General features: G+C 41.1%; 3 protein-coding genes across 5 annotated transcripts in view; all 3 read left to right on the top strand.

Annotated features, from left to right (window-relative positions):
* trappc9 (trafficking protein particle complex 9) overlaps positions 1 to 27,371 on the top strand; it is a 388,126-nt gene extending 360,755 nt beyond the window's left edge. For 2 of the 3 annotated variants that reach the window (XM_034704883.1, XM_034704882.1), the window contains 2 exons: positions 21,334 to 21,557; positions 24,433 to 27,371. In XM_034704883.1, coding sequence (XP_034560774.1) covers positions 21,334 to 21,557; positions 24,433 to 24,612 — 404 coding nt within the window. In that variant the 3' untranslated portion in view covers positions 24,613 to 27,371. Of the gene's footprint in view, positions 1 to 12,595; positions 12,683 to 21,333; positions 21,558 to 24,432 lie in introns of those variants that run through there. The other variant, XM_034704884.1, reaches the window with a different exon arrangement.
* A 19,252-nt stretch (positions 27,372 to 46,623) lies between these two features.
* Positions 46,624 to 118,720, top strand: kcnk9 (potassium channel, subfamily K, member 9). Its single transcript, XM_034704212.1, has 2 exons — positions 46,624 to 47,236; positions 117,085 to 118,720. Exons 1-2 carry the CDS (start codon positions 46,624 to 46,626, stop codon positions 117,966 to 117,968), a joined length of 1,497 nt encoding a protein of 498 aa, XP_034560103.1. The 3' UTR covers positions 117,969 to 118,720.
* Positions 118,721 to 140,703: 21,983 nt separating this feature from the next.
* The window catches only part of LOC117828191, a 4,555-nt gene continuing 1,079 nt past the window's right edge, over positions 140,704 to 144,179 (top strand). Inside the window, exons 1-2 of the mRNA XM_034705207.1 lie at positions 140,704 to 140,901; positions 143,930 to 144,179. The exon at positions 143,930 to 144,179 is cut by the window's right edge and continues 1,079 nt beyond it. Of these exons, the coding sequence (XP_034561098.1) occupies positions 140,728 to 140,901; positions 143,930 to 144,179 (424 nt within the window). The 5' untranslated portion in view covers positions 140,704 to 140,727. The remainder of the gene's footprint in view (positions 140,902 to 143,929) is intronic.

Below are 144,179 nucleotides of genomic sequence, written 5' to 3'. Positions count from 1 at the left end.
AAGCTCTAAACGTCCATCCTCGCGTCTCTTCCTCGTGTCTCTTCCTCGCGTCTTAGTCCCGCCCACCAGAGATGCGAGGAAATGAAACCAGAGGAGAGAGGAGAGAGGAGATTTGTATTTCGAGAAATGAGACGTCCTCTCCTCCGGAGCGTCACGTGAAGCAACGTTGGTTTGTGATGACGGCTTTAACAGCTGTTTGTGTCTGCACACATGTTCACTGTAATAACTCTGATTAATATAAACAGTAACAGAGCTCTGTCTCTGTGTTTACATGTTTAACACACACCTGTTTAACACACATGTTCACTGTGATAACTCTGATAAATATAAACAGTGACAGAGCTCTGTCTCTGTGTTTACATGTTTAACACACACCTGCACATGAAGAGAATCAGCTCTCTGTTTATTCTGTCCTGAAGCATCGCGGATCGATTCACCGGTAAAATGCCTCATTATTAAATTATTTATTACTTCAAGGGAAAATAGAAACCATGCAACTCTTTTCAAACCCTGTGCTCATTAATGATCAACCTCATATGAAACTTTATTAACCTGACAGGAAATATAACAAGTGTTTTTACTAACAGACAAACTTTACTGTCAGACTTCCCTTCATGAAGAAAACCAGAACAAACGGGGAAACTAACAGGAGGAATAACTGATCATTAATATATATTCTATCAATGATTTTAGACTCTATTACTCTATTTCATTAGACAGTGAATCTGACAAAAACAATCAGATATAACATCCATCCTCTGTTATATTGAATTTATGATTTTGCGATCAGTATTTTGTTTTTAAAATTCACATCAAACACTTTTTAATCTCAGCTCATCACAGACACTGTTTAGAAACCGACGGATGTTTATGATCTGTTTCAGGGCACCCTTAGTGACTGTTTTAAGGTCCATCTTTTCTCTGTTATTAAACTCAGCTGATGTTAAGTTTCGGTTAAGTCCGAGCCGCTGCAGCGTCCAATCAGTGAGTGATATTCGATAAGGGGGCGTGTCTGTCAGAGAAAAGACTTCCGCAAAGTCTGCTCTCGTGTTTCCTCGATTATCCCTCCTCGGATCAGTCTCCTCTCTCCTCTCTCCTCTCTCCTCCAGCAGCGTTTAGAGCTTTGGGACGCAAGTTAAAATGGCGAGTCAGTAAGTACTTCCGGTTCGACCGAGGAGCGAGGAGCGAGGAGACTGCAGTTTAGAGCTTTGAGATGCACCCTCTCTCTCTCTCTCTCTCTCTCTCTCTCTCTCAATAGTAAATGACATAATGCTCTTCTAGGCTGCATGTATTTTAGGTACTTGAAAAGCCCTGCAGCTTTCCATTTCCACACATGAATAAAAAGATCTTGGTTCAGAGGAGATGATCTCCAGTGCAACTGAACCATAAACCTTCCACAGATGAAGATGTTCTTGAGTAAACACAGAGATGAGTCCAGATGTAATCATGTTATCAGTCTCTTTGGGACGTCTTCTAGATGAGCGTTTTGTTTCCAATCTGATTTATTTCCCTTTTGATTGGATAAATTGGATTCTATCTTGTGAGAGCTCAGAAACAGCAGCGTATTAAACGACTGTGGTGTCTTTTGCCTCAAGTAAAACTCTTGCAGTGAGAAATCCTGAGTTAATATCAGTTCATCTTCGTTAGGCACATGAATCGACACGTTTGGCGAGATTTAATTTTCGAGGGCCCAAGATTTGAGCTTCTGAATTTGGTAAGAAAAAAACCAGCAGATGAACGTCCTCTGGTGAGGTTTGGTCTGAAGATACTGATTTGCATAATAGACACATTCAGGTACAACAGGTTGACGATTACTTCCAGGAAAACAAACAGAAATGATCTGCTCCCGCTCCACACAACACATTAAATCCCTCCATAAATAAATATAGAAACGTGATGATAGCATGCTGCTAGGCTACTTCAGTTCAAACAGGCTTCATAGAGAAGATCACAGGTTGCTCTCTTGAGAGGTTGCTGCTCAAAGACCGTAACACCAGCTGCAAAAATTAAAGTTTACACTTGAGAAAAAGGCCACTTTGCTTGCCAGAATAATTAAAAACATTCTCCAGACTCTGCTAAGGCAGGTCCACAAAACACTCCAGCAGCCAAAAACATTTCTACTACAGCCAACAACTTTGAGATCTGTGCAGATAGTAAAGTAAGCATGTGTTCCTTTTCATGGGGAGTCCATTATTTTAACTAAGAGAGGAGCACTTCATGTGTCAGAAGTGGAGTTTGTTGATAAAGTTGTTGCTGAAGATCACAAATTTGAAATGTAAACAAATCTGACTGTGTAATATTTGATGTAAGAGGGCGGCTGTGGCTCAGAGGAAGAGCGGGTCATCCCTGATTGAAAGGTTGGCAGTTTGAACCATAGACTGTATAAAATATGGACGCAGTATCCGTGACGGCACCCATCTGTTCCTGAAGCACTGTTTTGAGGCCAACCGTCAGCAGGAGATATATCGCTGCTGTCGAGCGACTGTGACGTAAAGAGGCGGGCTTTGAGCCTCCTCACCAACAGCTACAGTGTTCCCGCCTGTCAATCAAGTCAGCTGAGCCTCTCATTGGAAGCCTCGTAATCTCAATATCTTTGAAATTGCCGCGTTGGAAATGAGCTATCCAGACAACACTCGTCTTTTGTACCAGGCGGCAAACATGTTTTTTTCTGCTGTAAAGATCAGCTTTTTTGAATTGGTGTGTATGTGGTTTCAGGTACTTCCAGAGCCAGCCTCAAGCACATCCGCGATGAACTGCAGTTTTTACCACTTCCACATTGGACTCATATTTTGACACCAGAGCTTACCGCTTGGTTCGAACCCAACTCCCACAGTCACATACCTGTCCTGGGGCAAGCACTATGTAATTAAAGAGCAATGAATATGAATCAAATCCAAACATTGAAAATCAGAATCAGTTCTTTCTAAGAAATAAGCACAAAGAGAAAAAATGGATGATTCCTTTATTTTTTTCTGAAAAAACAATCCACTTCTGGCAAAATATTTCAGCTGTTGAGAACAGCTTCTGCACCGGACTCTTTGTTAACCACTGTTTTCATTTACAACCCAGCTGTGTTGGTCAGGGTTCTCCTATTCACTGCTAAGTAAGGGATAATGTTTGGTTAGCAGGAAGTTATGGGAAAAAGAATCCCTTCAGGGTGAGACAAGATGTAAGGAAACTGAGGTTATCCTTTTCTCCACACCAAACCCTACCAATGACATACGCAGCCATCTTGGATCCCTCTCACTTAATATCACACCCACTGCAAGAAACCTAGGTGTGTTATTTGACTCCGAGCTCTGTTTTGATGCCCAGGTTAAAAAGGTTGTGCAGATTTGTTTTTTCCACCTGAAAATCATTTCCAAAATTAAATCTTTCTTATCATTTCACGACTTACACAAGGTTGTTCATGCCTTTATCCTGTCAAGACTAGATTTTTGCAGTGCCCTTTATTCCGGTTTATCTCATACTTCTGTTCATCGCCTTCAATTAACTCAAAATGCAGCTGCCCGATTAATCACTGGGTCACGAAAATCCGATCATATAACTCCAATTCTGGCTTCCTTACACTGGCTTCCTATTAAATTCCGACTCGATTTCAAAATACTACTACTCACTTACAAAGCTCTACACAATCAGGCTCCCCAGTACATCACAGACCTTCTCACTCGGTACAAGCCTTCCCGTCCTCTCAGATCAGCCAACATGGGCTTATTGGTTATACCTATTGCCCGTTTAAAATCCAAGGGGTTTCAGGCTTTTTCAGTCCGGGCTCCCAAACTATGGAACGACCTACCATCTGAAATAAGGCGTGCTACTTCTGTTCTTAATTTTAAATCACTTCTTAAAACTTTCTTTTTCAAAAAGGCCTTCATAACTTGCTTACATGTTATTATGTATGTTTGTGTGTGTGTGTGTGTGTGTGTGTGTGTGTGTGTGTGTGTGTGTGTGTGTGTGTGTGTGTGTGTGTGTGTGTGTGTGTGTGTGTGTGTGTGTGTGTGTGTATGTATGTATGTATGTATAAGTATGTGCATGTGTGTACATATGTATATGTATATGTGTATATGTGAATGAAAAAGGGTTGGGATTACATTTATTATTGTTTACTTTCTGTGAAGCACAACTCTGTTTAGAAAAGTGCTATATAAATAAAGTTTATTATTATTATTATTATTATTATTATTATTATTATTATTATTATGTGGGGTCTTGTATCAGCCTAACGGTTTTACCTCACCTTACTGTCTATGGTGTCAACAAGTAGAAGCAACATGTGGCAGAACTCTTTTCTGTGGATTGATTTGACATGATGTATGATCAGTTTGTTTCTGCCGTTGCTCATGCTAGTGAAAGATAATAACCGTTGTCAAGAGGTTTTGTCCAATCAGAATCAAGCATCTTACAGAGCCGAAAGATCAGTAAGAAAGCCAGGTAATAAAACCTATGAGACTATTGTTATGTAGTTTATGAATAGTCTTTTAAAATAAATAATCTGGACGGTCTCGCCAGAGATGGAGTGAGGCCAACATAGAAAGCTGTACATTGCAGTTTTTGCAGACACAACCGGCCCACTCTTATTCTGAAAAACCCAGCGTCTATTAAATGAGGACACATTAGTTTGATTCAGTTGTTCCTTACCTCCATGTGAGGCTGCTGTTTTCAAAACCTCCTGCTACTTACTACCTACAAATGTACTATGCAGTACGTACTGCATACTGAGTCTGAATTTAGTCTGTAGTCTGTCTGTTCTGTTGGATCTGGTCTGCAGGATGCTGGGTCAGGCGTCGCAAGATTTCCTGTTTCAGAAAGTGGAAGTAAACAACGACCAAGCTGATAGATGAACTGCTTCTTTAGCATCACTTATGATTTAAAAGTTAAGGAGTGGTTTATATGTAGTTTAATAATTTTAACAGCACATAAAAACTGAGTGCCCCTGTCAAATACAGAAAAAAAGAAGTAGAACGTTAGAGCTGTGCATTGTGGGAAACAGTATGTGAGGGAGACTGGTCTGCTGCAGACTGAGACATGATCCTGAATCAATAAGACATCTGGGGAGTTTTGCTCATGTTCTCATACATACTGAATTTTGATCAAATCCGTGCTAGTGTAGTAGATGGTTTCAGAAACAGCCTTGGAGTTTAGGTCTGTGTTGTTTTCTTACATTCTGCTGAAGTGGCAGCTCAGGGGAGCAAACAGTCAGGAATCTGGTGAGAGTTTACCAGACATGACCTGTTGTTTGACTTTGTTCTGTTACACAGATATAAGCCCCAAGCCAAGACTGCCATCTCAGTATTGGACCACTAAAGTGGAGTGGCACCCAGCCACTTCACTGCTGCTCCCCCACATTATTGATTTGTTTTATTTTGGAAAGTTGCTATACAGCAAATACACTAGACATGCAGTGTTATTTCTGCTGATCAACCACACTCAGAGTTCAGTGGAAACAAGTTGCTTGAGGTAATGTCCAGTCGGCTAAGTGTGAGCGGTGTGACTGCATCCTGCTGCATTATGTCGTACAGTTTCACTATCTGGACTCTTTCCCTTTCTTTAAGTTTAGCTCTTAGAGAGGCTGGTAGGAAAGGTTTTGTCTTAATGTGGATCATATTAAACCTTCAAGCTTAAGGCTGGATTTTAAATGTGTTAGTAACCCTGTGATGCAACTTTCTAAGGAAATATACAAGATTCATTTACATTTCAAAGAAAGATAACAATGTGCAAAACGATCCAAATCATGCTGAACATGGTTTAATCCCTCCCCATCAGCTGTCACTGCTTCATTATCATTTGCATGGTTTAAAGCTAGGGTTGGTAGTCACGGAAAACTAGCGTGAATTTAAGTAATAATAATAATAATAATAATAATAATAATAATAATAATAATAATAATAATAATAATAATAATAATAATAATAATAATAATAATAACACATTTTATTTATAAAGCGCTTTTCTAAAAACTCAAAGATGCTGAAAAAAGGATATGAATGTAGCATTTCCTCAGGACTCCGTCTAACCCCTCCCCCCCTCCCCTCTGAGCTCCTATGCGCAGGAGGCGGGCAGAATGGCAGGACAGGATTTGATTGGTTTCATCATTTGGCTCCTGATGGCAGGGATTGGTTGGTGTTTTCTCAGGTTTACTCCTTTTTTTACCTCTTTTTTAAGAGCACATTATGTATTGATTACCATCAGGACATAAAGATCATTTTAACCAGTATAACAAAAAGTGGATCTAAATCTGACTACCAACCCCAGCTTTAAAGGCTGAATTGTATAGAATAAAGCTGCCCATCATCACCCTCAAAAGCAAAACAACAAAAACACGGTGCTGTGAGGACAGCCATGAAAGAGGAGAGGTCATCTGTCTGATCTGAAATGTAGGAGGCTCGACAAGTCGTCCCAGTTGTGATGAAACCCCACCCACAAGTGACGAGCGAGGAGACACACACAGACAGGAGAAACAAAAGAGACGGCCCTGCACAAAGGGAAGGTCAACACTGAAAATCAAGGAGAGTCTGGTCTTGGTGGATAGATTATAGGTCCTGCTCTAGAATGAAGGTGAAGTCAAACTTAATGTAGGCTCCACATCTGATCAGGTTTTGGAAGTGTCACGTTCTGGGTTTCACGGCCAAATTACACCAGATCTGTGTCTGGTCCGTCTCCGATTCGTCACAGCACCAGATAGGATTGGTTTTCTATTCTAGTCAATGTGTTAACTCCCACTGTCGGATCGGACACGGATCTGGTGGTAGAAGTGGCAGTTTATCAAGAACATAGATTTTCTACAGTTTGAGGCCTGTGGCACATTTCAGACACCTCTATGTTTCATTTCTTTGAATTCCCTGCTCATGATCTTCAGAACTTATTGAAGAATTATTAATAAAAGTGAGACAATTGGAGCCATCCTTCACCCACATTTGTCACTGTGTTATACTATAGATGTATTCATTCATTATGTCCTCCTCTCTCATATAAGAGTCTCTTCAGATTTATTGTGCCCCTGCTCGAGTACCACTGAGTGTGCTGTTATCCACAATTCTGTTAGTCTGTCATGTAACAATAAGTTGCATTGTTGAACGTCTCAGTAAGTATGTGTCAGAAACTGAATCCCTGTGACCCCACATTACGCTGTCTCTTTTAAAAAGACCTCTGAATGAAGCTGTAGAAGTGAAAGAAAAAAGGCTGAGCTGGATAACCTTGGGCCTCCCATTGCAAACAGTGAGGACGCAGACACGGCTGGTCCTGAAGAGGGAACAGAGACATCCAGCAAAGGACAGAAAAAAGGAGAGTCAATGAATCAATCTTTATTTGTACAGCAACAAATCACAACAAACGTTATCTCAAGACTCTTTTACAAACAGAGCAGGTCTAGACCACTCTATGTCAAATTATGAACAGAGACCCAACACCAAGACAGGATAAGACTCAGTCTGACCCCACCTTAATCCACCATGAGCATTGCACCTCACAGTATTTAGCTAGTTACAGCGGAGAGGACAAACTTCCTTTAACAGGCAGAAACCTCGAGCAGAACCAGACTCATGTTAGACAGCCATCTGCCTCGACTGAGTTGGGTCTGGAAAGAGGGATAGAGGAGAATAAGAGAGAGAGGGAGCGGTGATAGTGATGAGAAGAGTAGTAGTAGCTGTTGCCACTGGAGTCCAGCACGTCTGTATCAGCTGGAGTCTGGAACGTCCACAGCAGGAGGACGTCTACGGCAGCTCAGAGGAACCTACAAGACAAGGGAGCTCAGGGACTCCAGAAAGGTCTATGGTTAGTAACTTTAATGGGACAGGTAGAGTTAATGTAAGTGATGAGGGGGGTTGGGGGGAAAGAGGTGAGATAGGATCCCAGTGTTTCAGTGTGCCAGTTCCCCCGGCAGTCTAAGCCTATAGCAGCATAACTAAGAGCTGGTCCAAGCCTGATCCAGCTCTAACTATAAGCTTTATCAAAAAGGAAAGTTTGAAGCCTACTCTTAAAAGTAGAGAGGGTGTCTGCCTCCCAGACCCTGACTGGTAGATGATTCCAAAGGAGAGGGGCCTGACAACTGAAGGTTCTACCTCCCATACTACTTTTAGAAACTTTAGGTACGATGAGCAGGCCTGCATGTTGGGAGCGTAGTGTTCTAGAGGCGTAATATGTGATAGAGTGAGTTATTATCTCAGTAAACATCAGCCGTGTAGCCACCGGTGCAGCTGCAAAGGGATGTTGAATATTTGTGTGAGTAATGTTGCTGCTCCTGTTGTCAGAATGTAAACTGAGCAGTTATCAATGTGTACGGGCCTGAAGCAGCTCAGCTCAGGTGTCCAGTGCAAACTTATATTAGCAAATATTGGTAATATAAAAATACCAGACAAGCAAATATTAGTTTGCAGAGTTTTTGAGTGCATGACGCAACATGAGCCCAAATCTTTCTGCCACAGGCTTGTGATTAAAATCAGAGCAGCAAGGAAGGTTCTGTGTTTGGGGTGAAGCCTCTGAAATATGTCCTGCTAGGTCCTGCTAATCAAGTCAGTGTTAGATTTCAAAGAGAGAGAGACAGATGGTCAGCAAATACTCAGACATTTAGAAAGATGGTGCAATTGGAGAAGTTCAATCTAACAGCCCACATGTTGCCACACAGAAGTCCAGTATCAGTAGAGTCAGCAGTTAAAGATGTGCTGGACTCCTGGTCCAAAGCGATGTCAGAGCGAATGTTAAGGTCCACTTTAAGTAGAGCGACAGAGTAGGGCTGGGCGATAATTTGATAATGATAATTATCGTGATATAATTTTTCTCAATATAAATATGACACCTTTTTTCGATAAAAAATTTATATAAATGAACATCTAAGAACACCCCCAGCCACTAAAAAACGAGGGGCGCTAATGAGCTTTAAACGCAAGTTGCCACCTAACATTAGACAGAAGAAGAAGACTGCATTGAACAGCCAATCATGTCGCAGGGTGAGAGGTAGGCGGGGCTTAAAGAGCAGAATGTAAACACAGCTGAAATGAGCGACAGTAACATTGATGAAAACTCAAAACCTAGCAGCTCAAAGCAGAGTCGTTAGTCTGACACTGAGTCGACTCTGTGTTAACTATTAACTTCATACACTTCATTAAATATACTTTCAGGATGTGGGTAAAGGAAGAACTCAGAGACTACTTCTGCTGTGCATTTGTTACACGTTTAATGTCCACCACGACCGTAGGACAACTGAACACTGAATAACCGTGATGCATTCACTGCACTGTGGGAAATAACATCACTCTGCCCTTAACCCTTAGTAATCTTAAAGAGGAGTGCACAACTCAAAACAGTACTCTATAAACTAATACACAGAACACAATTTGTGTTTGTTGTAAGTTTAAATCAAATTATGGAAATAACCTCAATCTGAGAAAAATAAGAATTACAAACTAAAAGTTCACAAAAATCTCATCTTACATTAAAGACCTGCTTCCTGTTAGCACCGTCAGAAATGATGGATTCAAGAATTTCATCAGAAACTAAATCCAAATACAAACTAACAAACTGTCTTCAACTTTCACTCAGGAGTAAAAATCTGACTTTACATTTAAAAGAAGTCATGATTTGATATTTATCGTGATAATTATCCATATCTACTGATATTAAGTATTTTATCATGATAACATCATTTTCAATATCGCCCAGCCCTATGACAGAGACATGTTCCTGTTCCTTGTTCTTCAGAGCAGATGGAATCTTCTCTGTTTGTTGAAGGAGAAGAAAACAGATATGAAGTGAGCAGTTGTTCTGGGGATAATTATGAAAGGGGCAGATGGTTTAGGGGATATCACAAGCCGGCAGGTTATTTTTAGACTTACTGCAGCACACCTCAACCTTTTATAAAGCTCGTCCTCAGGCTCCACAGAGCATTCATCAGTGACCCGGCCTGGCTTGCGGCCGCTGGCTGGATGAGCTGTTAAACCCTGATGACCTGGTCATCTGAGCCGGAGCACAGCTCTTTGTTACTGATCATCCTGGGGGGAAAGACGCTGCCACTCCAGTACTGTTGACCTGGAGTTCAGCTCCTATCATGTTTATTATTCTTTCAGTGGAACTGTCTCTACATCAGACATTATCCACGTTTCTACAAAGATCACACTGATGATTATACATTTTTATGAATGCCTTTCTCCCCTTGAATAAAAGAGAAGAAGCTTTTCACCTGTTCAGATATTTATCAGAGATGAACCCATCAGTACTCTACTTTTCGTAGCACATCCAGATTTGCCACCAAGTAAAAATCCCTCACACATCATTGAGCCTGTGTCCAAACGTTGATCAGTCACTGCCGTGTTTGAACCTCTTTCAGACACTCTGGTAGACTGTCATTATTTTCCTCTACATTTAATTTATCGAGGTCATGTTCAAAAATTATTGGATGGCATCTATTCCTGCTTTTGTACACGATGTAATCACAGAAACAGGAAGGAGAGCCTGCAGCCTGGGACCAGTCTGGACAAAGGCACAGGAGGGGCAGATGTGACGTCTCATGGTGCACTTGAACTCTTTGCTTGTTGTACGAGTGTGCGATTATTTTCCGTGATGCTGCCGTCTCAGAGCGCTACCCCTCTCAAAACAAAAGACTAACCTGGATCTGAAGCTTTGGGTGCATTTCGACCAAGAGTCCCGGGGTCTTTCAGCCCCCTGAACTACTTTACCCTGAACTAAAAGGTTCCTGTGCCCCCATTGTTGTCTGCGTTTCGACCGCGGGCTGAAGTCCCGGGTAGACTGTGCGAATCAGGCCAGTGACATATGGAGAAACAAAAAGTAAATGCACTACACCACCAGACCAGTAGAGGGCAGTAACACAAAAATGAATGCCATTCATGACAGATGACACCATAGAAGCAGACGGACAGGCAGGTATCATTATGAGCAACACAGCAGTTAGCCTGTTAGCATGAAGAGACTCAGCTGGTGCTGTTTTAGATGGTGCTATATTTCATCACAGATGGATTCACTGAATCAACACGTGAGAGGAGATAAGCGCGAGTAGCAAAGACGTTTCAACACGGCTTTAAAATCCTTTTGAACTCAAAAAGCCGTGGCAGAGATCAGCCGGTGTTTTGGTTTAAACAGCGACCCTGTTAACTGGAGACTTTCAGCCGGATGCATCCCTCATAAACGTCTTTAGACGATCATTAAATATCTGATGAGGATATTTTGAAATCTTAATAAAAACTAAACTAGTTTGCATTCCCAGGAACTCCCTCTGTGTTTCAACAGCTGTGTAAACTCCACAAACACTGACACGTTCAGCTGAAGGTCTCCAGTTTACAGGGTCACTTTTAAAACCGTAACACCGGGAGAGACGCATTCACGGTGGGCTGAGAGAAGACTACTGTTACAAGCTGCTAAATCAAGAGAATCACAGCTTCTTCTTTTGAAAAGTACACACACATACAAAAAAGATAGAACAAATCAAAACTAATGAAAGAAAGAGAAATCAAGTGAATCACAGATGTGTGTGATGTTATTGTGGACGGAGGGAGGAATAAAAACACTGAGGTTAATCTATCAGACACGTTCAGCATTGCAGGCCCTGCCCCCTGAAAGTCCCAGGACCTTTGAAAAGTACTACCCCCCTAGCAGGGGCTATTCAGGGGGGAGATTATCTACCCCTGAACTAAACTTAGATCCTGGTTCCTCCGGTCGAAGCGCACGCAGTTCAGGGGTAAAGTCCCTGCGGTCAAAAAACACCTTTTGATAAAAAGAGCTACATTTCTGATTGTTTGTTTTTGTTTGTTTTTCTGACGTGTGTGCTGACCTGACTGTTTTTCCGTTGTTTCAGTTTTTCATCTTCCCCTTTTCAAAGCTTGTCTTCCTTCTTCCTCTGCAGGACTTGTTCTGAGATGTGAGGTGTGTTCAGTCGTTTCCTTTTTCGTCCTCTGTTTCAGTTTCCGGGTATATCTCCTTTTAGATCATTACTAAACACCTTAGTAGATGTGGGTGTAATGTCTTTATATCTATATATATCCTCCCAAATTAATCATTGTTTTCAAAGAGAGAGATAATTATATAAGAACTTTTATTCACCTTCTGATGTGCTAAAGTAAGTTATGCAACACAGTGTTTTTAGGCTCACATCCATTTCTGCAAAACCATGTGCCTCTGCAAAACTTGAAAACCTGGACTTCTTGTCATCTAATGCTTCTTTCACACACTCAGAGGACAAGACTCCATGAATTCGTATTGCTGTTATCAGTTCTGCTGCAGCTGAGTAACAAACAGCCCCTTTATTTAATGATGCACACACACTTCAGAAGTTTCATTCTACGTGAGCTGAGACGAACATGACATCCATGTTTGTTTAGGTGTGATTTGTCTGCTCTCCCCTCATGCTGCACCATATTTATGAGTGAATCTTAATGAGCTGGATCGACGCCCCCGGTGTGATGCACGGCCTAATCGTGTAAACACTGGCAAACCTCGAGTGATGGTCGTCATCTTTATCTTAGTGGGTGACAGCGATGCGGTGAGGGGCGGGAAGGCTTGTTTAATCTCTGAGTCGTAGTTTGATCTGTGGCTTTCATACTCTTACAGGAGGGGGCTCGTCTCTCTCTCTTTCTCTATGTTTTCCTCCCAGTTGCTGTGGCGACGCCTGCTGCAGCGCTATGCCTCTGCAGACGCCAGCAGTAGCAGCAGCAGCAGCATCTGGTCTGAGCAATGAGCGTGTTAACTTGAAAAGCTAACCCAGCTGCGCGAGTTACATAACACGTCATAAGAGCTGTAACTGCATGTAAGCAAGGAAATAAATAAATAAATGGATTGATTCCTTTCATTCCTTTAATTTATTAACGAGTCTGTTACAGCGGGACGAATCAATGCAGTAATAAAAGAGCAAAGTGGAGCACACAGTCAGCCTTTAACAAGAGAGGCTCTCACACACACTCTCCCTCACACACACCTGTTGCTCGGGCAGCACTTGTTGGAGCTTTGTCACTGTGACATTTCTCCCCCCAAGTTCTCACCCTGCTCCCCACTGACATTTACCTATCCCGTGTTTTGTGACCTGGTGTATTAGCACAATCCATCCAACAGGACAAACTACTTGTATGCAGCTCACTTACTGTAACTCTCCGTTTTCTGTTCTCCTCTGCAGCTCTCTCTCTCTCTCTCTCTCTCTCTCTCTCTCTCTCTCTTTGTGCTTATATCACAATCAGGCAGCACAGACACTCCTGATCCTTCTTTCTTTAAAGCCTCTGCGATGCCAGAAATAGTGTTCCTTCAGGATTGCTGTTTTAAAACTCACAAAAGCTGCTTGACAAGCTGCAGATTAACCAGCTGTAGATGTTAGTTTTGAGTCAATGACAGGATTCTGTGTTTCTTTTTGATGCTTGGGCCAGGGAGGGAGGAAGTCCCTCTGCTGCTCAGAGAAGACAGAGTGGTGAGTCTCTTGTCATGCAAACAATCAGCAGGACTAAAGGCTGATTTATACTCGAATCAACATCATAGCCTACACCGGAGGTCCGTGTAGCTCCCATACCTACGCAGAGGCCTACACACGTAGCTGACGTGCACCTCCTCCAAAATGTAACTACGTGTAGAATCGACGCGGACCGCAAGCCCTGTGATTGGTCCACTCGGCAGTGTTGTATTTCCCACATTTACAGAACTCCCGGGATCCCCGCACATCGGTCGTGTATTTCATCTCCTCCTCTCTGTTCTTCATGTAATCATGTCTGTATGATAAACAGCAACATGTATCAGCTGTAGATTAACATAACACGCTCTGAATCTCTGTGGAAAAGTAAACAGAGATCGTAGCGGGGCAGGGAGCAGGCAACCGGCTATCAGAGAGACCACACTGCCCTCAAACATTTCAGCGGAGAGTTGCGGCATGACACAGACACATCAACGCACAAGTATGTGGTGCTCATGTCCGCGTCAGCCCCTGCTGCGTTAGGGAGACGCAGAAGTATAAACCAGCCTGAAGACCCTCAACAAGTTGCCAACAGGTACTGAAGAGCCAGTTGTAGCGTGTAAAAAAACAAGCTGTGAAGAATTCTAACATTTGCAGTAACTTGTAGTTTGTTTTAAGCTAATGATTAGCTCATCCGAAAGAACTCATGAGGCTAATCAATCAATCAATCAATCTATTTTTATAAAGCCCCAAATCCCAACAAATGTTCTCCTCAGACTCTTTCCAAACAGAGCAGGTCTAGACCGTACTCTATGTTCTATTATTAACAAAGACCCAACATCAAGACAGGATAAGATCCAGTCCCATCTTACAGACAGGACTCAGTCTGATCTCATCTTAATCCACCATGAGCAGAGCACTTTGCAGCATTTAGCAAGTTACAGTGGCAAGGACAAACTTCCTTTAACAGGCAGAAACCTCCAGCAGGACCAGACTCATGTTAGACACACATCTGCTGAGACCATGTTGGAGAGAGGGAGAGAGGGAGATGAAGAGAGAGAGAGATGATAGTGGTGAGATGGATAGTAGTAGTTGTAGCAGCTGGAGTCTGGCACGTCTACAGCAGCAGAGATCCAGAGGAACCTACGAGACAAGGGAGCTCAGGGACTCCAGAAAGGTCTATGGTTAGTAACTTTAACGGGACAGGGAGAGTTAAAGTAAGAGACAGGCAGACAGAGGAGAGAGAGGGAAAGACAGGATCCCAGTGTGTCATACTAAGTATGTAGCAGCATAACTATGAGCTGGTCCAAGCCTGATCCAGCTCTAACTATAAGCTTTATAAAAAAGGAAAGCCTACTCTTAAAAGTGGAGAGGTTGTCTGCCTCCCGGACCCTGACTGGTAGATGATTTCAAAGTTTAGGGGCCTGATAACTGAAGGTTCTACCTCCCATACTACTTTTAGAGACTTTAGGTACAACAAGCAGGCCTGCATGATGGATCTACATCAGCTCACTTAAACAGCCCTTCAAAACAATAAACTATGGGCAGTGCATAGGAAGCTGAGTGTAGAGGTATCTACAGTATTGTATCCTGCAGCACTGGGCCACCGCCTGAGCTGCTCTGTTTGAAGAGTTTGGAGTGAAATGTAGTTTTTGTTTCCACTAATGTTAAAACGAGAAATATTTGTGATATGATTTCTGTAGAAGTCTGTTTAACTTACATTGCAGCTCCTCAGTTTGTAGAAAATCAAAGTCTAGATTTCAGTGTTTTATCCTGAAATGATGGAGCACGGACTCCTCTCCTCTGTGAGCCTGAGGGATGTAACCCGCTGCTTACTCAGCCTCTCGGGACGCCATATTCCTCACGATACCTACTTAACAGAGGCACTGTGGAGGTAAACTAAAGAGCACTAGTACAGCAGTTGCACCACAGCACTCGGCTGTGCACGGCAGGAGACACACGGCACGTGATTTAAAAAGCAGCATTTTTTCATGACCTTTCACATCCTCTGTGGGAACGCACTGAGAGTCCTGAGGGAGCCTTCATCTCTCCTCTCTGCTCTGGTGTGATAAAGACGTCAGAATAAAGGCGTCGTCTTGTGCCAGATCGTCTCATCAGTGCCTATTACTCACAGTTCTGATATACAGTATATTATCTAACAATAACTATCATTATGTGTTTGGAACAGCGTGTCAGTAGATGATAAATCAGCGGATTGACTCTGTGCTGGTGCTCGATGCAGGATGGCAGAGTGGAGAAACTCTGGAGCGAATGTTCAGGCTGTGGGTGTGTGTGTGTGTGTGTGTGTGTGTGGAGGAGTTCATCAGCTCATTACAGAGGAACCGTTCCCTTTTGTTCGCTTTTAAAGTGAAAGAGTATATTTTCAGTTGTAGAGACGATGTAGGCTACATATAATTAGCACATCTCCTAGCAACAACACTTTGAAAAAACTAAATATAACCACTCAGTGAGGTGTCACTATAGGACCGGCAGAGATGGTTATGTTGGTTTGTTGGAGTGTGGTGACACTGTTGTCTTTATAAATACGATTGCTTAGTTGTGCTAAAAATATCCACGTTGTAATATTTTTATTTTTTTGTTTTTTCCAAATTCAGATCTTCCCTCTTGCATTCAGTAGAACCACTGTTGTTCCTCCCAGAGCTTCAACACTCACTTCCCTACGTAGCTTTTAGCTTTTATAATCTTGTGACCATGTTTTCCTGACAACGTTGTTTCCTCTCTGTGTATGTTGATTTGTAAATACAGAGACATCCAAAAGGTTTACCAAGCACAGTGAATCCTACAGTAGCTGGGAAGTGTGATGCAAATTTACAAAGGATGAAACACTTTGACAAAGTTTTTACATTTAAGAAAACACATTTACAAAATCAGAAACACTTTTAAAGAGACAGAACATTTTTGGAGATGGATAGTAGTAGTTGTAGTCGTAGTATCTTCTCCTGCTGGGGTCCGGCAGAGATCCAGAGGAACCTACAAGACAAGGGAGCTCAGGGACTCCAGAAAGGTCTATGATGAGTAAGCATAGTAGTGTAACTAGGGTTGCAAAGGGGTGGAAATTTTCCGGTAAATTTCCATGTGAAGTTAAGCTGCAGAATTTTGGAAATATTACAAATTGGAAACTCTCCATGGGAATGAACTGTGAATTGAGGGTAATTTAATGTGAAGGTATCATATCCAAGCATAAATATTTGTTTAGTTATAAGCAGACATCCATCCAAAATAATACAATTCAAACAGATTTATTTGTAAGTAGAACTTTATCAAGTGTTAAATATTTTATTGAAGAATCAATTCTTTCATTGAAGAACAAAAACATAAATGTTGAGTTAAATACTACTCATCCCCCCGACACAACCCATTCAAAAATTAACAACAATGTAATCCCAACAAAGTCACATTCAAAATGTTAAATGAAAAGAGCCGCTCTCCCTCCAACAAAGTCCCATTCAAAATGTTAAATGAAAAGAGCCGCTCTCCCTCCAACAAAGTCCTATTCAAAATGTTAAATGAAAAGAGCCGCTCTCCCTCCAACTAAGTCCCATTCAACATGCAAATAAAAAAGCATCTTTTTGCATGAAATCTGGTTGTTTTAGTCAGGATTATGTTAAAATATTTTGCCCCAACTAAGTACCCTTTTAAGAGCCAACCTTCAATTTAGTAAATTCCTGGTTTATTCCCATAAATTCCCATGGAAAGTTTCCAGCTTTGAAGATTCCTGGAATTTTGCAACCCCAAGTGTAACTTTAGTCGCGTTACACCATTGTAGAGGCACGACATGTGAACACACAAAGTACTGGTCCACCCTGCTACATAGCCACGTGTCACCCTGTTAGGCCCAAGCGTGCCGGATACGGCCCTGGTGGCTGGCTGCAGTATAGGTCAAAAAATCTGTCTCCCCCATTCATTTGAATGGGGGAGCAGTCAAACTTTAAAAAATAAATACACGTCGTACGAATGTTTCTCACATCCGTATGCTGTCGTTATATGTAGTTAGTATTTGACTGTTTTGTGTCCAAGGCCTCTTTTTTCTGAAAAGTTTCTTTTTCATTAGTTATTAGAGTTTAAAAAACGGGGTTTTACTTCCGGGTTTCCTTTGATTCACAGCCGCCATGGAGTGAAACTTCAAAGAGCACACAGCGTCTTGTGATGTCACGCTGTAGGGCGGAGCTTATTACAAAGGCTTCACAGGCTCTGGCTGCACAATGGCTGCGCCCAGGAGAGGGATTTTTGGGCTGCAGAACTGTACAACGGGAAGAGGCAGAGCAACGCTGTCCATTTTTATTTACAGTCTATGGTTAGGCCTCTGTTTGGCCTCCTTGAAGCGGTGATCTGAGAGCAGTGATGGTCCCAGCAGAATCTGACAGAGGAGACTTCCTTGTATTGGTATTAGATCTCAGCCAGGTGGTAAAATGTAATCCCCTTTCATATTTGAATTAAAACTGAGAATGGTGTAATCTATTCAGTGATATTACACAGACAGGCTCACTTCACTGTCATTGAGCAATCTGTTCCCTCCTCATTCTGTATTCTCTTCTAACTTCAGCTCCAAGTTAACTCAATCAGCCTTTGAAAAAAATTTGATGTTCCATTACTTTTACTGTGCTGCTTATTACTGTTACTTCTTCCTTATTCAAAACAGCACCAAGGACACTTACAGATGAAAAATACAGTGTTTTCAACTTGAAATGGGAGTTTCTAGTGATAATGATGTATCGGTGCCTAGAAATGTGATGCTTTCTCCACTTTACAGAGTTTTACACTCAAGACAAATTACAAAGACGGGTCATCTTTGTTGCAAAGTAATTGCCCTGGCCGCATGTGCCTTTATTTTTCTCCGTCGTTGCAATCACACGTGGCTTTAAGAATGATAAAGGTGGTGTACTAAAGCACTGAATAAATACAGTAAACCTGGAGGTTTTTCACAATTCAGTTACAGCAGTATCATATTAAGACTCTTTATTTTAATCTAAAAGACCTCGACTTTGATTCACTTTATAAAGGATGTTTTTTTCTTTACTTAAAAAGTTGTAGATGTTTAAAAAAAATCAATGATCATTAACCAGACACGCCTGGTCTTTTGGGACTCAGGCAATTCTTCATTCTGGTCATGACTTGAAGCAAACAATATCAATCAATCAATCAATCAATCAATCAATCAATCAATCAATCAATCAATCAATCAATCAATCAATCAATCAATCAATCAGACTTTATTTATAAAGCGCTTTTCATACAATGACATTGTAACAAAAAGCGCTGTACATAAAAACAACTTAAAATAGAATAAAGTAAGAAAAATATATAAAAAAGACCCCCCTATCCTAATCCCAGCCCCCACTCCAAACCCACCCCACAACCCTAAGGTTAAGAACACAATATATGCCACAATGATAATGATAACAATAAAAGTAAAATAAATTAATATATAAACAAAGTTGCTGAACAAACTGAGGAAACTCTCTCATGATATCTTAATGAGGAAACACTGGAGGTAAAATAAGATGTTAAAACTCAAAACAGGAAATTAAAATCACCAAAATAAAATAAATTACTAAGATAATAAAACACTAAAAGATTAAACCATCAAAAGAAAATAAGATGCTACACTTAAAAATATATAAATTAGAATAAAAGTGACTAAAATTTGAAATAGATAATAAATAAATGAATGAAATAAGGTAAGATGAAATAAAACTTTTATAAGAATGAATGGAACTCTGTTAAATGCAAGACTAAAAAGGTCAGTCTTGAGTTTTCTTTTAAAAATGTTGATGCTCTGTACAGCCCTCAGATCTTCAGGTAGGGTGTTCCACAGGTGTGGGCCTTGATGATAAAAAGCTGCCTCACCGTGAGTCTTTGTTCTAGACCTGAGGGCTCTCACTGGCTCATATGATAAAAGCAAATCTGATAAATAAGATGGAGGAAGACCATTAAGAGATTTATAAACCAATAAAATAATCTTAAAATCTAAAAGATACTGGAATCCCATGCAGAGACTTTAAAAATGGTGTAATGTGGGCTCTCCTTACAAACAACAGAACCAGTATTTGTTAAATGAAAATACAGTAACATGTCAAATTAAATATTGTTGCCTTTTATTAGGCTGCACGGTGGTGCAGTGGGTAGCGCTGTTGCCTCACAGCTAGAAGGTTCCTGGTTCGACTCCCCGGCTGGGCAGGTGCCTTTCTGTGTGGAGTTTGCATGTTCTCCCCGTGCATGCGTGGGTTCTCTCCGGGTACTCCGGCTTCCTCCCACAATCCAAAAACATGCTCAGGTTGATTGATCACTCTAAATTGCCCGTAGGTGTGAGTGTGTGCATGAATGGTTGTCTGTCTCTCTGTGTTAGCCCTGTGATAGGTTGGCGACCTGTCCAGGGTGTACCCTGCCTTCCGCCCAAAGCCAGCTGGGATAGGCTCCAGCCCCCCGTGACCCCTAATGGGATAAGCGGTCAAGATAATGGATGGATGGATGGATGGATGCCTGTTATTAAGATGTTTCCCTGACTTATGTAGAAACTTTAAAGAAGGCCAGGAACAGCAGACTGATGCATCACTCCAAAATCTATAGAGACATCTTATTTCTGTAACAAACTCCTGAGCCCCTCTGAGTGCGGCTCGTCCTCAGTGTTAACTCAAGTATCTTTTTTAATACAGACGTAGAGTTGAATGTCACCCTCCTGTAGCTCCAGCCTCCCCAGGGTGCTCCCACTGACTGTGACAGCACGGCCTCAGCCGCCCACACCCACCCTCCCTCCTGCTGGATTGTCTGTCTATCTTCCCACCCCTTCTCCTCGACCCCCAGCCCTCGTTGCACGCAACAGATCGGCAAACCAGCAGCACCGAACGCAGCTCCCTTCTTTCATCAGGCTGTCACACAGGCTCAGTCGCCCTGACTCACAGTGTTTATCACAGCCGCAGGCGCGACACTAGAAAGCGTATGACAGCCGGTTTGTGTGTGCGTCCTTGCATGTGTGTGTGTCGTAGTTATTCTCCCGGGCTCATTACTCTGGCGATCTCTGTGAGGGCCCCAAAAATCCCCGTGTTGGGAGCGTTCAGGTGAGCTCGTTGTTCTAAACAAATGATTGTGTCTCCCTCTGCACCTTAGCCAAATAGGGGCCACATCAGCAGGGACCGGCCACACATTAGCAGAAATGAATTGAGCTCGCTCCTGTGAAAGGTGAGACGGAGGGAGAAACAGAGGAGAGGGAATAAATGAAGGCTGCTCCAAGGTTGTGTTCTTTATTAAAATGAAGGAAGTTCTCAATTGATCACCTCTGGTTCTTTCTGTGATATTCAGAACAGAGAGATGTTTAAATATTGATAACACTGAAGATAATAAAGAAAGTCTTTGCAGTAAACAAGTACTAATGAGTTCAAAGAGAGGAGCAGTCCCTCTGCTGTCTGTGGCTGACATCTTTAAATCATTATCTTCTGTTATTTAGACTTTTATTCATTTAAAACACTTGTTTGACGTAACCTGACGGTCCATTGTTGGTTGTATAAAAACGTGTGTGTGTGTATGTGTGTGTGAGTCATTCTGGGATGGTTCCAGCATCTCATTCGTCCCTTCATGACAGAAATTATTCATGCATGAGATTAACAGAAGGGAATTCAGTTTAATACCCACAGCTCTGGCACTCTCTGCTGATGTCAATAAAATGTATTTTAGGACAAACAAAGCCTATTGATCCTTCACCAGGAACAGTATGATAGGCCATTAACGGGCCGTGCTGGGCTTGATGAATACAAATGGAGTGGAGATTGGACGGGAAACCTGTGAATGAGCGTGCACTGGATTTAAATGTTGCTTTGAAAGGTCTTAATTCTTATTTCCGACAATCTCCTCAGATTCTAATTCTGTACTAAATGTCAGAAAAACAAGATCCGTCCCCTGGAGTCCTGCTAACACACTCCCTGCTTCTGATTCTCTCTGTCCCTCAGATGTGGTGGTGAACGGGAAGCCGTGTGACTGCGACGTCATTGCCGACTGTAAAGTGGGTGAAGCGGTGAGCCTGGAGGTGAAACTGACCAACCGGAGCAAGAACCCGGTGGGCCCGCTGGCTCTGACTGTGGTGCCGTATCAGGACTACCAGAACGGAGTCCAGAACTACGATTTGGAGGATGCCGTCACGTTCATCGGCTCCAACACTTTCTACATTGACACGGTGAGTTGTGGCAGGAGTGATGTTTTAATAAAGAGCAGGTTGTCACAAAGTCACATCATGCAACCAGTCTGCTTCAGACTGTCAATTAATCAATCAATCTTTATTTGTATAACGCCAAATCACAACAAACGTCATCTCAAGACTCTTTTACAAACAGAGCAGGTTTAGACCACTCTATGTCAAATTATGAACAGAGACCCAACACCAAGACAGGATAAGACTCAGTCTGACCCCGCCTTAATCCACCATGAGCATTGCACCTCATTACAATGTTACAATGTCATTTAGCAGACGCTATCCAAAGCGACGTACATACGAGAACAAGAACAACACAAGCAAAGATCTAGACAAGAGGAAACAAGATCAGTAAGAGTAACAAAGTGCTTCAAGTCAATTTGGGTGCAGGTACTACCAAGCAGTGTAAAGGCAATGCACTAAAGTAAGTAAGGAGTTTTTTTTTTTCTTTTTAAATAAGGAACATCTACAATGAAGCAACCAAACAATTTAAGACCTTCCATTATCATCATCAACAATTAACATCACCACAATAATGACCAAAGTACCAAGTGCTGAGTCACTCAAGAGCTGAACACAGATTCCCATAGTAGAGCAGTGTGACAGTGTGACAGTGTGAGTCAATTGTAGCTGGACGACATGATCTGCCACTGGGGACAACAACCTTGCAGTATTTAGCTAGTTACAGCGGAGAGGACAAACTTCCTTTAACAGGCAGAAACCTCCAGCAGGACCAGACTCATGTTAGACACACATCTGCTGAGACCGTGTTGGAGAGAGGCATTGAGGGAGATGAAGAGAGAGAGAGATGATAGAGGTGAGACGGATAGTAGTAGTTCAGTCAGACAACTCATGTTTAAATTGTTTATTGTAGCAGCAAATACATATTCATGTTTGGCGCCCAGGCTCCGGCCTCATCACTCCCTGCAGATAAGTTTACATGCAGACATTGAGGAGTGATGAGCAAAACATACTAAACACCCCCGGAGCCTGCAGGTGGAAGCTGGGGAGGCGGCGGGGAAGAATAAAATATCAGCAATAGGCATGCAGCAGCAGAGGCGTTGACAGGCAGAGGGAGAGATGGGAGATTTTCCCCCAGTTTAAATAGACCAACAATTTGAGAGGCAGAGGGCAGGATTGGATGATGGTTATGAGAGTGGGACATGTGACGTGTATGGCATTGCAGCTCGAGTTGTCTGCCTGAACTAGCTCGCAGGCGTCGCTCCATTTGTAGGAGCTGGAGTCTGGCACGTCCACAGCAGCAGAGATCCAGAGGAACCTACGAGACAAGGGAGCTCAGGGACTCCAGAAAGGTCTATGGTTAGTAACTTTAATGGGACAGGAAGAGTTAAAGTGATAGGGTGTAAGTCCCCCCGGCAGTCTAATCCTGTAGCAGCATAATTTAGAGCTGGTCCAAGCCTGAACTAGCTCTAATTGTTAAACTTTATTAAACTTAAGTCACCCCATAACGCTTAAAAGCATAAATACTAATAAAGGATGTGTAACCTAATGTATATAAGCACGGCTAATGGTTTTTCTGTACAGTCCAGTTCTCAATAGTTTGAACTTCTCTTACATAGACATAACTCTAACAACTGTTTTTTATTCATTGTTCCTTAAACAATAGGTGTGTACATTTTGTTAATCCTATATGTAGGGGGTTTGGGTAGATTAGAAGGTAGTTATGGGAAATAGAATCCCGACAGGGTGAGACAAGATCCCGACGCGAAGCATTCAGGGTCATGAAACTGTCCTCATCCAGCTCTGCGGTTCACACACCTTTAAAAAGAAACAAATGTCACAACTTTGAACCCTGCTGCTATCATCACCACCGCTCATGGTTTAACTTTCTTTGTAGAGATCACTAACCTAAAGTTTCTCTCACCTGCTCCGCTCCTTCATCATATTGATGGACAGGATCCAAGATGTAAACGTCCCTAGCCTGCTGATTTAGCATGCTAACTGAAACTAGCATTTAATCCACATTGTTTTGATGCTAACTGAAGCTAGCGATTTCACCTTACAGTCTATGGTGTCAACAAGCAAAAGCTAAATGTGTCTGAACTCTTTTCTGTGGATTGATTTGACATGACTTGTGATCAGTTTGTCTCTGGTGTTGCTCATGTTAGTGAAAGTTAATAACCATTGTCAAGGGGTTTTGACCAATCACAATCAAGCATCTTACACAACCAGAAGATCAGTAAGAGAGCCGGGTAATAATATATTTTAACAGTGAAAGGCTCTCAGTTTTTCCAAACTGTGCAGTATCAGAGTTCCTACAGGTGGTTCATGTCTTTGTTGGGCCGTACAGATGCAGAACATGCTATATTGCTATAAAGAAGAATGTAATTCTGAGAACAGTGAAGGCTTGAAGTGAAGATAAATAAGTGTCTCTGGCAGGCAATCATTGTTAATTTTGTCTTCCTGGGGCGTGCTTAGGCTTGAACCTGAGAAGAATCTTTTATCCTAACAATGTCATGGTGCGTGTCTTTAAATTCAAAACAGACTTATCCAAGAAGGAAGCCTCTGTGAGTAACTTTTCTCTCTTGTGCATCCTTATCAAGCTGAAGGCGATGACTTCGTTGATGCCTGAACAAAGTGTCTAGAATCTAAAACTCAAATGAGAGCATCAAATAATTCCCTGAATTCCTGAATGTGCAGAACAACCTGATTTGGGGAATCTTTTTTTTCAACTGACAAAGGGAATCAATGCACTTTTTGTTACCTTTACATCAAAGCCTCAGTCTGCTGCCCCCCCAGGTGCTGGCTCCAGTCTGGCTGACTGTGAGCCACTTCATTATCAAACGACTGGAAGTCAGCTGTTAATGTTTCCTCTGCTTCCTGTCTTCTTCATCACCAGGTCAAACCTAAAGAAGACTCAGTCTGCGTCGGTGCCCTGCTCTTCCTCTACACTGGAGACTTCTACCTGAATATCAAGTTCCAGGATGACAGTGCTGGACGGGAGCTTCCTTTAGCCTGGTTCACTCTGCCCAGTGTCCACGTCCAAGCCCTGGACACTCCAATCCAAGCTGGGGCCTGAGGGCCTGCTGCCACCATAGCTTCAGCTCTGAATGAAGGAAGGAGAGTTTGTTGACGATCTCTCTGTAAAGACAAACATTTAAATTATAATGTGCTTCAAGTTAAAGTTTGATCTTCCTTTAAAAACATTCTGTTACAGTTCTTCAGTGTGCCGGTTTGTGCAGAGACACAACCAAAGTTTGAATTTGAGAAGAAATGTAAATCATAAGTGTACAGACGAGAATAAAGAGAGACACGAGAGGAAATGACATCGACTAGAGACTGTGATCAGATCTGTAACCAATGATTCACATAGATCTTCATAGTTTCCTTTTACACAGTGATCAGAAACAGACTGTCCTGTGTGCAAATGTGTGAAAATGAAAGAAATGTGTCAGTCTTTTTATGTTCTGTATAATCAGTCATTTGACTTTCATGTTGAGTTCATCTCTGCAAAATAAATCTACATTATTGATAAATAACCCAGAACAATGATGATAAGGATCCATGTGAGAATGAATATAAACCAGCATTAACCATCTGATGTCACATACACCAATCAGCCATAACATTATCACTCTCATGAGGTCAGCCCTGACCCGACAGGACATGGACTCCTCTAGACCAGGGGTTCCCAAACTTATCAGCCACGACCCACAAAATATAGGTGCCAAAGACTCATGACCCCCACTGTCCCTCAAAGTGATTTAATGTGGCTTCATTTAGCTGGTCTGCAGAAAATGACCCTACCTATATGAGCATGTGTCTGTGTTTCCTGTGCTGTTATGAGTTAACCTGCTGCTACTGATGCTTTTGATAATTAACTGTTCACTAACCCTAAACTTAGGAGTCATCTGGAAACAAAGAAAGGCAGAAAACTCATTACACTTTCTATTTTCAGGGTTTTATTTCAAGGTTAGCTACTATTTTTTTCGATTTTTTTCACTATAATGGGTTAAAGGTACTATTTTTAGATCACTTATGTGTCTTGAGAACCCCCAGGGGATCCGACCCCCGTTTTTGGAACCCCTTGCACCAAGGTCCTTCAAGTCCTGTAAGTTGTGATTTGAAAGCCTCCATGGATCTCACTTGGTTGTCAAGCTCATCCCACAGATGCTCGATTGGATTGAGATCTGAGGAATCTTGAGATGAAGTCAAGACTTGCAGACCACCTTCTTCAATTCTGTGGTCCATTTCTGATGTTCACCTTCCCATTGAAGGTGCTTTTGGCACAGGGGTCAGCATGGACACCCCGACTGGTCAGCCACATATGCAACAACTCAAAACACATTTATGTCAAACCAGCAATAACGTTTTTTTTTAGAATTGGACCACAAGGGCCAGTCTCCACACCCCACTCACATCAATGCCCCTTGGCTAACAGTGACCCTGTTGCCCTTCCACTGGTTTCTCTTACTTCGATCACGTCTGGAGGTGCAGACCAGGAACACCTTTCAAGAGCTGCAGCTTTGGAGATACTCTCAATCAATCAATCTTTATTTATAAAGCGCCAAATCACAACAAATGTTCTCCTCAGACTCTTTCCAAACAGAGCAGGTCTAGACCACTCTATGTCCTATTATTAACAAAGACCCAACATCAACACAGGATAAGATCCAGTCCCATCTTACAGACAGGACTCAGTCTGATCTCATCTTAATCCACCATGAGCAGAGCACTTTGCAGCATTTAGCAAGTTACAGTGGCAAGGACAAACTTCCTTTAACAGGCAGAAACCTCCAGCAGGACCAGACTCATGTTAGACACACATCTGCTGAGACCGCGTTGGAGAGAGGGATAGAGGGAGATGAAGAGAGAGAGAGAGATGATAGTGGTGAGACGGATAGTTGTAGTTGCAGCTACCTACGAGACAAGGGAGCTCAGGGACTCCAGAAAGGCCTATGGTTAGTAACTTTTATGGGACAGGAAGAGTTAAAGTGATAGGGTGTCTTTAGCAGCGTAACTAAGAGCTGGTCCAAGCCTGATTCTCTCCCTTTATCAGAAAGGAAAGTTTGAAGCCTACTCTTAAAAGTAGAGAGGGTGTCTGCCTCCTGGACCCTGACTGGTAGATGATTCCAAAGGAGAGGTGCCTGAAAACTGAAGGCCCTTATCAAAGTCACTAACATCCTTTATGCTTGACCATTTTCCCCTCTTCCAACACTTCAACTAAAAGACAAAGGTATAATTTACGTCTTTCACATCATAGTGTTATGGCTGATTGATGAAAACCTCAAGTGTAGTGTCTTCCCTCTTTCTGCTCACAGTCTTAGTTCCAGATTGGCTTGCTGGGTTGCTAATTGCTAGCTTACAAGCTAAATTGGCACACTTTTTGGAGTTGCTAGTGCTAGCCTGTTGCCAAACCATCAATACCCGTTCCAGCAAATGGAAGCCACATTATGAAAAGCAAATCCTAACAATGTTCCCCAGCGTACGGCATCGACTCTCTCCTGCTCTGTATGTTTCTGATGAGACTGAACACTTGTATCACACGTTGTCCGTATCTTAAGCAAACTCACTGGAAATCATGGTGTCATTTATTATGCTGATTATCTTGTAAGAGCAGTAAGAGTATCTGCACACTGACACTGGAATATTATGATGAGCCAGAACTTAAAGCCTGTTATTTACTCATTAAATGTCTTTATTTCCACTGCTGTATGCAGATTTTGTCTCAAGCACACTGAATAACTGAGTCTTGTTACTGATCACTTTGGCTGTCTTAAAGAAGCCTTTTATTATGTGTGACATATAATTGCTGTAAATAAATGCCAAAGAAGGCAACCTTTGTTTATTTTGACATTATTCCCACTCTTACATTTGTTATCTCAGTCATTACAGCGACGTGATCAGCTTCATTTTCTGCCTACTGAGATGACCTTTAGCACCTCGGCATCATAAGAAGCTCAAGTCTGACATTCACCAGAAACAAAATCCATCAACAGTGATTACCAACAAAAACAACCGTTTCAACACTTTTTATTACAGGCTCAACTACATGATGCAGCCCAGCGATACCTCCACTACACCAAAGTCTTCTTCAAACACCTTGAATACCATCACAGAAAACTCACTATACTTCACCGTTATAATGCTTGAGTGCATGATGCCTTTAAGATCCTTTCACAGGCGGGCTGAATGTGAACTGGATGAGGGAGATGCTGAGCAGAGATTAGCCTTGTCGAAAGGCTAAAATATCCTTGGGGGGTGTTCGGAGACCTGTGGGCTCCACGCTGCTTTGAAAGGAAGTCTATCAGTGAATCAAAAACACACTCAGCATGTGACAGCCAAGTGTTGGTGATGCCAGATTGTGTTGCTCCTCCTGAGCAGCCAGGAGGAATAAGAGCTTGAATGGACTGCAAAGAACTTTGATTTCATTCATACGCCCAGACTGTTGAACTTAAAGCAGTGATGAATTTAAATGGAATTATTCCACGGCTGTGTTAGATACTTGATTCCAGTTGGAGGAGTTATTTTAATAATGTAAAATGTGCAGAGAGAAGACTGAGTAACCTTACATCAGTCTGTTTTTGTTGGGGAAACCAAGGATGAAGTTACAGACACAAAACTGTCGACTCCCTCAGAAATCTTTAAAACTGAAGATGGTGCATAAAGCAAACTTTTAATAGAGCTCAGCATGTGATGCAGCAGAACTAAGAGAGAAATCTGCACAGAGTCTGACTGAGGGGACAGAAAATCTCAATCTGGTGATGGTGAGATCGACAGTCGGATTGGTGCTGTGTCAGCATCGTACCGGACCGTTGTGGCGAAGAGGGAGCTGAGCTGGAAGGAAACGCTTTAAATTTACCAGTCTGTCTATGTTCAAACTCTCAGCTTTGGTCACAAGCTGTGGGTCTTGACCAAAATGAGGTCAAGGATACAAGCAGCTGAATGAACGTCCTCCGAAGGGTGCCCTGGCTCAGCCTTACAGCCAAATTCCACCAGATCCGTGTCCGGTCCGCCTCCGATCCATCACGGCAGCAGATCTGATAGGTTTCTATTCTAGTCAATCTGTTAACTTCCACTGGATCCGCTCTGTTGCGTTCCGGCTGCGTCTCTGATCCAGCAGGTCGGAACCCCACGATCAAATACGCAAGACTTCTATTTTTGCCAGATGCCTGAGCATGACGCATCAATCTCAACAGAGCAGATGGCGCGGGACAGGAAGTCAGGCACTAAAACAAAATGAAAACATCCGGTTCATTTTCAGAATAAAACACTCTGTGTTATCACCAGATCGTATTTCACTTAACTACAACAACAAACCAAAGTCATGATGAGTGGAGCCAGGCCTGGAGTCAACAGGTCAGAGGTTTTCAGAGGACCAGAAAGACAACATGGATGAGGAGAGGAGGAGGAGGAGAATCCTTGATTCGGTGATTGCAGTGGGTAAACCTCGGTCACATGACTCCAGCTGTCCGGAGGTCCTGCTCTGTGCTGCGTTCCGAAAACGCAACCGGGGGGGGTGTTGACGGACGAGAGAGCACGGAGCCGGACCACAGCGGAGTGGAGACGGACCGGACATGGATCTGGTGGAAGTCCCGTGTTAGAGAGAGGGTAAGGAGCTCAGACATCCGGTGGGAGCTCAGAGTCAGCGGAGCAGGTTCGATCATTTGATAAGGATGCCTCCCTTTAGAGGTGTTCAAGGCACGTCCGACTGGGAAAAGACCGCGAGGTTCAATATTGGAAATCCATGGTGTCACACCCGAATCAGCTAATGAACTCAAAACACCTGCAAAGGTTTCCTGAGACTCTAAACTCTCAGTCTGGTTCAGTAGAGACACTATCATGGAGAAGACTGCTGACTTGACAGATGTGCAGAAGACCGTCATTGACACTCTCCACAAGGAGGGTAAGCCACAAAAGGTCATTACTAAAGAAGCTGGTTGTTCACAGAGTGCTGTATTCGAGCATATCCATAGAGCGTTGAGTGGAAGGAACAAGTGTGGTATAAAAAGGTGCACAAGCAACAGGGATAACTGCAGCCTGGAGAGGATCGTCAAACAAAATCCATTCAAGAATGTGGGAGAGCTTCACAAGGAGTGGACGCTGGAGTCAGAGCATCAAGAGCCACCATGCACAGTGGAATCCAGGACATGGGGTACAAATGTTGCATTCCTTGTGTCAAGCCACTCCTGAACCAGAGACAACATAAGAAGGGTCTTACCTGGGCTAAGAACAAAAAGAACTGGACCGTTGCTCAGTGGTCCAAAGTCCTCTTTTCCGATGAAAATTAGCATTTCATTTGGAAATCAAGGCCCCAGAGTCTGGAGGAAGAGGGGAGAGGCACAGAATCCACATTGCTTGAAGTCCAGTGTGAAGTTTCCACAGTCAGTGATGATTTGGGGTGCTATGTCATCTGCTGGTGTTGGTCCTCTGTGTTTTCTGAAGTCCACAGTCAACACAGCCATCTATCAGGACATCTTAGAGCACTTCATGCTTCCTTCTGCTGACAAGCTTTATGGAGATGCTGATTTCATTTTCCAGCAGGACTTGGCACCTGCCCACAGCACCAAAAGTACCAAAAGCTGTTTCAGTGACCATTGTATTACTGTGCTTGATTGGCCAGCAAACTCGCCTGACCTGAACCCCATAGAAAATATTGTGGGTATAGTCAAGAGGAAGATGAGAGACAGCAGACCCAACAATGCAGATGACCTGAAGGCTGCTATCAAAGCAAGCTGGGCTTCTATTACACCTCATCAGTGCCACAGGCTGATCACCTCCATGCTACGCTACAATGATGCAGTAATTCATGCAAAAGGAAGACCAACCAAGTATTGAGTGCATAGATATGAAAATACTTTTCAGAAGTATGTTTCAAGTGCCTTTTTCCATTGATCTTATATAATATTCAAATTTTCTGTATATCCCACCTGGTCTGGGATTGCCTCAGGATTCTCCAGGAGGAACTTGAAGTGTTGCTGGGGAGAGGGATGTCTGGGACTGTTGCCTCTGCGACCCAACCCCGGATAAGAGGAAGAAAATAGATGGATGTATGTATGTATGGATGGATGGATGGATGGGTGGATGGATGGATGGGTGGATGGGTGGAAGGGTGCTGCACAGGATGATGCAGTCAAGAGCCCCGTCAGTAGAAATGTTAGGTTTAATGAGATTAAAAACAGCTAGGTTAGCCCATTTAAGAAGGCTGCAGAGTCAATGAGTACTATGGATGCAGCTTAAACTGTAACAGACTACCTCCAGGTTGGATTACTGTAATTCCCTTTTGTCAAGTTGCCCTAATAAGTCTCTAAAGACTCTTCAGCTAGTTCAAAATGCTGCAGCTCGAGTGCTGACTAGGCCAAGGAAGAGAGAGCACATCTCTCCAGTGTTAGCTTCTCTACACTGACTCCCTATAAATCTAGAATATAATTTAAAATCCTTCTTCTGACCTACAAAGCTCTTAATGATCAGACACCTTCATATCTTAAAGAGCTCATAGAGCCCTATTACCCCTCTAGAACACTAGAACGCTACGCTCCCATGCAGGCCTGCTGGTCCTACCTAAAGTCTCTAAAAGTAGTGTGGGAGGTAGAACCTTCAGTTATCAGGCCCCTCTCCTTTGGAATCATCTACCAGTCAGGGTCCGGGAGGCAGACACCCTCTCTACTTTTAAGAGTAGGCTTCAACCCCTCCCCCCATCACTTACTTTAACTCTCCCTGTCCCATTAAAGTTACTAACCATAGACCTTTCTGGAGTCCCTGAGCTCCCTTGTCTCGTAGGTTCCTCTGAGCTGCCATAGACGTCCTCCTGCTGTGGACGTTCCAGACTCCAGCTGATACAGACGTGCTGGACTCCAGCGGCAACAGCTTCTACTACTCTTCTCATCACTATCACCGCTCCCTCTCTCTCTTATTCTCCTCTATCCATCTTTCCAGACCAAACTCGGTCTCAGCAGATGTGTGTCTGACATGAGTCTGGTTCTGCTCGAGGTTTCTGCCTGTTAAAGGAAGTTTGTCCTTGCCACCTTAACTAGCTAAATACTGCGAGATGCAATGCTCATTGTGGATTCAGGTGGGGTCAGACTGAGTCTTACCCTGTCTCTGTTCATAATTTGACATAGAGTGGTCTAGACCTGCTCTGTTTGTAAAAGAGTCTTGAGATAACGTTTGTTGTGATTTGGTGCTATACATATAAAGATGGATTAACTACAACAGAAGACACAAACCATTATTAAATCAATGAAATAATTTCCTAATCTGTGTGAAGTGTAGAATTATTAGCTGCATAGACGTCTAGTCGCACCCTGCCATAGCAACCTGCTCACTATACATGATCCTGTTACACAGATAGAAACAGAAAAGTCTGTTTGTTGCTCAAAAATACAGAACTGATGAAAGTGAAGCCTCTGTGATCCCTTTCAACGTCTTTGTTCTGACTCCAGCGATATTTTCCATGAAGGACACATCAACAGTTCAGTGAAACACAGCCTTTCCACACGTAGTAAATGTGTTCATTTATATCAGTGAATAAAACATCACTGAATCCACAGAGTTCATCAGTTATGCAAACAATGCAAACAAAGCCAAAGTCATGCCCTCCACACTGAGTAATTTGTTTATCTGTTTGTTTATATGATTAAGAATGGAGCGTGTGTGCACCAGCTCTTGAATAGTAAAAGTGTTAAAAATTAAAAGCATCCCTGAGTGGGTGGAATCCTGCGTGCTGGGAAAAAACACTGCTTTGTGGTACTAAAGTGAGTGTGGCCCCTTGGGCTGCAGCCTGCACAGTCAGGGTGAAGTCACCTCCTAAATGCATCTTATTGTCTGCAGGTTTCTATCCTTTTTTCCTTTGCTGTTTGGAAGAGCTACCTCTATTTGTGAGCCTAAACTGTGAGTCAGTGCTGCAATTAAGAGTGTTTAATCCTTCTCCTCACTCGTACCTGTTTAATCCTGAGGTCTGAACAGAAACTATACAGAGAACTGCAGAGCAACAATCATCATGCACAAACATGCATTCACCAAAGTTTGCCACAAATAACTTAATAGCAATAACTTTGACATATTCACTTTATTTTTAGTTTAGATAATTTCACCATATTTCCCTTGTTTTCAGCACCCAAAATGAAGAACCACACACACCCCTCACAGAGCAGCTGGATTTTTCATTAACACCATCCCTGCATGAGAAAGGCCAGTTCTCAGTTTCACTCATCAGAAAGAGCAGCTTGTTCAGTGGGCCAAGGATCCACAGTACTAAGCTGTCTCTTCACTTTGAGCTTCATTTATACATGATGCCTTCAAACTCACTGTTTTATGTTCCTGGAGGTCAGGAAGAGCTAAGAGCTCAAAAACCAGATAGAATAGTGATCAAGCTGTTTTATGATTATCATTAGCATTATACAGTGATGATTAATCAATCAATCAATCTTTATTTATCGAGCGCCAAATCCCAACAAACGTTATCCTCAGACTCTTCCCAAACAGAGCAGGTCTAGACCGTACTCTATGTTCTATTATTAACAAAGACCCAACATCAAGACAGGATAAGATCCAGTCCATCTTACAGACAGGACTCAGTCTGATCTCATCTTAATCCACCATGAGCAGAGCACTTTGCAGCATTTAGCAAGTTACAGTGGCAAGGACAAACTTCCTTTAACAGGCAGAAACCTCCAGCAGGACCAGACTCATGTTAGACACACATCTGCTGAGACCGTGTTGGAGAGAGGGATAGAGGGAGATGAAGAGAGAGAGAGACGATAGTGGTGAGACAGATAGTAGTAGTTGTAGCAGCTGGAGTCTGGCACGTCCACAACAGCAGAGATCCAGAGGAACCTACGAGACAAGGGAGCTCAGGGACTCCAGAAAGGTCTATGGTTAGTAACTTTAATGGGACAGGTAGAGTTAAAGTAAGAGACAGGCAGAGAGAGGAGGGAGAGGGGAAGACAGGATCCCGGTGTGTCAGTTCCCTCTGGTAGTCTATAGCATTATAACTAAGAGCTGGTCCAAGCCTGATCCAGCTCTAACTATAAGCTTTATCTAAAAGGAAAGTTTGAAGCCTACTCTTAAAAGTAGAGAGGGCATCTGCCTCCTGGACCCTGACTGGTAGATGATTCCAAAGGAGAGGGGCCTGATAACTGAAGGTTCTACCTCCCATACTACTTTTAGAGACTTTAGGTACGACCAGCAGGCCTGCATGTTGGGAGCGTAGTGTTCCAGAGGGCTAATAGGGCACTTTTTCAGAAGAAGGACAGAAGAAGGACTTTAAATTCTATTCTAGGTTAAACTAGGGGTCTCTCATCCCAGGACACTTAACCCTAATGCAGAACCCGGGGTTAACTCCTGAAACACGACAAAGCTTCTATCCAAAACCACAGAAGAAGAAACATTTAGTTTACCTGTGCAGCACACAACCTTTTATCAGTTTTAAAATGTGTTTAGCCTTTGTGTGGGTCCTTCATGAGCGGGAACAGAGCTTAACTTTGGGAGGATCAGTATGTTCCAGACATTTCCCCAAATGTTAAACTAACCTCCCAACAACTGAGGACATCCAAAGAGACTTAGCATCCTGTCTTGAGTTTAAATGAGCTTTCTTATCACAAAATCAGCGGCGCAGTATTAGCCACCCACCTTCATTACCGTGCAGCAAACCTGCAATTCAGATCAAAATCAGCTTAACAATCAGGCATCAATCTGTGCCCCCCTGATATTAGGCGGTTACAACAGAGAGGAAGATGAGTTGTTTGAGAGGAAACAAGAGCTTTTCATTTAGAGGCATAGAAATCCCCTGGAGCTCCGCTGCAGACAGTACGCCGTCTCTCTGTGGGAAAACATTCATGCAAATTAACCTCCAAGGTGCCACAGTCCTATTCAATCTCTTTCTTCTCCTTCAGAGTAGTAAGTCACGTCCATTCATATATAAATATCTAAATATATGCACAACCTTAACATGTAAATGATGTCAGGAGGGGAGTGATGAAGGGCTTTGAGAGGATTAAGGTGTTTGCCGAGGAAAGACGAGCGATTTGACACCTGTGCTGCTCTTTTCACTCCCTCCCCTGTAGCACTGCAGGGAGAAAACCTGGCAGAGAAAAGCAGGAATCCTCATCCTCTGTGTGTTTACTGATCCACTGTGACGCTCCGGCTTAATTAATACGCTATCAGCCACAGCACACAAGCTGGTAAATATGAATTAAACCCAAACTGAAGTCTGAAATGTGACTGCAGCTTACGTAACACTTTCCTCCCAGTTTAAATCCTCATGAAATAAGAGAAAGGACTTTTCACCTCGTGCAACAACCTTCTACTGTACGTCAGAGAATTTACCACAAAGCATTTATTTGAGGACTTTTTAGACCTCAGACTGAGCCTTGAAGGGACAGTTTGTTGTTGTTGTTGGTTTTTGAAGTGGGGTTATATGTGGTGATGTCAGTAGTAAGTGTATTTTTCAGATTCAGTCCCTGTTAGCTCCAACACTTTGTTGAAAGACCAGCCAGAGAACCGACACGGAAACTAGACTAAACTACGTCAAAATAAAGAACTTAAAAATATCTAAATACAACATACACTTTTAATGTTTGGGTCAGAGTTTCTTAAAATAAACTCAATTACTTGGTAGCGTCGACCCATCTGTAGCCTACCTTCCATTTCTCAACAATTAGGCCAAGCTGACTAGGACCCTCTTACCCCTTTCCAGCCAACGTGAACCTAGTTCTACTTCTGGGCTGGTGCTTGCGCTGGTTCAGAGCTGGTTCAACTTGTGAACCAACTCAGCACCAGTTTGTTTTTCCACTTACTCGAGCCTGTGGAAGAGCCAAGTCATGACGTCACTTCTACATGACCGATTTCCCCATCAGCACTAGCGGGAACTTTCCCTCACAATAGCAATGATGGCCGACAAAGTTTTTTGGTCCCTGTAATCCTTTCTAAGCTTTTTTAGCGTATTACTTACTTGGTCGATGCTTCTGTCGAACCCCGCTCGCGCTGGATCTCTTCTAGAATGGATTTAGTCCTGGTCAATCCCTCCAGCTTGTTTTGGATCTCCTGCAAGGACCAAACCGCAAGGAGGCAGCTTGTTTCCTCGGCCGACCACTGCTGAGTCCTGAAATCCATTAGCTCCGTCTTTGTTGGAATTTTCACTGCAGGAAAATGCCTGCCCCTCAACCCTCCCTTGCCCTTAACAAACGTGGTTCAAGAATTTGGAATGCTTCAATACCTTTTGTATTCTATTCCACTCCAGTCTGTTCCATTCCATTCCATTCTGTTCCATCTTGTTCCATTCTGTTCTTTTGTATTCTATTTCATTGCGTTTCATTCCGTTCTGTTCCGTTCCATCTTGTTCCATTCTGTTCTATTGTATTCTATTTCATTGCCTTTCATTCCGTTCGGTTCCTTTTCATTCTGTTCCATACAATTCCGTTCCATTCTGTTCATTTGTGTTCTATTCCATTCTGTTCTGTTTCGTTCCATTCCATTCCGATCCATTCCATTCTGTTCTGTTCTTTTGTATTCTATTTCATTCCAATCCATTCCATTCTGTTCTGTTCTTTTGCATTCTATTCCATTCCAATCCATTCCATTCTGTTCTTTTGCATTCTATTCCATTCCAATCCATTCCATTCTGTTCTTTTGCATTCTATTCCATTCCAATCCATTCCATTCTGTTCTTTTGCATTCTTTTCCATTCCGTTCCATTCTGCTCCATTCCATTCCATTCCATTTCAGTCCGTTCCATTCTGTTCCATTCCATACCATTCTGTTCCATTCCATTCCATTTCAGTCCGTTCCATTCTGCTCTGTTCTTTTGTATTCTATTTCATTGCGTTTCATTGCGTTTCATTCCATTTCGTTCAATTACATTCTGTTCCATTCCATTACGTTACATTCTGTTCTTTTCTTTTGTATTCTATTCCATTCCGTTCCATTCCATGAACAGAACAGAATGGAACAGAATGGAATAGAATACAAAAGACCCGTGGAGATTGTAACAGAATGGAGAAGAACAGAATGGAATTGAATAGAAAAAACAGAACAGATTGAACAGAATGGAATGGAACCAAAACGGAACCTAACGGAAAGGAACGGAACAGAAAGGAACGGAATGGAATAGAATACATTAGAACAGAACGGAATGAAATGGAATGGAACGGAATAGAATACAAAAGAACCGATCAGAATGAAACAGAATGGAATGGAACGGAATACCATAGAATACACTAGAAACTGTCACAACACCAGGTAGGTTACAACAAAATTGAGGGTGCACCTCTGTCAATGCAACCTAAAAAATATTTATTTTAACAGCAGGTAGAGGAAGTAGAGGCTGATTAAATGTGCAAACATGCAATGATAAAGGCAGATGTACAATCATTAAAGTCAGGGTATAGAGGCAATAAAGTCTGACATGTGCACATGTGCAGCAAATAAGACAAATGTGCAATAAATACCAATACCAAGAGGAAGAGCTTTGCACAGACTACTGATGTGATCTGCTCTCTGTATGATACAGAGATACAGAGTAATGCCTATACACATATTAGCATGGATCACCTTTCGCAAGAGTGGATTTCTAACTATCTTTAAACAAAGCTTCTAATCCCCCCTGTGACTGCTCCAGGAGTCACAGTCCGCCCCACAGTCCAGTCTCTAAAATCTCTCTCTGTGTTTTCATGTATTTATCCTGTGTGTGCATCTCTGTATGAGCCTGTGAGTGTGTGTGTGTCTGAACATCATATACAGTTGTGACAAAACTTGCGTTAAAAAGAACAACTCCTTGTTTGGAATATTTTGAAATCAGGAATCGTCTGCAGAGAAGAGAGAAGAATACTGTCTGCTTTGAAAATATGATGATATGCTTCGACTGCTTCCAAGGAACCAACTAACAGCTGATTATCAGAGAGGCTTTATGACAGCTGCGTTATAGCTTCCTGTGGTTGCACAGTTCCTCCTACATTTGCATCAACAGCCAGCATCTCGACTGTGTTGGGGAGCGTGTGCTGAGAAAATGAAAGGTAGAACAGTGAAAGGTAGAACGGTGAAAGGTAGAAGTGGCAGATGTCAGATAACACAGGTGGGCTTGTTTAAAAGGTGTGAACACAAATATACTGATCATTGTCTCATAAAGGAATCATCAAATGATGTTGATATTTTACAACAACCATGAAGACGATGATTTATTTTCTATAAGAGGACTTTAAAGTGTATCATCCTTATTTTGATCTATATGGATCAAAGTGTGAATTAAATAGTGAAACAATATGAAGCAGATTTGGTCTTAGTCATTAGGTATCAATGAGAGGATGATCAATCAATCAGTCTTTATTTGTATAGCGCCAAATCACAACAAACGTTATCTCAAGATGCTTTTACAAACAGAGCAGGTCTAAACCTAAGATTAAGAGTAGGCTTCAAACTTTCCTTTTTGATAAAGCTTATAGTTAGAGCTGGATCAGGCTTGGGCCAACTGGCGCACTGACACATTGGGATCCTATCTCACCCCTTCCCCCCACCCTCCTCATCACTTACTTTAACTCTCTCTGTCCCATTGAGGTTACTAACCGTAGACCTTTCTGGAGTCCCTGAGCTCCCTTGTCTCTTAGGTTCCTCTGAGCTGCTGTAGACGTCCTCCTACTGTGGATGTTCCAGAGTAAAGGAAGTTTGTCCTCTACGCTGTAACTAGCTAAATACTGTGAGGTGCAATGCTCATGGTGGATTAAGGTGGGGTCAGACTGAGTCTTATCCTGTCTTGGTGTTGGGTCTCTGTTCATAATTTGACATAGAGTGGTCTAGACCTGCTCTGTTTGTAAAAGAGTCTTGAGATAATGTTTGTTGTGATTTGGCGCTATACAAGTAAAGATTGATTGATTGATTGGTTGATTGATAGACCACTCTATGTCAAATTATGAACAGAGACACAACACCAAGACTGGGTAAGACTGAGTCTAACACCACCTTAATCCACCATGAGCATTGCACGTCGCAGTATTTAGCTAGTTACAGCAGGGAGGAAAAACTTCCTTTAACAGGCAGAAACCTCGAGCAGAACCAGACTCATGTTATACAGCCATCTGCCTCGACCCAGTTGGATCTGGAAAGAGGGATATAGGAGAATAAGAGAGAGAGGGAGCGGTGATAGTGATGAGACGAGTAGTAGAAGTTGTTGCCGCTGGAGTCCAGCACGTCCGTATCAGCTGGAGTCTGGAACGTCCACAGCAGGAGGACGTCTACGGCAGCTCAGAGGAACCTACGAGACAAGGGAGCTCAGGGACTCCAGAAAGGTCTATGGTTAGTAACTTTAATGGGACAGGGAGAGTTAATGGAAGTGATGGAGGGGTTGGGGGGAAGGGGGTGAGATAGGAGGACTTTTAGCTGCACAACACTCAGCATAAACCAATTCAAGATTTATCTCATGTTCATTTCTGACTGAGGAACTCTCAGCTGTCATTTTAAAAACTGTGTCCCTATTGTTCATGTGATGTCACAGTGTGATTTTTAGTTGGTATGTAATGGAACTGTGCCACAATGCAGCCACCAGAGATGTATGTGTGTGTGTGTGTGTGTGTGTGTGTGTGTGTGTGTGTGTGTGTGTGTGTGCTAGCAGGCCTGTGCGACGAGCAGAGCAACCATACTGTACGTTTAGTGTCATTACCATGGAGACTAATCCAAGCTGTTGCCATTATTAAACTTTTCTCTCTGAGCTTCAGTAGAAATGCATTAGGAGTTCTGGAGGAGGGCTGAGCGGGAACTTGAGGTGTGAGAAAGGGAGCTAATAATAGAGCAACATCAGATCCAGACGCGGCTGATCAGAGCAGCTCCTTCCACTCTGTAATGGCTGCATTTGTGAAACAATGTGGTTGATCTGCTGACTACTGCCTGCACTCAACTTTTTATTGTGATGAGATTGTTTCCTGTTTGTGTTTATATTTGTGCATGAGTGGGTTTGTAAGGAGAACATTGCAATTAAGTAGTGTTTCATTTCAAACCTAAAATTAGTCACTTATGAAAGAAGGACTTCACAAGTCCTCTGTGGGTAAACGTTGAAAGCTCACAAAAGTGGAAATGACATCAGTGTGTACCAAAAGGAACAAACAAAACAACATTAGTGATGAGGAAGTTGTTTTTCTATTCATGCGGTAAAGATTTTCATCACTTCCACCCAAGAGACAGTTCTTCAGAAGGGGTATTTGTGTCAGGCATTACCAAAGAAGAGAGGAAGAGTTTCTTTTGTTTCCATTAAAAGACCAAAGTCAGGGTGTGGACTTAGCCTAATGGTTAAGTTGCGCACCCCTGTAGTGGGTGGCCTGGGTTCGAACCCAGCTCTCTTTCCTGCATGTCATTCCCCCACTCTCTCCCCCAGTTTCCTACACTATCTACTGTCCTCTCCTCTTTATAAAAAAAATAAGTTGTGAAAAAATGATATTTATAAAAAAATAAAAAAGACCAAAGTCTTCTTACTAAAAAAAAATCAAGTTAAACATTTTAATATTTGTGTCAGCTATAAGACGAACTCAGAGGCTTTTGGATCATTTCAGTCTCTAAATTTCTGACATCACTCAATCAAAAGATATCTCCAATTGTCTTTTTTTTTGTCGTCTAATTTCTATAATTCCCCCTATCCATCCATCCATCCATCCATCTTCTTCCGCTTATCCGGGTCCGGGTCGCGGGTGCAGCAGCCTCAGCAGGGAAGCCCAGACACTCCTCTCCCCGGCCACTTCCACCAGCTCTTCTGGGAGGATACCGAGGCGCTCCCAGGCCAGCTGAGAGACATAGTCTTGCCAGTGTGTCCTGGGCCTTCCCCGTGGCCTCCTCCCAGTCGGACATGCCCGAAACACATCCCCAGGGAGACGCCCGGGAGGCATCCTAACCAGATGCCCGAACCACCTCATCTGGCTCCTCTCGATCCGGAGGAGCAGCGGCTCTACTTTGAGCCTCTCCTAGATGTCTGAGCTCCTGACCCTATCTCTAAGGCTGAGCCCAGACACCCTGTGGAGAAAGCTCATTTTGGCCGCTTGTATTCGCGATCTTGTTCTTTCGGTCACTACCCATAGCTCGTGACCATAGGTGAGGGTCGGAACGTAGATTGACCGGTAAATTGAGAGCTTTGCCTTCTGGCTCAGCTCCCTCTTCACCACGACAGACCGGTACAGCGCCCGCATCACCGCAGACGCCGGCCCAATCCGTCTGTCAATCTCCCGCTCCCTTTTCCCCTCACTCGTGAACAAGACCCCGAGATACTTAAACTCCTCCGCCTGGGGCAAAGACTCCCCTCCGACCCGGAGAGGGCAAGCCACCCTTTTCCGACTGAGCACCATGGCCTCAGACTTGGAGGTGCTGATCCTCATCCCCGCTGCTTCACACTTAGCTGCAAACCCTCCCAGTGCGAGCTGGAGGTCACCGTTTGATGAAGCCAATAGGACGACATCATCTGCAAAGAGCAGAGACAGAATCCTAAGGCCACCGAACTGGAAACCCTCCGCCACTTGGCTGCGCCTAGAAATTCTGTCCATAAAGGGCATAAAGGCATAAAGGGCAGCCCTGGCGGAGTCCAACCCCCACCGGGAACGAATTCGACTTACTGCCAGCAATGCGAACCAGACTCTGGCTCCGACAATACAGAGACTGAATGGCCTGTAGCAACAGGCCATCCACCCCATATTCCCGGAGCACCCCCCAAAGGATACCTCGGGGGACACGGTCGTAAGCCTTCTCCAGGTCCACAAAGCACATGTGGACTGGTTGGGCAAACTCCCATGTCCCCTCCAGCACCCTCCCGAGGGTGTAGAGCTGGTCCAGTGTTCCACGGCCAGGACGAAAACCGCATTGTTCCTCCTGCATCCGAGGTTCAATCAACAGCCGGACTCTCCTCTCCAGCACCCTAGAGTAGACTTTCCCAGGGAGGCTGAGGACTTCCCCCTATTGTTTCTGCTAATAATACTAGCTTATTCAGTGAAGTTGCAGATTGAAAATGGGAAAAAAAAAACTATCTACTAAGACAACCTCGAGGTTTTCTCATGATCTGTCACTCAGCCTTCGTCCCGTCAAATTAGACCCCATGACTTGTATTCGTCTACCATGCATGAACAGCACATTTAAAAGACTCTCTAAGTGCAGAGAAGAGGTCAGGTCTGGATGGTAGCATGTATTTATTCTGTTATCATTTCCAAGTTTGGAAATCTGGGCCCCATGAAAAGATATCACACAGGGCCCCACAGCACCGCCCTGCAGTAACTACACCTCCATCACAGGAATGACATGCTTACATATTTCAGTAATCATTACTTTGCGTTACACTCTGAATAATCAGGATGAGTAAGCATAACATAGATAGATGTGGTGAATTCACAGCAACATATGTCATAATTATCATAAACAACTAAAGGTGTCATTATGTGTAGAGTAAGGTAATGAGAAGTATGCACTCTGTTTCATTATCAATCAATCTTTATTTATAGCACCAAATCACAACAAATGTTATCTCAAGATGCTTTTACAAACAGACCCGGTCTAGACTGTACTCACTGTAGCAAGTTACAGTGGCAAGGACAAACTTCCTTTAACAGGCAGAAACCTCCAGCAGGACCAGACTCATGTTAGACACACATCTGCTGAGACCGTGTTGGAGAGAGGGATAGAGGGAGATGAAGACAGACAGAGAGAGAGATGATAGTGGTGAGACGGATAGTAGCAGTTGTAGCAGCTGGAGTCTGGCACGTCCACAGCAGCAGAGATCCAGAGGAACCTACGGGACAAGGGAGCTCAGGGACTCCAGAAAGGTCTATGGTTAGTAACTTTAATGGGACAGGAAGAGTACGAGACAGACAGAGACCCTGTTGTACATCAGTCGAGAAGTATTGAAATAATTACGAGCACTTTGTAGCATTTATCAAGTTACAGTGGCAAGGACAAACTTTCTTTAACAGGCAGAAACCTCCAGCAGGACCAGACTCATGTTAGACACACATCTGCTGAGACTGTGTTGGAGAGAGGGATAGAGGGAGATGAAGAGAGAGAGAAAGAGAGATGACACTGGTGAGACGGATAGTAATAGTTGTAGCAGCTGGAGTCTGGCACGTCCACAGCAGCAGAGATCCAGACGAACCTACGGGACAAGGGAGCTCAGGGACTCCAGAAAGGTCTATGGTTAGTAACTTTAATGGGACAGGAAGAGTACGAGACAGACAGAGACCCTGTTGTACATCAGTCGAGAAGTATTGAAAGAATTACGAGCACTTTGTAGCATTTAGCAAGTTACAGTGGCAAGGACAAACTTCCTCTAACAGGCAGAAACCTCCAACAGGACCAGACTCATGTTAGACACACATCTGCCTCATTAGTCATGAATTAATCATGAATCATGCTTTTCATATCTCCGTATGACATGTTAGCAAGTTGTCATAGCCTGTTAGTTTACCAGTAAATTATTAGATTCATAAGTAGAATAATGAATATAATCCTTCCCAAATAAAAACAGACCCAAAACTATTTAGTATGTATGTTGAGTTGTATAAGTAGAGAGACTGAGAAAGCAAACCAAACATTGTCTGAATTGAATGAGATGATCAAATTGTAATGCTTACATAATGTTTTAAGTGTTTGCTGTTTGTTTTTGTTGATTGTTACTGTTTTGTTTTTTGTTATGAACTCTGTACAGCACTTTGAATTGCTCTTTATATGAACGGTTCTTTATTCTTGATGATTCTAAAATCTTGCAGTGGTCATTCCTGGCTAACAGCAGTCACGTAATTTAACCCAGATTTTCATATTATATCACTCAATCATGTTTTTTGAGTTGAGGATTGAATAACAACCCTTTTACCTTTACTTTTAAACATTTTAAGACATCTTCCATCTTTTTTCTCTGTTTGGTATTGAATAATATGTAATTAACAGGAACTAATGAAGCAATTTCAGTATAAATGTCCAAATACTACATAAATTGTGATGAAAATGTTGTTTTCTGAGCAGTGATTGTTTGTTGAGCTCTAACTATAGTTATTTATTAACTTTTAAATGCCAACAATGATAGACATTTTAATTAATTTTCAAATCATTTTCAATCCACATTTATAATGTGGTTCACTGAAAAATGTTTATTGCAATTTTAAAACAAATCCCTGTTGTTGAGTTATATACAGAACACTAATAAAGATAGAAAGTGGCTAAATCTGCATTTTTAGCCAATTTAATTATATTTCAATTTTCAAATCCTTATTAGTCTTTGACCCATAAATAAACTTGCCTTGCCTAGAAAATACTCTGAGAAAAAATGAGGATCAAAAAATGAAATCTTTATTGCAGTTCAGATTAAACACAAAATGAAATGATCTGATAAATGCTCCTTTATCCTGCATTATTTCGTAGAAGAGAGAAGACTTGAAGTTGTGGATCTTGTTAATTTCTTCTGACTTTATTTACAAAAGTTATAAAGGAGAGAAAAAGAACTGCTAAAGAAAAGTATGTGTTCACTTCAGGCCTAATGAGAGACTCCTCCTTTGCTGGGGCTCTGCGTCCCACTTTACCCCCCACAACTACACTGGGGCTGAGAAGTAGCAAATGAATCTCATCAGACTGGAGTAAAGGAGCGTAGACTCTTGTTAACTTCAGACAGAGCAGTGTTGATCTACAGGTAGATTTTCACTATACTTCATATACAAACTATTTTTTTGCCTTTAATGACAGGACAGCTGTAGAGAGACAGGAAATGTGGGGAGTGGAGAATGGGGGAAGACATGCAGCAAATGGTCGACTGGCCGGGAGTCGAGCCGGTGACCTCTGCGATGAGGACTGTAGCCTCTATACGTGGGGCGCTTAGACCGCTTGGCCACCAGCGCCCCCCAAAAAATCACTTTTAAAAAACTCACAACTCATGGACTGCAATATGTAGAATCAGACTTGCAGGAACCACAACAAACATTGTATGAGGATTGCTGGACAGAATGGGATGTAGGTACTCAAGATAAAGTCATAGTTTGCAAATACTCAGTTTTTCACAAGTTACCTACCCGGGTACCTGGATCTGGTTTTGAACAGCTGCTGGTAATCCAGCCATATCATTTTGTTACGATTATAAGTCTTTACTTATATAATTACTAACAAATTATGAGCCATCTCGAGGCCTTAGATCCTCAGGTGGGGCACTTTTGGTCGTTCCAAAGTCGAGGCTCAAATCCAAAGGGGATCGAGCTTTCTCCATCAGAGCCCCTCGACTTTGGCATGACCTCCCTGAGGAGATAAGGCTCACAGAGTCAGTGACATCTTTTAAATCTCTACTTAAAAACAATTTTTACAGACTTCCTCCTTCTAACTGTTTTTAATTCTATTTTATTATTATTTTTAGTGTTTATCCGACTAATTAATTGTTTTAAATTTTATTTGATTTTTTTCATTTCTTATTATTTTTTCCTTTTTTTTATTTTAATGTTCTTAATTCTTCCTTTTCACTTTTTCTAATTTTCCCGATGTGATGGAGGTCTTCTCATTCTGAAAAACTATTTTATTGTCCTTTTTTTTACTTATCCATTTATTATTTATTCATTTGTATTTATTTATCTTTGAAAAACCTCTTAAACAATTATTTATTGGCCTACTGTCACACCACTTCCTTCTTTTTAAACTCTTGCGTTGTATTCTGTTTTGCATTGTTAAAATTCCTCCTCCCCGTTTGTCAAAAGGTTTACTTTGTTATTTGAAGCATGCTTTGTTTTTCAAAGCACTTTGTGAACTTTTGTTTTTAAAGGTGCTATATGAATAAAGTTATTATTATTACTTGTCTTTGTTTTTGACATGTGACTGTGCTTTTCAAAGAGTCCAATAACTTGGATAGGATCGAGCGCAGCGGAGTGTCAGCCTTCAGCACCTTGGACAGCGCAGCAGCAGCAGCAGCAGCAGCCTGAGGATGAGAGTGATGATGTCCCGCTGCTGCTGCTGCTGCTGCTGCTGCTGGAGTGTAAAAAGCACTAATGTAACCATGTGAGTCTAAGTAAACCTGGTCTGTCCATATAATGAGTAGGAGGGGTCATGGTGGGAGGGGTCGCGCGGTGTGGAGATGAGGGGGTTAGCAGCTGTCATTTTCTGCCCCAGCAGATTTTTCCCGGTGAAACAGCTTCCCGGGGTGTTCAGATAGTGTGGTTGGGAATTGGAGGATTCGTGACACTTGGATAAAGAAAAACACGGAGACAGGAAGAGCAACGCCCATCGATTAGAGTCTGGAGTGTGTGGAGACATAAAATGTGGAGACTTCAGACTATGAGCAGCTCGTGACACGCATGGTTAACTCAGAGGCCCCCGCACAACGAGGGAAAACACACGAGACCACATTTCTCCCTCAGTTTCACCTGACACTGGTCCGCAGGCTGTGCGGGAGAGGGAGGAGAGGAGGCTTGGATGTGCGCAACAGAGCCTGAGTGTCACTGCGGTCACGGAGCGCGCTGTAGCAGCTCATCATCATTATTGTTTGTTTCTGCTGTAAAGTATCTTTTTTTACTCATGCGCTTTTCCTTCAACGCATCGAGATACTTATTTGGATAAACTCTCCCCGCCGATGGAACCTGTCGGCAACAATTTGTTGCGTGCTTGGAATATTTTCCATTCCTCTAACAAGTGGCGTGTAGATCCAGCAAAGAGCCGCTGAAAAGAGAAGCCGGGCTGTGAAATGTTTGCTGTGGTGATCTGCGCTCTGTCTGAGTAACATTTCCCAACTTGCTGTTCCTCTGCGATACTCTGTAACCCTCCCGTCTTATCAGCGACTCAGCACATTTCTAGAGAAGATGAAGATGTCATCTATTTGCAGGGAAGATATAAGGATTTCACTGAAAGTGGATTTTTTCGTACGTGGGGAATGGCTGCTAAAAATAGCCTGCATGCCGATGAGATTACAATGAACAGGTTGGTGCTGAGCTGAAACTTAGAGACATGCGGGAAGATGCTCAGTTATAGGACAATTTAATCCACATTACAGACAAAGTGAGAGTGGAGCATCAAAGGGAGACAGAAACAGATCTGTCAGAGATTAACTGGAGAATTAATCACATCAGTTTAGTTCACTGGTAGAGAAAAGAGACCAACAGACGATCTTTGGAGCAGCTTGTTGATGGCACTACGCACCGGGAGGACTTGGCTTGGGCAGGTCTTGCGCAGGGTTTTTCGGCTGCAGGACTCCTGGTCCAGGCGATCGAGTAGCCTCTTGTGTCTCTCTGCAAACCAGGAACAGGATCTGGGTTTCTGTCACCGGGATCACCACAAGGCAGGGGGTTTCCACCGCTGCTCCCACTCCTGCGTCCAAAGCGGACACACTCACCAGAGCGCACCTTTCTGCGCCTCCGCCTCCAAGCGCTGCCCACACGGCTTTCCCTACACTCGCTGCGCCTTCCCGGGGAATCCGAGGGGACATGAGCCCCTCGGTCGCCGGTTCCTGTTGGCCATGAAGCGGCAAAACGTGCGGACCTTGTCCCTGATCATTTGCACGTTTACTTACCTTCTGGTCGGGGCCGCGGTCTTTGACGCCCTGGAGTCCGACTTCGAAATGCGGGAAAAGGAGCAGCTGGAAGCCGAGGAGAAGCGTCTCCAGGGGAAATATAACATCAGCGAGGATGATTACCGCAAACTGGAGACCATCATCATGGAGGCTGAGCCCCATAGAGCCGGGGTGCAGTGGAAATTCGCGGGGTCATTTTACTTTGCCATCACGGTTATTACAACCATAGGTGAGTTTTGATCTCTTTTAGCGAGTCCCAGTCTCTGAAATCGGCATTAACGAGCCCCATAACCATTACAGCTGCGTCTTAGTGTCAGTGTGCTGTCACTGATGCGCAACAGGACACGATTTAACATTTCCAAGGCAATAAAACGGCCTGACAGGCAGCAATTACGTGAATTATCAAGTTCATACTCAGAGCTTTTACATACAGTCTGACCTGATCACTAACATTTAGTTTGTAATGCAGGTGACAAGATAAAGTTTTAAAGCAACATGTTGCAGAACTCGCTCACTGGTCCTATAGCCGTGCCGCGTGCACGCAGCGGTGTCACCACAGTCAATTAGCACGAGGATATTTGTATTTCATCTTATTTCTACGGGAGATATAACACTACAGAATGACGTGGTGCACTCAGAGGACAGTTAAACATTTGCAGCACTTCGTCTGGTGCAGCTAAAACAAATATCATCATTGAACTTTGACGGTGCGTCACCGACACGCAGCCTAAAGTCAGACGGGTTTGTGAGAAGTTGATGGGATAAGACACATAAATGTATTCTGAGATCTGGTCTGAGAGCAGACGTGTGGCTGTGTAGGAGGATAAGGAAGCTGTGTTCAGGAGTGAAACAGAGCATCTGTTAGAGCAGCAGCAGGTTTGTGTGTTGTGGTGCTGAAAGGACAGCTCCTCTGAGTTCAGTCGCAGGCACAGCGAGAGTTCAGCCTCCCAGAGCTGACGTCACTTTTACTGGTCCATGTTCACTTTTAACTTTTCATAGTGTTTATTCCTCTGAGTTAAAATCAGCATGACTCTTTCAGGGTCTTCATCCACGAACAATATGTGATTGGTCAATGAGCATTAACACTTTCACTTTACTACAACAGGTGACTCAGAGCTGACGATCATGGAGAGTCAAAATCCCCTTTTAAGGACACCTCGATCCATTTTCCCTTGAATAATTTATTTATTGTAATCCCCCCTGAAGGCAACATGACTGACATCACTTTGATGCTACTTTTGATGATGCATTTGCGTCAGAGAGCTCACATCATGCTGTGAGGAGGGGATCGTTGAGGTTTTCTACGTTTATATTTAACAATCATTTCTCTTTATTGAATCACTAAAATACTGGATTAATTGAATCAGTCAGAGTATTCTTTGCTGTAAAACAAGTTAAATCCTCTCCTTTCAATCAACAGAAACATATTTTGATTATGCAGAAAGCACAATATGATGACATTAACTTTCCCTTCCTGCAGAGGTCACAGAGAAGCGCTGTCCTCCATTATGGGAGTCAGATAGTGTTGTTCACAGTGAGGACTTTTAGCTGGAGGAAACTAATGCACCAGGCCTGTCCTCCTCCAGTTTGCCAGGCAACACTTAAAAAGGACGGCTGCACAGAGCACTGAAGGCGGATCCACTGTTGTTTCCAGGCTACTGCAACGAGAGCCATTGTAATATTCATGTTGTGTGAAGTGGTTAGATCTACTGCAGGCCCCAGTCTCCTCTGTTGGAAACACGTTGCTTTAATGCACCGTCGTATCGGGAAGATTGGAAAGAACAGTCTGGGGGACGTGCAGACTTTCCCTGAAAGATGTAAGCTTACTGTTGTTTGAATTAAAGTTGAACAGGACAGAATTTTTTCAGGACAGTATAAATGTATTGATGTAGTTTTAGCAGACTGCTTTCAACAGGAAGAGAAAACCTCTGTGGCAGATGAGAAGAGACATCTTCTGCTTACTGTAAGAAACGTGTTTAATTGCCTGTAGCTCCAAAAACACATTTAGAAATACTGAAAATATACAACGATGTTGCAAATTGAATGTCAGTTTAATGTGGATCTGTAACAAACTGTGGCAGGATATAATATGACCACTCTGTGCCTTCACTGTTTCTACAGAAAACTAAACACACATCATTATAATCCTCTGTGCATAATAGAAACACCGTTTCTTTAAATCTAAGACAATTAAAAACTCATCAGTAATGCACACAGTTGCACTAAGTGGGACTTAATTACAATAATCATAGCTGACTGAATGTTACAAACCTTTTTCTGGGTATGTTCCATCTTTGCAGCATTCAGGGGTGTCGCATGAGGTAGAAAAGTTAGGATGCTTCTAAGAGCCGATGACTAACATCGGCCCTCGATGTTATAAAACATTTTGCAGTAGTGAAACAGTGGGGCTCAAACGCCCTGGAAACATCCCTGGAGGTATCTGCACATGGAAAAAAAGGTTAGCAACGATGGACAGTTTCGTCCTGCATGAGCAACATTTGGTTAACTCATCATCAACCTTTATTTATACTCGAGAGATCATTGAGGGGCAACCGTCATTTTCAATGATATCGAGTCATTACAGTGACATTTAAAAAAACAAACAAACAACAAGGCATGGAGAGTACCAAAGTCATTAAAAAAGGATAATTTGTGACATGGAGATATAAACAATTAAAGGACAAAATAAAATAATACAAAATAAATGGAGGTGTAGGGGATGTACTATAAATAGGAAGGGACTGTTGATTAAACTGATATCAATCAATCAATCAATCAATCAATCAATCAATCAATCAATCAATCAATCAATCAATCAATCAATCAATCAAGCAATCAATCAATCAATCAATCAATCAATCAATCAATCAATCAATCAATCAATCAATCAAGCAATCAATCAATCAATCAATCTTTATTTGTATAGCATCAAATCACAACAAATGTTAACTCAAGACTCTTTTACAAACATAGGAGGTCTAGACCACTCAATGTCAAATTATGAACAGAGACCCAACACCAAGACAGGATCAGACTTACCCCACCTTAATCCACCATGAGCATTGCACCTCACAGTATTTAGCTAGTTACAGCGGAGAGGAAAAACTTCCTTTAACAGGCAGAAACCTCGAGCAGAACCAGACTCATGTTAGACAGACATCTGCCTCGACCCAGTTGGGTCTGGAAAGAGGGATAGAGGAGAATAAAAGAGAGAGAGAGGTGATAGTGATGAGATGAGTAGTAGTAGCTGTTGTTGCTGGAGTCCAGCACGTCTGTATCAGCTGGAGTCTGGAACGTCCACAGCAGGAGGACGTCTACGGCAGCTCAGAGGAACCTACGAGACAAGGGAGCTCAGGGACTCCAGAAAGGTCTATGGTTAGTAACTTTAATGGGACAGGGAGAGTTGAAGGAAGTGATGGCGGGGTTGGGGGGAAGGGGGTGAGATAGGATCCCAGTGTGTCAGTGCGCCAGTTCCCCCGGCAGTCTAAGCCTATAGCAGCATAAATAAGAGCTGGTCCAAGCCTGATCCAGCTCTAACTATAAGTTGATACAATAGATATAAACCGGTAAACCTAGCTAAAACAGTTACAAAGCTGGGTTGAAAGGTTGAAAATTTAATTTCTAAATTGTCCAAGAGGTAAAAGTGCATTTAGTTCAAGACGCTGTTGGGACTTTTTCCAGGAGTCAGGAGCAGAGGAACAAAAAGCAGTCTTTCCCAGCTCTGACCGAACTCGAGGAACATGCAGAAGCAGCTGGTTTGAGGTGTGAGTCTGATAAAAACGGTCTGGATAATTAAGAAGTTCAGTGAGGTATGGTGGTAATTTTCCAAAGAGAGTTTTATAGATAAAAAGATGCCAATGGATATTCCATCTTTCATGGAGAGAGAGAGAGCCAACCTCATTGCAAAGAATGCACCAGTGTGTGTTAAAGGGGTTACCTGGAATAAATCTTAATGCAAAGTTATAAATGTTATTCATGATAAGAACACAGTATGTATTCGTCTGTAAATTCATCCAGCTGATTTTCAAAACCCCTCATCATGAGTTTCTTTTTATATAAGATTGGTATCATCTGCAGGAATATGCAAAGCTGAGGCTGCAAGACAGACTCAGAGAGGAGGAGGAAAATAGTATCTGTTGACCAGGCTTCCACTTCAACATGCCCTGCTCCAGTGTGAGGTCAGCTCTCTGAAATGAGCAACATTTGAGAAAAAAGAACAGTAACCTAAAAGTTACTGTCTCTTTAATTTGAGACTGTTCACATCCACCATTCTTAGATAAACACTGCGTAGTCCTCTGGTTGTATCTTCCTGCTGTGACATGTTCAGCACTGAGTGAATACTTTAAGTTTTGAAAGATGGAATTTTCTCGGTGCTTCGGACCATGAAATGAAGACAATTACAGGAAAGTGTCTTGATGTCAGTGTGATATTTTTTTAGTCATTTGCCCACCTATCCAGGCCACATAAGACAGAGCAGTTTCATCTTGCTCTCTGAGAAGTTTCAATCCAAAGTTAATATTATTTGCAGGTAATATTTGACCCAACTATCGGAGTCTTCAGGCGCTGCAGTTCTGATTTAAGTCCTCTGAAAGATTGTGCTGGAAAGAAGCGCTCAGCGGAGAGAATAAGATTTACGACCTCATGCTCTCACCTGTTAATGCTCAGCAGAGAATCCTCTTTAAAGAAATAATGAAGCTGCATTTATTTTCTGCTCTCTTTCAAAAGACTTTCAAATAATAATTTAAACACAAAAAGTGAGAAAGTCCCTTTGTGCAAAATGAAACTCTGCTGCTCAGATAAGGACTGTGTCAATGATGAGCTGTTTGTGGAAACTAATTAAATTTAGTGTCATCGTGTAGGAGAGGAAAAGATGCCTGTTTAGATATGTGTTACCACACACTCGCTGTGTGTGTACATTAAGGGCACAATAAATCCCCAGGAGAGATTTTAGCGTCCAGTTCAGCGTGGTGCTTCAACAACAACAGATACGTCTGCTCAGAGAAACACACACTCTGATCAGCTGCTCAGGAGTAATCTGAAGAGCTGCGCCTTAGTTATAATATTCAATTATCATGCAGCAAGTCAGAGGCATATCAGTTACAGACAGTGTATAACTGTATTCATGCGTTCATATATCAATAAATGCATTTGTTGGAGGGTGTTTGATTAAAAGCTTCATATTTCCATGATAGCAGATGCATGGGTCTCGCAGTGACTTCATCTTCTACTTATTCAGAGCAACAGGAATTCAAGTCACTTGCTGCATTCATTCATTGTTCATTCATGCACTACATCATAGCCAAGTCTGCACTTGTTGGAGATTCCTGCTGTGGTGAAAAATTCAGATATTTTAAAGGCACTGTGAGGAGTATTTAATCAATCAATCAATCTTTATTTGTATAGCGCCAAATCACAACAAACTTTATCTCAAGACTCTATTAAACACAGAGAAGGTCTAGACCACTCTATGTCAAATTATGAACAGAGACCCAACACCAAGACAGGATAAGACTCAGTCTGACCCCACCTTAATCCACCATGAGCATTGCACCTCACAGTATTTAGCTAGTTACAGCGGAGAGGAAAAACTTCCTTTAACAGGCAGAAACCTCGAGCAGAACCAGACTCATGTTAGACAGACATCTGCTGAGACGGTGTTGGAGAGAGGGATAGAGAGAGATGAAGAGAGAGAGAGATGATAGTTGTGAGACAGATAGTAGTAGTTGTAGCAGCTGGAGTCTGTACAAGAGATACGTAGATATGTGATTGCCGTAGACGTCCTCCTGCTGTGGACGTTCCAGACTCCAGCTGATACGGACGTGCTGGACTCCAACTGCAACAGCTACTACTACTCGTCTCATCACTATCACCACTCCCTCTCTTACTCAACTCAACTCAACTTTATTTATAAAGCACTTTAAAACGACCACAGCCGGAACAAAGTGCTGTACATAAATAGACAAACAACGCAGGCATAAAAACAATTAAAACACAGGATAATAAAACAATAAAAACAATAAATAAAAACAACCCATAAAACACTAAAACAGGAGCAGAGTCTCATGCAGGGTTGAAAGCCAAGGAATAAAAATGGGTTTTAAGATGAGTTTTAAAAATGGACAGTGAGGAGGCTTGTCTAATGTGGAGGGGAAGCTCATTCCATAATGTTGGAGCAGCAACAGAAAAAGCTCTATCCCCTCTCAGCTTCCATTTTGCCCTCGGTACCTCCAGGAGCAGCAGATCAGCTGACCTGAGGCACCGAGCAGGAGCGTAGGGGTGAAGGAGCTCAGAGAGGTAAGGCGGGGCCAGACCATTTAAAGATTTAAAAACAAATAACAGAATCTTAAAATGGACTCTGAAGTGCACAGGTAGCCAGTGGAGGGAGGCCAGGATCGGAGTAATGTGCTCCCTCTTACGTACTCCAGTTAAGAGGCGGGCAGCTGCATTTTGCACCAACTGGAGACGTGCGAGGGAGGACTGACTAACTCCAATATAAAGTGCGTTACAGTAATCCAGCCCAGAAGTAATAAAAGCATGGATTACTGTCTCAAAGTGCTGCTGTGCAAGAAAAGGCTGCACCTTTGCCAGCTGCCTAAGCTGAAAAAAGCTGGACTTCACTACAGAGCTAATTTGACGATCCAATTTAAAATCACTGTCCATCTTAAAACCCAAGTTTGAGACTGTTGGCCTCAAATAATCTGCCAAAGGGCCCAAGTCAACAGGAGGTTCACATGGGCCACTGGGACCAAACACCATCACTTCTGTTTTCTTTTCATTGAAATTTAAAAAGTTTAAAGCCATCCAGGCTTTGATGTCCTCAAGACATGCCAGAAGTGGTGCGAGGGAGGAAGCATTATTCTCCTCTGTCTCTTAAGGCCTTTTTCCACTGGCCCATCTTAGCTTCAGGCCATCAGTACATTTACACGAATCATGTGCCCAACAAGTTATTCTGAGAGCTCAGGATTTGCAGCCAATAAAACAGAAGCTGAATTCTCCCCCATGACCGACATCACTTTAGAGCCCTATCTTTCTACATTACATTTGAGTAACGGCAAGCTAATAAGCTAGCCTTGATTACCAATAGCAATGTGTCTGTGTCAGCGCAGACCCCGGGAGTGATTAAACACAAGACTATCTTATAAGGAATGGAAATAACCTGTTTTAAAAGAGCAGACAATGCGGAAGTGCCTTAAACTTGCATTCTTTGTAATGACCAGCAGGGGGCGACTCCACTGATTGCAAATGAGTTGTAGATTGTATAGAACTGAGGAGGAATGAGGAAACAAGCTACTTCTAAGGTGATTTATCCCCTCTGTAAACTAAAGGGTTTATAATCTCAATCTGTAGTTTCATGTCTACTTTAATAAAGAATGATGTTTATTTTCTAAATGATGCTCCCATTTAGAGACATTAAACACAGGGTATGCTTTAGCCTTGTTTTTGGTTGAGTTACACTCAAAGGCACTCTGACACTGCCCGCAGTATATCGTTTCAGATACCGGTTTTTCGTACCTGCTCTGCTCTGGTTCCAAGCGAGCTGAGCTGATACTAAAAGGTGACGTCGACAGTCTGCCGGCCACTGATTGGTCAGAGAATGTTGTCACCGAAGAGTGACGACATTCTCTGACCAATCAGTACATCAGTACTGTACAATGTACTGTACATCAGTACTGTACAATGTCTGCACAAAAAGTTTCTCTGTGGTTCGTTGACGAGGTCCAGACTTTTTTGGGTCTAGTTTGCCGATGAATGGATCAATCGGGAGTTGGACGGAGCTACCAGAAACGAAAAGGTGTATTTTGTCCTGTTTGTGTCGAGTAGGGCTTGAACTGTGTAGTGGAAAAGGGCCATTATTCTCCTCTATCCCTCTTTTCAGACCCAACTTGGTCGAGGCAGATGGCTGTCTAACAGGAGTCTGGTCCTGCTTGAGGTTTCTGCCTGTTAAAGGAAGTTTGTCCCCTCCGCCATAACTAGCTAAATACTACGAGTTGCAATGCTCATGGTGGATTAAGGTGGGGTCAGACTGAGTCTTATCCTGTCTTGGTGTTGGGTCTCTGTTCATAATTTGACATAGAGTGGTCTAGACCTGGTCTGTTTGTAAAAGAGTCTTGAGATAACGTGGGTTGTGATTTGGCGCTATACAAATAAAGATTGATTGATTGATTGATTGATTGATTGAGACAAGGGAGCTCAGGGACTCCAGAACTAGTGGTAGCAGCTGAAATTACAGTATGTCTTAGAGTAGCACTCAATCAAAGGTAGAAACAGCATCTTTGAAAGAATATAAGTAGTTTATGTGGCAACAGTAGCAGCCTTAGCAGTAGAAACAACAACCTAAGTTTCTTGCAACAGATTAAGTATAACTCATCAACCTAACATGTACTAATTCAATAAATACAAATTAAACATACTTAATTTTAGAGTTTTTAGGCTTTCAACCTGAGCAAATCAAATGTTATCTGGCACGTGAGGGTGGTCATTTCATCTAAAATCAAGACTCAGAAAGAGAGAGGTTATGATAAACTAAGGCAGTGTATGTGGCCAGCTTTGTTTTGGAGGTGGGGTCATATTAGCGCACAAATCATCCCTCAAGATATACAAAACACCAGGCTGACTGGGATGCTTAAATCCAGGAATAGAGACGACTTGTAGAAGAGAAGAAGAGTAGAAACTGTGCTTATAAAAGTCTGCCAGTACAGAGAAACCCAAACCCCTCAAACATATGTGTGCATTGTGCAAAGGCCAGATTCTGCTCTTAACATCAGACTCTGCTTCATGAAAGATTCAAACTTCCATAATCCACAGCTGGAGGCCTCACCTGAGTGTGCTTTATTCATATTAGTCCTTATTATCTGCAGTTTCACAGAACATCTGGTGCAGACTATGATCTCCCACTCATCATCACCATCGTTATCATCATCATACCTCCATAAAGCATGTGAGCCAGAGACAGAAACGACTGTCTGAGATTGAAACTCAGCTGTGAACTGTTAACACATGTTCAGCCCAGCTGTCAGATGAACGCATTATGACCGCCCCCCCCCCCACTCACCCTACCATCCAGACTGACCCTGGAAGCTGCCTCTTTATATCCCTGTGACTGATGCACTGAATCTGGCGCTTAGTGATGACATCATGCGGTGAACGCAGAGTGTTTCAACCACAACTCTGCTTGGAGGAAGAAAGCACCCTCAGCATGCAGCAAAGCGTGCAGCCGCCTCTCTCACAGTGGAAACGCTTGTGTTGCCAGGAAACCAAAGATGGCTTTATAGGTGAAAGTCATCTCTGCTTTATTTCTGGAAACAATGTGCAGATACATTCACTGGCAGTTAGGGGGACTGCAGCTTTTTAAAGGATTGCATCTTTTCACATTTGACATCATTTGAGGTCATTTTGTCAGGACTGTTCCAGGAAATGTTCGGGGCCATGACAGGAAAACATTTAACATATCATGTCATGATACGCTCCATTTTACCAGAACAGTGCAGCACAGTATTTTAGGAGATGATACTGGAATGGTTTGCCGACATTTAGTTGATTAGTTGGTTGTTTTGGCTTCCATTCATAGTTTTATGACCTCCCATTTATTACCATCTCAACAATGCACAACACACATTTAAAACAAGCGCTCCAAGCTAGAGCGTAATCACAGACCTCACACTTTGCATGCCAAACAAGCTTGCAAACTTTAGCAGCTGAACCAAAACATGCTAACCAATTTAACATTATTCATCGCTCCCTCTCTCTCTTATTCTCCTCTATCCCTCTTTCCAGACCCAACTCGGTCTCAGCAGATGTCTGTCTAACATGAGTCTGGTTCTGCTCGAGGTTTCTGCCTGTTAAAGGAAGTTTGTCCTCTCTGCTGTAACTAGCTAAATACTGCGAGGTGCAATGCTCATGGTGGATTAAGGTTGGGTCAGACTGAGTCTTATCCTGTCTTGGTGTTGGGTCTCTGTTCATAATTTGACATAGAGTGGTCTAGACCTGCTCTGTTTGTAAAAGAGTCTTGAGATATGGTTTGTTGTGATTTGGTGCTATATAAATAAAGATTGATTGATTGATTTCAAAACAAGATTAATTTACACACTTTATTAAAACTACAGCAGGCAGCCACCAGTGACTCATACTTTTAACTTTCAGACATTACAGTTTTTACAGCACTTAAATGTCATCCATCCACTGTGTGATATGACTTTGGGATGTTAGCAGTGTGTAGCCAATGCTCAACGGCTGAATTCCACTAGATCCGTGTCCGGTGACCGTCTCATCTGATAGGTTTCTATTCTAGTCGATGTGTTAACTTCCACTGGATCTGCTCTGTTGCGTCCCAGCTGGGTCTCTGATTCGGCAGGTCGCAGCCCGCCGGATCAGATACTCAAGTCGACGCATCAATCTCAACAGAGCAGATGGAGCGGGACAGGAAGTCAGGTTTCACCAAAACAAAATGAAAACATCCGGTTAATTTTCAGAATCAAACACTCTGTGTTATCACCAGATCGTATTTCACTTCACTACAAAAACAAACCGTCATGATGAGCGGAGCCAGGCCTGGAGTCAATAGGTCAGAGGTTTTCAGAGGACCAGAAAGACAACATGGATGAGGAGAGGAGGAGGAGAATCCTTGATTCAGTGATTACCGTGGGAAAACCTCGGTCATATGACTTTTGCTGTCCGGCAGCGGATTGGACACACACTGGAAGTCCGGTGTGGTAACACTGTCTGTAAACTACCATCACTATTTGTTGTGATCCTTTACATAACTGAGCTCTTTCTGATATGAAAATTATCAAAATGTTAAAATTTAAACATGTTCCAACAATTTGCTTTTCGTCTATTTTTCATTTTGTTTTCTGTAACTAGATAATTGGTCAACTATTTTCCAGCTTTTCAAGGACCAAGGCAACCCTCTTAAATAAAGCAAAGTGGGCTTCACACTTTTTGGCTTGTTGCAGAAAACAGCCTCTGAAATAACGTTATATCATCAAAACATCTGCACAACTGGAGACCATGATGAATGACGTTTAAACAGAGAGAGCAGCATTAGACTGCAGCCAAACCAGAACAGCTTTTTAACCACAACATATTTACACCATACAATAACTTACAAAAATATCCCTTGAAGAAAACTCATTGTAGATTTCCCAAGGCCTCACAAGTCTGAGTCAGGTCACAGCAAGTCACAGAAACTAACACCAAAGCCAGTGCAAAGAAGCCTCCCTGAAGTTAGCACTTTTAAATCAGAGAGGATTCTCTGTTCTTCTGTAGATTTATGACTTTCCAAGAAATTTACCGCTGCTATTCTGGCAGTGTTCACCTCCTCTCCCTGCCCCCCCTTTGTTTACTCTTTTCCCTTCTGGCACCTCAACTCCACAGTTCAGATTAGTCAGTGCAGGGTTTTTTCAGAAGCAGGGTGAAACGCTTCAGTTTTGTTGTGCTTTAGAAGTGGGTACCATCCTCACAGATAAATGAATCACCTGTTCTCTTTATAGGACCTGTTTTGTGAAGATGAGTCAGACGCTGTGTCTTTGTTGAATCTATTGTGACAGTCACAGCTTCCATTACGCTCCGGGCTACTACCACTTACAGCACGTCTTCCTGCAGGATTTCTTCACTCTCGCTCAGAGTTCACCGAAAGTGAGCGCATCATGAAGGAAACCCTTAAATAAAGCCATTAAGGCACCTAATAAATGAAACGGTTTTAGACTACAAGTTGTACAACAAGTGAAGAATTACATTTTTGGAGAAAAATACAATGCATTTCATCTCTTTGCATTTATTTATGTTGCTTTCAACTTAATTTATTCTAGAGAACAAACAGCTGTTTAGTTCTGATAATTCTTTTCGACCAACGCGAAGCAGGTTGTATTTCCGGGCTGGTTCGGAGCTGGTTGAACTCATGAACCAACACGGCACCCGTTTGTTTTTCTGCCCGTGGAGTCCGTGGAAGAGGAACGTTGTGACGCCAGATTTATGTGACCGCTTTTCCCTGCAGCCCTAGCGCGAACTTTCCCTCACAACAACAACAATGGCAGACAACGGCAGCATGTCTCCTCGACCGACCACTGCTTTGCCTTGGAATCTATTAGTCTCTTTTAGTTTTTTGCTGCAGGACAATGGAGGAAACACGTTTGGTTTGCGTTTTTGATCACGGCAACCCCGTCCCTGATGTGAGCGGTTTGCGGTTCTAGACCAGCAAAGAGTTGCGAGAGCAGTCCCAACGCGCCGTGGGAGACCCAGGCCAGGGGACAAGCCAAGGACCCAAACCAGAAGCAAACAGGTACCGCCGGGGCACCCAGGGCGACCCCCAGGTCACGCAGCAGGAGGAAAGGGGGGCGAGAGGGGAGAGATCCCGCAGCCCCCCCAAGGAACACCTCCACAACACCGCCCCCACAGCCCCCCAAGACAGAGCCAAAGGAGCCACCAGGGCCGAAGGGGCCCAGCACCGGCCCTGAAACTGCCTCAGTCGAAAATGTGTAAGAGTAACCTCTATCAACCAAGCTGCTCTCACGGAAGCATTTTATGTATGATTCTGGTGTGTTATAAGAAACATATTTGTCGCAGGCAGGAAAATAACACGGTGTATATTGGGGTTAGGGTATTGAACAGTTTTGGAGGGTCTCTTTGCATACAATAGAGGCTCTCTGGGATTTATCTCTCTCTCCATGCATGCCAAAGGCTGCTGAAAGCTGCACTTTGCCTCCGCTCAGCTGTCATCCTGTGGGTGATAACACAGCCTGTAATCCTGACAGGGATTGTTTGAGGGAGTCCTGAAGATGTGAGGCATGCGGACGCTGATTGTTTTGTGTGTATATGTGTGTGAACATGGAGGGTGGCTTGGTTTAAGGGATCATACAGATTGCCCATCTATGTAACAGCTTGACAAGGGCTGATTGTAGAGCTCCATGTCCCATGCCACTATGGATGAGGGCAATTTTCCCCTCAGCTTTTCCTGGCAGGCCGCAGAGTTCCTTCATTTCCAGAGAGAGCAGCTCTATTGTGTTCTTTGTTCAGGCTTATCTTTCCAACATGGAAAAGAACAAACACCAGGAAGGTCAAAGAGGCACATACTCATCAGGGTTTTCTTCGTGACATTGGGTTGTTATAATCCCAGGTTTCCCTTTGCTTAAAATGGATTATGTAAATCTCTGAAACATCAAAGACAGAGGATTTCATGACTTATTTTGTCAATAAAGTGAGTGAGCACATTTTAAATCCAGGTGATCTGCTCATTCATAATGCATGACACTGAGTTTCATAACAGGTGTTTGAATTCCTAACTGTTGTCATGTTTTTCATTGTGTATGTTGTGAAGGTAGGACAGTATTTTCAGAATTAGAGGGCAGTCATCTCAGCAAAACATTGAACAAGTTTCATGGCACATTTCTGGGATGATCATCGTCGTCGACTGTCCCCAAATCACACAGCATCTGGTTCTGTTACAGTGCATCATTAAATCTTCCTCAGCATTATTATTGAGACATATTTAGCTCCCAGGCATTGATACCAAAACATATGGTTATACTCCAAGGATTAGTTTGCAGAAGTTACTAAAACTCCCTACCCAGAGGTATCAAGTGATGCAGATAGTTTTGAGGAATCTGACCCAAATACAGAGAGAGTAAATTAAGTTGTGGAGCATCGTTTCAGCTCTCACAGCTTAGCAGGTGGTTGTGCATGATGGGGTGTGGTGCGAGTCAATAACAGTTTGGTGCAGCTTCACTGCCTTTGTCAGGGAAAGAGGGATCACAATGGCTCTGAATCGTCATGCTTCTGCTGCAGCCATCAAGAAGGGACAGCACTTTGTAAATTCTGTGTTATCCTACTGAGTCATGTCACGCAGGTCTGCCAGCCTCTGTCTGGGGTCTTTGCAGCATCAAAACATTACAATGAGATAATGCCAACATGTCTGCCATTATTCTGCAGAACATGTCTTCTACCTTTTTATTTGGACATCTGTAGGTCAAAAACAACTAGTGAGGAAAAAAGTGGCATGAATAATACTGTTCTGCAAAATCTCATCAAACACATCTGAATGGAAAAACATGCGTCTACAGCAGGGGTGTCCAAACTTTTTTCAAAGAGGGCCACATATGATGTTGTCAGAATACCTCAGGGTCAGTGGCTCCTACTGAGACTTAGGAATCATCAAAGTTATAAATGAAATCTTGATCTAATAACAATTATTTTACATTTTTTTCTCAATAAATCAGTAACTTTGTAGTCCTCAGTTCTTGTAGCAACGTAAACATTAGCAAACTTTATCTTCTTCTGGAGAAAGAGGTTTTTCATTCGGGTCGGGCAATATGGGAAAAATATTGTCTCATTATTTTCCTATGGCAGGATCACAATCTGGATTTCATCACACTTCTATTTCATGTTGTTTTTAAGACTTTTCTGACCAGCAGACGACATTTTAAGAACTAAATAATTATTTTCCTGCATTCTGAACATTTTTTATGCACCAAATTTTGCCTTTTCAGCACAATTTCATAGTTTTGATCTTATCTTGTGTCTTCTGAACTTTTATTGACATTCTCACATCGTGATAAAAACATTCATTTGAAAACTTTAAGAGTTCTTGAGTTTCTTCTTTATTGCTTTCTTGCAGAATTCCCAGTGCCTTGGTTTTTATACAAATATATTATATATATGGAGCTTTTTGAGACATTTCTGGATTGACTCTAGTTTTGTTTGTGCGCTTGAAAGAAACTGCAAATGTTCAGATGACTCAGAAGGAGATTCATTTCTTTGCTATAATAACACAATTTAAGATGGAAGCTTGGGGCCATAAATTAAGGGACCTTGGGCCGCGATTGGCCCCCGGGCCGTACTTTGGACACCCCTGGTCTACAGCATATTGGGAAACACATTTTTATTTGATACTGTCTACCAATGCTATAATGGTACTTAAAGGGATATTTCTGTGTTTTTGAAGTGGGGTTGTATGAGTTTTATGTCACTAGTAATTTAAGCAGCCACAACGGATGCCGCTCAGCTTGGCCCCTATAATGAGAAACTGCAGGAGACACAGAACGCAAGCTAGGCTACAGTTTCTGCAGACAGGGCCCACTCTGCCGCACAATTTAGCTACTTCAGAGAGACTCTGACCCGAGCACTCATCTTGGTTTAGGTGAATGCTTTACTTGGGATTTTTTCAGCACTTCACTTTGCCACCAGAAAACCTTTTTGTTTTTTCACTATTTGCAGACGCAACACAGACGTGCTCTTCTGCCTGCAGAAGCATGTTGATCAAATCTAGAATAGAAACACTGACAACTCTCTAAGGCTGAAACAGACATGGTCTCCATAGCCTGAATCACACTGTCGCATTAGGGCTGTTTTATTATTTTATTAATTGTAACTGTTTATTTTATTTAAATTTATTCATTTATCTTTTTATTTATTTACTCAGTGTTATTGATATTTTAGCCTTAATTTGTGTTCAGATGTTATCCTTACCCTTTTAAATGTATTTATTTTAACTATTTATATTCTTAATATTGATTTGATGCTTTAACTTATTTTAATTACGCATATTTTATTTTTGTTATTGTGCATTAGTCTCTATTTTAGCCTCTATTTTTTTAACCTGTCTTGACATTATCTGCTTTTCTCTTCTTTTCTATCGCTTTGGTTGCATTTGGTTTGTATGAAAGAGGCTAAATAAATAAAGCTTGATTGATTGATTGAACATTAGGTTGACATTTTCGCTTTTAGTGAAATACTAAAGTGTACTTTAGATTTTTGATGACATACAAATATATCTGGTACTTTTAGTTTATGATCAAATACTTCAGATGCACTTTGAAATCTGTGATATTTCATGTAAACATGACTTAAAATTAAACCAAGAGAGCTATAAGACTTATATTTTTCAACCTTTCCTTCTAACAGGATCACTGAGTATTGATATGCCCCACATTAAGGTGACAACAGTCTGCAACATGACCCAATAAAACACTGAGAAACCACAGAATGTGGTTTTACTAATAGAGGACAAAGTGTAGCTTGTTGTAAATCTGTAGATTCACTTAGACAAAGGCAGAAGAACAGGAAAATCCTAAAGCTGTAACATCAGGTATTGATCTGATCAATCATGAATCACTAGAGTTTCAGGGTGAAGTGAGGACACGCAGTAGTTTGTTAAAAATGAGCATTAATTGCAGGTTTGAAAAAGCAAAAGACAATAATCTGCTTCCTTCATTTATCTTAAGATAATGACTTTCATGATCATTTATTTATCCCATTAACTTTCACTATAAGTGCAATTAAAGCCAGGCAGTCTGTCTGACAGAAAGAAACATTTACCTTCATTTCAATCCAGTCAAATATGAGGCTCCATCATTTCCCAGCATCAGGTTTGATCTGAGATATAGCATTAAGATTGTCTTTGAAACATTCAGCCTGAATGATAATTTATAGTTTGTGGAAACAAGGGAAAAGACAGAAGTTAGTGATATGCATAGACTGTATAATAAATGGACATAGTATCCATGACGTCTCCCATCTGTTTCTGAAGCTCTGTTTTGAAGAAAATCGTGTGCGGAAGCCTTATTGGAAATGTTGAATTCTACTTATCTTTATTCGAGTGTGCCGATCGAGAAATGAGATATTCAGACTAGACTCGTTTTTTGAACCAGGCTGTAAACATGTTTATTTCTGCTGTAAAGATCATCTTCTTTGAATGGGTGTGTACTGTATGTGGTTTCTGGTACTTTCTTAGCCAACCTCAAGTGGACACTTGAGGAACTGCAGTTTTTAACACTTTCACATGGGCTTTAATTCTCTCAGCCGGAGGTTGCTGCTTGGGGATACGTGAAGAAACTTGAGGTGTCACTGAGTTTATGCTTCATGTAAGAGACTTATTACCCAGCTCAAACACATTGTAAAAATGTTTTAATAAAACGATTATTTCATTGATTTAAAGTTAGCACCCCATGGCGATGGATTCTTATCTATTTTTTTGCGGCCGAATAAAACAGAAAAATTTACACTAAAGTCATGTTCACACATTAGTCTGCTTATTTGTTATTGTTCACATCATATTGAACATTTACATCAACATTAAAGTTAGGCAAAGATAAACGAGTTTCCAGCAAGATCATAAATGTTAACTTTGTCCACTGTTGTGCAAGTTCAGTTCATACAGTCTAAAAGTAACTATTTCACATTCTCTCCTTCTTCTCTGAGCTCTGTGGTTCACACACCTTTAAAAAGAAACTAATGTGACAACTTTGAACCCTGCTGCTATCATCACCACCGCTCATGGTTTAACTTTCTTCATAGAGATCACTAACCTCAATCATTTAACACAGCCAGGTAATAACATAACATGAATTATCAGTCTCAGCAGATGTGTGTCTAACATGAGTCTGGTTCTGCTCAAGGTTTCTGCCTGTTAAAGGAAGTTTTTCCTCTCCGCTGTAACTAGATAAATACTGTGAGGTGCAATGTTCATGGTGGATTAAGGTGGGGTCAGACTGAGTCTTATCCTGTCTTGGTGTTGGGTCTCTGTTCATAATTTGACATAGAGTGGTCTAGACCTGCTCTGTTTGTGAAAGAGTCTTGAGATAAAGTTTGTTGTGATTTGGCGCTATACATATAAAGATTGATTGATAAATAATGTGCACAGTCTTACATTCAAGCGGCAACCTCTGGTGTCAAAATATGAGTTCAAGTGCTTAAAACTGCAGTTCATTGAGGGTCCGCTTGAGGCTGGCTCTGGAAGTACGAAGAAGACGATCTTTACAGCAGAAATAAACATGTTTACAGCCTGGTACAAAAGACGAGGGTAGTCTGGATTAGGGCTGTCAAAATTACTCCAAAATGACATTCAAATATATTCGCTCTAAAAAAAAACATATGTTTGAACCATTTGAATATCTGTATTTGCACATTATGTCAATAACAGGTGGACAAACTAATACAAGGAGACATAACTACTTATAAATGTATTTTTATTTCAGATATAACATGCCTAAAACATACACTTTACAAAACAAGTAAATGACCTAATGGTCCATACCGTAACACTGTGAAGACCGTAGACCTCTCTTTTTTCTAACGCTGTAATTTGTAAAATATTTAGATTACAAGTCTTCCAATGAGAGGCACAGCTGACTTGATTGACAGGCGGGAACACTGTAGCTGTTGGCTAGGAGGCTCAAAGCCCGCCTCTTTACGTCACAATCGCTCTACAGCAGCAATATGTCTCCTGCTGCCGATTGGCCTCAAAACAGCTCTTCAGATGTGTGACATCACAGATACTATGTCCATTATTTATACAGTCTATGGTCACATTATACATTTCCAATACTTTGTCTGTGTGTACATTTCAGTTGTAGTGGTGGTGCTAGTTTCTCTCCATTCAACATAAACCCCAAATATCACTTTATTTAATGTCTACTTAAGGGAATTGTTCAATTCAAAGATTTCTAAACAGATTTGGTGTTTGATTATGATCCTCCAACAGCTGAATAATTAACATTTTACTCAGAAGGTTCAGATTCTTAATGTATAATGTAGCTGATTTATGATGCATGACCAATGTCAGCTCCTCGTTTACTTCAGAATAAATTCAGATGTAGTAATGTTTATTTTGATCTCATCATAAGCTCTCGGTGGTTGATGTATATTACCTGTATGAGTGTGTGGAGGTACTGATTTGTTCAGCATGTATTTAAATTGGGAATTATAGATGATTGTGTTCTGCATGGTTGATTTAAAAAAAAATAACATTGATTATGTGGATGTAATCAGACTGATCTATGACTAATGTGCTGCTGTTGTTCATTTCACGTGAGATTTTATCCTGTGCTGCAAATGAACACCTTGCTGTTGTGGCAGCCTGCTGTGATTATTTGAAACTCTGGATTGGTACTTCCTTTTCTTTTACGGCAGGTGTTAATATATTGTCTGACTGCTGCTTATTGAAGACTGATTCGAGGCGTTCACCCTAGTTGCTCTTTGTAGCCACTAGATTATTTTCACTCTGCTGGAGTGTCCTACTGGGAGCTTGATGGAGGTCTCCACACAGATCGATGGAAATGGGTTCCTGTGGTGCTGATGCTCTCAGTGGGAGTCAGTGGCTCTGAAGCTAGCTGGTCTATTTTCACTTCTCAGAGGGTAAACTGTGCACACAAGGTCCCTCGACACAACAAAGTTTGGCCCTGTGGCTTAATCCTTGAAAAGAAAAACAAATGTTATTATTCCTCTGAGAGAGGTATAAAGGACTGTCTCACTGCTCCAATCTTAAGGGGACTGTGCTTTACTTATTCACATCTCAGTCAGTATAATACCAATAAAAACACTGCTCAGCCTGTGAGTACAATTTTATAACGTCTACTGTGGCTCCCTGAGGTCCCTTTTTGATGACATCACCAAAGGGGTTATTTTGCTTAAGGGTAACAATATTAAAGCAAGGTTGTAACATACTGGAAAAACAGAGAGTGAAGGACATGGGAACTCAAACACTGAATCTAAGACATGTGAAGGTGCATTATGGGATATGTAGGAATCCATTGTTGGGGCGCTAATCTAAAGATCTTAGGCTGTTTTCAATACCGGCCTGCTACATACTACCAACAAATTTAGCATACAGTACATACTGCATACTAAATTTGAAGGCAGTATGTAGTATGAGTGTTCTGTTGGATCTGGTCTGCAGGATGCTGGGTCAGGCGTATAGACTGTATAAATAATGGACGTAGTATGCGCAGCCTCAAGCGGATCCTTGATGAACTGCAGTTCTTAACACTTCCCCATTGGACTCATATTTTTAGACTGGAGGTTGCCGCTTGGATGAAACCCAGAAATGCTAACGTGAGTCTCTCACCAGGTTGTTGAGATGTGTCTGCTATTTCACTTCTCTCTTCTCAGTCTGTCGTGGTCGTCCCTGGATGATACATCATAAAGGAAGGGATGTTGTATCCAGAGGTCGACAAACTTCCCTCTGCCTCATAGTTCCATTCAATAACACAATCATTCTTCTATCGCGATGCTATTTTGTTTGTTTCCACTCGTGACTTCTTTGTGCTCTCATTGGTCAACGTCACTGATGTGACAGAGCAAACTGAAGAAGGCAGAGAGAGAAATCAAACACGCCAGACTTTCTGTCAGGAGATGTGATGCGTCCCAGACAGGGCCTTGATTGTCCGTCATTATGACACACTATAAGGGATAAAACAATCTATTTTCAGCAATGATGGCTCCTGATACCCGACATCTGCTGGATCAGGCAGTGCATAAATGTGGAGTCTGACCTCGACGTAAAGGCTGAGTGTAATCAAACACAGGTGTGGAATCAAGACACAGGTGAAACTTATGAAGGTAATCAAACCGGAGGGAAAACACAGCAGACAGGCACATCAGGGGCAGACAAACTACACAAGAATAACTCATGACAGGTAAGGGGTGAGGGGAGACAATCGCGGTCAGTGTTTTAAAAAGTAAACTTACCTTTTTAATCTGGCCTTAAATTTGAAGTCTCTTAGTTTGGCCCTGAACTGCATTATCATAATCATTGTTTTGACAACATTTGTTTATCTTATTTATTTAGTTATTATTTATTAAGAGAGAGATCATTTTTTTATGAATGTATTTATTCATAAATTAATATATCATTATTATAATTATTAGTATTCTTATTACGGTTACTATAATACTACTACTACTACTACTACTAATAATAATAATAATTATTATTATTATTATATTTATTAATATTATTGTTGTTGTTATTATTATTGTATTTTTCCAATGATAGTCTCATTAAACAAACTTGTGAATTTTACATAATTTAATTTATATAGTATGAAGCACATAGAGAACAAGTGAGGAAGTATAAAATAATGAGGATGCATTCATCTAATCAAATAACACTATACTGTGTGCTTCTAATACAAACAGTAAAAAGAATATCAAGCTAAGTTTGACATGTCAAAATAGAAAACAACGTACACATGCATATATACAGTACAGCATATATATTTAAAATAGCATTACAAATATGATTTGAAGGTCAAGTTCTCTCAACTCACGGTTCAAATAGTCATGATAACATTTACAGTGAAGGTCTTATAAATGAAGTAGAAAGAAGATAAAACCAGTAAACCTACATGTTTATAGCCTGGTACCAAAAATGATTCTGGTCTCAATCACTCTTTTTCTCTTTCACATTATATGATGGTGGTTTTGTTTTTTAGATATAAGGGTTACAAGTTTGACATCATTAGGGGCAGGGCTAACTTGACTGAAGGCTGGGCAAACTGAATCCCCACCACTTTCAAGACAGTCCAGCTGCAGACCTCCACTCTCAGCCGACTCTCTTGCAGGCTCCACTCTGAGATCCCCTCCACCGTCAGAAGGAAGTGACATCAGGATTAAGAGAGTGGAAGTCTGCAGCTGGACCCCTCTTGGTTTTTCTGCATTTTGATGACCTTGGTTGACCTGATTCCTCAGTAGTGTTACATTGAAAAAACAAAGTATAAAATGCATGTCATCAATAACACAACATAAATTGGTGGGCACCTCCGTTTGGTGTAATGATCTTGAGCGTTTTCATTTCCTCCAGAGAGACAGGATTGTTTGATCTGTGCTCCAGTCCTCTCACAACCTCTGTGTTTACATTCATTGTTGTTTGTGTGACTTCCATACAACGATAGAGGAGGAGGAGCTGGAGGAGGAGGAGCCTATCAGACAGCTGAGACCGCAAAGGAGGATTAGATTTACGTCGCTTCCGTCCTACGATGGAGGGGAGCTTCTGGTTCACGTTGGAGGAGCCGTTAAGCCGGCTGAGAGTGGAGGTCTGCAGCTGGACCCCTCTCACCACTTTGCCTCATGCTAACTTAGAATGAATCAGCATTTTCAGTATGGCAACTTCAGGAAACCAACGAGTGACGTCACAGACTGTTTCCAAGTATAAGTGGGGGGTTAAGGGAGAGACGTGTTTGAAGCGTGCTCTTCATTCCCAAACTGAGTTGCTTTTGTGCTTAAAAGCACACGATAAATGATTTATAGTGGATGAGTAAGAATACTGTTAAAGAATAAAAATGTACACATTTAGTTTAACAATAGCACATTGCTGAATGGCAAAGTTTGAATGATAAAATTCATGGAGAGAAGTTTAACCGGAGTTTAAAATGTTGGTCCTTATCAGCCATGATAAGCTGCCCATCTCACCTGCAGCCTTATAGCTGCTGTCTCTCAATTCTCCACCTCTGGGCAGAATATATTTGTGAATCTTTCTGTACTCCCTTCAACTCAGTGTGGAATGGGGATCAACACTTGCCACTCATTTCTAAGAGCTATCAGCCTCAAAACAGCCCGAGGCTTCGGTAAGCAGCATCCGCAGGGCTGGAAGGAGAGATGAATCCGTAACGAGAACACGTTCTTTATTTTAAAGCGGCTCAATACTTCCTGTAAAATGAAGTATCACATCCAGCTACTCAACTTCATAAGCTACTGAGCTGTTCTTGTTTGGACTTGCCACTGAATTCACCCACCACACTGTCAGTGGCATGTTGCCAGCATTTGTTGAATGTCTTCTCATCTGTGTGAAAGGAGAAGCTATTACCATAGAGATGAATATGTTACAATGCCCACAGGCTGAGGAGAGGCTTCCTCTTACCCTCAGAGTTTTTCAGAAGATTCAAGTGGCGGTGACTTTCTGTTCCACTCCAGCACGGAGGAAACAGAGTGGAGCAGCGAGCACAGGGGGCTCATCCAGGCTCAAGTGGGCCAGTTTGAAAGGAGAGTGGGGTTGGCGAGCGAGTGCTTGATGAACCGAAGTACCTCTTTGTAGTCAGGGGGCCCCGGGTCCAGGTGGCGTCCCTCTTAAGCAGCTGGCAGAAAGGAGCCAAGTTGGATGAACACTGTGGGTGAAAATGGAGGAGGACTCAATCCGTACAGACGGGGACACAGGGAGAAATCCTCTCCTAAAGAAGTGTGTGGATGTATTTATTTATTATACTCCCCTGTGACACACTTGCTCGTGTTAACAAGCGTACAAAGCAGCTCTCAGGTTTGGCTTTAAGAGTTTTTATTCCCTTTTGTTCACAAGTTACTGTACATGTGGGGGAAAGAAGAATGGTAAAGACAAATCAGTCAGTGTGCCATCACCAGACCGATAACACGTGCACAGTGAACCTCTGCACTTTGCACCATCCCTGGCACAGAGTATCAGCACCAAATACCTACAGTACACGTGAGGAAGAGTGACCAATGCATAAAAGAAACCTCCGTATGGTCAACCCTTAATGTATCTTAAATTAACAGTAGATCTTAATCCCCCATCCTCATGACCCGTGTGACTTTCCATGCAGGTAAAAATAACACGGAGATCTGCCGCAAAGGGATCCGCTCATTAATTATACAAACTTTTTAATGCAGTTACTTCCTTTAAACATTGATGGGAAAACTCAGCACGCATGCTTGGCTCAAATGTTGTTTAATTTATGAGAATATAAGCTTAATGGATTTTTCTGATAATTACAGAGTGTGATAAAAATGAGCCAGAAAGATGTGATGACTCTAAAGTGTTAAAAACTGCAGTTCCTCAAGCATCCACTTGAGGCTGGCTCCGGAAGTGCCGGAAACCACATACACACCCATTCAAAAAAGACGGTCTTTGCAGCAGAAATAAACATGTTTACAGCCTGATTTAAAAAAAAAAGGAGTTTAGGTCTGAATAGCTCATATCTGGATCGGCACACACTGTACGGGGGGGAATTTATTATAGCACATCCGTTTTGAAGATGTTAAGATTACGAGTTTTCCATTATGAGAGGCAAAGCTGACTTCATTGACAAGCAGGAACTAGGCTAAAGGCCCGCCTCTTTACCTCACACTAGCTCCACAGAAGTTAGGTTGAGTCAGCATTTCCAATATGGCACCCATCATCGATTGGCTTCAAAACAGTGCTTCAGAAACAGATGGGTGACATCACGAAGACTACTTTGATTTATTATACAGACTATGGTTAGCAATGACTTAGTATTTATGCAAACCTGGGTTAAAAAGAGCTTTCTGGTAAAAAGCCACACGAACAAATGTCGAGGCAGTCACTCTTTAGCCAATGACGTCATAGTATTATACATCTGTACCAATTAAAGCCAGGCAGCGTTATTGCTGCTAACGCCGTAGTTGGGTTGGCAGAGGGGGGATGTAAACAGCTACCAGTGTGACATATGAGATCTCCCTGTGCAGATAATATGGTCGGAGGCCCAGAGCGCTCTCGCTGCTATCCCGGTCTGCCCGGACAGTCTGGAAGCCGTCAATGGGGACGTTGTGGTCAGCCACGTTTCCGTGAAGCACACCATGCTACATTCCTGAAACTCTGTCTGTCTCATGGCTACTCCTGTTAGCTCGTCCATCTTATTATCCAGAGATCTCACGTTGCCCATGATGAGAGAGGAGAGACACTGCTTCTATCTCCTCTCCATAAACCTTCCTCCTCTTATAACAGCTCTCCTCCCTCTTCCACACATTAGATGAGCAAACTCTCACCGTCACTTTCTTAAATGACTAAAAAAAGTGAAGAACCATGTCTAAGCTGGGCTCTGTTAGACGAGGGACAGGCAGGACACTGCTTAAAAGTTGCAGGAAGTAATGCACTGCCTTTTTGCTTTAAGCCTATAAAAAGACTAATATGTCTCTGTTTATGTAAATGTTGTGTTTCTCATGCTGAGCTAAGGTAATCGCCTCCTGCCTCTTGCTCTGTTCTTAATGGACTCTTTGAGAGTTGTTCTGACCTTGCCATCGAACTCTTGCCAAGAATGTGAATAAGCCTAATTCACATTATGTCTATTCCTAAAGTCTTTAGTGGCAACAAATACTGGACGTTTAAAATACGGAGAGACAGACTCAGCTGTTTTGTTTTCTTTGGATTCCTTGTATCACCATCACCACATGAAGTGTCTCGCTTTGTAAGATCGTCTATTTTTGCAGTATTGAACCTGAGCACTTTGGCACTGTTTTACTGTTTGACCATATTTTAACAGAGGATCCAGTGGGCACTGCAACACTAGTTCTGACATTTACGTCACGTCCTCCTTTGGCTGTGAGTTGCGTTTTGATCCACTCTGGCCGCCCCGGGCTGTGAGTCAGCATGACACACAACCCAGCTGCCAAACTACTGGGTGTTCCTCCTTGCAGCTCAGGCACAATGCAGGTTTGCGATTCATCTTATTGTTATTTTCCTACACTGAGCTCCTGGAGTCTTCTCCTTTCCCTCTCCTTCCAGTCTCTTGAAGAACCTGCACATAAAACTCCAGGGTGTTTCATGTAATTTGCAAATGGGTACAACAAGGATGCATAACCAGCCGATGCTACTCCATCACGACCACCTGCTGTTAATTCTCTCCTGCTGGACCCCGACAATCATCTTCCCTTGTTGCTCTGCTCTGTAATGCACTCCCACACGGTCTTATCACAACCACTTTATTCCATCTGTAGAAAGAGTGGGAGTGTGTGGTCTCCTGTATGAGTTATTGCTGCAGAACAGCAGCATGAAATCAGCGTCGGCGGCTTGTGCACAGTGTGTGGTCCGCTAGCATTTTTTTGATACACAAGTAGTGTCTCTGATACTAAATGTGGTTCCCCCGGAGGGTGGAAAACAAATACAGTGTGAAAGCACAGTAATGGTGGAATTACACAGGATGAAGAAACAGAAATAAACAAGCAGGATGAGGGCTGAATATCTTGCAGCATCACCTTTGGTTGGCATGGCTCTGCTGTTATTGCATGCTGGCATTCAATCCTCTGTTTACTAATTGTATTATTATTAATTCATGGAATATGAAAGTTATATAACCAGCTCCTGAATTATAAACATGAAATATGATATGCAACGCGTGCTCTTGTACACTGCGCTGATTGCTGCAGCCTTTTGCATACAGGTGCTCTTTTTGTGATCACTTGTGTAAATACAAAGCTTTATCGGTTTCATGCAAAGCATATGGAACAAAGGCATGATGCAAAACCAAAGACAGTATAGCTAATGGACGTAGTATCCGTGATGTCACCTTTCTGTTCCTGAGTGCTGTTTTGAAGCCAATCGTCGGCGGGAGCCATATTTGGAAATTAAGAACTCAACCAAACTTAGTGTGAGGTAAAGAGGTGGGTTTGAGCCTCCTAGCCAACAGCTATGTTTTCTGCCTGTCAGTCAAGTCAGTCATGTCCTTATTTGGGCAAAAACTCATAATCTTAATATCTTCTGAACCGTCTACAGTGTGTGCTGATAGAGAAATAAGTGACATAGACCCAAGCTGTTTTTTGAACCAGGCTGTAAACATGTTTATTTCTGCTGTAAAGGTCATCTTCTCTGAATTGGTGTGTATGTGGTAGTGATGTGTTTTTTTTTTTCTCTTCTTTTTCTGTTAAAGCCTCACCTGATTGGTCAAGACATGTGGTGGGGTCTTGACCAATCACGTGGCTGCACTGAGCAGAACGGGGAAGGGTTACAGACACACACAGACCAGTGAGCACACCAAAAGGAGGGAGAAGAGACGAGAACGCAGTACAATTTGGACACAGTTCAAAGGCAGGGTCTAGTGTGGGTCAGGACCCCCTGGGGGTCGCGAGACACAAATTGGGGGTCGTGAGATGTCTTCTAGAATGTTTATTTTTTTAAGTTATCTAAAAATAGTACATTTTACCCATTATAGTAAAAAATATCAACAAAAATCATAGCTCAATTTCAAATAAAACTTTGAAAATAGAAAATGTAATGAGTTATCTGCCTTGCTTTTTGTCAGTTGACTCCTAAGTTTAGGGTTAGTGAACTGTGAATTATCAAAAGCATCAGTAGCAGCAGGATTATTCATAACAGCACAGGAAACACAGACACATGCTCATATAGGTAGGGTCATTTCCTGCAGACCAGCTAAATCAGGGGCGTCAAACTCATTTCAGTTCAGGGACCACATACAGCCCAAGTTGATCTGAAGTGGGCCGGACCAGTAAAATCATAACATAATGACCTATAAGTAACAACAACTCTTAATGTTTCCCTTTGTTTTAGTGCAAAAAAGTAGAAGTAAATTCTGAAAATGTTCACATTCAATGAACTATCTTTCTACAAAAACAGCTGTTGTATTTATTGCCATGATGAGTCTCATAGTGGGGCCAAATATTTTACTCTTAAAGCCCTGAAACTTGCTGCGAACACACCAAACACACAGGTTACCCATTCACCTGACACAGAGTGTAATGTTTACATCAAAAGAACAGAGATTATAATAATGAAGAAGGTAAAGATGACTATTATGGACCCCCCGCAGCACAATGATTTCATGCAAACCCCAGAGGACAAATTTGAAATAGTAGTTACTTTTATTGAAAAATGGCAGTTAATGTCTTCTCTGTAGTTTTTTCACTTTGCAAAGTCATTCCGCGGGCCGGATTGGAACCTCTGGTGGGCCGGTTTTGGCCTGCGGGCCGCATGTTTGACACCCCTGAGCTAAATGAAGCCACATTAAATCACTTCGAGGGACAGTGGGGATCGCAAGTCTTTGGCACCTGCATTTTGGGGGTCACGGGCTGAAAAGTTGGGAACCCCTGGTTTAGACTGTGCAAAGCGAAAATGTCATCAATCAGGGTCCACAAAAAACCTGCAAAGGTACATTAGAAGGATCTCAGTCATCCAGGTCATGGACATTATAACTGTTTATCCATCAGTGCAATTGGAAGAATAAAGACAGTGAAGGGAACCTGCTGTTAATGAAGGTGTTTAAAAGTTTATAAATAATATACAATCAGAGATTGGACCTTTTTGTCTAAATGAGATGAGTCTTGTTTTTGTACTTTATAATTTAATTTTGTAGCACTCTGCCCCATAATGAGTATTTAATTAAAGCCTCATAAATAATACACATTTTATATGATTTATGTTTTTTACATTAGTAATTTGTTTTACATATAATGTTACAGTATTTTAGCTAATACATTAATTTAAACAATAAAAAATCTGAGGAGCCACTCAGGAGCCGAAAGAGCTCTTTGTAATGAACCGAGCCAAAAGAACCGGCTCTCTGGAAAGAGTCAGACTTCCCATCACTAGTATGTGGTTTCTGGTGTTTCTGCAGCCAGCCTCATCTGGACACTCAATGAATTGCAGTTTATAACACTTCCGCATGGGCTTCATATTTTGAGACCGGAGGTTGCCGCTTATGCAATGTACAGGAGGAGGCTTTTAGTCTGTCCTGTTTGGCTGTCTCCAGCCTTGAGAGGCCATGTGACAAACGAGCTGTGGTGTGGAGCCAAGAGGCGACTGTGTGACCATTAGTGAAGGCTGCCTGTCTGCTGTGGGTCAGCATAATCACAGACCTGCTGGGGCTCACATCCCATGTCTCCATCTTCAGACATCATTCTCAGATGACCTTGTGACTACAGTAAAACATATTCCTGGTACAAATCTATTGGCAGAGAGCAGCAGGGCACACTGGGGCAAGTAGTGTCAGTTTCTCTCAGGTGATTTTAGCCAGAAAAGCACAAGTGCCTGTTGCTTAGCAGCACTCAGTGGCTGTATTTCCCAGCTTCATAATGTGGAGCCTAACTGGGGATAAAGTGTGACACCTGGGACAGCTCAGAGCCCAGGCTGCAGGATGTGAATTCAACATGTCTTTACATTTCTGAAGACACTGTAATGATTATACATCAGGAAGATAGTGATGACCACTCTGGGGTTCAGCTGCTGGAGAATGCTTCCAGTGTAATCTTCTCTACGGAGGTTTAATTGGCACTTTATAGAAAGCACATGGGGATTATGCTTTGAAGTTAATGACAGTTATCAACACAGAGCAGAGATGATGCTATTACCGTGCCCCGGGTTTCCCCTCATTCTGGTTCATCTGGTTGAAAATAACACTACAATTAATCATGCCTGGAGCAAAAATGGAGGAAGTTGTATCTCTCTCAACCCGGCTGGAATAAACAGTTTGGGTACAGAAATACTAATAACTGTTTTTCACTTCAACATCAGACATAACGCACTTCACTTCAACTCACTGAGGTTATCTTATATGAGGGGGTGACTCAATATGTCCTGGCCTACATTCAATCGCTGATTAGTAGTTTAGAAATCAACCAAACAATCAGTTTGTACCATTTACTTTTACTATCTGGAGACTCTTCAGAAAAGGAGCAAGAGGTTTTCTTTCACAGTTTTAAGAGGAACTATCGATTAGAAGGTTTCCTGAGGACAACACACCGCGGGGACTTATTTTCTGCCTGCATTTGCACAGCCCTGGTGATGGCTGTAGAATAACTAACTTTATAAAGTTACATTACCAGCAGTGTTAATTTCATTAACGAGAATGATGACGATAAATGTTCATCAACGACTCATTTCTTATGATGAAAACAAGACTATGACGAGCTAAAGCGCATCACTGATAATAAAAACTCTGATGAACATATGTTTTGATTTTGTTGATGTGACGATGACGAGGCGAAAACTTTAGGGGTGGACCGTCGGACATTAAGAATCCATGTTTCCCCCTGTGCTGTGCGTCTTTATAGATGGCGTGATGACTTCCTGTGACAGGCTGAGTTATTATCTGAGGGGCTCAGTGTTAGCTTGGTCTCTACCTGCAGCAGGTGTGCTTTATGAACCAGCTCTCCTCACCTCCATGCATCTGTCTCATCTTCATTGAGGATTTTTACCCCCCGGTGTGTGTGAGTGACAAAGACACAACCGGGGGATGCCTGTTTCTGTTTTAGGACTATTTGATGTTTGCTGTTTGTGCTACCATTACCGTAAAAAGCTTTGCGTCTACAGCTTGATTTAATCCAGTTTGGTTATACATCAGACACATTTAGTATGTGTTGATCAACTCCTCGTCATCAGAGATGCAGATGCATTTCAGAGTGCCGTGAACTGACTGTCTGTCCAGTGCGCCTGTCACTGCAGGTGCATTCAGGGACCATCTTAAAAGTGCAATACAGTTCTTTCATGGTATTTCTGTGAATCAAGAGAATCAAAATACAGTGAGTGAAATGTTGATGATTTTAACACTTGGTTCAACCCTGATACCGATATCTGATCACTTACATTAATTATTTAAAGAAAGAAAATGTTTTGTCAAAAATCAAAGACTAAAATGTTTTGAGTTTTCCTCAACTAAAACTAGACTAAAACTAACAGGCATTTTGGCCTAAAGACTAAGACTAAGACTAAATCTAAAATAGCCGCCAAAATGAACACAGATTACCAGTGTTGTTATAGTAACTACAAAGAGCCACGGGAAGACTGCAGCTCCCAGTGCTGCTGTTGATGATAGCATCTAGAAGCTCTGCTGAATCTTTCGTGCACACATTCCCAGCATAACATGCCACCTGCTAGTTTTTTTTTTAAATTTTTTTTTTTAACCTTTATTTAACCAGATAAGTCCCATTGAGATCAAGACCTCATTTTCAAGGGCGACCTGGCCAAGAGGTCAGCAGCACACGTCAGAATAAATGGCACAACTCAACAACATGGAACATATATGCAGACAGTATGTAGAAGCAAACAATAATAATTTAAAAAGTGCAACTTATTTTCAAGTAAAGTGCAGTTTGTGAATATAAAACAGCATTTAAAAACACAGGCACTGTTCTGGGGTCTTTCTTTCATTTAAGATAGACTTAAAGGTGTCCAGAGAGATGAGATCCGACAGATTCAAGTCCTTCTGGAGTTTATTCCAAGCAGTAGGAGCAGCAAAACTGAACGCTCTCTTACCGAACTCTGTCCGAACACGGGGAACACACATCCGCAAGGTGTCGCAGGAGCGCAAGGCATAGTGACTTCCTGATCTCTGAAGTTAAACACATAAATACATTGGGATCAAGCCAAGTAGACATTTGTAAATTAGATGAAGCCAATGTGTTTGCCTGCGCACACTCAGGGATGGCCAGTCGGCTCTGACATAAAGCTCACAGTGGTGAGTGAGGCGTTTGCAACCGGTGACAAACCTCAGCGCGCAGTGATATACACTATTTAAAGACAACAAACATTTAGCCGAGGCTCCCAAGTACAAGACGTACGTTTGTTTTTTTGCAGTCTTGTTTGAGTTTCTTTATCTTCTCATGGCACTGCTTTGCTGTGTGGTGGATACCTAGAGTAGTGAACGGACAGTTAGATTTTATTACTAAGCTCTGCCTAGTCAAAACTGTATTTCATGACCCCCCTTCCCTGAATCATAGACAGTATAAATAATGGACGAAGTCTCCGTGACGTCACCCATCTGTTCCTGAGTGCTGTTTTGAAGCCAATCGTAGGTGGGAGCCATTCTGGTAATGCTGAACTCAACCAAACTTAGTGTGAGGTAAAGAGGCGGGGTTTGAGCCTCCTAGCCAACAGCTATGTGTTCCCGCCTGTCACTCAAGTCAATCATGTCCCTATTGGCAAAACTCGTAAATCTTAATATGTTCTGAACCGTACAGTATGTGGTTTCTGGTGTTTCTGCAGGTAGCCTCTAGTGGCCTGAACACTCAAGGTCTGGACTCCACAGTTGGTCCATTTGTCAGCATTTACTTCTATTTATAAGATTGTAAGAGCTTTTACTGATACTTTTATTTAATGTTATTTTTCTTATATTTACAGTGGGTTTAAAAATGGCTGCAATGGTGCTAAACTGGCAGTCAACGTACACTGACTTATGGACCAATCACTGTGCACTTACATCACTCAAAGTCCCTCTTGTGCAGTGGGAGTACCTTCTCTGAAGGAGGAGCTCAAAAGGTCCCTCTATTAGGGTTCAAGGAAGCTCTTGGCATTCAGTAGGATACTGGCTGAAGGTGCTTGAAGTAATTGGCACTATCACACATTTTACTATCAGGTGCAGATTGTCTCATCTGTAAAAACATATCATGATTGTATATTCATTTAGAAATTAACCTTCAGCCATTAGCCGTGCATCATATACTAATTTTAAAATAGCATAGGCTGTTTAAAAAATGGACGAGGTATCCGGGATGTCACGCATCTGTCCCTGGAGCCCTGTTTTGAAGCTGATCGTCGGCAGGTGCCATATTGGAAATGTTGAATTCAACCTAACGTCGTCCGAGCTAGTGTGAGGTAAACGGGTGGAACTTTATCCTCCTCGCTAACAGCTACAGTGTGCCTGCCTGCAAATCAAGTCAGCCATGCCCTTATTTAGGGAAAACTCATAAGTTGAATTTCTTCAAAAATAACTAGTTATGAAAAAATTCACTCCAGCACAGTGTGTGCGGATGGAGAAATGAGCAATTCAGACCTAAACCTTTTAAGAATACGTTTTTAAATCAAGATTTCAAACAAAGCCTCAGCCTCCAAGTGTCCTGTCTCCTTAACATTTGTAAAAAGGCCTCATGTACTTTGCATCGCTGTAGACTATGCAGGTGTCCTCCAGTGAAATAGAAATAACCACAAATTGAGTTTCAAGCTGTTAAATCAGGCTCAAACTGTGCTGAAGCAGACTCTGAGCCTCGCTCTTCAGTGATCGAGCAGAAATCCATGCAGCTCTGCTCCATAATTGTCATTTAAGACCAAGTGAGCTTGCTCTGCACGGCACTAATTACTGCCCTTTACATTATTGACAGTGCATCGACGTCCTCCTTCAGTGTTTATTGTATAATTTTACATTTAGAGCAGCTGTTTCCAGAAATAACTTTGTCTTTTGATTGCTTTTGTCTGAGTAATCTGGCAGCTCTCTCTGCTAAAGTCATTAAAGAAAGTAAAGCATTCTTATATAAACTGGATGATCCTATGAGGGAGTGGATGGGAGCACCAGGGACTCCATGAAGCCCAGATATCATATACTCAGTGTTAGACATTTTTTACCTGGTGAGCTTGAGCTCTTTTTTTAATGCCGTTACCTCTATCATTTCCCTGCACCGTCTAAAGTTATCAGTCAATTCTGATAAGGCAACCTGCGAACAGAATGAATTATACCAATTTCACCACCAAGACTTGTGTATCAGCCAATATGAAGAGGTGAGATCACACTTAATACTCTGAAGAAATCTTATCCTAAACAGGACTTCCACCAGATCCATGTCCAGTCTGACTCCGATCTGCTCCATGCTCTCTCATCTGGTTGCGTTTTTAGAACGTAGCCCGGAGCAGGACCCCTGCACAGCTGGAGTCATGTGACCGAGGTTTTCTCACGGTAATCACTGAATGAAGGATTCTCCTCCTCCTCTCCTCATCCATGTTGTCTTTCTGGTCCTCTGAAAACCTCTGACCTGTTGACTCCAGGCCTGGCTCTGCTCATCATGACGGTTTGTTGTTGTAGTTAAGTGAAATACGATCTGGTGATAACACAGAGTGTTTTATTCTGAAAATTAACCGGATGTTTTCATTTTGTTTTGGTGAAACCTGACTTCCTGTCCTGCTCCATCTGCTCTGTTGAGATTGATGTGTTGTGCTCCGGCATCCAGCAAAAATAGAAGTCTTGTGTATCTGATCCGGAGGACTCCGACCTGCCGGATCAGAGACGCAGCTGGAACGCAACGGAGTGGATCCAGTGGAAGTTAACACATTGACTAGAATAGAAACCTATCAGATCCGCTGCTGTGATGGACCGGAGACGGATCTGGTTGAACTTAGCTGTAATCCTTTTAAAAGAGACATGTTGCTACAGCAGCATTATTCCTTTGTACTTTTGGGTAATATTGGTGTTCCAGTGTGTGACCTTCCTTTGTGTTGCAGAAGTTAGAAAGGTGTAATGTGTAAACAAACACTACAGGCTTCCAATGCATTCAGAGTGTAGTTCTTCCCCTTGAGTCCACAGCTCACACAGAAGCTATTTCATCTCTAATTCTGTTGCACCTCTGCTGGTATCTCCACCGTTTCACCTCTGAGACTTTTGTTAAAACAGCGAGGCACAACAGCAGCTGAACAGTGCTGCTATGCACAGTCAATGTAAAGACCTGAAGAAGCTTTAATCATTGGTTTTATTCTTTAATGTTGAACTCTGAGTCAGCCGTGAAGGTTTCGGATCCGCAGCTCTAAATCAGCGGCGCTTTTTAGTCTGCCACTGAATCATTGAATTTGATGAAAACACCTGATACAACATTTTGGGCAGAATTGAAGACACTCTTACAAATCTCTCTTTCGGAACAACTCTAACAAACACACATGACTGGATGTCAACAAATGAACATTGCCATACAGCCTAATCAACATGTATTTGGATGGGGGAATAGCTGACACAGAGTCTGGTTCCCCCCTCTGTGACTTCTTTCCAGTGTTGCCAACTCCTCAGTGAGGAAAGTAGCTATTGGCTGTCCTAAAAGTCACTAGAAGTTGCTAAATGACGTCATCACTTAATTTGCATAATTTAAACTATAATGGGCGCTGCAGGAGAGATGGGTAATGTTGAGGGAGAGACAGAAAGAGAGTAAAAACACCCTATATGTGTTTATAACTACACTTAGGAGCCTCCAACAAATCAAAGTAAAACATGACATTTTTTAACCAGAACATTTTCTACATGTTTATTATATACAATCTACATGAACTATCTAAATGGACTAAAAAGAGACAGGAGGCGGGATCAGCCAGCGGTGTCTTCGTACATGCGTGACACATTAGCAGTCTGGATGCTGAGGGGTGAACTCCTCCTGCTCTGAATGCAGCTAGGAGGGACTCACAGCAGCATCTGCTGCTTGTTGAGTAGAGTAAGAACGATACATGCTTTCACAACAGTCTCCAAAAGTCTCCATTCAACACCAGAAAAAGTCGCTAGATTTGTCACTAGTCTCTTTTTTGAAAAGAATCCCTAGAGGGGTCTGAAAACTCGCTAAATATAGAGACAAAGTCGCTAAGTTAGCAACACTGCACGTTAATCCCTTGGTATAACAAGACAATAAGACCTCCCGTCTGTGGTACGTCTGTACAGTCACGTACAGAAACATGATACAAGATGGAACAAATACTGTACTGCATCCTGTTTTGCAAAGATGCTTTTATTTTGTAGTATTGATATTGATCCAGCACAGACCCACTGTACTTCAGCCCCTTTTCTCTAAAACATTCATGCTGATAAAAACATACCATGACATTTTGATGGCACGGGAATTACAGACAAAGAATAAGAAAATGGCAGCACATCAAATGAATCAGCCCCTTTTTGCCGAGGGTTCCAGTTTCCTCCTGAGGTGAGGGGCGTATTTAGTATCTGGATGTGAATTCAATTGCAGGGCAAGGTACCACGTTAAAATGATATGCAGCATCATCAAAACAAGATCATTTCAGATAATCTTAATGATATTAATCATAAGTCATGAGATTTGCTGCATTCTAACAGCCTTATTGCCCATCTTCACTGCTACCCTGACCAAATGCACCTTTTCCATTCCTCCATCTATCATTGTTCGATGGGGAACTCTACTTCCTCCATCTCTGTCCGACCATTTCCCTCCTGTTCCTAAATCCCACCCATGTTTGTTGGCGTATCCTCTTCTCTCTGCCTCCTCCATTCCTGTGAGTTTTATCCATGTTAAAGGTGACATATCATGCAAAATTGACTTTTTAATGGTTCTTTACCTGAAATATGTTTCCCTGGCATGTCTACAAACCCCCCGAGAATGAAAAAAAATCCATTCTGCCCCTGTTCTGATTTCTCCACCTTTCTGTAAATGTGTGTGAAACGAGCCGTTTCAGACTTCCGTGTTTTTGTTACGTAACAACAATATCCGGTCTGTCACGGAGTCAGAGCTCGGAGCTTGTTCAGCCCATAGACTGTATAAAATAATACTGAATCCCTCCTCCGTTTTTCATTACCTGCACAAATGTGTGCTAACAAGGAGCTAAGGAGGGAGGCATGCTAGTTGTAGGCTGTCTTTTTTTTTTTTTTTCAACAATATATTTATTGTTTTATGACAAGACAAATACTAATGGTACAATTGACATACAATACACATTATACCAACAACATAATCCCTTCAAATAAATAAATTAAAATGAGTAAAATACAATAGAATAATAAATGAATAATAAAATAAATAAATAAATAAAAAGCAAGGCAAAAAAAATAAATAATAGTAATTAAATAAAATAAGTAATACACAACACAGCACCACTTTTCAATCAATTCACTCTGAACGTCCGAGAAACTCAATTAAAGGTGACCAAATTTCTTGAAAATCTCTCCCCTTTCCCCTGACAATATAAGTAAGTCGTTCCAATACAATACATGATGCCATCTCCTTCACCCACATATGTATTGAGGGCACATCAACTTTCCTCCAGTATAAAGATATCAACCTCCTGGCCTGCAGGAGTCCAAAGTCGATGAGTTTTAGTTGTCTTGAGGTAAACGTACAGTTCTCTGGGTGTACACCCAACACACACATCTTTGCTTGAAAAGGCACACTCACTCCAGCAATCTTAAATAAAATCATAAAGTTTGTACGACTGACTTCCAGTAATTCTGTAGTTTTGGACAGTCCCAGACACAGTGAAACAGAGTACCCTGTCCTTCCAAACATTTACTACAGGTATCTGGGATGTTGGGTGACCAACGATTCAATTTAACTGGGGTAATATAAGTTCTCATGTAGGCTGTCTTAATAAACACAAAGGTCGGTTTTACTCCCCACGTCTGCAGATTTGAAGATCTAGTGGATGATTTTTATTTATCATGGAAAAGTGCTAGCGCTAATTAGCATATCCACATAGCTATATGTTCATAGCTGTAGCTGTAACTGTAGCTGTAGCTGTACATAGCTGTGTACCAAGACATACGTCGACATACTGACAAATAAAACAACAAGAAACACTAAATCTGTGACCAATCCTTCAGAATAGGTCCTGCTGCCTTTCTGGCAGAGGTCGGTTTTACTCCCCACGTCTGCAGATTTGAAGATCTAGTGGATGATTTTTATTTATCATGGATAACTGCTAGCGCTAGTTAGCATAGCCACATAGCTACATGTTCGTAGCTGTGTACCAAGACACACGTCGACATACTGACAAATAAAACAACAAGAAACACTAAATCTGTGACCAATCGTTCAGAAAGATCCTGCTACAGGCGCCTCTCCGTCAGGATCAGATTCTGGATCAGATTCAGAGGGTTGAAGTAACGTGATCTCTGAGCAGCCGTGTATATTCAGCCAACATGTAAACATTAGATCAACGTGCTGGAGAGCCGACACACATCCACTTCCTGAGGGGGCGTGGTCAGAGAGAAAACAGAGTGTTCTGAGGAGGACTGAAGAAGAGGGTTTTTCAGGCAGACCAAAATCTGATTTCAAGGTGTTTTTTTGAGCATAAACTTTAAAGACATGTTTTGGGGACCTCTTAGACCAATATATATTGATGAAAAAAGCGTGATATGTCCCCTTTAAGCTACATATGAATAAACTTTTTACTGGCTACGTGTCACAAAAAAATAAGGGTATATTTTGCCACGTTTCATTACCCAGCTACTGGAGAACACATAATTTGATTCGCTCTGCTGCCCAAGTCTTGGAAGCCTCCTTCAACTCTAAAGGTGGAATTGAAGATTTGTTTTCCTCGATGCGTGTGTCGAACAGAACGCAGGATGTCTGTTTCGTCCTGATTTCAAATTCAAAAAGAAAACGAATCTTATATTTGCTTTAATTGTTGGGAGCACAACCTGCGGAGGAGGAGAGGTCTCACTGTTTTCTTATAATGAAATGTTTTTATTCATTTTACCTCATGCGTGTGTCGGTTTTCTAAGTGAACCATTTATCCGGGATTGCATTATGAAAACGTTGAGCACCCACTGGACCTCTTGTTGTACATTTGCTTAAGAAATAATTTGATTTTTAGCATTTAAAAATCAATTTTTTTGTCCAACTAGATAATGAAGACTGCAAATGCTCATTTTCTTCTAATGGGGAAATAAATTAGTTTGAGCTTAGTATGTTTTATTTTATTCTAACATCCATTAAATTCACATTCCCTCCAACTTAATTTAAATCATAATATAACTGAAAGTAAACCAATCAGTGTCTAATGATGGCAAATTATGGTGTGTCTTCTCTTTAGGCTGATTGCCTCCAAACTCTTCGAATTATGAACCTTCAACTTGGATCAGTAACTATGCTGTGATGGTACTTACACCAGTTTGAATGTTTAGTTTTACTCATTACTAAAACCACAATCAAGACATGTGTAAGAGTAATGCTATTTCATGCTGCATGAATGTTAATAAAAACATAATTTGATGGTTTGCAAATAGTTTTGATGCTGGTAACACATTTCAAATAAGTTTGGACAGGAGCATGTTTACGGTTGTGTTGCATCGCCTTCTTTGAACGTTGGTGAATCCAGGAGACCAGTTTCTGGACTGTAAAGTGAAATGTTGTCCCATTCTTGCCTGATAGAGGATTTCAGCTGCTCAAAAGTTCAGGGTCTCCTTTCGAATTTTTTGTTTCATGATGCTCCAAATGTTTTCAATGGGGAACGAGTAAGGACTGCAGGCAGGCCACTTCAGCACCTTGGTCGAGGCATGTGTGTCTAACATGAGTCTGGTTCTGCTCGAGGTTTCTGCCTGTTAAAGGAAGTTTTTCCTCTCTGCTGTAACTAGCTAAATACTGCAAGGTGCAATGCTCATGGTGGATTAAGGTGGGGTCAGACCAGAGCCGGCTCTACCCAATGTGGTGCCCTAGGCGAGATTTTAAATGGCGCCCCCCCTCCATCGGCGATTAACATGCACTTAAAAAAGAAATCGAATAGCATTGCTTTTATCAATGTCTTTAATTTGTAAGGTAACATGTCACGCCGCCGCCCCATTGCTTTACATTTGAATCAATGTGAGCTTTTCCATTTGAAGAGTTAATAGTAATAACTAGTTTTAATACAATTATATTTAAGGTATTTTTTCCCTCTTTTGTGGCGCCCCCTAGAGGCCACGGCGCCCTTAGCATTTGCCTATATTGCCTATTGGAAGAGCCGGCCCTGGGTCAGACTAATAGAACATAGAGTACGGTCTTGACCTGCTCTGTTTAGAAAGAGTCTGAGGATAACATCTGTTGGGATTAAGCGCTTTATAAATAAAGATTGATTGAGATTGATTGATTGATCTGGACTCTTCTACTACAGAGCCATGCTGTTGTAATACGTGCAGAGTGTGGTTTGGCATTGTCTTGCTGAAATATGTAAGGTCTTCCTGAAAAAGGCATCATCTGACAGACGTTAATCCAACACCTGTACATACTGGTCAGCATTTATGGAGCCTTAAGCTACCCTTGTCATGGCCACTTGTGCATCCATTGACCACCATGGATGCTGGCTTTTGAGCTGTGGGCTTAAAACAAGGTAGGTTCTCCTTCTCCTTTAAAGGGCAGAGGACCCGGTGTCCATGATTTCCAAAAAGAATGTCAAATTTTGGAATTTTTTTCTTCTAAGCCTCAGTCAATCTCGAATGACATCTGACCCAGAGATGTCACCAGCCTTTCTGGATCATGTTTATATATTAGTTTCCTCTTTCCATGGTTCAGTATTAACCACAGACTGTATAAATAATGGATGTAGTATCCGTTATTGGAAATGTTGAACTCAACCAAACATCTGTTGAGCTACTGTGACTTAAAGAGGAGGGCTTTGAGCGTCTTAGCCAACAGCTACAGTGTTCACGCCTGTCAATCAAGGCAGCTGTTCCTCTCGTAATGGAAAACTCTTAATCTTAATATCCTCGAAATTGCAGCATTATAAATAAATTCACCCCATACAGTGTGTGCTGATAGAGAAATGAGCTATCCAGACTACACTCCTCTTTTGTACCAGGCTGTAAACATGTTTATTTCTGCTGTAAAGATCGTCTTCTTTGAATTTCTGTGTATTTAGTTTCCGGTACTTCTGGAGCCAGCCTCTAGTGGACACTCGAGGAACTGCAGTTTTTAACACTTCCGGATTGGCTTCAATTCTCACGGCCAGAGGCTGCCGCTTGGTTTTAACCTGCATTTGTGGATGTAGCAACAAACTGTGTTCACAGACAATACTTTTTGGAAGTGATTTAGGCCCATGCAGCGATTTGTGCTGCCTGAGGGTCTCGTCCTTTTTGAACAGAGATTCCTCCAAGGGTTAAAATTGTCCACTTCACTCTTTTAACACTTTTTTGTAATATCTGAAGTTAAATAATTCAGCCTGGCCCTGCTAAAAAGTCAACAGAAAACATTCTTGATGTGGCCACTGTGACTGTATTTTGATTCTCTTGCTTCACAGAAAAAGGCCATGAAAGGGCTGTATTGTACATTTACGACGGTCCTTGAATGTACCTGCAGTGACAGGCGCACTGGACAGACAGTCAGTTCACGGCACTCAATCAAAACATACGTTCATCAGAGTTTTTGGTAACACTTTACAATAAGGGTCCCTTAATTAGCATTAGTTAATGCATTATTAAGCATTAATTAACAGATTAAAAATAGTTTAATAATTATTATAATGTATTACCTAACATTAACTAACACATAAGTTAATGCATTAATAAGCAGTTAATTAATGTCCACTGCTCAGAGTTAATTAATACATCGTTAAGCATTAATAAAAGTTACAAAACTTAATTAGTTAACCAGTAGTGAATGCTTTCTGGACCCTTATTGTAAAGTGTAACACATGCATCACTAAGGTAACACATTATGAATTCTAAACTGCCTCATAAGCATTACTTATGATGTTATCTGTGATTATCTGTTTTAAATAAAATGTGTTGAATTCTTTATATGTGTTGCTTCAACTACATTTCAACTAATTTTGCTTCAGCGTATGTGTTACCTAAGGGATACATGTGTTACACTTTACAATAAGGGTCCAGACAGCATTCACTAATGGTTAATTAAGGTTAAGTAATGCTTATGAGGCAGTTTAGCACTTATGTGTTACCTAAGTGATGCATGTATTACACTTTACAATAAGGGTCCAGAAGGCATTTACTAATGGTTAACTAATTAAGTTTTGTAACTTTTATTAATGCTTAATAATGTATTAATTAACTCTGAGCAGTGGACATTAATTGACTGCTTATTAATGCATTAACTAATGTGTTAGTCACATTAGATTAGATTATTAAAATATTATTAAACTGTTAATTAATGCTTAATAATGCATTAACTAATGCTAATTAAGGGACCCTTATTGTAAAGTGTTACCGAGTTTTTATTATCAGTGATGCACTTTAGCTCGTCATAGTCTAGTATTTTTCATGAAAACACGAGTCGTAGACTGTTTCCAGAGAAGTCTCTCAATGCTTTTTTTTTTTTTTTTTTTAGCATTGCAAAAATGTTTCAGTGTTATGTTCTCCCTGTTCAAACTTTGTGAAATGTGTGGCTGTGATTAAAGTTGAATATGTATTTTTATGAAACAATAAAAAGTTTTACACAGCCTCCCAACAACTGTGGGAATTGGGGTTGTTTGAGGAACAAGTTGCTGTCCCTGTCATTGACATATTTCAAATTTTCTAGTGAAAAAGTAAACTTTTTGGAACTCACTGAGCAGATGTGGCTCAAAGGTAGAATGGGTGGCCCTCCCATTGAAAAGAGCAGCAGTTTGATCCCCAGCTCCTCCTGTCAACATGTCATGCAGACTACTGAAGCACACACAAGAGTCATGACAAACCAAATGCCAATCTAAAAAGAACCCATGCTGCGCTGTGGCTTTAAGTCCCTGAGGGTTAATATAACATTCATTAATTATTTCACACATCAAAATAACTCATCCATTTCTGACCGGAGTAATCATCAAAACCAATCCCTGTGTTTGCTCACCTGCTGTGAACTCAATGATATCTGCAGCATGCTGCTGACAGCTTAGGATTTCACAGTAAACTCCTCTTGTCATGTTCATCAGGGGAGCGGCTCTCTCACAGTCTGAGATCAGGGACAGAGGACAGACACAAACATTCTTCAGAGGGAGACTTCAAAGACGGCTACCAGCGTGCCTTTAGAAATACACAAAATTAGAGAAGCAGCCATTCAAATGAAATATGAAATTATGATTTGCCTCAAAGGTAGCAGAAGTACAAGTCACCTTTGTTAATGCACATCTCCCCCGGGGGGGTTTTATCACCGAAATTGCTCCCAGGCAGAGCTGAGTGCGGAACAGATGTGAAAGGCAGTAGATTGAGGAGCGGTGCTACAATGAGGATCTGATAAGGTGTGTGGTGACTCATTGTTGATTAGACGTTTTCAGGTGATAGGTAGGCCTCTGACTGCCCTTTGTGTGTGTGTGTGTGTGTGTGTGTGTGTGTGTGTGTGTGTGTGTGTGTGTATATATATGTCTGTGTGTGTGTGTGTGTGTGTGAGAGAGAGCGAGAAAAAGAGTTAATAAGATAAAGAGAATTGTGGAAGTGGATCTGAGTGTGTAGAATTATTTTGATTTACATCATACTGTGTACTTAGATTAGATTTATCTGCTCTTAAGGCCTCATCATCCATGTTTGCTCGAGTGGTTGCATGATGCTGCCAGGCCCGTGTCTGCAATAGAAGTAACACTGAAGCACTGAACCAGTATTTGCCACACAAAAACATCAGGGTCACACTCTGGTATATTGATGGTCCCCTGCGAGTTGTGTCTGCATTAAACATATTTATTTACTTTTGGAGATGTGAACCCATTCAGGATCACACTGCAAAAAGCCAGCCTTCAAAAACAAAAAATATATAGTATAAATATCTAACCTCAATGAACCTAGAAATACCTTAAAGTTAGTGCATTTTTACTGGTAACAAGTGAATTGTACTTGATAGAAATAAAAATGTATGAGACATCTTCTCTCAATGTGTTGAAAAATATTCTTAAATTATGTAAATGCTAGAGCCATTATCTTGACATAATGACATGCACTAGGGATTATATTTCTTGAAACCAGCACAGTTATACTAAAAACGAATTCACTTTTCTTGATGGAAAGACAAAAGTTAAGAATACATTTCTCATCATGTAGGATCATTGTCTGCCTTGTAATTAAATGTTGAAATATGAAGTGTCAGTTTACAGTACTGTGCCAACTGTACTAATATATAGTAGTACATATTTTCTATTGTTTCATTGAAAATAAAACAGTGGATTACATTTGGCTGTCATTTGTTTTAATTGTGTGAAGAGATACAATTGTGTCGAGGTCATGATTTCTTATTTCATGCTTGAAATAAGAAATGATGACTTTGAAAAAGCAGTTTTATACTTGTGAGTGTTGATGAAACAGCTTTGGAACAGTTAATAGTTTCAAGCATGTATTACTCAATAGAGGTCATACAATCTCAGTAACAAGCTGTGATATCTTACTGAGATCATTTAGGACCAAAACACTCAAAACAAGTGACTCACTCAAACATAAAAACTGCTTAGTGAGAAAAACTATCTTATCAGGCAAAAAATAAGAACATTTCACCTTTATCTGAGATATTCAATCTTATTTAGATATCAGTTTTTGCAGTGCAGTCAGCTGGACTGGACCATGGATTGTTGCTGGAAATTTCAGCAGGTTTTAAGCATACATATTAAAAGTGAAATTAATTATGTCATATATTGAAGCAATTTAACCCAACAAACACTATCATTATTCATGGCATGTGTTGCCCCTGTGTTTTTTAAACATATAATGCTCTCAGTTAGCCCCCTTACACCAGCTTTACAAGGCTTTAGGAGGCTGCAGTATTCACTTACACTAACACAAAGTAGGTTAGTTAAAGGTAATTACCAAGCAAGCCCCACTTTTCAATCTTAAGCTTGACTATAAAAATATAACATTATATTGAAAACATAAGGAACACTAACATAAGAGTCATTGAACTTCCCAGAGCCACAAATGTCTGCTTCAAATAAACACAATAATCTGTTTGTCGGGGTAAAACCTGAGGGTTTTTCAAATTATGTTCAGTGAGTTAAATGTGTGTTTTAGTGGAAAGGGTGTGATGTCAGTCCCACCGCTCCACCAGCAAGGTCTCCTCGGCTGCCCAATATATCAGCACCCATCGAGGCGATTGAAGTATCTGATAGTTAATAAGTAACTGATGTAAAACAAGTCAAAGAGAAACCTATGTTGCCCCAGACTTTCAAGGAATTTGTTTGAGACCCCCTTCCAATTTAGTGACATGCATGGACAAGGTTTGTAACCATTAGGCTAGCAGAGCCCAGGAGGGTATAGTAAATAACTAGAGATCAAGACAAGTTTGGGCTTTGCAGTAGGCTATGTCATTGGCTCAAAGACCTATAAAAGGTGCTGGTCAACAGCACTCTGGAAGTCAGCAGATTTGCAGAGCTGTCTTCCAGGCATTCCGCGGTGCTTGTCCGATACTGGTATTGTTTTCTTGTAATAAATGTATTACTAAACAAGCAAGCCAGTGTCACGAAGATTCCTTCTACATCTACACATCACGGGCGGTCCAGATACGACACGATCTTTGGGATTCACATCTCACAATGGGCAGAACTGAATGCACGTTGTTCATTCTACATACAGTTAGAATTGATTTTAAAGTTATTTTACTTGTTTTTAAAGCTCCTCCATATGTCACAGATTTCCTTACATTTATGCTCCAGCTTGATCTCTGAGGTCCTCGAATGCTTCCCTTTTAAATGTTCCTCATGTGTCCCTCACAGAGTGTTCTCTGCCTCTTGACATTAAAATAGTGAGCTTTCTTAACTTGGAGTCATTTCTTTTTAGCCCTGGACTGCATTGTTACCATTATGACTACATTTAAGCATCATTTTTATTTTTCTTCTGTTCTTACTTATTATAATATATTCTATTTCTATTTTATTTTATTTTTCTGGTATTTGTCACATTTTTTTATTTCATCATAATGATTTTATTTTATTTTTCTGATATTACTCTGATTTTATTTTAATTGATTTTATCTTAATTATTTCATTTTTAAGTATTTCATATCCCATTCCTCTATCGTGTTTCAGTCTTGCATCATTTAATCTATTGCTGTTGTTTTCTGTCTCTCTGTTCTTTAGTGAAGCACTTCAGGCTGCATGCTTGAATGTATAAGGGTGCTGTATAAACAAAGATAATAATAATAATGATTTTATTTGTAGAGCACTTTTCAAAAACCCGGTTACAAAGTGCATCACATGGGCAGCAAAACAAAACAGGCAGTTCATAAAAACACACAAGTCAAGATAAAGAAATAAAACATTTTTTAAAAGACATACAATTCCCCTAGAAGAACTTTAAAGGAATAAAATCATTTTAAAATATATTTCTTAAGATGGTTAAATTAAAATAAAGTCAAATAAAATTCAGATAAAATCAGGAGAGGCTCTGAGATAAGAGTATGTTTTAAGAAGGGATTTAAAAGAGCTCACTGACTCAGCAGACATGATCTCCTCGGGCAGATGGTTCCAGAGTGTTGCACCCCTCACTGCAAACACCCTGATGAGTTGAGTTGAGTCAATGGTACTGACGTTATGTAGAGGCTGTATGTAACACATTAGTAATATAACTAACATAACTACCGACATTAAAAGAAGTCAACTTCTGAAACAAGTCAGCGCTGTATATTAGTTTCAGATATGAAACCTGGTCTCCTTGATCAAGGTCATGCGTTTATCTGACCCATCATCACCTCATGGAGGCTTTTGGCTCTTTATACTATATTACATGATGAAGATCAACCCAATGATTGGTCACCCAGAAGAAGGACGTGGTTTTAATGATTTGTAAAGGTCTTATTTTGACTATAATTCAGTATCTTTATTTCAATGAGCAGGATTTACTTTAAATCGAAGTCACTCAAATACAGTTAAATAATGCCTCACAAACCCGCCCAGTTTTAACTTGAGCCCTCTTTAGTCCTATACATGCTCAGTGGAGCGTCACAGACACCCTTCCACTCACACTGAGGTGTTTCTTCTAATGCGAGACAGTAACTGTCCGTCACTCTCACCTAAGTTGCCACTGATTCTTGTTAAGTCTAATTTCACCTTGTTACTTCTGCCTATTACACGCTGCTGTCTGTAGCTGTTCCCACTGATTCTCCCTCTGCACTCCCAGTGCCTTCCTGTCTACGTCTCATTACCATACTTGGCGATGGCATCTCTCGCCTTGTGCATTCTGTGTCCCATTTCTCAGTGACGTGTGTTGGTTGGCTTCTGTTCTCGGTAGCCTTAGGGGTTTGTTTGTCGCTCCTCCTGCTGAATCCTTCACTGCTGCTTGGATTCAACAGGGAGTTAAACTCATGAGAGCAGCTTGTTTCACAAAATAAGAACCTAACCATTCATTAAGAAAAGGATCAGCATCCTCTGACAGAAGTGTCATTGAGGGAATTACGGTCCGGATACACATTAGGGGATTCATGCGATGGATTACATACCTAGCACACATTGGCTGTACCTCAAGATGTAAGGAATCTCAAATTCTCCTGGGAGTAGCAGCACCCAGCTTCTACAAGAGGATACACAGGATTACCAGCCTCTCTGTTCAGGCTGCTCAGCTTCTTGTTCAGACTCTACTTTGTGTTCTGTCAAGCTTGTCTCCCAAAGAAAAATAAGGTCTCCAGAGCAACAACAAAAAATCACTGTGGGGACTATCAATTTAAAGGTGCACTGTTATATTTGTAAACTAACCCTGTTTCAGAATCCAGCTAGATTCACAGTTTTAGCTCGATCCACAAAACCTGCTTATTTAATTAAGAGCAGTTCAGGCTGATGATCGTTGATTGCTGGTGCAGGAAACCCAACACTTGCTGATGCAGTGACCTTGAGAACTTGTCAAACTTCACTTTCTGACAGGATGAAGAACGTATGCGGAGTACAGCTTCTCCAACCCTTTGTTTTCATCGTCTTCATAAGGGTATGTGGACATGGAGTTAACAACACAGGGCTCATGGGGCAGCCGATGTGGTGATAGAAAAATGTACAAACTTAAAGCTTCTAATAACATGTAGTGTATGTTCATACCTCAGCTCACACACAGGCATATAAAGATCAGAAAGAACCTCAGTGGAGTTTCAGGTGATATCACCAAATGGAGATCTGATTTATGTAAATTGCAGTATTTATAAGGAGCTTTTATCAACCTCTTTGCATGTGTTTGCTGTACATTCACCTCTCTAAGCACACATTGACACATTTATGAAAGTGAGCTTTCATCATGTTGCTCTCCAGCTCTGTGATGATGATTTCCTTTATGTCCTGAACCACAGCAGCTGTTGGCCACAAAAACATTTTCAGGTGAAAATGCTGTGGACAAAAAAATAGTCAGTGGTCAGCGTGGTGCAGTCTGTGGCCTCCGTTACTATTTAACAGTCTGATGGCGGTGGGCACAGTGGTAGAGGCTGAAAGTAAAAATGAAAGCTGTTCATTTGTGTGTGTGCACCTATATTTCATGCCTAGGCACACAGGTCAGTGCCCCAGTCTGGACCTGCCCCTCGCAGGTGTGTAATAGGCAAAATAACTATACAATTAATTTATAAACTAACATGAAATTAATGTATAAGTAAGAGATAATGTATGGTTAGGATAGACCGAAGGGTGGTCTACCTGCTAATCAAATATTATGCCACTTATTATTAATAATTATAGTTAAAATCATTGATTAAATATTATTTCATTGATTTAAATGATTTCTGTTTACAGTTTTTAAAAATAGTCCCAGTGATTCCTCGTCAGTGATCGTTCCATGGTGATGGATTCTTCTCTGCCTGTTGTGGTGGATTGAACATGAAACTGTCCTCATTCAGCTCTCCTTCTTCTCTGAGCTCTGTGGTTCACACACCTTTAAAAAGAAACTAATGTCACAACTTTGAACCCTGCTGCTATCATCACCACCACCGCTCATGGTTTAACTTTCTTTGGAGAGATCACTAACCTAAAGTTTCTCTTACCTGCTCCGCTCCTTCATCATATTGATGGACAGGATCCAATATGTAAAAATCTGTAGCCTGCAAAACTAGCATGCTAACCAAAGCTAACATTTTAGCCACATTGTTTTGATGCTAACGGAAGCTAACGGTTTTACCTCATCTTACAGTCCATGGCGTCAACAAGCAGAAGGTGTCTGAACTCTTTTCTGTGGATTGATTTGACATGACGTGTGATCAGTTTGTCTCTAGTGTTGATCATGTTAGTGAAAGTTAATAACTGTTGTCAAGGGGTTGAGACCAATCCGAATCCAGCATCTTACACAGCCTGAAGATCAGGAAGAGAGCTGGGTAATAAGAAGACATAACGTGGATGTGTCTGCATGTTTGTCATGCTCTACCTCTCACTCCACAATAGATGCAATACTCGTCCTGTGTTTCAGCCTCTAGTTCTGTTTAATACATGAGCTGTGTGTCCACATGCTTTGGGCTGTTCATCAGAGTTTAAGATAATGCCGTGCAGTGAGGAAACATACATAACGTAACCTGGATTTGAGTATGAATAGAACAGATCTTTACTCACAGATAGCGAGTACTCACAAAATTAAGGGGATTTTCAATGTTGGAAACTCTCTGTGGGAATTAAGAGGAATTTATGGGAATAAACAGGAATAAAGCAGGAATTGACTAAATTGAAGGTTGGCTCTTAATAGGGAACTTAAATATAGTTGTGGACAATATATTTTAGCATAATCCTGACTAAAGCAACCAGATTTCATGCAAGTACAGTTGAATATCTCTGCTACTCCTCAATCACATGCACATAGCACACTGCTTACTGCAGGGCTATTGAGGCCACGCCCCCTACATGGCATGTTTGGCATGACGTGTGATCAGCTGGTCTCTGGTGTTGCTCATGTTAGTGAAAATTGTCGAGGGGTTTTGTCCAATCAGAATCAAGCATCTTACACAACCTGAAGATCAGTAAGAGAGCTGGGTAACAACATAATATAAAATAGATGGGGTTGTAGTTGACCATGACATTTTTATTCTGTTATCTATTGAAACCATGAGGGCTTGACTGTGTTTTGCTGTCTGCCCTCAAACACCTGAGACTAGACTTGTCTTATAACAGGGAAAAACAAACTTTCTAAAATCAGCTGGTGACTTTTCAGAAACAAATCTGAGACTGAAAAGTCTATTTGTGAAGTTTATGAAGAAACATGTATCTCCACCTGCTTTCTCATCTTTCTGTTGTCTCTTTTTTTATCTATGCTGGTGTCAAAGTTGTTGGCAGAGGGCTGTAAAAGTGTGGTAGAAGTCTATGAGATGAAGAAAAAAATACACTTAGAGTCTAAAATAATAAAAGTAAAATTGTTGAATGTTATATGTATTTGTGTGCATAGCAATCTCAGCAGTTTTCTGGTATAATTTCCTTTATTTTCTTGTATTTCAAAACAAAAGAAAGTACAGAACAATGTATTGTTCTTCTTATATCATGCCGCCATGGTTTAAACTTTCTTAAATGGCAGAGACCAAATGAAGAGTGAAGAAAAGCACATCTTCAGATATATCCCCGTATAAACTCAACTATCTGGATATGTCTGGACACTTAGAAAAATCATTCTGTCTTGAAGAAGGATTTTTTCTGCAGCCGGTGTTTTCCTGGAGCCGCCGGCAGCTGTAGTCCCTATTAGCAGAGCAGCATCTCCTTCTGCACAGCACTCATGCAGTTTCCATTTTGCCCAAAGCGATGGTGGAGAGTGGGAACAGGTGGGGATGAAAATCCACCTTTTCCATCTTTTATTCGTTTTCTATTGATTAAGTCTGACTCCCCGTTCTGTAGGTGCCACTCTTTTTGAAATAACCCACGAGGGTACTTCTCCTCTGCAAGCACACTGACAGCATTACAGGAGCTGCTTCCTGAGCTGCAGGATTTCTCTCTGTTACATCCTACAGCTCACAATAAATAGAAAAGTTAGAGTTTGAGTCATTTTTCCATTATATAAGTTGGTCACTGGAAGCAGCAGAACAAGCCTGTGTCTTTAAATCTAAGTTAAATGCTGACTTTGATCCGTTTGTCCTGCGCTGTACTCTTTTTATCCAGCTCTCCTTCTTCATCTCTGGATAAGAGCATTGTAAGAAAACACTTAAAATGTAAATGTGATCTTTCTAAGCGGCTGGCAGGCATCTCTAATATTGCTGGAAAGGCCTCTTCATCGGCGTAAAATTTTATGTTTGACATTTTTCCCATAACAATAGAGTTAAGATACTAGAAGCTGACAGACCATTCCCATTATGCTACCATCACAAAGTGGAACAGTAGGAGGACTTTTAGTGTTTCAGAAAGCAGTGATAGTGAAAGATTCCCCGCCTGTAGTAGGTAACCATGGTGTTCCCACTTCTCAGACACATTAAGCTCTTGTCAGTGAGGTGGTGGAGGCTCGGGCAGGGAGCTGAACAAGGTGTTCTCGCCTCTGTGCTCCCTGCTCTTCTTGACCTTCATTAAAATGCCATGCCCGGTAGCAATTAATGCCGCCGGGGCACCTGAAATAATACGAGGCAGATTAACCTGTGGATCAAACAAGCAGAAGACGTTGGTTTAAGCAACTGCTCGACACTTGTAGAGTAACTACCAGGCTGTATGTGGGTGCTAATGAGGGACTACCTTGATACAGTTATGAATAATGGATGACACCTATTATATAATCTGCTATGTGTGAAAACTAATGAAAAACAAAAGGAGATGCAGAAATCAAATGTGTTCAAGGAAGCAGAAGTTTAATTAATATATTTTGAAGTGTACATATGTTATGTTCCCGTTCAAATAAAACAACAGTAGTTTCATTAAAAAGGATTCTTTTGAAACTGAAAGAGTAGTATAAGTACTCCATGACGCTCTCTGACAGAACACCAGTACCATAAAACTCAAACTTAAAGAAAGAATCAATCACATATTGCTTTGGTTCTCTTTGGAGGTATGTTTGTTGCATGAGGTAAGGCCACACTTTAAGAAAAATCTAAACCATGACAAAGGTGCATTTCGACCAAGATATCCGGGGTCTTTTAGCCCCCAGAACTACTTTCCCCTGAACTAAATGGTTCTGTGCCCCCATTGTTGTCTGTGTTTTGACCGCGGGCTGAAGTCATGGATAGATTGTTCAAATCAGGCCAGTGACGTATGGAGAAACAAAAAGTAAATGCACTACACCACCAGACCAGTAGAGGGCAGTAAAACAAAGAGGAATGCCATTCATCACAGATGACACCACAGAAGCAGACGGACAGGCAGGTAGCATTATGACCAACACACAGTTAGCCTGTTAGCATGAAGAGACTCAGCTGGCTCTGTTTTAGATGGTGCTATATTTCATCACAGATGGATTCACTGAATCAACACGTGAGAGGAGATAAGCGCGAGTAGCAAAGACGTTTCAACACGGCTTTAAAATCCTTTTGAACTCAAAAAGCAGTGGCAGAGATCGGCCGGTGTTTTGGTTTAAACAGGAGACTTTCAGCCGGATGCATCCCTCATAAACGTCTTTAGAAGTTCATTAAATATCTGATGAGGATATTTTGAAATCTTCTTTTAAGTTTTATTCTTTGGCCTTTTTGTCTTTATTTGATAGGAAAGCTGAAGAGAGACAGGAAATGTGGGGAGTAGAGAGTGGGGGAAGACATGCAGGAAATGGTCGACCAGCCGGGAAACGAACCGGCGACCCCTGCCACGGGGACTGTAGCCTCTGTATGTGGGGCGCTTAGACTGCTAGGCCACCAGTGCCCCTATTTTGAAATCTTAATAAAAACTAAACTAGTTTGCATTCCCAGGAACTCCCTCTGTGTTTCAACAGCTGTGTAAACTCCACAAACACTGACAAGTTCAGCTGAAGGTCTCCAGTTTACAGGGTCACTTTTAAAACCGTAACACCGGGAGAGACGCATTCCCGGTGGGCTGAGAGAAGACTACTGTTACAAGCTGCTAAATCAAGAGAATCACAGCTTCTTCTTTTGAAAAGTACACACACATACAAAAAAGATAGAACAAATAAAAACTAATGAAAGAAAGAGAAATCAAGTGAATCACAGATGTGTGTGATGTTATTGTGGACGGAGGGAGGAATAATAACACTGAGGTTAATCTACCAATCAGACATGTTCAGCATTGCAGGCCCTGCCCCCCGAAAGTTCCGGGACCTTTGAAAAGTTCTACCCCCCAAGCAGGGTCTTTTTAGGGGGGAGATTATCTACCCCTGAACTAAATTTAGACCCTGGGTCCACTGAAATGTACGTACTGTAGTTCGGGGGTAAAGTTCCTCAGGTCGAAAAACGGCTAAATCGTCTTTGTTCCTTTTTCCTTGGCATTGCCCTTCTTTTAAGTTTCACCCCATTTCTGTTTCTTGTTTTCTTTTCTATATCCTAATCTCTGTCTGGCTGATGAATGGACACAGCTTGAATATTTCCCAGGAATGCTGATTTAACCATAAGCTTGAAATACCAATGAACACTGAATAAGAACTTCCCTTTGTGGGCCCTGTGCTCAATTACCATTGCTTTGACACGGTCTGCAAACACAATGACATAAACTGAAAAGAGTGTGAACCAATCTGCAGTTTGTCTCTCTCGCTTTTATAAACGTTAGATTTATAAAGTGAACAAAAACACAAGTCTGAATGAAAAGTGTGTTTGTCTTTGGAACCTGTGCTTTGAATTAGATGTGGGAATTGACCCAACATCAAGACAGGATAAGATCCAGTCCCATCTTACAGACAGGACTCAGTCTGATCTCATCTTAATCCACCATGAGCAGAGCACTTTGCAGCATTTAGCAAGTTACAGTGGCAAGGACAAACTTCCTTTAACAGGCAGAAACCTCCAGCAGGACCAGACTCATGTTAGACACACATCTGCTGAGACCGTGTTGGAGAGAGGGATAGAGGGATATGAAGAGAGAGAGAGATGATAGTGGTGAGACGGATAGTAGTAGTTGTAGCAGCTGGAGTCTGGCACGTCCACAGCAGCAGAGATCCAGAGGAACCTACGAGACAAGGGAGCTCAGGGACTCCAGAAAGGTCTATGGTTAGTAACTTTAACGGGACAGGGAGAGTTAAAGTAAGAGACAGACAGACAGAGGACAGAGAGGGAAAGACTGGATCCCAGTGTGTCAGTTCCCCCGACAGTCTAAGCCTATAGCAGCATAACTAAGAGCTGGTCCAAGTCTGATCTCATCTTAATCCACCATGAGCAGAGCACTTTGCAGCATTTAGCAAGTTACAGTGGCAAGGACAAACTTCCTTTAACAGGCAGAAACCTCCAGCAGGACCAGACTCATGTTAGACACACATCTGCTGAGACTGTGTTGGAGAGAGGGATAGAGGGAGATGAAGAGAGAGAGAGAGAGAGAGAGAGAGAGAGAGAGAGAGAGAGAGATGATAGTGGTGAGACGGATAGAAGTAGTTGTAGCAGCTGGAGTCTGGCACGTCCACAGCAGCAGAGATCCAGAGGAACCTACGAGACAAGGGAGCTCAGGAACTCCAGAAAGGTCTATGGTTAGTAACTTTAATGGGACAGGGAGAGTTAAAGTCAGTGACAGGCAGAGAGAGGGGAGAGAGGGGAGAGAGGGCAAGACAGGATCTCAGTGTGTTAGTTCCCCTGGCAGTCTAAGCCTATAGAAGCATAACTAAGAGCTGGTCCAAGCCTGATCCAGCTCTAACTATAAGCTTAATGAAAAATGAAAGTTTGAAGCCTACTCTTAAAAGTAGAGAGGGTGTCTGCCTCCCGGACCCTGACTGGTAGATGATTCCAAAGGAGAGGGGCCTGATAACTGAAGGTTCTACCTCCCATACTACTTTTAGAGACTTTAGGTACGGCCAGCAGGCCTGCATGTTGGGAGCGTAGTGTTCTAGAGGGGTAATAGGGCACTATGAGCTCTTTAAGATATGAAGGTGTCTGATCATTAAGAGCTTTGTAGGTCAGAAGAAGGATCTTAAATTCTAGTCTAGATTTTAAGGGGAGGCAGTGTAGAGAAGCTAACACTGGAGAGATGTGCTCTCTCTTCTTAGTTCTAGTTTGTGAATTGCACAATAATCATCAAATGATCCGTCACGATATCTGATTAACCGAGACTGAAGTAATCAAAATGCTCCTGAAAGGAAAGTGTAAGATTTATGTATTTATTCAATGCCTTTGGGTTCAGTCGTACTAAGATGAAACTCGGCTTGTTTTAATTCTCATATCGTCACAAGTCAAGGTGGAGATTTATTACTGTATTAATAATTTGTCCCACACCTAGTTTGCTCTCTCTCTCTCTCTCTCTCTCTCTCTCTCTCTCTCTCTCTCTCTCTCTCTCTCTGTCTCACACACACACACACACACACACACATACACACGCCAGTTCCATAAGATACAAGTCTTTGCTCTTTATTATTTCAGTAATTGGGTCCTACATAAACACATTATTGCCTCCCTATAATTTTATATTATACATGACAGACCCGTTTGAAGACTGGAGATCAGGGTGTATTTTGCCTCTAATCCAATGACAGCTGAGGTCAGACTTCCTTTTTTCCTTTCCTTTCCAGGAAAGTGGTTTTGATAATGGATGAATGGTCTTTTAAAATAAATAGATGTGAAGATGTTTGTGATAATACAACTCTTATTTTATCTTATTTATTTGATAACGTGTAAGTGACAGAGGAGCGGCTTCATAGATGTAAAGTGCTTGGAGGAGTGAAGCTGAGTCACAGGGTAGCAGACGAGAGGCTGTTTGATCTGAGCGTCTGAACTCTTACTCTCTCAATGTGTATAGACTGTTTATTCATTTCGCTGTGATGTGACTGTTAGATGTCCCTCTTTCTCCAACTACAGGAAACACAACCTTAACATTAAATAATCAGATTAAATAATGATTTAATTTAGGCTCCAAGCTGTGTTAATTTTCTGAGTATGAGCAGCCGTGACTCAGTCACTCACACGGACCTATGGCGCTCTCGCTGTGGGTGTGAGCAGACATTCAAAATAAGTCATAGTAAAGTGGATTGGTGCCAAACAAAAGTTGAGTCATGCAGTTTATGATGAGAGCTGCCTTGCTTTATTAATAATGTGTAAACATAAGAGGCACTTAGGATATGACTGTGGAGGGCTACGCAATTATAGATTGAATTTTCTAACAGTGAATAAAAGATGGCTCCACTCTCCCGACCGGCGTTGTATTGATTTGTTTGAATAAACGGCTTTGATGTTGTGATATTTATCTTTATGTACTGCAAGATCTGGCAATACAAGTCTGGTGATTGGTTCATCCACCACTTCGACCTGACCAAGTAATGTAAGACACAAATATCATCAAATCATTGACAGTCCCAGCTGATCAATGACTCAGACTTTTCTACACACTTTAGCTTTAGGAACATTTGTTTAAACCATAAGAAGGATTGTGCAAAGATAGTAAAGATATTAATGGTTTATCAGAGATGAATTGCTTTTAATGAGTTATATTTTGGGAATTTTCACCTTTATTGATAGGACAGCTGAAGAGAGACAGGAAATGTGGGACGTAGAGAGTCGGGGAAGACATGCAAACCAGGGACTGCCAGGGCAAGGACTAAAGCCTCCACACATTGTGCGTGTGCTAAAACTATTACAGTGCCTCATTCAGAGAATAATTCTTAAACACATAAATTTTGCAGATAATTTGCCCAAAGTGACAAACAAACCACATACAACCTAAGCTATAGTGTCATTTCACCTGGTACAGGTGCTGCATGGTTTTCAGGTGCAGAGGAATGCAAAGCTAACACGATTTTTTAACCAGACTTTTGTGAAATACATCAACTTGTGATGCACCTGGACACATCATCAGTGATGTAACCTGGGGTCATTTGGTGTTTCGGGTCTTTCAACAATCAGACACCTTCAACCAGGCGACCCAGCCGGGGTTGATCAAGCCCTGGCTTGTGTCCAGGTGGCTCTACCCCACCCACGGGTCTCCTCTCCTGATCCATAGCCACCTTGAGGCAACTTCTGCTGCCTCTGTGGCCGACCTGATGGCCCTTCGCCTACTGCTCCCTGAGATGCTGAGCATATTGTAGGCCCTGCATAGGGACTGGCCCACAAACCCTCTGCATCCCACCTCAATGGGCTTGCACCTTGCTCGCCACCCGTTGCTTCGGCATTGTTCCACCAGCTCGGTGTACTTTGCCCTCTTCCTCTCATTGGCCTCCTCAATGCGGTCCTCCCAAGGCACGGTGAGTTCCAAGAGAATGACCTGCTTGGAGGTTTCCGAGATCAGCACTATGTCTGGCCTTAGCGATGTTCTGGCAACAGATTCTGGGAACTTCAATTGCTTCCCCAGATCAACTTTCAGCTCCCAATCCTGCGCTGTTGCTAGCAGGCCAGAGGAGGTGGTCCTGGCAGCTGATTTAGGCTTCTCCCCAGCTCTGACGAAAGAGATTGTTTTCTTCACTGGGCGGAGGCGCTTGCAGTGGTTAATTCCACTGCAGATGGTGTCCGCTATGGCCTTCAGAACTTGGTTGTGGCGCCAGCGGTAGCGCCCCTCGCCCAGGGCTTTTGAACAGCAGCTGAGGATGTGCTCCAGGGTCCCTCTTTTCAGGCACAAAGGCTGGTGACTCAACCATGCCCCAGGAAAACAAGTTGGATGGGCTTGGCAAAACATCATAGACAGCCTGGATTAAGAATTTTATTCGGTGGGGCTCAGCTTTCCACAGCTCGGTCCATGAGACTTTGCGCTCCACGGCTTGCTCCCATCTCGTCCAGGCTCCCTGTTGCCGCATACCAACCATCCTGCTTGTTCGCTGATCTTCGACTGCTGCTCTCACCTCCTCTTGGATCAGCGACCTCTTGTCCTTTCCCTGTGCCTTGTTGTAGCAAGGTGTTTTGCAGCTACCCAGGCCAGCTCTTCCACGAGCCACTGTGCCCACCAGGACCCTGTGCCTTAGCCGTGCCTCAGCGACATCGACAGCCTCTGCAGCCTTCCACTTCCGTCCCGTCCTGACCTCAATCCCAGCCTGGGAGACTTTTGGGTCGCAGACAGACAGACCGAGAATAGATTCTAGTTTTTGAGGGATATCTGAAAACAGAAAGGGATCCTGCTGTCTCAATGGAGTTTGTTAACTGTCACACTGAAGGATTCTCTATCCCACAGTGGGGGACAATGGGGACAGCGGGGGTCTCTGTCATTCATTTGCATACAGTCATGAATGAGCAGGTGCCTGAGTTATCCCTCTGCAGATGAGTGGAAGCTGTTTTGAATGTATATGAGCAGCAACAGGGTACAAAAAACAACTGAAAAATGAATGTAAAGAAAATTCACAACTCTTGAAAAATGGGCCAATTAAGAAATAAATCCACGTTTCAGGGTTGATAGGCTTAACTCACTCTGCAGGCTCAAGCTGTTTTTGTTGATGACTTAAGACCCGATGTGCTGCTGCATTTTTTTTACCATCACCAGAGGTTTTACTCTCCATGCTGACTTGTCATCTTTACTTTTGGAGCATGAATTGACTTTATTAGGACAAGAGGGTGGAGCTGGAAAGGACCATGAGGTCAACAGGTGCTTAGTTTTAAAAGTTAAACAGTGTATTACTAGTGACAGGAAGGGGAATAAAAGAAAACAGGTTTACTTTTCATCACTTCTACAAGTCCTTTATGCAGGAAGAAGACATCCTCATTCTCATGCATCAGCCATCACAAATGAATGTAATATGATAAACACTGATTGAGCTAATAAACCAGGCACAGTGAGTTCAGACTGTAATATCTGCTAATTGCTGCATTAACCTGAATACAAGACTTCACCCCCTTTAGAATGAGACTCTTTGAAGATGATGATTTTACAGAGGGATTGGGAATAGTGATAAAACAAAAGCATTGAAATGGAATAAAATGTCATGAAGTGTGTGAATGATGCAATTATGGTACCAGGATTTAAATACCATAAAGATTAAAATAACCTGGATGATAATAATGAACATACCTTGGACTCTTTGTTTAAGTTGTTTAATGTCTCTGCTGCATTGATAATCATTTAAAAAGCCATTATAACTTTATCTTGACTCACTTTAATGCTGCTTTGCTCCAGTCACTGTGTCTCTTCATCCCCCTGGCACTGTGGCGTTGAGACAGCTGGCCTCAGTCATGATGGGTATACTCATTTTACAGAGAAGCAGCGCCAAACAAATATTGACATTGCATTTCTGAACCCTGAACATAACATGACTCCACTTTTTTTAAAATGTGTTTTGAGGAAAATAATGAATCTTATGTTCAAGTTAATGTAGTGTTACTCATATATTAATACTTGAATGAATCCCCTGAAATAAAGAAAGAAGAGATTTATTCTAGTCTGTTAAAAATGTCAATATTTTATTCTGTTTTCACTTTGCCGTATTTACTTTTAGTGCAGCATCTTAGTTTATTTTACAGGTTTAATCTTTTAGTGTTTTATTATTTTATTAATTTATTTTCTTGAGTTTTATTTCCCATCTAGAGTTTTAACATCTTACTTTACCTCCAGTGTTTCCTCATCAAGCTATCATGATCATATATGATATATATCATCAGCTATCATATTTCAATTTTTATTTCATTATTATCATCATCATCATCATCATCATCAATATTATTATTATTATTATTATTATTATTATTATTATTATTATATTCTTAACCTTGCATATGGATTGTGGGCTGGGTTTGAGGATATGTGGTCATCTTTTTTTTGTGTTTCTTTATTTGTTCTATTTAATTTTATTACTATTATTAATTTCATATACAGCACTTTGTGTTACAATGTCATTGTATGAAAAGAAAAGTGCCTGAACACACGACAAACTTGGTGGTCCACTGACTTTTCATGTATTTCCAACATGATGCAGAAATGTTGTCAGGCCTTGGTGTGAAAACCAAATATCACAAACCCAAGCTGTGCTTTGTGCCGATGAATCCCTTAACGTTGAGATAGTGAACTTTATACATCACACACTGACATGTTTATAGCACCAGTCTGAGCTTCTTAGCAGTGTTTCCCAAACAGATGACACCTGGGCATGCTGCTCATGTAGCCATCCAGGTACACTGACAACCATTTTCTTGCATGTCTGATAACCTGGTGCACCGGACTCGTTCTCTGCAGGTGATCAGAGAGAGAAAGAGGTCCTCCAGTATGTCCTGCTGCATTGGTTGAGGTCCAACATCTTGTCCTCAGGAGGGTGCTGGAAGGGGCATGGGAGTTTGCCCAACCAGTCCACATGTGCTTTGTGGACCTGGAGAAGGCTTACGACCAGTTCCCCCGAGGTATCTTGGTGGGGGTTGCTCTGGGAATATGGGATGGCCTGTTGCTACAGGCCATTCAGTCTCTGTAATGTCGGAGCCAGAGTTTGGTTTGCATTCCCAGTTGGGGTTGGACTCCGCCAGGGCTGCCCTTTGTCACCGGTTCTGTTCATAACTTTTATGGACAGAATCTCTAGGCGGAGCCAAGTGGTGGAGGGTGTCCAGTTCGGTGGCCTTAGGATTCCACCTCTGCTCTTTGCAGATGATGTGGTCCTATTGGCTTCATCCTGCAGTGACCTCCAGCTCGCACTGGGATGGTTTGCAGCTGAGTGTGAAGCAGCGGGGATGGGGACCAGCACCTCCAAGTCTGAGGCCATGGTGCTCAGTTGGAAAAGGGTGGCTTGCCCTCTCAGGGTCAGAGGGGAGTCTTTGCCCCAAGCGGAGGAGTTTAAGTATCTTAGGGTTGTGTTCACGAGTGAGGGGAAGAGGGAGCGTGAGATTGACAGACGGATCGAGACAGTGTCTGCAGTGATGCGGACGCTACCTCGATAGGTGGTTGCTTCCAATGCCATTCTGCTCTGTCTTAGTTTCTGATCGTTGCATCATCATTACTAAGCCTCGTCCACACCTGTATCACATGCTGTGATGACAGAATATCAAGTGGAATACTTAAAACGCAAGTTGTGTTGTTTGGGTTATTATGAATATTGTCCAAAAATCAGAAAAATAAAGAAAAAACAGACGTCGGGAGGCGGGGCAGGACAAGCTGCTTTTTGTGTGTGTGTGTGTGTGTGTGTGTGTGTGTGTGTGTGTGTGTGTGTGTGTGTGTATGTGTTGAGATGGTGACAGACAAAAACAATTCAGTTGGGTAAATAAAAGTAATTTATGTTCAATCGTTAAAAAATGTTTGGAAATAGAAGCACAATTAATATTCAAACTAACGTAATGATGGAATAGTTGGTAGATGACATTATGTTTTATTTATAGGGTATTATTTTTCAATAAATAAATAAACCTCTCAACATAATGTGCTGTGTCATTTTATAGGAAACACTGATCAGCATCCACACATATAAGTGTTAAGCTCAAAGCTGTAAATAATCACAGGTTAGCTTAAACAGCTTAATGTTTTTATTTGTTATCTACATGTTTTGGAAAAAGACTGTGCTGTGAAAGAGTATCCACAGTTTATACCTCTTCCTACTCCAAATGACACTAAAAATACATTCAGGAGGCACCTTGTGTAGATGTGCTATCACACATCCCACTCTGGTTTGTTCAAACATTTAAAGAGTGACTCAACAGATGTGCAGTGATACAGAAAACTCGCTTTAACCCAAAACTCAGTGAGAGACCCTGCTGCACCAAATCGACCTGCAATGCTGTCACCTTGGGTTGCAAAGAAAAATAGATTTCAAGCATATTTGACTGTTTATTCCTCAGCAGATGGTCTACAGATCTGGTTTGATTCCACGTTTTGAATGCCAGGTTTTGGAGAATTGCTTTAACCGATGCGAACAGCTCTAGCCTGCAGTTATTACAAAAGTGTAATATAATGCAACATTGTTCCTTACATAATAAAATGCACTCAAGGTAGCCTTAAAACCTCTGGAAACGTAAATGGTATATTTGAAATTCATATAGAATATCAAAATGTAATGTGTAATCAAGCTTCAACAAAAATCTGAGTGAAAGTAAACATCCACAACTCTGAAGTCACTCTGTTCAAAAACATCTTATTTTACAGGTCAGAGCATTTCTCAGAGAGAGTTCACAGCCTGCATGTTTGAGCAGTCTGACTCTGAATCTAAAGACATCAAAACTCCAGAATCTGAAAATGATTCCTTTACAATGGTCTCTGAGTGCTGAGTCACAAAATACTTCAGAATCAGGACTTCTATCATTTATTAGTTTTATCACTCCGTAGTCTCCGGGGCATCAGGACCATGGGACGCCCAGAGCAGAGGAGGCTGAAGTGTAGTATGTGCATGCAGAGGAGCTCGGCTCCAGGTGTCAGACGGAGCTGTTTGTCTAAACTCTGAGCTGTTTGGGGAAAGTTAGAGAACCGGTCCTGGGGAAAGTTAGTGAACTGGTCCTGGGGAAAGTTAGTGAACCGGTCCTGGGGAAATGAGCCGAGCATATGTGGGACCGCTTTTAGCCACTCAGCTGCAGCTCAACTCAACTGCGTCCCAAAGAATCCCCAAATCCACCACAGTTATTAAAATAGAAGAATGACAACAAGCTGTCATCTTCAGCGGTGGATGTGCAGACAGGGACACACGAGCACAGCGGTGCAAAGAGCAGAAAGACAGCTATACAGACAGATTACAGACAGTACGTGATTAGCAAACAAGCTAACATTTAAGACAACACTGAGGGGAGCTGGCTGAGATGTCAGGAGAAGGTCTGAGCAGGAGTGGAGTAGTTTTGTTGAACATGTGTGCACGTGACTCAGTGTTTAATTTCTGATTGGTTAATCCGTCATAAATGTCCAAGTTAACCCCGCCTTTTTTATCCTAGCGTTAGAACGGTATCAAAAACTTAACTGATAATAATAAAAAAATTGATTAAAGTTCAGTTCCAATATTTTAAATATATAAAATAGTATATACATGTGACCATAAATATCATAGGTAGAACATTTTTGTTGATTTGGGATACCAGAGGCTTTAAGGGATGTTTGCTCAAGGCTAATCTGTTAGGAGACAATTTCTCAATCAGTCTTGCGAGCGTCACCACATCAGATCTATAGGATCTCAATTAGTGGATTGTAGAGCTCTTGTCTGTTGCAGACACACTTTGTGCTTCGTGCTGATAAGGCCGGGCTGTTTTTACAAACAAAACTTGTCCGCTGCAGCTTGTAGAAGAACAAAGAAATAAAATATGTGATCTCTTCCTCCTCAGCTGTTTCAGAATGCATTATGTCCACAAACATGACCTCTTCAGATTCACTCTTCTTATGTAATATTTGAGTGACCGCACCTGCCTCATACTTTTATCACTTAAGAGTGTTATTCTCTTACCGCTGCACTCCACTCCACACTGAACACACGACTTCACCTGTGCACACAACAGCACAAAGGCACCTGTGCTCGGCAGGGCTCTGTGTAGCACGGCAAATATGTCTGTTCCCAAGACAACAGCAGATAATAGAGTCATTATAACAGGACAAACAGATTACACAGTGCAGTCCCGCCGCAGAAAAACCTCACATCCCATCAACAACATCGCCAAAATACTTTAAGAGACTGGTTTAGAAAGTAAATAACTTAGGTCATAATCCATTCCCCCTCCTGTGCCTGTTTACATCTGAGAGATCACTTTGTTTTCTATAATATAACAACCACAGAAATGACTCAATGTGTGCAGCAGAGAGTTTTCTCTGGGAGACACAAGAGTCCCAGGAGAGGAGAGGAAACTAAAGAGCTGTCATCGACTTATAGTCTGACTTTCTCACATCAGTCCATAAGGACTTACAGCAAATAGTCACAAAGTCTGATCTACACTTGTCGTCATTAAGACAAATCTCACTTCTTTTATGAGTCAGCACAAATGTCAAACTTATTTGCAGTACAGTTCCTGCCTTTGAGATGAAGCCTTTAGGAAGTCAGTTGACAGAAGTTTAAGAGCTGCTGTCATCATATCCATCGCTCCTCTGTTCTGATATTTGTTATATTTGCAGCTCATTCCTCCTAAAGGCTGAATCCCCTGCTCCGTCTGCGAAACAAAAGACGTCTACTACATGTCACTGTCACCTTCATTTATACGTCTGTCCCTGCCCTGTGTTGAGATTAATTTCATCATTTATTTTTATGCTTTTTGTCTGATACTTAATTTCTTTGTACTTATGTAGGTGTGCAGCACAATTAAACAGTTTCGCTATATATTCAATCAATCAATCAATCAATCAATCAATCAATCAATCAATCAATCAATCAATCAATCAATCAATCAATCAATCAAGCAATCAATCAATCAAGCAATCAATCTTTATTTGTATAGCAACAAATCACAACAAACGTTATCTCAAGATGCTTTTTACAAACAGAGCAGGTCTAGACCACTCTATGTCAAATTATGAACAGAGACCCAACACCAAGACAGGATAAGACTCAGTCTGACCCCACCTTAATCCACCATGAGCATTGCACCTTGCAGTATTTAGCTAGTTACAGCGGAGAGGAAAAACTTCCTTTAACAGGCAGAAACCTCGAGCAGGACCAGACTCATGTTAGACAGACATCTGCTGAGACCGTGTTGGGTCTAGAAAGAGGGATAGAGGAGAATAAGAGAGAGAGAGAGGGAGAAAAAAAAGGTTTATTTTCTTAGATTCTGTCTTACCTTCATGACTGTCACCAGGAGACGAGAGTTTGTGTCCATCGAGAAACCAGAAGTGAACCTAATATTGGTTGAGTGTAATGAAGTCCTTCATTAATAACACTGTGCTCTCAGCACGACCAGATGGAGTTAGTCCCTAAGCCTGACCACAGAGATAATTAGGAACAGGCACTAAGACAACATCAGCTTGACCTTTTCTGAAATGTTTGATCATCCCCATGAAGAGAAAAAGCACAAATCAATCAAAAAGCATAAGTCATAGGATGCTGGAGTTAGTGAGGATGCTAATGTATCAGGCTGGAAACCACCACTTGTCTCCTTCAGAGTGGAACAGACAGAAAGAGTTCTTGTAGTTGAGTTGTTTTTCGATGTGAAATGTCACAGATAATGATTATTATTACACGTTAGTATATGCTCTGCGGTTCTGCAGGTCATCAGAGAGAGCTGCAGTAAATCCCTGTGTGTTTATTGACACAGTAATGTAAGAACACTGCTGCATATTTGAGCTACGGCTGAAACGTGAGCTCCAAGTCGTACTACATCTCTGTCGGCATCATTACATTAACCCTTTCATATACCGCTGTTTTTCTGAATTAGTGCTATCTCGTTCAGACCGAGACTGTTGGCATCACGACAGCAGGAGAGGCTGAAGAGAGTCAAACAGAAACCCAGAATAACTGGTCCAAAATGACAGCTCTCTTTAGGCGTAAAACATAATGTTGAAATTTGTGCTAATCTGTGTGCACGGTTAAATCAAAGCGCAAATCAAATCACAGCTGTAATTTCTTCACAGCTGCTGGTGTAATTCATTATGTTCTAATTACTCTGCCAGAACAAGTTTAAGCAATAAGAATCAATATCATAATATTCTTAATTTGAAGGAGGGAGTGGAGAAGACAGATGGCAGGTAGAATTTAAATCTGTCTGTATGTGATGATGAGTACCATGAAGGTGTTTAGTTACATCTTACACATTATGTTTACCTTGAATGATTCATGTGAGAACAACCCAGAGGCATTTGATACAACCTGCTCCGTTACCTTCTTTTGTTACCCGGCTCTCTTACTGATCTTCTGGTTGTGTAAGATGCTTGATTCTGATTGGTTGAAACCCCTTGACAACAGTTATTAACTTTCACTGACATGAGCAACACCAGAGACAAACTGATCACACGTCATGTCACATCAATCCACAGAAAAGAGTTCAGACACATTTAGCTTCTGCTTGTTGACACCATAGACCGTACGGTGAGGGGAAACCGTTAGCTTCCGTTAGCATCATAACAATGAGGCTAAAACGTTAGCTTCAGTTAGCATGCTAAATCAGCAGGTTACGGATGTTTTCATCTTGGATCCTGTCCATCAATATGATGAAGGAGTGGAGCAGGTGAGAGAAACTTTAGGTTAGTGATCTCTACAAAGAAAGTTAAACCATGAGCGGTGGTGATGATAGCAGCAGGGTTCAAAGTTGTGACATTAGTTTCTTTTTAAAGGTGTGTGAACCACAGAGCTCAGAGAAGAAGGAGAGCTGAATGAGGACAGTTCGCATCAGGGTCTTGTCTCACCTGCTAACCATACATTATCCCTTACTTACAGGTTGTGTGCTCTGCTGAAGCCGCTCTGTAATCGTGTGTATGAGGAAATACAGTAACGTACAGAAAACTGCTCCTTGTTTGATAAATTCATATGCAGTCAGCAGCAGTGTGCTTCTCCTGACCTCCAGCTGACCCTTCAGCTTTCTGCACAAACTCCAAGAAACAATCAGTGGCTCTGGATCTGTCAGAGCAGTTACAGCTCTGTGCTTGTCATTCATTCAGACATACCTCAGTGTTTTATTCCTTCTTCTCTTCTCTCCAGACGACCAATTCTGTCTGATTTCTTTTGAATAGACAAGCTGCAGAGAATGAAACTGTCCTCTAGTACCCCAGATGATCACCCATCTTGTTTAGTTTCTGTCTCCACAGTTTTAGTGATAGAGAGTAGATACACTTTGATGTCATCATATGAACCAAGTGCTTGAATGTAACCCTGGTCACTGTTCAACAACTGTTTATTTATATATTCATCCATTCCTTTACTGTAAGACCTTTGGTGAAGGTACTTTATTCAACATATGTGCGTGCTCATGATGACTGATCCTGCAGTGCATTATTTTTACCTGATGCTGTGTTTCAGGGTTTTCTAACAGGTCTGTGTGTATGTGATCACATTTTATTTTCAAGTTGTTATGAAAGAAATATGAAAGAGGGTGCATGAACATATTAACAAAATATAATTAGCATTCATTTGGAGTCATGATTCTAGACAGTATACATTTCTGAGTTCATATTTCTGGGTCTCCTACACCTTCATTCAGAGAGGAGAGGACAGTGCATAGAGGCACTGCATAGATCAGGTTAGAATCAAACCCTGGCTGCCTGCTTGAGGACCAGCCTCCGTACATGAATCAAACAAGAGGCAAAACCGGTGCCCTGCCACTATAGAAATTTACCTTTGACTGTTAAAGAGTCCACTTTGATCTACTTTGGTTGATCACCTTGATCAGAGACTAGAATAAAAATTCACCACTAGAAGCAAACAGCTCTCACATCCACCTCAGTCAGCTGAAACATTGATCCCACATTGATCCCCTTCAGCAGCTAACACAATGACCACAGTTACATGATGTTTTTTAATTCTGAATAAATGAATCAGAATTAAATAATTCAGAATTAAAGTATTCTCCTTTTACATGGAAATAGTCATTCCGAATTGAGGTTTACATGGAAAACACATTTAATTGTCTCTATTCAATTCCGCTTAAGGTCTGGGGGTTGAGAAGGGTTCTGATTGGACAGGGGCGGGCGTGACGTATTTACGTCTCCGGAAGAAAACAGACTCCAGTTCCTGCTTCTTTTATTTTCGGTTACAACATGGAAGACCACACAATAAGTACTATTTTTAACTCAACTCAACTTTATTTATATAGCACCTTTCATACATAGAAACATGTAGCCCAAAGTGCTTCACAGAGTAACAGACAGTGAGAAAACAACAGCAATGGTAGAATTATAGAAGGCATGAAAAAAGAAGAAATACTTAAAAAAGAAAAGAAAATCAACACAGTAAAATTAATAAAATAAGTAAGAGTGGAAATAAAAGTTAAAAATAAGGTAGAGTTAACAAGATCAGGTGAACACAATAAATAAATAAGATAAATAAATACATGTTAAAACAATGGTTTAGATAATAATGATAAAAATAATAAAAATGATAATAAAATAATAATAAAAATAATAATAATAATGATACTGATAATGCAGTTCAGGGCTAAAATAAATTAAATTACTCCACATTTAAAGCTAGATTAAAAAGGTAAGTCTTAAGTTTACTTTTAAAAACACCCAGAGAGCTCGCTGTTCTCATGTCCAGAGGCAAAGAGTTCCACAGCCTAGGGGCAGAAAAACAGAAAGCCCTCTGGCCGGTACCTGTGTGAGACACACAGGGAACATTTAACATTTACCCTGTCCACCTCCTCATGAAATTCAAGTTCAAGGGGCCCGAGACGCTTTTGTTGTTGTCTGCCTTTGCTTTGTTGTACTCCTGCTTCAACAATTACCACTTGTTTTTTACTTGGTTGGCGTCTCTGTCAGGGAAACCTCCTCGATTAACTTGGACGCTACAGCTTTAAATAAGTCCAAATTTTTATGCTTCTGTCCATCAACTCTTTTCATGATATCCATTTCTTCTAAGGCTCCTTTAAAATAAATAGTCTAATATGAGCCCGCCAGCGGGGAATATGTGCGTCATGGCGACAGGACAAGGGAACAAGCATGCGCAGAACAACCGGAATTAATTTAAAGCGGAATGAACGTACACATGATCGGGGAATTATTCAATTTGGATGTAAAATCAGAATAAACCAGACACTTACTTTGGATTTAAGTTTAATTCAGAATGGTAATTTTCACTGAATATATAAAACACTTACACCAAAAGTTTGGGTCAGACTTTGTGTCCAAAGTTTGCTAACATGGACAATGACCCATGGGAACGTGTGAGGCTGAGTTGAATCCCCTTCAGGTTGTATGCTTATTGTTGATAAGAACCTCACACTACCCCACTTCAGAAACACTAAACTATCCCTTTAGAAAAATGTGATTTTAGAGAGTATTAGCTGAACATGTATACATGAAGAAAAGTAAAATAAAATAAAATCATCAGAACGCACAAAATACTGGGAGGAGGAGATGCAAATGTAATCATTTAGCACACGCAGTGTGATTTATCAAACTTGAAGCAGATAGCTGGCGCTGTTTTTGCGTCTATATTTAGCACGTTTGAAAGGCAGGTGCAAACTGGCACAGCGTTACGCACACATGGCAGTCACAAAAAGGAGCCATGCCATATCTCCTATGGAGAAACTCCTTGCAACACTGCATTTTCTTGTAATAAAAAAATAATAAAACAACACAAATTCAAAGCAGTTCAGCACCACGGATAGCGACTGCATCATTCTGACACCCACACCTAACTTTTTCAACTAATGAGAGCACAGTAGGTCACTGTATCAACAGATATAAAGTTTAGTCAAATTGGCACAGCGGCCCACATCTTCACATACAAACAAAAAATCAATATGAACTAGGCCTACTCACCACTATTTGCTGACCACTGACCCCCCCCCCCACCCCACCCCCCACGAACAGATCCATAACATCCCTGCTCTGTCTGTCACACTTCATCATCCCATCCTGAACTCTCTCTTGACTGCAGCTGGCATTATAATGTATAATATACTGTATTATATAATTATCTTGCTATATTATATTTTGTTAAATTACATTACTATTCTAACTACAACCCATGGTCATATTACATACAAATATTCTTTATTGTTTAATTTGTCATTACCAACCATAATCACACCATGTCAACCTGTCGCTACTGAAACATTTTTTAATACTGCCTGTAATTACTGCTATTTAATTTAAATTCCATTTGTAACATTGTATATATCTAAATTGTACTCTAGCTTTATTTATCTATTTTATTTTACTTATTTTTATTTTATTTTTTATTTTATTTTATGTTATTTTTGGTTTATTTTTTGTTTTATTTTTATTTTTTATTTATTATGTACTTATTGAAACTTCTTTCTTGATTGTACTTGTGTCTGGGTTGCTGTAACAACTGAATTTCCTCCCTGGGGGATCAATAAAGTAATATCTTATCTTACCTTATCTTATTTGAAGGAGCCTTAAGCTCCATGAACTTGTCCACGATGCGCTGAATGTCAATTTTCTTTGCTCTATCAAGTCCACTCAGTCTCTCCTGTCACACCGTGCTCCTCAAGGGGTTATTAATTAGTTTTAACTTGGAGAAATACTTCCCAATTAAGTAACTAGAGCAAGACTGGCAGACCTTTGAACTAATTAAATGTTCTTCATCTTCTTTTTATTTCATCGGCAGATCTTCAGTTTTTTCTCACAGCATTGACCTTTTCACAGGCCTCCCAAAATGCTGAGATGTCTCTGCTGGAGTTCACCGATGTGTTTATTTGCGTCCTCCTCCAGTAAAACCTCCAACTCCATGGCTTCAAACTTCACTTTCGTTTAAGGCCACTCTGCTCTCCAAAATTATCCATGGGGACAGCTGATTTAGCACAAGCAAAATCCTCATTTAAGGGCGGTCCGTTCCACTTTTGCACTTGTTATCATTTGTGCACGCAGTCTTAGTAGATCACCTGCAAAACGCCCAGAAATAGCATGTGCAATGTTTTAGTTTGCACACGCAATATAGCGCTCATTATTTGATATCTTAGTAGATCAGGCCCTGAGTACTTTAGGTGCACATCAGATTGCTAAAGCTGAGGGTTTTTTTTTTCAGTGCATGACTAAACACATGCATGAGTGGGTAGACAGCCATATGGGAAAAGACAGAATCAATATTTGAGAGATCAAAACACAGAACTTGCTCAGGACATATCTAAAATAGATAAATAAATAAGTTTTAAAAAATGCTCCACACTGCACCAAAAATATGATGTCTCCTCCTGGAAGGCGGTTGTTGAAGTGATACACATGCCAACTGATGGTGGGTGTTTCTTGGCTACAGTTTTGGTGTTTAATGCTCACAGTTATGGTCTGCGCTAGAGGAGAGATAATCAATATGACACTCTGTTTTCAGCTATGTATATTTAAAAGCAGTAGGCTTCATTCATGTAATCTCTGAAGTAACTGTCCCCTGCAAAGCATGTCAAATAATTCACCATGCATTCGAAAATTAAAGTAATTCAGTGTTTAAATCCTTTTGTTAAACACACTGGTTGATTTCCAGCAGTATTTGTGTGTGAGTCAGCAGCTTGTGGTCTAAAGATAAAGTTTAATTAAGCTAAAAGCTTCATTGGCTCCCCCATGACTTCTTTTCAATCCCTCCTCCAAACTCCTCCACCCCACCGGAAACTTCGGGCTAATTGGACGCCCCGTTTGCCATAATCTTTGAGCCCAAATAAGATTAATGAGCAGACACATTTCTGTGGCGTGCACCTATTCAATACCTCTTTTGGCAGCGCTCGCAGACTCTTAGGGAGATTTCTTGCTTGGTCATGTTTGTAAACAGAAGCTGATGTGGGACTTTTTCAGAGCGCTTGTGACGTCACTGCTGCTCAGCACTACGGGTAAATGTTTCCCCATCACTAATCTCTGCTGTCTGTCTGCTCTCTTCTCAGGATACGGGCATGCAGCGCCGGGGACTGACGCAGGGAAGGCCTTCTGCATGTTTTATGCCGTCCTGGGAATCCCTTTGACTCTTGTCATGTTCCAAAGTCTGGGCGAGAGGATGAACACTTTTGTCAAGTACCTATTGAAGCGGATAAAGAAGTGCTGCGGCATGAGCATCACCGAGGTGTCTATGGAGAACATGGTGACTGTAGGATTTTTCTCCTGCGTTGGCACGCTGTGCATCGGGGCTGCTGCCTTCTCCCACTATGAGGATTGGAGCTTCTTTCAGTCTTATTATTACTGCTTCATCACATTGACAACTATAGGCTTTGGGGACTTTGTGGCCCTTCAAAAGAACCGGGCCCTCCAGAAGAAGCCCCTGTATGTAGCCTTCAGCTTCATGTATATCCTGGTGGGACTGACGGTCATCGGGGCCTTCTTAAACCTGGTGGTGCTCCGCTTCCTGACTATGAACAGTGAGGACGAGCGGCGGGATGCAGAAGAACGCGCCTCGCTAGCCGGCAACCGTAACAGCATGATCATCCACATCCAGGACGAGTCGTTGCCGCGTGGCCGGCGGCGGCGTGAACCATACCGGGCGGAAATGACTGATTTGCAGTCAGTCTGCTCATGTATGCACTACCACTCGCATGACTTCAGCAGCTCTGGGGGAGGGATGGGAGGCCTTGGATGTGCTTACTCCCATCAGAACTCATTCAGCTCACAGCTGAATCCCAATCAGTACTTTCACTCGGTTTCCTACAGGATCGAGGAGATCTCACCCAGCACCTTGAAAAACAGCTTCTTCCCTTCGCCCATCAGCTCGGTGTCTCCGGGGCTTCACAGCTTCTCAGACAATCACCATCTCATGAGGAGAAGGAAATCCATCTAAACCCTAAACTACAGGATACACACGTTTCCATGTTTTATAGACAAGGTCAAACATTTGCAATGCTGCTCCTTACCAAATCTTATTTCAGCACTTTTTGTCCTTTTCGGTTGGATGTAATATAAAAGTATTCTTGGGGACAGGTGAGGAGAACACTACACAAAGCAGAGAGCGTGGACTTACTGGGATGCAAAGCATGAAGCATGGATGTCTATTTTTTCAAAGGATTTGCTCCATTTACACTCAGACTTTGAAGACCTTCCTTCTTTCAGATTTACAGTACAGATATTGATATATTAACTTTGGTTTCATACCAAATGATGCACACTTGGGGAAATGCTATTTTTCAAAAGGGAGTTTGCTTGTTTCACCTTAACTTGAAGAACATTTTGCCGTTATGTACTACTCCATTGCCTCACTGCAGACAGAGATTTTAAATGACTCAAAGCATCAGGTATTGTTTTCTATAAGCAATCATATATAACGTTGGTTTCACTACGCATTAAGCCAAAATATTGTTGCCAATATTAGCATGTGCATTAGATGTCATTTAATGAGTGTGCCATGGTTTGTGCCATTCTTTAGTCTCTTATAGAACAGCTGTTTGAAGGACGTCTGTTTGTCTTTGATTTTAGGGGTCATGCTGCTGTTATTGATATTTAACCCTCATCTGGTATCTGACCACAAACGCTTTAATTTCACCCACAGCCTTTAGATTATGAATGATTTCATACTCTCCTCACACTGACATTAATGTTGAGTATAAGTTCAATTAAAGTGCACTCCTCCTAAATTCCAGTACTGAGCTGTGATACAGAAACAAGAGTACTGAAGAAGACACAGAGACCTCTTCTCTCACTCACGACAAAGGGATCATTCAACCAGTTAGTTTTCCTTAAAACACATGAAAAAAAAAAGCACCATTGTCATATGGTGCCTTTTTTAAATCTGACATCATTCTATAGTGTAAAGGTTACTATGAGTTATTGCAGTGAACACAGCACTAAAGCTTGTAAAGGTCCCATATTATGCTCTTCTAACCCATTCTAACTTTCTTTAAAGCTGGGGTTGGTCGTCAGATTTAGATCCACTTTTTGTTATACTGGTTAAAATGATCTTTATGTCCTGATGGTAATCAAAAAAGCTGCTATCTACTCCTGGAGTAAACCTGGGAAAACACCAACCAATCCCTGCCATCAGGAGCCAAATGATGAAACCAATCAAATCCCGTCCTCCCGTTCTGCCCGCCTCCTGCAAAGCGTACATTTCATGTTTGTTTGTGTTTTTAACTTTCACTATGAGAATGTTTTTATGTTTTCTTACCGCTGAGTGGGACATGAGTGGACGTAGTGCAAAACACAAACAATGTGCAGAGGACCGGTTTTGAATCAGTCACCATCATATGGTCATGAATCAGCGGCACTCGTGCATGTGAGCGGGGGCGTCATTTTGGAGGAGTCCCGAGGGGAGGGGGAGAGGGGTTAGATGGAGTCCTGAGGACATGCTACATTCAAATTCATGCTAGTTTTCTGTGACTACCAACCCCAGCTTTAAAGCAAGGTTTTGAATCAGTTGCGAAAAACATCACAGATTCAGCCTCTGATGAGGACCTGCAGCCTCTCAGTTTCCCCTCATTATCATCAGTCATGTGGCTAGGCGGGGATATTATGATAACAAGGTGCTGTGCTGATTGGCTGCCTGTAGAGTGAGGGTGCAGACCAAAGCAGAGCGTCAAGGTTCGTAGAATCTGCTTGACGGTGGAGCTCTGTGAGCTCATCGTGAAAGGAGGAAGAAGAGAGACCTTACTCACTCGTTTGATTTTACATGAAAAAAACATAAATGAGAATTATTGATTGTGCTGTCCCAACATCATACTTCAAAAGAGACCAAAACATGCTCACACCAGAGCCCATTAGACGTGTATTGACGTTCTTGACGCTTCAGTTCATGTTTTCCTGCACATTTTTATCATCACTTTACCGTCAAGGCTGAAATATGATGTCTGAAACTCTCATGCTGGCAACAAGAATAAATCAGAGCAATAAAGTAGTTATTTATGTCAGATCAAATGTGCAGTAATGATAGGAATGTGATCTATATAATGATCCTAATTTATATTACAAGTTGCATATTTTTTTATAATCTGCAAGATCTTTCACTTTGCAAACACAGCTGCGTTGATTTTAGTCTAAATGATGTTTCTAATATCATAGTTGGCTGAGTTAGTCATGTCTCTGAGTGTTATTCCTTCTTTCTTGCTTTTCGTGTGTAACTTTATGTGGTCGACCCTCGTTGCTGAAGCAGCCTGAGATGAAGTGGTTAGCACAAACTAACAAGTTTGCACCAACTGTAGCCGGCGCATTGTTGTTAATCAAAAGTAAAAAGCAACCAAGTTTTTCTTTGGTCCTCCTGTTGGGACAGAATATAGACATCAGTGTTAGTTTTTACAACCTTCACCAAGCAGTCGGTGTGTCTGGCTTTGACCTTTGACATCTTGACTCTGCAACAGCAAAGCAAAACCGCAATAGAGAAGAAGGAAGTGGACTGCTCAAGGAGTGGGAGTGGTTTTGCATTCAGATATAAATCAGTCCTCTCATTACGTCACTGCAGGAGCAAATTACAATCGCCTCGTAAAAGCAATTCATTTCTCCAGAAACAATGCAGAGGCTTCTTTGCTTCCACATTCTCAGTGTTTCTAGGCTGGGGAATGTCTAAAGTATTCATGTTCAGGTTAGGATCAATGTGTTTGTCATGATATGGGACCTTTAACAGCATTTGAGCTATCATGAGCGTGAAGTCAGAGCTTAATAGTGGCTGTGAATGATCATGACTGGAGCACACCTTAGGTAACATTCAGACTATCACCTCATTGTTGCTGACCTACAGGATCTGAGAAAATTGCATTATGATTCAAACGTATTCTGTCTGATAATGTAAGATTGTTCAGGATGATCAGAATGTGAGTTTTCACCTCACAGCTCTCAAAATGTGACCGAGTACCTCCTGCTAAACTGGTAGATGGTGCAGGTTTTCACGACGGACATGCATGATCATGCTCTAAAGTCCTGCATTATACATGATGCATGCCTGCAGCAGCTGACCCTGAGTGTGCTCACGTCTAAACAAGCAGCACTGACAGCACAACAGTTTACAGTGAGTGAAAAGCGTGCCAAGCCAAACTGACAACTCTTGAGATTTGGATGCACTTTGGAGCCATTAGGGGAGCACAACCTGATAAACGCATCATCACAGAAACAAGCAGAAATGGTAAGTGTGATTAATGTGAGGGGACAGCTGAAGATCACAGGTAGGAGGAACTTAATAACAGCAGTATGATCCGTTCAGTTTCTGTAAATTATCAGAGGAGGAAAGGGGATATGGATATTTTTTTACGTTTGAAAGATTTGATAAGTGCATGGTCTTTTTATGAAAAATGGCGAAATAATTTCAGCATTAAGAGTATCCTAATAGTCTCAAGGAATGATTCACGCCATGAGCTGTTCTTTTGCCAAAGTCAAACATTTGAAAAGACATCAGAGCTGATTTTACTTCATTTCTAATATTTGTTTGAAAAACCTTTTCCCCCCAAAAATGTAAATGAATCTACTTTTTTCTTTTCTGTGAACACAAGCCACCGGCCAACCGATGAGCATATCAAATCTTTCCGTCCCAAAATGTATTTTCCAAGAAATGATCCTGAGATGCATCATCTCCACAAGTCCTGTGCTGCTTCTGAAGCACACGTGTTCACAGAGTTTGTTGCATTAAAGGTATTATTTGATGGAGCTACAGGGTCGCACATTTCTGACAAATTCTGGATACTTTAATTGATCACAGGACTTTTATTATCCAAATCATTCTTTTTTCTGTCACAGCTGGTCTAAGACTTGGTCCCAACACTATTTTTTCTATGAGAGTTTGTGAATTAGCATGATTGAAGTGCGATACTTCATATGCATTGCTGAAGTTTGAAACAAAAGTGGCTTTTTTTTCAAGTAGCACAAGGCCAGGAGCTTTTCTTTAAGCTTTCATTTATTCCGTATCAAAGTTTCATACTATAAATCAATATTTCAACAGTTCTAGCACCAATTTTCTGGACCTTGACTTTCATTACCTTCAGTATTCTTTGCAGCCAAGTGGTTGACAGAATCATATTAATTTCCTGGGAAGCTTAGACGCTGAATGCCACTCTCTTTGGGCAGGTGGTAAAATGCCAGGGATCCTATTCACTCATGACAAACATAACCAAGCATGGAGTCTGAGATAAGCCCTACAAGCATTGTTCCATTATTGGAACTATACCGACTTATCTTAATATCCTGTAAAATATGTTTATATCAACCTTTGGAATAAAAAGGCCTTTTCACGGCTGAGATGCATATGTATTTTTACACATTAGCATACGTGCCTTGAAGAAACAGCGGTCAGTGTTTCTGTTGAAGTGGGCACATTTCAGTATGAAGGATGCAGACCTGTTTGTGCTTTAGCAAACCTGTGGGGGGATTGTTGAGGTCTGGTTCCGGGGCTGATTGCAACACCAGATGTGGTTAATGTAAAGACACATCTATGTCCTGTCAAAAACAATTCCATGTGAGGGGTTAAGTAGACTGCTGATCTGATCCTCACCTTCTATAACCTCAACCCTGCATCACAGCAGAGTCACTCCCTTTCAAAAGACAAATACTTCAAGATTATTCCTTCTCCTCTGTATATGGAAACTGTGGTATCTTTTGACCATCACTTCTCTCTGTTCACATAACGCTGTATATGTTTGGATGTGCCAATTCTTTACTTAAAAGACAAGTTTAGACTGGTTTAAAAGATATTATTTGCCAACAACTCCTTTAAAAGACCAAAACCAACAATACTTTCAGTACTAAGAAACTCCTGTGAGCCAAAGCCTGATTGCTCTTAGTCATGGATGAGATGGAGCCTTACCCAAAACTATTAAAAACACATGAATGAACACTCTGCTAAACTGGCTGACATTTTCCATTATTAAGATCAACACAGGCACTGCGGTTTATTCTGAGATGATCTGACATCTAAAATCCTCCTGTGGTAAAAGCTTGCAAAACAATGTGTCTCCTACTATTTCTCTGGTACTACAGGAAAATGCTAAACCAATCTGCCTGTTTTAAAAGCTGCAGTAATAATCTCAGAAAGTGTTCATTAACATCCTCTTTGGAGGCCTTGATTTGGATGTTCATTTTGAATGTTATTTTAGCATATTTTTTTTTCCTTTTGGACCTGTTTTTGGTCTCCACCAACTCTTTCAATGCTATGCTAATCAGCTTGTTGATTAGAAGTGAAAAAAAACAGAACTGCAGTCTTTTCAATGATCACCAGGGGGCAAGATAAAGAAAACAACTTTATGTCTCAATTTATTTTATGCACAAGAAAACATTTTCCCAATGACTTTATGGCTTCAATCATTAGTCAATACAGCGCAATATTCCTTTAGTCAAAGGTGTCCAGAGGGGAATAGACAATAAAGCGTGATATGCTTCAGGGCATGACAGACCGGCAATGCAGAGCATCCACCCTCTGGTTTCAGAAACACCCCTTCTGGTTCCAACAGACAAAATGTGGAGGTCCAAAATACCAAACATGAAGCATTAAAACAGTGAAGCAGGGGCAAATGAGCAATGTCAGATTGGCACTGTCCACTTCTGTTTTACAGTCTCAGGTTTATCTAATTATTTTTTTCCACTGGAGCTGCTTCTGGTAATAAAACTGTTGAGAGTTGGCTGAAAATCCAAAACACTTATTCAGAACAGCCCTAAAGTCTTTGTAGAGCTGAGAGGAAATGCAGAGTTTAGTGATAATTCTTTGTGGGTTCATCAAATTGGGCAAACCCTTTCACATTTAACTCAATGCTCAAATAAAAGTATTGATTTGTGCAGCTTTAAAGACTCAAGGGCCCTGTTGTAAGCCAGCGCCGATGTTGTGTAAATAGCAATTCAATCAATCAATATTTATTTATATAGCGCCAAATCACAACAAACGTTATCTCAAGGTGCTTTTACAAACAGAGCAGGTCTAGACCACTCTATAGACCGGTTGTTTTAGATCATTTAAATGAATGAAACAATGACGGTTTGACTGGCGGTTGTTGGTTTGGTAACACTTTACAATAAGGGTCCCTTAATTAGCGTTAGTTAATGCATTATTAAGCATTAATTAACAGTTTAATAATAGTTTAATAATCGTTATAATGTATTACCTAACATTAACTAACACATTAGTTAGTGCATTAATAAGCAGTTAATTAATGTCCACTGCTCAGAGTTAATAAATACATTATTAAGCATTAATAAAAGTTACAAAACTTAATTAGTTAACCATTAGTGAATGCTTTCTGGACCCTTATTGTAAAGTGTAACACATGCATCACTTAAGTAACACATTATAAATGCTAAACTGCTTCATAAGCATTACTTAACCATAATTAAGCATTAGTGAATGCTTTTTGGACCCTTATTGTAAAGTGTAACACATGTATCCCTTAGGTAACACATACGCTGAAGCAAAATGAGTTGAAATGTAGTTGAAGCAACACATATAAAGAATTCAACACATTTTATTTAGAATAAAACAGATAATCACAGATAACATCTCAACTGGCACAGAGAAGTACGGTGGCCCTGAGAGCTCACAGCACTGCAACTGAAGAAAACACATGCAAAAAGACAAAACACAAGCAAATTAAGAAAACATCTTCATCAATTTGACAACACATGCTCAGAATTTAGACAACGCGATGCAAAGACAACAGCACTACACATTAAAAAAAGCGCTGCAAATAGACAGCAACACAACAGAAGTGTTTCCAGAGGACACTTAAAAGTGATGCACACGCTTATGCTGATGCTTATGAGGCAGTTTAGCATGTATAATGTGTTACTTAAGTGATGCATGTGTTACACTTTACAATAAGGGTCCAGAAAGCATTCACTAATGGTTAACTAATTAAGTTTTGTAACTTTTATTAATGCTTAATAATGTATTAATTAACTCTGAGCAGTGGACATTAATTAACTGCTTATTAATGCACTAAGTAATGTGTTAGTTAATGTTAGGTAATACATTATGATGATTATTAAACTATTATTAAACTGTTAATTAATGCTTAATAATGCATTAACTAATGCTAATTGTAAAGTGTTACCGTTGGTTTTAAAGTTATTTTCCAATAATGATAATAAAAAAGGGAGTACTCACTTTTTTCATCCAGGAACAAATTCCAAATTTAGTCATATTTAAAGTCATATTTAATTAGAAATACAGTCAAACTAAAAGACAAATACAAATCTATGATCACAGACAAACCTTATGGCACATTTGGTTCTGCCCTGAAAAAAAAGGTCACTATTATCTCACCAATTACTTTTTTTATATTGATAAAGAAATGTTGCCTCATTCCCTGGTTATTTTTTGTTAATACAAAGGTCTACATTTTAAAAAGTGATGGTCAAAAGTGAAAGACTGACACCCGGTTTGATTGAAACTGGAACAGTTCACCAAAAAGCCAAATACTGATCGGGGCTGAAGGAATATATCCCAATAATAAGTGTCACTGATGTGGATCAGTGTCGTCTGCCTTCCATTCACTTCACAGTCGACCTTTTTTGGGGAATGTATCAGCCATAATGGATTTTTGATAGGAAGCAGCAAACAAATGAACCCATTTTCTTCTCATGAGCTGCGAGTCACGTCGTTTTTCACACCCGTCCCACGTGCACACATATTGCTCAGATTTGTCTGCCATCATGCCACATGTCATATTGATGGTCCTCGACCGAATGTTACTCTATAACACAGATGGTGCAGAGAAACAGCAACACACACCATCGCCCTCCACAGACTAACAGTGCGACATTTCGTTTTCTCTCGTGGTTCCCTGCCACGTGGCATCAGACGACATGTACGTGCATTGATTTCCTGATGGTTTTTAGCTGTCCTTTGTTTTGTTGCCGTGCTTGGCTTCCAGACGTCATTTACTGCATGTGGCAGTATGTGCTGGCCATCTCTCTGTCAAAGTGCCATGTTTTCCTATGACAGGGACAAAGAGACACAAATTGCACTACTATCTGTGTAATACAATAGAATAGGAAGGCTGTGTTCTGTAACTTATATTTGAGAAATATCCTTTGCAATAGTTTCTTCTGTAGGTCTGATGAACAAATATGTACCATTTCCTCACAGGGGAAGTCATCCCTGTTCATCGGCGTTGTGCGTTCTGATGGTCATGTTGAAAAGCTGACGTCTCCTGTCATGGTTTAAAACTGATGTCTGTACAGTACACTCCAGTATGGGTCCCTCTTTTTTCACCACACAGAGAACGTCTGATGAGAATTGTTCAGAGTGAAATGAACATTTTACATAACATTTTACATCTGTATGTTTTCTTTTCTTTTTTAACGTGTGTGTGTGTGCATGATTTGGTGTGGATGACTCACTGGGTTACACAGCCTGGGTGAAGCCATAACACACTTGAATAAAAATGATGAGCCTCCTTCTGAAACCCTCTGTCTTCTTCTAACTGCTGAACAACTCCAGCTGCTGCAATGAGCAGTTCTTCTAATTCACAAATGAGTTTTCATTGTTAAAAAAAGTCAGATTCAGGCCCGAGGTTACTGCATTACTAATTCATTAAAACAACCGTTTTAGTGATTTCTAAATACGCCCTGGGCTGGCTTCTCAAGCTTCACTGATTCAAGATCACATTTGAATTTGTTCATACTTAAGTATTCATCAAACCTTCCTTGTGGGTATTTTTCATTTACAAAGATGCACAATGTTTTTTTATCTCAAGATCACAAAGGCAATGACCTTCTTACATTTCAAAGCAGAGGAGCCTGACCTCCAGGAGAATCTGTTCATCAATAAAAAGAAACACTGTTAGATAATTGAATCATCTCAGACTCAAGTTATAATAATAATAGCTTTATTTAAAACAAATGTTTACAGAGTGCTTTGACACAACAAAGCATGGCAGATGACGCAATAAACCTTCAACAAACAGAGAGGAGTGTTGAAATTATGACAATGCAGAAAAGAAAATACAACACAAAAGGAGGAGAAGAATACGAAAAAATACAATACATAAATAAAATATACCAAAAAGAAGAACAGAAAATTAAACAGAATAAGGTGATGAAACAGCAGACCAATAGATCATTGTTACAGTGTTTTTAAAACATAAATACATGAATGAATGAATGAATAAATAAATAAATAAATAAATGCATTAAAAGATGATGCAAACTGAATTACCTAAAAAGCTGTACCTAAAATCTCTAAAAGTAGTATGGGAGGTAGAACCTTCAGTTATCAGGCCCCTCTCCTTTGGAATCATCTACCAGTCAGGGTCCAGGAGGCAGACACCCTCTCTACTTTTAAGAGTAGACTTAAAACTTTCCTTTTTGATAAAGCTTATAGTTAGAGCTGGATCAGGCTTGGACCAGCTTTTGTCATGCTGCTATAGACCTAGACTGCCGGGGGAACTGGCACACTGACACACTGGGATCCTAGCTCACCCCCTTCCCCCCAACCCCCTCATCACTTACTTTAACTCTGCCTGTCCCATTAAAGTTACTAACCATAGACCTTTCTGGAATCCCTGAGCTCCATTGTCTTGTAGATTCCTCTGAGCTGCCGTAGACGTGGAGGACGTCTACGGCAGCTAAGAGAAATCTACGAATCTACGAATCTGCTGTGGACGATCTGGACTCCAGCTGATACGGACGTGCTGGACTCCAGCGGCAACAGCTTCTACGACTCGTCTCATCACTATCACCGCTCCCTCTCTCTCTTACTCCCCTCTATCTGTCTTTCCAGACCCAACTCGGTCGAGGCAGATGTCTGTCTAACATGAGTCTGGTTCTGCTCGAGGTATCTGCCTGTTAAAGGAAGTTTGTCCTCTCCGCTGTAACTAGCTAAATACTGTGAGGTGCAATGCTCATGGTGGATTAAGGTGGGGTCAGACTGAGTCTTATCCTGTCTTGGTGTTGGGTCTCTGTTCATAATTTGACATAGAGTGGTCTAGACCTGCTCTGTTTGTAAAAGCGTCTTGAGATAACGTTTGTTGTGATTTGGCGCAGTACAAATAAAGATTGATTGATTGATTGAATTATAAAAGTTTTAAGGAGAAGACAACATCACATCAGAGAAAAGAGAAAAGGATAGATTAAGAACATTAAAATAATAATTAAAACAATAAATAAAACAATAACTAATCAAATTAATACATTCAAATTAGATAGTTAGACAAAAAATTAAAGTGAGTAAATAAAAGAAATAGCAGTTAAAAGGATGAAGTCAAATAAAAGCTAGTCATTAAAACTTGGTTTTAAGATGAGATTTAAAAGATGTCGATGACTCTGTGAGCCTTATCTCCTCAGGGAGGTTTTTCCAGAGTCAAGGGGCTCTGATGGAGAAATCTCGACCCCCTTTGGATTTGAAGTCTATTCAGACTTTTAGACAAACATCAACTAAATGCAACGGTTAAAAGTTATCTACAGTACAAACCCAGTTAGTTCGCCTGTTGTCTAATGTCCCGGCTACTGTTTTATTGTATTAAAATTGTTAAATAATTTGGCATTTTGGGACAAAAGGTAACTCTTGTTATAGAGGTTCTCTTCAGACAGAGCCAGGCTCGCTCCTCAGAGTCTATAAGAGTCAATCATCAATACAACAGAGAGGGTGTTTCCTGAATGTTGAACCACTCCTTTCAGAAACATGCTGTTAGTCTGACCTGCAGAGCCTAACTGTGGTTACAACACAGAGAAAACAAAGATCTGGGTTCTAAAACTGTTACTGAACATGTTGTACATGTATTCTATACGTTTAGTTTTATGCCCAAACCATCACAGCTAGTTTGACCTTTGACCCCACCCACAAAAGTAGAATTACTTTGTTAGGACCAAGCGGCAACCTCCGGTCTAAAAATATGAGTCCAATGAGGAAGTGTTAAAAACTGCAGTTCATTGAGGACCCGCTTGAGGCTGGCTGCAGAAGTACCAGAAGTCACATACACATGAATGGGAAAAAGCTGATCTTTACAGCAGAAATAAACATGTTTACAGTCTGGTACAAAAGATGAGTGTAGTCTGGATTGCTCATTTCTCGATGTGCTCTCACTGTGAGGGGGGTGAATTTTTTTCTAATGCGCCAATTTCGAAGATATTGAGATTACTAGTCTTCCAATGAGAGGCACAGCTAACTGTGGAAACACTGTAGCTGTTGGCTAGGAGGCTCAAACTCTGCCTCTACGTCACACTGGCTCCACAGCAGCAATATGGCTCCTGCCAACGATTAGCCTCAAAACAGCTCTTCAGAAACAGATGGGTGACGTCACGGATACTACGTCCATATTTATACAGTCTATGGTTAGGACAAAGTAACTCTGGGTCACAGGTCGGATCAGCTGCTGATGTAACTCGATGTACTTTTCTTTTTTTTTTAAAAACCTGGTGAAGCAAACAACAATAAATAATAATAATAATGCATTTTATTTATAGGCGCCTTTCTTGGCACTCAAGGTCACCTTACAACATTAAAAACAGACAGAGTTTAAATAACAATGAGTACAACAAACCTTTAGATGAAGTGACGTTGGCAATGATGTGAAGTTATAAAGGATAATGCTTCAGCTTCCAGGTATGAGTGTCTTAAAGCTCTTATAACTTCACTTATTGCAGGATTGAGTTTGTGAATGAGCTCATTGTGTAACCAAATTGTTTAAAAGTTGAACTCAGAAACCTATTTAAAAACATTTCAGCCCGTTAAAACCAGTGATGGACAAAGTCCACGTCTTCATGACTTCAGTCAGAGTATAGATCCTCCTGGTCAAACATTACTCCAGTACAAGTGAAAGTTGTTCAGTCAGATTCTGACTTGAGTTAAAGTCCTGGAGTACTTGCTTTTAAAAATACTGAAGTATTCAAAGTACTTTTTAAAATATCTCTAAACGTATTTTCACAAAGCATGAGGTCAGTCAAGAATGCATGGGTGAACATTCTGCTCCGTTCTGTTTATCTAGAAAACATGATTTCATCTCTAAAGAGTCTACCATGAAATATAAACTAAGTTACTACAAGGACAGACAAGTTTACAATGTTCCTCTGGAATCAAAGCAGTGTGTTAGCTCCAGACCTCCACATGCTTTCTCAGGTTAGATGCTGATGTTTTGTGTGCCCGCCAGAGGTTCCAATCTGGCCCGCGAAATGACTTTGCAAAGTGAAAAAACTACAGAGAAGACATTAACTGCCATTTTTCAATAAAAGTAACTACTATTTCAAATTTGTCCTCTGGGGTTTGCATGAAATCATTGTGCTGCAGGGGGTCCATAATAGTCATCTTTAGCTTCTTCATTATCGTAATCTATCTGTTCTTTTGCAGTAAACATTACACTCTGTGTCAGGTGAATGGGTAACCTGTGTGTTTGGTGTGTTTGCAGCAGGTTTCAGGGCTTTAAGAGTAAAATATTTGGCCCCACTATGAGACTCATCATTGCAAAAAATACAACAGCTGTTTTTGTAGAAAGATAGTTCATTAAATGTGAACATTTTCAGAATTTACTTCTACTTTTTTGCACTAAAACAAAGGGAAACATTAAGAGTTGTTGTTACTTATAGGTCATTATGTTATGATTTTACTGGTCCGGCCCACTTCAGATCAACTTGGGCTGTATGTGGCCCCTGAACTGAAATGAGTTTGACGCCCCTGAACTAAATGAATACACTGATATGAAGAACGTCTGATCTACGCTCAACCGAGGTACGGCTACACCCCTGAGACAAATCAAACACAAGTACACCAACAGTTAACGGTCTTTGGGATCTGATTTCAGAAAAGAAAACTCATCAGCTGACTTCAAAGATAAAGTAGTGAGTAACTAGAGCACTGATAGAAATGTAGAGGAGTCAAAAGGGTGATATTTGTCTTTAAAATGGAGTAAAAGTAATAAGTTCCCCAAAGAATAATACTCAAGTAAAGAACTGATACTCAAAACATGTACTCAAGTATATTTACGGCTGATAATAGTGCACAAACAAATCTGAAAAAAAAAAGAGCTACATTAGATGATAGGCCAAGCTTTAACAGGAAAGTCAGTTTCTAAATTGAGTAATTTGTGCAAAATAAATGTTTGCAATGAACTCAGAATCCCAAATAACCCATAGTTTGACCCCTAACAAGCTGCTGAAGGCAGAGTTAAACATTTTCAATGTTTCACCAATTAGGTTCCAGGTACCCAAACTTTAAGTAGCTGTCACCGATTTTGCTACAGGAGTTGAGATTAAATATTTTAATATGTGTTATTAGAGACCTTTATGAACACATTGGTGAAGACATTTTTTGGTAAGGAATTTATGAGACAAACCAAACACAAGTACACCAACAGAAAGAAAATTCATCAGGTGACTTCAAAGATAAAGTAGTGAGTAATTATAGCACTGATAGAAATGTAGAGGAGTCAAAAGGCTGATTATCTTTTGAATGTAATCCCCCCCAAAAATAATACTCAAGTTAAGTACAGACACTCCAAACTGAGTTATTACTCCTGTTAGCCGTTCACCAGCAGTGGGCTGTGCTTAGGTCAGTCTAAAATAAACAAAATGGGACAAACAGGAAGTAATACTGATAAGAATCTTGAAATAGCTTGAGGTGTATTTCACATACTTTGTTAAACACTTGCGATGTTCTGAATGCTTTTTAATGGTGGGTGAAAAAAGTCCTGTGTTGCAGATATAGCTGCATTAAAGGAGACACATGATGCAAAATTGACTTTTTAATGTTTCTCTACCTGATATATGTTTCCCTGGCATGTCTACAAACCCCCTGAAAATGAAAAGAATCCATTCTGCCCCTGTTCTGATTTCTCCACCTTTCTGTAAATGTGTGCTGAAACCAGCCGTTTCAGTTCTCCATGTTTTTTCATACGTCACAACGATATATGAAGTTAAGGTGTTAACTTAGATTCGGGAGCAGGACCACGCCTGAACCACACCCTCAATCACCTGACAAGCCTTCTTAAACGTAGCCAGCCTACTCCAACTGCTTGTCCGTGATTCTTCAACCCACCCTCCCTCACCTTACTCTACTGCACTTAACCTATTTCCTTATCCTCTCCTACTCAACTCGTGCTCGCTCCTTCTATGCCCTGTCTACTTCCAGGTACAACCTGGGTCAAGATCAGCTCCGGCAGGATAACGCCGAGACGGAACCCCCATCCTGAGTCTCCTTCTGCTGGGCACACCACGCACAACTAATTCATTAAATGTTCAACTTATATCCTTGTGTGGCGTGGTCCTTGCTAGTGAACTGGTCTGTAACAGAAGTCAGAGCTTGAAGCTTGTTTAGCCCATAGACTGTATAAAATACAACTCAACCCCTCCTCTGTTTTTCATTACCTGCACATGTGTGCTAACAAGGAGCTTAGGAGGGAGGCATGCTAGTTGTAGGCTGTCTTAATAAACACAAAGGTCGGTTTTACTCCCCACGTCTGCAGATTTGAAGATCTAGTGGATGATTTTTATTTCTCATGGAAAAGTACTAGCGCTAGTTAGCATAGCCACATGGCTACATGTTTGTAGCTGTGTACCAAGACACACGTCGACATACTGACAAATAAAACAACAAGAAACACTAAATCTGTGACCAATCCTTCAGAAAGGTCCTGCTGCAGGCGCCTCTCCTTCAAGATCAGATTCTGGATCAGATTCAGAGGGTTGAAGTAACGCAGGTCTGTGAGCAGCCAGTGTATATTCAGCCAACATGTAAACATTAGATCAACATGCTGGAGAGCCGAGGCCACATTCACTTCCTGAGGGGGCGTGGTCAGAGAGCTCATTCTCATTTAAAGGCACAGACACAGAAAACAGACCATTCTGAGCAGGGCTGAAAAAGAGGGGTTTACAGGCAGACCAGAATCTGATTTCAAAGTGTTTTTTTGAGCAATAAACTTTAAAGACATGTTTTTGGGGACCTCTTAGACCAATATATTTGGATGAAAAAGAGCATGATATGTCACCTTTACGTTGTGGAGTATGAAGCTATTTGCAAGTTTTAAAAGCTATCTCCTGTAACTAATGCCACACAATGCTACTTATTACCACTTCCAGCAGCAAGTGACATCATCTCTGCTGACCAGTCGCCTTCTCCTTCCCTCCCAGTGGCCATGTTGTGCAGCTGGGTGTTCAGTATGTGGGAGAACGAGCAGACAGCATCCCTTTTTACTCCTTCCCACACCGCGGTAATTATACTGTCAGCTGTAGACGTCAGGCAACGCAGAGGGCGACACAATAAGAACAGTGGCAGAGGGGCGTGAAGGCCATCTCTTGGCGTCAAGCCTGTAATTTTGCGTCTCAAATGATCATGTAAGCTGAGCCAAGTTGTTTCGCAGCAGGACCATCTCCACCTCACCAATGATATGATGAAGCTTTGCAATAAGCAGGTGCTGACATGCTGCTTTTTTGGGGGGGCTAGAGGCAAGAGAACGAGACAGACGGAGAGCAGGAGATTTTCAACAATGATTGAGTCTGTCTGCCTGATGAAAAATGGAGCAACTGGAGGAGGCACAACATCCCACCAAAACACCTCTCATCCATCGCAGGAAAGCTCTGTGATAGTCTGCCTCGGAACATAATAAATGAGGCTGGCGTGGGAGCGATGGAGCTCAAAATTTGAGACAATCTGCTGTCTGGAAGTGTTTAAGATCTGCAGAAATACCTGCCGGCTGCACAAACCACTTTACTGTTCTAAGAGATTCACGCAGAAAACCTGAACCAAAGCCAGGGCTCAAGAGACAACAGGATGAAAGTTTAACTCTGGTGAATGTTACAAACATTAAGGACATCTCTCATGTTGAGTTGCACCTTAATCCCCCATTTGTTCCCTCTGAAGGTTACAAATCCTCCTGAAATATGAGCTTTCCTTTTATCTCAGCTTGAGTCCCTGGTGCTGATTTAAAACATGCAGCCGATGAATGAATATTGTACTTCGTAATATAGCATCTTATCAAACACACTGGGTCTAAGCTGTTAGACATTTCAAAGTTGCTATGCTGCTGCAGAGAGTTCAACTTAGAGAGTTTAACTGGATTAAAGGGATAGTTCAGCCTTTTGAAGTATGGTTGAATGAGGTACTTGTGTCTTTGGCACAGAGGATGCTGGTCAGCTCGCCTCCCCTTTTGTTTAGAAAGTGTCTGGAGAACCGTGATGGAAGCTACGCTATCAACCGCTGCAGACGGGATCTACTCTTCTGTAACGTGAGGGTTCGATGTGTGGTGGTTAGGTCACTCTATTAATAAGAAACAGCAGGATTGAGACAGAAAACTTTCTCAAGAGCACTTTCTGTAGCCACACTGGATCAGCACAACAACATCTTACTGAAGGACAATAATAATACAAATTTCAAAAGCTCAAAATAAACTTCACCAAACACAAAAAAAATTCGCCAAACAAAAAAAATTCGCCAAACACAAAAACATATCACCAAACACAAAAACATTTCACCAAACACAAAAACATTTCACAGAACACAAATACATTTCACCAAACACCAAAACATTTCACCAAACACAAAAACATTTCACCAAACACAAAAACATTTCACAAAACACAAAAACATTTCACAGAACACAAAAACATTTCACAGAACACAAAAACATTTCACAGAACACAAAAACATTTCACAGAACACAAAAACATTTCACCAAACACAAAAACATTTCACCAAACACAAAAACATTTCACCAAACATAAAAACATTTCACAGAACACAAAAACATTTCACCAAACACAAAAACATTTCACCAAACACAAATACATTTCACCAAACACAAAAACATTTCACCAAACATAAAAACATTTCATCAAACACAAATACATTTCACCAAACACAAATACATTTCACCAAACACAAATACATTTCACCAAACACAAATACATTTCACCAAACACAAAAACATTTCACCAAAAACAAAAACATTTCACCAAACACAAATACATTTCACCAAACACAAAAACATTTCACCAAACACAAAAACATATCACCAAACACAAAAACATTTCACCAAACACAAAAACATTTCACAGAACACAAAAACATTTCACCAAACACAAAAACATTTCACAGAACACAAAAACATTTCACTAAACACAAAAACATTTCACCAAACACAAAAACATTTCAGCAAACACAAAAAAAACATTTCACAGACCACAAAAAAACATTTCACTAAACACAAAAACATTTCACAGAACATAAATACATTTTACCAAACACAAAAACATTTCACCAAACAGAAAAACATTTCACCAAACACAAAAACATTTCACCAAACACAAAAACATTTCACCAAACACAAAACATTTCACTAAACACAAAAACATTTCACAGAACACAAAAACATTTCACCAAACACAAAAACATTTCACCAAACACAAAAACATTTCACCAAACACAAAAACATTTCACCAAACACAAAAAAATTTCACTAAACACAAAAACATTTCACCAAACACAAAAACATTTCACCAAACACAAAAACATTTCACCAAACACAAATACATTTCACCAAACACAAAAACATTTCACCAAACACAAATACATTTCACCAAACACAAAAACATTTCACAGAACACAAAAAAAACATTTCACCAAACACAAAAACATTTCACAGAACACAAAAAAACATTTCACCAAACACAAAAACATTTCACCAAACACAAAAACATTTCACCAAAGACAAAAACATTTCACCAAACATAAATACATTTCACCAAACATAAATACATTTCACCAAACACAAAAACATTTCACCAAACACAAAAACATTTCACCAAACATAAATACATTTCACTAAACACAAAAACATTTCACAGAACACAAAAACATTTCACAGAACACAAAAACATTTCACTAAACACAAAAACATTTCACCAAACACAAAAACATTTCACCAAACACAAAAACATTTCAGCAAACACAAAAAAAAATTTCACAGACCACAAAAACATTTCACCAAACACAAATGAACTGAACTGAACCACAGAAGTATATTCATCATGTTTTGATGCCAACTACAAGGTGCTGTAGAAATAATTGTAACATCATAAATACATAAATAATAACTTTAATAAACTTGGATGTAAATAGTTACTATATGAATATTATAAAAGTATTTTAACCTTCACTCAAATAACAAAGAGACTCTCCTGTTAAAGCTCACTCTATCATTTAATTTAGCTCTTTTTTGGGGGAGATTTTTTGATGCACTATTCTCTGACCTGACACACAAGCAGTGGTGGACAGTAACACAGTAAATTTACTTGAGTACATGTTTTGAGTATCTGTTCTTTACTTGAGTATTATTTTTTTGGGAACTTTTTACTTTTACTCCATTTGAAAGACAAATCTCATCCTTTTGACTCCTCTACATTTCTATCAGTGCTCTAGTTACTCTCTACTTTATCTTTGAAGTCAGCTGATGAGTTTTCTTTTCTGAAATCAGATCCCAAAGACCGTAAACTGTCGGTGTCCTTGTGTTTGGTTTGTCTCAGTGGTGTAGCCGTACCTGGGTTGAACGTAGATCAAACGTTCTTCAGATCAGTGCGTTCATTTAGTCGTGGTGATGATGGCTATGACTGAGAAGGATGATGATTCTCTACCTGAGCACCACGGCCATATTTTAAACCCACGTTTGAGCTTTTGAAATAAAGAATGATTGTTTGTATTGTTGTAAATCTCTGATCTGTTTACCACACAAACTTCATCACAGCCTCCAAAACATGAGCATCTAACCTGAGAGAGCATGTGGAGGTCTGTAGCTAACACATGCTGCTTTGATTCCAGAGGAACATTGGAAACTTGTCTGTGCTTGTAGTAACTTAGTTTATATTTCATGGTAGACTTTTTACATATGAAGTCATGTTCTCTAGAGAAACAGAACAGAGCAGAATGTTCACCCATGCATTCTTGACTGACCTCATGCTTTGTGAAAATACGTTTAGAGATATTTTAAAAAGTACTTTGAATACTTCAGTATTTTTAAAATCAAGTACTCCAGGACTTTAACTCAAGTCAGAATCTGACTGAACAACTTTCACTTGTATTGGAGTAATGTTTGACCAGGAGGATCTATACTCTAAGTAATGAAGACGTGTACTTTACCCACCACTGGTTTTAATGGGCTGAAATGTTTTTAAATAGGTTTCTGAGTTCAACTTTTAAACAATTTGGTTACACAATGAACTCATTCACAAACTCAATCCTGCAATAAGTGAAGTTCTAAGAGCTTTAAGACACTCATACCTGGAAGCTGAAGCATTGTCCTTTATAACTTCACATCATTGCCAACGTCACTTCATCTAAAGGTTTGTTGTACTGTTTGTTATTTAAACTCTGTCTGTTTTTAATGTTGTAAGGTGACCTTGAGTGCCAAGAAAGGCGCCTATAAATAAAATGCATTATTATTATTATTATTTATTGTTGTTTGCTTCACCAGGTTTTAAAAAAAAAAGTAAAGTACATTGAGTTACATCAGCAGCTGATCCGACCTGTGACCCAGAGTTACTTTGTCCTAACCATAGACTATATAAATATGGACGTAGTATCCGTGACGTCACCCATCTGTTTCTGAAGAGCTGTTTTGAGGCTAATCGTCGGCGGCAGCCATATTGCTGCTGTGGAGCCAATGTGACGTAAAGAGGCGGAGTTTGAGCCTCCTAGCCAACAGCTGCAGTGTTTCCACAGGCAGCTGTGCCTCTCATTGGAAGACTAGTAATCTCAATATCTTCGAAATTGGCGCATCAGTATTTTTAAAAGCAAGTACTCCAGGACTTTAACTCAAGTCAGAATCTGACTGAACAACTTTCACTTGTACTGGAGTAATATTTGACCAGGAGGATCTATACTCTAAGTAATGAAGACGTGGACTTTGTCCATCACTGCTCATAAGTGATCAGCTGATTTATTGTGAATTTTGATATTTTTCCATCTCAGTGTGTCATATTTTTAAACAACACATGCTGAGCGTTATCTGTCTGACACATTAATGACAGCAGAGTTTCAGCTCAGTCTTCGCCTTCAGCAGCTGACAGTGGATTTTGAGTTAATGAGGTAAACATGTCGTGTGGACAATGAGTTGTGTCATCATGCAGTAAAAAACAGGGGAAAGTTAAAAACTAATCTCCAAGACAAACTTCTAGTTGACTTCTCTGTCTCTTATTTAACTTCTGAATATTGAAGAAAGTTGGTTAAAAATCATCAGGGCTGAGCTGACCGCTGTCCCCTCTGGCTAATACACATACACAGTTAAAACGAAAAAGCTGTGAAAACTCAAAATGTCAAGTCAACTGTCTGCACTAGATTTTTGAGTTTTTAAGGCTAACTAGAAATCTTACATTTGAGCTAACTGATGAGTTTTTGTGGAGATAACTTATCATTCATATGTAGTGTAACTTAAAGTTTGGAGTTCTACATACTAAGAAGTGAAAGTTGTGCCAACTTATTATTGTTTGTTCAGAAAATGTCCCTAAATGTTACTGCATGGTACTGCACCGTTTTCACACCTGCAAGGTAGCTAGCTAATGTTCAAGGCGGCTAACTATTGGTAATGACCATGCCTTATTAAACTAACTAAACAAATTAAAGTGACAGTAACTGGTAATCAACTCACCATCAACTGACCAACTGTAAAGCTAGAGTTTCAATACAATACTCAAACCAAATACTCACCTTTAGGGTGATCAAATCCACACAGGACAGGAGAGATGGAGCCACATGTGGGGAATTGAAAGTGTGGATGAAGACCCCTGTAGATTTGAGTTGGAGACCCCGTTCTTTGACTGAAGCAGACTCAAATAATTTAGCCGAGCCTCAAACCCATCATTTCAAGTTCTACCAACCTAACTTATGAAATGAGACCAACTTTGTTATGGTCCTGATTTGTTGTGTGTTTTGCCCTAACCCTCTCTCTCTCTGCCTGCAGGTTGCATGGGTAGGGGCGGGGCCGGTCTCCTCAGCAGTGAGGCTCATCAGGCACACCTGTCCCTGATCTGCTCATCAGCACTGGCTTCTTAAGCCACCACCAAACACTCCTCCAGTGCCAGATTATTCCTCTAGCCGCATGCTCCATGTCCCGTTGTAGCCTTGCTCCTGAGGAGATTCAAGCCACGCTTTTCTGTTTACTTATCTCGAGTTGTTTCCAGAGGATTGATTCCTAGTTTTTTGTTTGTGAGTTTTTGATAGAACCTTTTTCCCCTTTTGGGTGATTTTGTGTTACTCCTAGTTTTGTACTTTTTCTCAGTTGTTTTTACCCGCAAGGCGCTTTTTGTTGAACCTTGGTTTTTGCTTAATAAATACTTTTTCCCTGTACTCTGCATTTGGGTCCTAGTCCTTGGCTCAAGCTGTAACAAACTTTACACAACACACTGAATACAGGGATCTGAGATAACTACTTTGATGTAGTTTGAAACAAAATGGAACATTTTTTGTTTACTTAAAGCTGCTGTGAGGAACTTTTGATTTATATCAATTTTGGCGCCTTATTGTGGACAAAGTGATACCTCTTATATCTTGTTCTGTACATGCAAATGTAGTGTTTTCAACAAACAGCCAGATTTATCACTCAATGTGATTATCTGCCATGAAAACAGCTGAAAAAAATTATGTTTTTAAAGCCAAATGTCAATCATGTGGTCTGACACCTACCCCCTCTGAGTGGTTTAAGGCATTAAAAATGACAACAGAGGAGGTCTCAGTGTTGTTGTTTGTGGTTTTGTTTGCTTTTGAAGGTCATAAAGAGGCATCAGTGTTGGTTTCAGTCTGTTTCTCAGCTGGTGAAAAACTCCTCATAGTGCCTTTAACCAAATATTCATATTCAGGCCAACAATGTTAAGTTTTCATTTTTACAGTGTACTATTGACACAACCCCATTAAAAAAAAACAACAACAAACAACAACAACAAATAGTCCCTTTAGAGTACAGAAAACTTAAGCTGCAGTGCTGTTTATGTATGAAATAATCAAATACCTGAGAGTCACAGCTTACAGCAGTGATTTACAGCTCAGAGCAGATGATCCTAATCTTTTTATCATTATATTATCTTGTCACACACACATACACACACACACGCACACACACACACACACACTGCGTCATCCAAGGTCAAGGCTCTCCAGGACAGAGACAAATTGATTGCTCCTCTGAAAGTTTGCTGCATTTATGGGATGATTTTCTGATGCTTTAAAAAGCCTAAGCACTAACAACCATTGACATAAGTATTATAAATAATCCCTGGTTATATCTGGATTAACAAAGCATGTATTTCATATTAATTCAATACATATCTCAGACATTTACTAACCATGATTTTAAAAGTTATATTCAAAGGAATAGAATCCAGGAGGAAAACCTTCACATATAATTGTATTTATTTATTTGCAACACTCAACGGTGAAAGGATTGGTCACGAGGCTCTGCTGTGTTCATCTCCAGCAGCAGCAGGGAGCTCTGTCATTATCATGAGGGAGCCGTCAGTGCAGAAGAGGTCTCTGGCACCATCTAGTGGCTGATTAATGAAAAAAAAAAAAGATACATTTGACTTCATCATGATTATTTTTGAGCAGGAATCATCTGATATCTGTTTTATGATTCTAAAATAAAACAGATACACTCTTTAAAAAAACAAAGCTTTGCATGAGTGTGTGTACTGCTGCTTTAAGCTGATCACCAGAGATCCCTGCGCTTCACATGACCCTAATCTGCCTAATTACATTATGGTTGCTAAAACCTTCTCCAACTGCAGCGTCACTGCCTTTGACAAGGTGGCACGGACACTTCAAACACAGACGACACAAAGCTCATTCTCCTGCACAACAGGGAAACATTCAACATCAAGTCAACCAGGAGATGTTTGCCAAACCTGTGAGTATTTTCTACTGATGCATTTCACTCACTGATCTTTTAAACATGGGTTTGAATCAGCTGGTGTTAGTTTGAGTGACATGCAATGACAGATAAGTCAAGGACTGTGGTTGCAGTGCAATGTGCACAGAAACTGTCTTTACAATTCTCTCTCATGCATGAAAAACCAACACTGAGCGATCTGTAACCTCTGTTTTTTCCCAGTTACTTCTTGTCTTCTGATTGTTATTGTGCAGACAGTTCAGGGTGCTGTTGTTCAGATTTGCACGTTTAGATGATTAAGGAATCTTCACTTCAACATTACATACAATACAAATACAGGTTGTCTCTTTGCAGTTCTGATTCTCTCAAAGTTGTTTTGGTATCACTTCCCTACAGCCTTTCTAAAGGGTTTGTAAGTGTTAACTACCTGCTTAAGTCAGCCTTAGTTAATCCTCCAATGCTAATTAAAACAGTAATAAGCAGTTTTCGAGGGCAGATGCTCCCTCTGGTTTTTTGTTTTTAACAAGCTTTCAAACAACCCCCCAACAGGCCGCTGAACAACAAATGAACACCAGTTCTCAAACTGCCTGTGGCTATTTATGAGGAGGTAATATCTCCTCCTAACCTCCTGTCACAGGTTGGACTTCTTTAGCAGCTCCTCGGCTAGGTGGAAAGAGCTGCAGGGCAGATAATGGTCCATGATTTAAACATTTGTTTGCTTCACTTATTAATATCTTGTTAATATTTACATCACTGGGCTGGATGGATGATGATATTACAAAAATGTGTTCAGTACTGACATTAAAATATTTATAAAACATACACTACCAGTCAAAAGTTTGTACACACCTTCTCATTAAAGGGTTTGTATTTATTGTAATGATTGTAAACACTGTAGATTAATACCAAAGACATAAACACTATGAAAGAACATATATGGAATTATTGAATGAACAAAAAAGTGTTAAACAAAGCAGAATCTGTTTTATATTTTAGATTCTGTAAAGTAGCCCACTTTTTCCTTCATGACAGCTTTGCACACTCTTGATATTCTCTCAGTCTGCTTCATGAAGTGGTCTCCTGGAATGGTTTCTAATTAACATTGTCATGATGAAGGAAAAACTTAAGGAGGATCCAGGAGCAGATTTTAAATAAAAAGTTTTTAACAAACAAAATGTACCAACAAACTTACTTAAATGTCCTACAAACTAAATCCAAAAGGAAACACAGATGCTGTTTTCAAAACCTCCTACTATACTAGCAGTACGTACTGATTTGTCCTAAATTCAGTATGTAGTATGTGAACAAGAGCAAAATCTGCAGTATCCCAAAACTACCCGGATTTCACAGTATGCATCGGACCAGTCTGCCTTGCGTACTGTTTACCACAATGCACAGTGCTCGTTCCATTTTTCTTTTTCTTCTTTTTTTGAAGGGGGGAACTCAATTTTTATGTGCTGTGAAAATTATTAAATACCATATAAACCACTTCTTAACTTTTCAAATCATGAGTGATGCTAAAGAAGCAGTTTATCTGTCAGATTGGTCGTTGTTTATTTCCACTTTCTGAAACCGGAAATCCAGTGACGTCTGACCCAGCATCCTGCAGACCAGATCCAACAGAACAGTCAGACTACAGACTAAATTCAAACGCAGTATGTAGTAGGCAGTACATACTGCCTACTACATTTGTAGGTAGTATGTAGCAGGCCGTTTCAAAAACAGCCAGGGACACAGAAAACAGGAGAAATGGACAATGATCCAACAAGGGACAAGAGAAACAGAGGAACTAAATACACAGAGTAATTGACACAGGTGAGACTAATGAGGGGAATCAAAAAGGAGGAAAACACACAAGGGCAGAAAGTAACTAACTGGAAACACAGGGATCAAGAACTACAAATCAGAGAAAACAAGGCAAGAATAAGAAACTCAAGAAAGTACAAAAAGAGACATGGATCACTAAACACACAAGGGACACAAAGAATAACATATAACAGAATAAACACAGGAGGAACCAAGACATGAAACACAAAGGAAAACTGAACTAAGTATAGACTCATGACAAACATGAGCCTTGTCAAGAGTTCATTTGTAGAATGACTTGCCTTCTTAATGTGTTTGAGACCATCAGTTGTGTTGTTCAGAGGTAGGGTTAGCACACAATGGATAGCCCTATTTGACTACTGTTGTAATCCAGATTATGGCAAAACCAGATTATTTCATAGTTTTGATGTCTTCAGTATTAATCTACAATGTTCAAAATAATTAAAATAAATACAAACCATTGAATGAGAAGGTGTGTCCAAACTTTTGACTGGTAGTGTACACTTTATTGTTAACTTAATTCTAAATGTGCTGATCTACATTCAGGGACACAACACGTGTCTTAGTTTAGTAAGACTTCTCACATGTAAACACGAATCTGCCATAAACTTGTGAACTCTGCTCCTGATGCTCTGCAGTTACCTTCCCTAGAAGGTGAGCAGTCCAACTGTTTCTTGGAGGGATTTTCCTAATTAATTGAAGAGCGATTAAAAAGATGAAGCAGGCCAAAGGGATTGTCCATTGCCAGGTATCCAAAGGTTGTCCTCATTATTGGCTTATTACAAGTCTATAGAGCACAAATAAAGGATTTACTTACTGAACTAGAGGCTGTATTTAGAGCAAGGGCAAGGATAAGGGTCGGGGTGAACCGTAAACAAATAAATCTTTCCAAGAGAAGTGTGCTTGTTTAATTGGATACACCTTTACGCTACTGTTTGTTTCTTGATTAAGATCCCCGTTAGCTGCAGCTCAGGAGCAGCTATTCTTCCCGAGGGTTACACTTTACATCATCAAAATACTAAAACACAATAAACACTACATCTCAGGTCATAAAACTACAACCTTTGGCAGAACTTTAAGAACACAAACTTGAAAAACCCATTAAAGTGATTCAGTCTGAATTTAAGTTTCATGTTAGATTATACCCACTGAGTGTTTCATTGTTTTATATTTTGCTAAAGTAAGTAAACCTTCAGCTTCATGTTTCTCTTTTGTTCAGGGGGCCCCCCAGCAAGACAAAATGTTGACCATCCAGGTTAAAAATACCATGCTGCATCTGAATGGCCAAAACCTCCGACTGGAAGCTAAAAATGGCCGCAATTCAAAAACACCTGGCCTCCATCTGTCAGCAGCACATGGAAAGGAAGCAGTGGGTCAGCTTACTGGCTGCTTGCTGACCCAGGAGGGCACGGCACAGTTGGACTTGTTTCAGCTCAAGTCACCCAGGCCTGAGTTAGAGAGGGAGGGCG

Source organism: Notolabrus celidotus, chromosome 16 (assembly GCF_009762535.1).
Source record: "Notolabrus celidotus isolate fNotCel1 chromosome 16, fNotCel1.pri, whole genome shotgun sequence".
Taxonomy (NCBI): domain Eukaryota; kingdom Metazoa; phylum Chordata; class Actinopteri; order Labriformes; family Labridae; genus Notolabrus; species Notolabrus celidotus.
This window is presented reverse-complemented; position numbering and strand designations above follow the sequence as displayed.

Coding starts and splice junctions, on each gene's coding strand:
- kcnk9 (XM_034704212.1), top strand. CDS start 46,624: ATGGCACTACGCACCGGGAGGACTTGGCTTGGGCAGGTCTTGCGCAGG. Junction 47,237..117,084: donor CACGGTTATTACAACCATAG/GTGAGTTTTGAT, acceptor CTCTCTTCTCAG/GATACGGGCATGCAGCGCCG.